We start from the raw sequence: 138,327 nt of genomic DNA, 5'->3' as shown, positions 1-138,327 counted from the left end.
ATTTTTATTGGATATTAATAATTAATAAATCTTGTAAAATCAATTATAAATTCAATTCTAAAATTAATTATGATTTTTATTTATTTTAATATAAATGTCTTTTTTTATGGCAATTTGGATTTGTCTTTGGATGCAAGTAGATGTGTTTTCTAGTGCATTGGTCCTAAAAATATGCTACATTATTTATGATTCCCGATGCCTTGCAATAATTTTTCGTATGTTGATATGTTATTTTTCTTCTTACTTTTCACCAGTTATAAATTAAACACATTTACTGTGTATTTTTAGTGTATTTTATATTGATAGTTTAGAATGTTAATTTGTTTTGAGTTATTGGAAATTGAGTACAGCATTGACGTGTGAGTGTACGGAATGTTAAAACATTTCCTTGTTCAGCGGTTCGTTACTCATGTTAGCAAGAAAAATTTATGCCACATAGGTTTTTTTCTTTTCTTTTCTTTTCTTTTTTTTTTTTGGCCAAGCCTTGTAGTTTCTTTGACCTAGTCTTTTCTCTCTCTACGGTTTTTTGTTTTATTCAGCCTGTCAAACATAATAACTTAGGCTAATTTAGACTACAGTCGTTAAAGTCGTCAACAGTGGTTAAATCATGTGTTTTCTTGTCTGATTCTTACTTGTCGAGTTGGATTGAGATTTTTATTTTATTTTATTAATTTATTAATATGACTTGTCTAACTCCAATAATAAGTAGACTAGCTTGTGTAAGCTCATGCACCTAGCATGTTAAGAGTTGGTTTATGAGTGGTGCAATTATATGTTAAGGTAAATGATAATTGAGGAGCTTCTAAAAATATCATAATAAAATGATCAAGATGTTTAGCTAGAATTTTTTTCTCCTGATTTGATTTTGAGTGCCCAACTTTCATTTTTTATTATTCATTTTTAATATTTTAAGTATATTTTTTATTATCCTCACATTAAAATTAATTCTACTCAAAACATTATTGGGTATTAAATGTTATCACTTTTCTTAACAAAAATTTGAATCTTGATTTAATATATTGTAAAGGATGAATCCATTTTGCTATATCCAAGTTTCGTGGGTTAAGTATACATTTTTTTAGCGTTGAAGATATTTACCATGGGTGTTGAAAAGATTAAAATTGAATATCAACAACCCTGTAAACATAAGTATTGAAAAATAAAGTTGATTATACAGGAAACTTTTGAAGACAAGTAATAAAAAACAACTTTGAAAATAATTTCGTTTCATCCAGGAATCCAAGTCGAAGATTGAAATTTCCAAATCTGCGTTTTTAATTGTAAGTTTGTAACTGACGATTACAAAACATCTTCGGACGTCATTTTGTTTATATGTTTAAGGATGTGGCGTCATGTGTGGGTATGCCTTAGCGGTCAGTTGGAACTTGTTTTTTGCAGGGAAAAAAAAATCATTTGACTGAAAGATGTATGAGGATGAAGTCTCAACAAATGACTTAAGTGTAAAGCTCGAAAAATAATCAAAGTATGCTGCTAAACATTCGGGTGGACAAAAAAATGAAGCAACTGCCAAAGCTCATTCTCGAATGGGTTCAAACTAGTCGTCCACAAAATAAAACGCACATTAATAAGAAAAATAATAATATTCATAACAACGATGGAGGGACTTTAAGTTTAAGGTCTCTAGCAAATCCTAGATCCAATTCCCCCCCAAAATTATTTGGAATGTCTCAATCATGTTTATGGGTTCCCTGACTAAAAAAAAAAAATTATGGAGGATGAAGAGAAATGCATAAAAGACCTGAATGACCTAAGTGAAGTTATATTTCAAGGTACGCAGAAAATGTACTTGATTTTTATGGATATCATTTTGAACGTTAAAAGCCTCTCATAATAATAACTGGAATTTGGGCTATGAAAAGAAGAACATTATTAATAGGGACTTCCGACATTCAAAAGGACACTTGCTGCAAACAAGGGGAATTTTTATTGTTTCCCTGAGAACATAATTTCAATTGGGGTCTAGTGAATTTGCAGAAAAAAATTTAGATTTTATTGAGCTTTCTCCGCAATTTTCTTTCTTGGGAGAACCTTAAATATGCAATTCTCCCTCGTCTTTGTGGGAAACATCTGGCAACCATGGCGGTCATGCCTATCACGTTTTTTATCCTGTGATTAGGTATCCAAGTGACTTGTATTCATGTGAAGCTTGGATTGATATCAATTCTCGCTGACTTGATGGTATTGAATAACGAATACATAAAATGTTGGGAGCAGCTCACACGTTGCTCTCCGTCTTTCGTTCAGTGTTGCCCCCTGGTGTGTACAACCAATTACACGGCGATAAAAAAACTTCACCAGCCTGGTTCGCCCGTAACAATTAGGTTTGGCCATGGCTGTTTGGCAGTTGTGAGAATTATTATTTGCACCAGTGCTGCACAAATGATAGACTAGATAGGACACAACTTCTATCTAACTCAAAGCTTGATATCTTTTATAAAAAAGATTGAATTAGACGACTCCTAATTTAATATGATTCATGCTTAATTCAAAGTTGAATAAGATCAGGTTTGATATATAGAAATATAGAACAAGAAAACTAATCTCAGCAATTCAGCAACTTACTTTGTTTTTTCTTTTTTTTCTATGAATGATAACAATTCATTTCAATATAATAAATTTAATTAAGATAAAAATTATTTATAATTATATAAAATTTATCACAAGACATTAAAAGCTAATCACGATTAAATCAAAAAGGAAAAAATTGATTTTGGTCAATGTTCGAAGTTTGTTTGATATTTATAACTTCACAAAAATAAAACACAGAAAATTTTCCACCAGGTTGAGAGTAAACTAATACAATAGAAATATAAAAATAATTAAATCATGAAAATTATAGCCATAATTAAATATATAAAAAATTCCAATAAAATCCAGTGTAACAAATCACGAAACTTTAGTATAAAAATTAACTATACCCAATCAAACTTAACAGTAGCCCCCTAAACATGTTCATAAAGACACGGAAATGGGGGAAAAAATCTTAATAACAGGACAAAATTTAAAAACAGCGTCGAAGGAAAAAAGTCAAGGAAATAGTACAAGGCCATTTCACAACAAGCAATTATATTAAAAATAGTTATAATTATATTAAAGTAATTTTATAAAACCAAATCAAATCAAGTGATCTAAAAGCTTAATTTTCTAACTAATCCATCTTAAAATAGAAGTTTAATCTCATTAATTTTTTGAATCCTAATCTTAATTCACACCATTGGACCCAGTGGCGAACCTAAGTATAATTGAGAGTGGGCAAGTGCCTGCAATCAGCTTGAAAAAATTAACAAGAGGTGAAAATTTTAAAAATTTGTCCCCATTATTTTAATAGTTTTGAACCCACTAAACTCAAACTAAAGTATATTTGAGTTTAAAAAAAATTTAAATTTTTTATATTTCACTCAAGTTCAAAATGTTTTAAATTTTAGTACATTATATTTAAATTTAGATTATTTTTATAAAAATATTATTTTAATTTTTCCTTTCCTAATGTTATTTTACAAAACTAAATATTTATTTTATAAATACTAAATTATTTTTTTTATTTTTAAGTTTTATTTAATTATGTCCCTGTTAACTCAAGATCCTGTGTCTACCACTGGTTGGACCAGGATGTAGAGGATAGGAGGACCTTTGTACCAACCCCAATTCACACTGCGTTACTCCCACTGTGTTGTTTGGCATGCTTGGCTTTTTGAGCTGAATCTTGAAAATACCTAGGGTCATTTAAATGCTGAAAAAAATTAAAATTAAATGGATTAAATAAATAAAAAATATTATGATGATGTATAATCATGTTCATAAAAGAAAATAATAATTTAATTTATAAAGTTGATGATCATGTGACATTGGACTTCATCACGATTATCATGAGAGGATGAAAATTTAATTATTTTCCTCATCCATTTTACTTTTCATCATTCCCAGCAACTAAAATAAACGATTCCTTGATTTAGGATGCAACTGCTATATTCTCCAAGGGAGCATGCATGATTCCCTCACTTTAAGAGTGTATTTGGTTGGAAGAGATGGGAGGGGCTTCCCGATTTGGTTAGGAGGAGGGGAGGGAAAATTTTTAAAATTTTCCCTCCCCTGCCCTCCCCTCCAATTTGGGGAGGAGCTCCCCTCCTCTCCCTTTCCTTTAAACTAAACATACCTTAATTGAGTTTTCCATACACAGATGAAAGCAAGCCTTTCAAGGTGCTAATGTATCACAATTATGCCAAGTAACCAAGCAATGAGCATAAAGAGCAACGATAACGTGTAGTGGGTGAAATACTGAAATCAATTGTGACCAACATTTGACAGCAAAGGGAGGACTATCATGAGGCAGAGCTTGTTCCCATGATTTTTTTGACCCTGAAGACGTTGTTTCCTTGTTAGAAGTTGAGACCTGATTCCCTATTTAGTACGTTGGAAATAACTTTAACAAGATTGAAAATGGACAAACAGATGGATATAGAAGTAAAGATGAATATAGAATTTAAAAATATGTTTAATATAGTCATAGAATTAAGGTGTTATTTTTGTGAGAAAACATAATCATTGATTTTTACAGTTTTATCAAATTTTACTTTTAATCTCTACAGTATTTTTTAGTGTTTTCAGTCTTTGTAAGGACTAAACACACTAAAACTATAGGGATATGAGTAACAAACATCACCTGATCGTGTTGAAACTGTGAGAACTAAAAATACTAAAAAACTACAGGCTAAAAGCAAAATCTGATGAAACTCTAGAGATCGATGATTATTTTTTTTTATTTAATATTAGTATTTATAATATAGGAAAACTAATATGCCCTTGTCCCAACAAAAATTGCTCTAACCCAAATATTAAAATCACCATGAACCACTGTTGCTTGAACTTGCGGCAACTATGTAAAAGCACAAAAACCATTAACTACTACCGTTGAAGCTTGCAATGATTATAAAGCATTGTAAAGGGGAAAAACAATAAATTTTTTTATAGTTTAAAAAGGAATCACACAATGAGTTTAAGGTGACCTCAATCCTGAAGCTGCCAATTGAAAATGTGGATGCTTTTGGGAGAGCAACAATGGAGAAGCATCTTCTATGATTACTCTATGTTTTTACCTTTTTTTTTTAACCAATTTGGTGTTTTTAGCCCTCATTTTCTAAAGGAAGGCAAAGCAAACCCATTGTCACTCACTCTTCTTTCTCCTTTCCTACTTTTCTGTCTTACTTTCTTCCTTGGTATTGGCTTTTTCATTGAATCACCTCCATTGTTGAACTTAGATGCAATGGTTCCAAAAGGAAGAACTTGAAAAGAATCTTGCCTCCACAAAGAATCCACAGCCCTTTCACAATTTATCTACAAATTGTGCTCATCATCATTGGCTTAGTAGTTGCAGTTGCAGTTGTCATTGTTGGGTTGATGCTCACTGTTAGGTGAGCTAGTGCTTGTTAGTTAATGCTCGCTAGAGCAAAGGGCCAGGTGGAGGAAGTAGCATAATGGAGAGTATGAGGTGAAAAGGCAAGTGAAATTACAAAATTGAACTTTTGTCATGGGAATCAATTCCATCATTTTTGATGGAATTGAAATTGAAAAATTTTTAAATTCTATCATACCAAACAAATATTTTTTTAATTTAATTTTTATATCCATATCTACCCTTTTTATTTTCACCATACCAAATGAACCTTGAGTGGTTTTCACAAAATCAAACACGCACGACATGATGCAATAATGGGATGATAGATGATCACGATAACAATGTTTTTTCTTTTGGATTTAAATTTTTCAAACTTGAGATTGATAAATTTATATGATTTTTTAAAATATTTTTTGCTCACTTTATTATATTTATAAAATCTTATATCTCATTTTTTAAATAGAAAACTTAACATAAATTTATCAATTTGAATTTCAAATAATTTAAATTATTTTTCTTTTTTTACTTGAGTGAGTTCACCTCTGGATGCAACATTTCTTCTCTCAGCTACTCAAGGCTACTGAATTTTTTTCCGCCAAGAAGATGTTTTTTTTTTCTAGAAAAAAGATGTTTTTCTTATATTATAATGCTATGAATTTAGATGTGCTTGTTCTGGTTCTGCATCTAGGCCCTTGCTTTTTTGTTGGCCAGCAATTTAGACATTGTTATTATTGGGACAGGGCTATTTTTCTATTTTGATATCTTCACATTTCCGTTTATTTTTGCTTTCTCACTCTTTTTCTTTTTGTAAAAAAAAAAAAAAAGGAAGAAGAAAATACTGATCAAACGGTGGCGTTGTCTTACCAAATCTAAAACCCTAATCGTCCATTCCCATCTCTCCTGTCCCTTCGTCACTTCCAGGCGCCACTTCGACTCTGCCCTGCCGTTGCGGTCTCCTTCACGTCTGCTCTCGCGTGCGTTCGCCTCTCCTGTCCTCACTTTCCGTTCTACAGTTGCATCGAGCGCTCGGCTGATTTCCAGCCTTCAACTGTCCTCTCTGTTTCGGCATCTTACGCGTTGACGGTGAGCATTCTCCATCTTTCTTTTAAACTACAGTTCCCAATCGATAGTAATGAATCTCGAAGCTATATTGAAACACGAGTAATGCTTTAGAGAAATGTTATCTGCATGAAAACATGGTCCATTGAAATTCGGAGCGGGTTTTTCTGCCCTAGTGGTTTGCCTTCCGTTGGGTAAGAAAAGTTCATGGGGTTAACGGAGGCTGATTAGGGTTTTGCGCAGAGTTGTGAAAAGGGAAGCCATGAGCAGGAGCCTGGGAATACCAGTGAAGCTACTTCACGAGGCTTCCGGTCATGTGGTCACCGTTGAGCTGAAGAGTGGAGAACTCTACAGAGGAAGTATGATCGAGTGTGAAGACAACTGGAATTGTCAACTTGAGAACATTACCTACACTGCCAAGGTACTTTTTATTTGCATTAATTCCACTTCTGTAAAAGTCACCCATGTACGTTTGATGGGAGGCTAAAAATTCATGAATGTTTAGTTCTTGTATTTTCTTGAAAAATTGAGGGCTTGGGTTTTTGATCAGCTGATTTTGATTTAAGTTGTAAAATTCATTTAAAGTTTCCTGAACACTACGGGGTGCCATCTATTAAGAAAATGCGAAGCAGAGACATGCACACTACCTTAGAAAGAGTGTTGTTTAGGGTAGGAGGTGATTGAAAGATCATAAGCTGTTTTCACTTTCCTACTCAAGACTCTTATCTCTCACTACGCTGTTTAGCAAAGCTCACTCAATCACCACGCAAGCTGCTGCCTGACGAAGCTCTTTAGTTTCCCTTAATTCCTTGCTAAGCCAAGGTCCTAGGTCTCCTGACCGGCCTGTGCTATTTCTACGAATTCTACGCCTGTGTATCAGGCCTGACAGGCCTTTTCTTTCAGCTTTCTCCTCAGTAGTTGCCATTAATTGTGGCAGTCCGCCAGTCCCTTATGCTTACTCTATTCTATAAATCCAATCCATCCGGCTATAGCCCTCCTGTTATGAGTTTCATATCAGCAATATAATTGGTTTCCTTCTTGAGGCTTGTGAGCAATCTCCGCTTGTGTCTGCAAGCATGAAAACTTGATTGATACATTATGGACGAGAGATATTCTCTGTACTAAATAATTCAAATTATATGTTTTGATCCTGGCCGTTACTGATTTTATATCAGACTGAGTTAATGCTATCATTTTACTGGCTCTAACTGGTCAAGTTTACATCATATCAATCACGCTTAAAAGATAAAACTGGAAAGAAATAGTGAGGGACTTAAACTGTTAAAAGGTTGATCATGAACATGGTCACTGGAATAGTTTGGACTACCTCGGGATTGGCTAGATGTAAGTGCAAATGTTGGGCTTCTCTACTTTTGATATGTGAGGACACATCTGGTAGAAGTAAGTCCTATCTCCACGGTCTCCTCAGGTTGTACGCTTTTATGAGTAGCTGTAAAGTTTCCTGGCAAGTTATCAGTTTTCATGTTAGACATTCTGGATTTGTGTAATAGAAAGTTTGGCTGTGGGTATCATCATTTCAATTTGCATCGAGTTAAGTTAAATGTGAGCATGTACAGAATTGTGAAAGCAAGCAGAACATGTTAGTTTCACTTATTCAGGTTCAAGTGGAAGGGAATGGAGCCAACGAATCAAACAAATATACTATCTCAAATTTTGTCTCTGATAAATTCTTTATACTTCCAAAATGTTGTGAATTGAACAATTAAACTTTATTGTTTGAGCTTCAGCATTACTGAATGACCAAGCATTCACTTAATCTGTTTTTGGTATATAACTGTTGTTTTTTGTTTGAACTTGTTGAAGTTGTTTAATAGTTATAGTCCCTATTTACCATCAAGGAAGTACTCGTGCCAGAAATAGGAGTGGCCTAGGAAAGTGAAATTATTCAATCATTCAATTTTGAAAGTTGTAGAAGTGTTTCCTGTCTCCAATATCAACTTTTAAGTATATTCATCAATATTAATTGTAAATTTGTTAATATGCTTGTACACTGAACTTTATATTATTTGCTGATAATGGTCATGTATTCCTCAGGATGGCAAAACATCCCAACTTGAACATGTATTTATCCGAGGCAGCAAAGTCAGGTATGGACTATACCTTATGGGCATTAGGATTGAATAAAATTTGTATGTCCAAAGATTATAGAATTTCTATATGGTAATTGTAAGGGCTCTGAGATTTCGTAACTAAATGATTTTAACAGGTTTATGGTCATACCAGACATGTTGAAGAATGCACCCATGTTTAAGCGTTTGGATGCTAGAATCAAGGTACCTTCATATCTATTATTGATCGAGGACTCCTATTCTGTACACATGTTCTTAGTGTAACTTTTTCTTCTTGAATACCATAAAGGGCAAGGGTGCCTCACTTGGAGTTGGCAGGGGCAGAGCAGTTGCAATGCGAGCAAAGGTTCTTACACACTTTTCCTTAATTATATACGCAAAAGCTTTCAATCTGGTCATATACACAAGATTTGTGTTTTAACTCTAAACTAGGCATATTTTATCGTATATTTGCACGAAGTCTGAGAAATTGTGAAGTTTGCAGTTTTTGATATATTTTATATTGATTTGCTTGTGCAGGCTCAAGCTGCCGGCCGAGGAGCAGCACCTGGTAGGGGTGTTGTCCCACCTGTGAGGAGGTGATTAGTCTGCATATAATCTCCTTTTCCCATCCTCTGCACGCTGAACATGATATCTATTTGTGGGTATGAGAAACAGAAACAAATAGGAATTGCTTATCTAGACGTAATTGATTTCTCACTTGTGGATATATTAATCCTACTACTCCTCCGCTCTTTTTGGTCTTGTATTATGTACTTGGCATCTCATTTCGATAATGGTTCTGTAGAAATGACTTTGTTTGACTGTCCCGCTCAAGTGTACCCGCTGAAGTGCTGTCTGAAAGTACAATCCTAATGGGGAAAAAATTAAATGTCATACTTGATGCAAATTTGGCCGTGAAATCAAGTAATCACCTCTTAAAAAATAAGTTGAAGTTTTCAAGTTACTTGTTATGATATCTTATTTTAACTCGTGAACATATTTACAAGTATCATATTGTTTGTTCCAATTAAAAATATTTTCAATTGATATTAAAAGTTAAAATTTGGGGGGGGGGGGTTTGTCCTTTGTATCAGTTTTAAACGAGTCACTTCACAATGTTATGATATGAACATTGATTAACTTGATTTTTATTGGTTGATTGATTGTATTTAAATTTCGTTCAAAGTTGGTGAGTTGCAGTACGACGTCGACATCTAACGAGAGAGAATAGGGATCTTGTTGCTATTGCAGGGCTGCGTCGAAGCTCGTCTGCGTCAAATTGCTAAATATTTTATAAAAAAAATATAACTTTTAGTTTTTGAATTTTATTCATGTTTTGTTATATTTTTTTTTTGATATTTTGGTTTTTTATATTTTTATTTTTTTGTGTTATAAGTTCGTAAATGAATTAAGTATAAGAACTTTAAATAAATATAAAATTAAAAAATAAAAATGTAGATATTTAAAATGTTAAAAATATGTAAAAATTTATAATAAAATATGAGTAAAGTATTAAAATTAAAAGGTAAATTTTTTTCATATTTTATATATTAAAAAATGTTAATGAAGTAAACGAAATATAGCACCTCACCCAATCACCGCCCCTTCACTCCGCCATCCGGGAAGTTTTATCATAGCCTTTTAGTTGGTGTTGGGTATCAAGTTGTCTTGTCATGATTATATTGTATTCTTTTTGCCTTGTGCGATCTTGTCCAGTTGTCCCCAATTTAGGCTTCAGGGACGTGCAAGGTCTGGTTTGACTCGAATTAAATTTGGCTTTGACTGACAAATGATTGGACGAATATTGGATCTGACCCGACTTGGCCTGCAAGATAATGCCAGATTTTTTTTTTTTTTCCTTTTTGAATGTAACTTCTCCTTTCTTTCTTCAAATGTAACTTCCTCTTATTCATGGATTAAGCCGGGTCACATTAATGACAAGATTCTCCCAACAAGTATTTACTATAACTACATAACCAAGATTCCAACTTAAGGCTACTTATTAAGTTAGTACACTCATTTACTCTTTTCAAACCACAATATAAATCATAATTAATTAATTTTATAATTTATAAATAATGTTAATTTAACCTTAAACTTTTAAAAATATTCACATATTTTTATTTAGATATTTATCAAATATCCTACACAATAGCCTTGATGATAATATTTAAAATTTTAATGTATAATTTTTTTAAAAAAATAATAAATAAAATAGGAGTATAATTGAAAAAATATTTATGAAAATTATACAATGTTTTATATTTTAGATCATATAGAGTTTTTAAAAGATATTTTATATTGTAATTTGGTGAGAGTATTAGTTTTGGTTAGATACTTCTAATTTTATTAATGATATTTTTTTTATGTAGTTATCATTTTTTGATCAATAGTTTCTAGGCGCTGCACGTAACTGAAGACTGGAAGATGTACTCGCCTTCTCCATGAACGTTGATTTCTGTTTCTGCCCGGTCATGGACAGCTGCATGATAATGAATACTATTCATTTTGAATGTTGTCAGAGCCAAATAGACCAAATAGAATGGATTATCTTTAGCAGCTAAATTAATCTCCTTAGTATATCAGCCACCGATATTCTTCTGGGCCAATCACGGTATTCAAGACCTTTGACGACGTGGCATGTTAGGAGTGGCCCATGTCACGCCTTATCAACAAGTGGTTGTGAGGGAGTCATCAGAAAACCCCAAAACGGGATAGGGATCCATAAATTCATGACGTCTTCAAATATTTTAACAATTTTCCTCTACTTAATCCACCTTTTTTCTATGCCATACAAAATTTAAATGCTAAACATGCCAAATATTTAAATTTCCTTCAAAAATATCGGCGATAACTTCAACAGACGATCATTCAGTTTGTTTTTTTCAATATATCTTCGTTTGAAAACAAGTGCTTTTCTAAAACAGTTAATTAATTTTTTTTTCTAAACCACATACCATACTAAAAATACTGGGTGCTCTTTGAGTATATTTTATTTATTAAAGTTGAACATCTAAATCTGTATTGTTTTGTTAAAAACTTGCTCATAACAGTATAAATAAATCCACTAAATAATGATAAACACATAAATATCACATAATTGCTCAAACGGTATTGCATTTTTCTCATGAAATATCTTAAAAAATAATTAGTATAACAAAGATGCAGAATAATTTAAAAAGAGTTAATGATTAAAGTCAGAACATATTCACATTTTAAAACATGAAATGATGATGCCTTCCCACACCTCTAAATTATAAACTAATACTTTTTCTCTGTTTTTATTGTAAATTGTAATTGTAATATATTATAATACAATGTTAAAAAAAGGCTGTACAATAATATATTCGGGTCTCGAAAAATATATATTTTTTACAATCAAGAAAAGTTTTGATGAAAAAGTTTAACAGCTCAGGCCAAAAACAATTTAACAGCAAAATATAAATATAAGTAATTATTTTTAAGTCGAATTATAATATCGGATTTTAACGCGGCATTTCGTTGATGGTTCCCAAACGAGATATTGTCTTTTTTTTTTCCCCCCCTTTTCCTTTTCCTTTTTGGTGAACCCAAACGAGATGACGTTAATTTGTAACTCGAGTCGCAGCGGGAGCGCCACGTTAAATTCCATAATAATTATAATTAGAAATAAGTTTTTTTCTTTGCCGTATATATGTCATAAAGAAGTTTATAAATCGGTAGATGAGGCGTGAAGTCCTGTGATCTCCGCACGAAGGAGAAAGCTCTTCCCTCTCGTTCGATTAGCTGCTGTAACCCTATTCATGGATCCGTACAAGGTACTGGAATTTCGACATCAATTCTTCCGATTTTATTCCTCAACTGTAAACTCTTTCATGCTATTTTTTCAGTTTATTCCTCCTCCTGTTAGAGGTGAGATTGAAATCTTTCTTTTCTTTTTATGGTTTAAGAAATCTTCAATCTCCTTCTTTGTTTTGATTTTCGTAATTCTTCCTGTATTGATTTTGTCTATTTGGAAATCAATTCAGAAATATCGTTTAAGCATTTTCCCCCCAATAAAAACGATACATCATGACTTATCTACTCATGTATATGAGTGGGTATTTTTGTTTCTAGGATTATGAATTTATGATTATAGGATGTCTGCTGACTAGTTTGCTGCTTTTGTTATGCAACGCAGTACCGTTCATCAAGCGCCTTCAATTCTCCATTCTGGACTACCAATTCTGGTGCTCCTGTGTGGAATAATAACTCATCTCTAACCGTCGGATCTAGAGGTATTGCTTACTTTTGCAATTTCCAGTCTTTGTGTACGTGAGACAATATTAATTAGGCCTGGGGACGTTATCCATAATTTTTGTGTAAACTATTGATGTCAAAAATGCTCATTTGAATGGTTATGGACTTCTTATTGGCGGAAGTTCTAAAATCCTCAGAAGGAACCTGATTGTTAAGATGATTTAATCTGAGTGCCATAACGGTCAATAGTCAAATTCAACAAGAAAGTTATTGTTGGTTGGGCACCAAGTTGTGAAATGATTTTAGTCTTATTGTTCTGAAATCAATGTTAAAAGTAGCTTATTGCCAGTGAGTACCAATAGCGTAGTTGAAAATAGCTGACTAGATTTTTATTATTAGCTGATAGCTTCAGTAATTACTCCTTTCAATTTTATTGTAACACATTTTTAACTGTTTCACACATCTTAAAGAAAAGTTTTTTTTTCCCCTGATGTCACAAAAAATTGAGATGTACTTCCTTTTTATCCTTGATTTTTAATAATAATACAATTATATTAAATACCTTTACGTTAATCAAGAAAGGATAAAATTAAAAAAAAGTAGTTTAAATTTTACAAACTGTCTTACATTCTGGACCAAAAATTATTTCTGGAAGGTGTCCTGCATATAGGACTGGGGGGAGTATGACTTATTAAGTATTCAGGCTTCATTATATTGATGTTTGTTAACCTTGTTTATTACATGCCAATATGTTTTCTCACAGTATTGGTTTGTTTATTTCTTTTATTCATGTTGATGAATGTTTTAAGTGTGAAGAAAAAGTAAAGTCTCAGGTTCTACTAAGCTATTGTAAGGGAAGGAATGCCTCAATGACTTGGTCAAAATAGGGAGGGTGTTGTTATTGATCAATTTGTTGTAAAGCTTAAGGAGTGAATTTGGTTGTATATCAGTAATTTTAAATTATTTATATCTATCCCATTTTGCAGGTCCAATTCTCCTGGAAGATTATCATCTGGTAGAGAAGCTTGCAAACTTTGATAGGGAACGCATTCCCGAACGTGTTGTCCATGCTAGGGGAGCCAGTGCAAAGGGTTTTTTTGAAGTCACGCATGACATTTCTCAACTGACATGTGCAGATTTCCTTCGAGCGCCTGGAGTTCAGACACCAGTCATTGTCCGCTTCTCTACTGTTATCCATGAGCGTGGTAGCCCTGAAACTCTGCGGGATCCTCGTGGCTTTGCTGTGAAGTTTTACACCAGGGAGGTAATGATTTGAGGGTACAGAATTAAAATTATCTTCTGATGGTACATATAGATAATTGTGTAAGTGCGAGCATTAGATCAACGTTTCTGTGTCTCACATATTTAAAGAAGTTCCTGTGTTAACTAAGAAAACAAGTTTAGTTGCTGGATGGTTGATATATATCTACAAAGCAGACAATGTAGTTATAGTTGTTTGCTTTATGGTGCTATGTGTAATTTTTATTCCTACCTGGTGGCAGGGTAACTTTGACCTTGTGGGAAACAACTTTCCTGTCTTCTTCATCCGTGATGGAATGAAGTTTCCAGATATGGTCCATTCCCTTAAACCCAATCCCAAGTCCCACATCCAGGAGAACTGGAGGATTCTTGACTTCTTCTCCCACCATCCAGAAAGCCTTCACATGTTCACCTTCTTATTTGATGATGTTGGTGTCCCACAAGATTATAGGCATATGGATGGTTCTGGTGTTAACACATATACCTTAATCAACAAGGCTGGGAAAGCACACTATGTGAAATTTCACTGGAAACCTACTTGTGGTGTTAAGTGTCTTTTGGAGGAAGAGGCCGTTAAAGTTGGAGGATCTAACCACAGTCATGCAACTCAAGACCTTTATGATTCAATTGCTGCGGGAAACTATCCTGAGTGGAAACTCTACATCCAGATAATAGATCCTGATCACGAAGACAGATTTGACTTTGATCCGCTTGATGTAACCAAGACTTGGCCTGAGGACATTTTACCCCTGCAGCCTGTTGGTCGCCTGGTCTTGAATAAAAACATTGATAACTTCTTTGCTGAGAATGAACAGCTTGCATTTTGTCCTGCCATTATAGTACCTGGAATATACTACTCAGATGATAAGTTACTCCAAACACGGATATTTTCCTATGCTGATACACAGAGACACAGACTTGGACCAAACTATTTGCAACTTCCTGCTAACGCTCCCAAATGTGCTCATCACAACAATCATTATGATGGCTTCATGAATTTTATGCATAGGGATGAAGAGGTAAATCATTTTTTCCTTTTTTACCCCTGTGCAAGGCTAATTATCATTTTTTAAGTTATCAACTACCTAATGCCATTCTATTATTCATTTATGTGCTCAAGGTTCCCTAATTCATGCTGTCATACTGCAGTTTATCTGCTATTATTTTATTTTCTTCTAACGACTGCACTGAATTGCTGCTGATTTATAGATCGATTACTTCCCTTCGAGGTATGATCCTGTTCGACATGCGGAAAGGCATCCCATGCCTCCTCCTATTCTTACTGGAAAGCGTGAAAAGGTTAATTCTCAGTTCTCCTGAATTGCATTATATAAAATGTTGAACATCCTTGGGTAAATTAAACCACTGGCCATAGGTTTCAATTTAGTATATATTTAGTTAATTTTGGGCATTGTTTTGTGCAAGAAACTGCACAATTTGGCAAACTCTAATCATATTTCAGAAAACTTCATTCAGAAGCATCATTAGAAACACATTCTGACAATTTTTGTTCTTCTAATTTATGAAGTCAAACAAAGATGCATAGCAGAGTCAATATGAAATTTGGTCAAGCCCTACATAGGAAAGTGAATGGTGTTAGTAGAAAAAGTGGGCCTCGATTAATTGAATGGTGCTTATTCCTAGTATTATTAGTTATGGATGGGTCGAAGGAAGAAACTGGTAATAAATGTTTTGAAAAACAAGTGATTAAGTTCTGAAGACAAACAGTCGAAGGACTAGAATGTGGGAATGACTCAAATTGCTTAATCTACAGTGCATAATTGAGAAGGAGAACAACTTCAAGCAACCTGGAGAGAGATACCGATCCTGGGCACCTGACAGGTGGCTGTTACAGCTTTCAGTGTAAAATGAATAAAATATTGTTCATATCTAACACAAATATTGCATTCTCCCCGGTGTTTTCCCTACAGGCAAGATAGATTTGTCCGTCGATGGGTTGAGGCTTTGTCTGACCCACGTGTCACACATGAGATCCGCAGCATCTGGATATCATACTGGTCCCAGGTGAGAGTCGCATTTACATGAGTGTAATTTATCAATAAGAAATGAATTTACACAGCGCTTGTGCGTGCTCACGTTACTTTCTTTGAATATGCACCCAGGCCGATCGTTCTCTTGGACAAAAGATAGCTTCTCATCTGAATTTGAGGCCAAGCATCTAAGGCTGGGAGAGTTGGTGGTGAACGAAGACGGTATCAAACATGTGGCGTATGCGGGTTTGGGAGAGTTCGGGTCATTGCAGTCTAATGTCATATACCAACTAGGACTTACTCCCTGCATTAATGCCAGGGGATATGATATCATATGCATTGTATAATAGTAACATTTGTTTAAAAATTAGACGTGTCTCTCATATATTTTGATTGCCATATGCTTAACTGTTTGGACGGTCTCTATTTAATAAATTGGCCTCGTAATTTGTGTTATTCTATAACATTCATTTGTGCTACTTCTTTATTTCGCCTTTTAGATTATTTTATCCTTTTTAGTTGCATATCGATGATCATTTTATGATTGGAAATAACTGAAGTTTGTGCTGTTTGTGATAAAAGGTAAAATGCCACGGGGCATAATTTATCTTAATTTTGTCATTCGAAACTGAATCCTCGCAATTCCAACTGTTTGAAAGTATCAAGACATTTAAAAATTTTAATTCTTAGATCTTGATTGTTTAAATAAAACAATTTATTATAAGGATTTTTGTATATATAGTTTATTTTATAAAATCAAACCTAATGAATAGCTTAATATTTATTATATTTTGTATTATGATATTTTAATATTTAGTTTGAGTTTTATATGACAAAACTATCATCTTTACAAATAATTTGACCTTCTTTCAAATAATTTTTTTTTTGCACAAAAACATTCTTTCAAATACTCAAAGATAGAAGAAATGATAAAATTAAATATTTCTGCATTTACAAAATTAAATGGTGTTATAATTTATTAGCAATATAAAATTGTATATCCAAAACATTAAAAAAATTATTTGTCCAAAACAAATCAAGCATGATCAATAAAAAATTCATGACATCTTAGCTTATCATAAAAAATTAAATATCTAAATAATAAACTTCATTTTCCATCTTAAAAAGTGACAAAATTAAATATCCCTATATCTACAAAATTAAATAATGTTGATAATATACTATCGACACAAAAAAAATATAATTATTTGCTCAAAACAAATCAAACATAAGCCATAAAAAATTATAAATATTTTAACTTATCACAAAGAATTAAATACTCATATGCAATGAAAGTTCTAAGCTTACATTCATATTTGCATAAAAAACCGTGGCAATGAGACTCGTTTGCAGAGACAAAAAATTAAATTATTTATGTTAGGGCATTTTTTACAGAAAAGTACACTTGTTAGAATAATAGAAAATACTCTATGAATATCACCTTAATTCCTCCACCTACCAAAAATAGAAAGGAATTATTGTGAAAGGACTTTCACGCTTATCAATAGGCACATTAATACATTATTCGCATCAAACATGTTTCTAAAGTAATGTTGTTGTCATCGGAGATATCGTGCATTCGCAAACACAAATGACTTAAAACGCATCTTCAGATACAAAGCACCAACATCCAAGTTAGGTAAATCCATCAAAATTAGATGCAACCTCTACTTTATCTACTCCTAGCTAATTAACAATATTAGTAAGTTATTTACTTGACACTATTCTACATGACAGGATTTAAGTTATACACTTGATATTGCGATTTGCTCTTTCTTTTTTTGTTAAAGAAATGCACGATACCAAGAACGATCGCATAACAAAAGCGTTTCAGGAACGATAGACAGCGATCCAGCCAGCCCGAGCCCAGAGGGGCAAAAATTAATCAACAAATTGGACCGGTTCAAACAAACATCAGTATAGAATAATCCTAGTTAAACATCAGCAAAAACAGAAACCGAATAGCAAAGGAATAAAAGCAAATCCAGCGAGAACATTCAGAGTAGCTCCTTCGGTTCAAAAAATAGAATTACTTGCACATCACAGTACAGCAAGAACTGACAGAGAATATGGAAATAATAATCATTCAGAAAAACCGAACACTCCAACTTGGGTTCCGGCAGCAACTATAACCGGAACTATAGAGTCAAGCTTGCCGATTCTTGGCACAGCGCATACACAATCATGCAACTAATCCCTTAGGCCTCTCGGATAGTTGGAAGCACAGTAGGATTGCAATATTCCAGTTTATTTAAATACGTAAGATTATAGCCCCGACAAAACATACTTGAGTTAAATGTGAAGCAAAATTTAGGTCAACGTATGAGAAACATCTCATGTGTAAAACATGATCCTTCAACCCAATCAGAAACGTACAAAAGACAGCGATCATAAAGACTAAAAGTTAACCCCTGGTGACAAATAACAATGACAAACACGCAGCATCATTCAACGGATTGCACCTTAATAACGCTCCTACAAAACCCATTGAGTTTAGACCAACAATAGCAAAAGTTAATCAGTCAACACTTGAAGAACCAAACCAATGTTTCAACAATGTCAAGGTCACCGGAATAGCTGAAACACATGTAGTTCATCTTTTTCCAAATCTTGACGTTCATAGGCATCAGAATTTGAAAATTGAGGGCAAGGCAAAGAAACAACTTCAGTATCAGACGATAAACATACTATATCAAAATGATAATCCTAGCATCTAACAATATAAATTACAAGTGTATGACCATAAGGAGCATATTACCAAACAGATTTGACATTTCAATCACTGAAGTACAAAAGCTGAAAAAAAAAAACAAAGAAATGCCACAACATCAAATGGGAACATCCTACTATGAGATATTATAAATGACAAGTCAGCCAGGATGTAAAATTAAAATCAAAATGCTTAGCCGATAAGAATCTTCAGATCTTATAATCTGGATCATGAAAACCACGATCACCATCCTCACAAAAGTAAACACAGAGCAAGCATATACACAGAACAAAGGATAGTTCTACTAAAACACCCTCAAGAGAAACATAACCACATAATTAAAATTCCACAACAGCACAAAACATCACCACCTGCAGATACCGGTTCCAGCAACAATAAGTTCTATTGACACCAACAATTTCCAATACATGATGGAATTTCTCATGAAGTCATCCAACTCAATAACAACGGAGAGAACAAAATTGAAACCTTGCAAACAAGCAAACATGAAGCATCAGCTACTGCATACACATAAAGCATGCATAACAAGGAAGAGCTTCTTGCATCAACCCACAAGATACAAACATCACAGAAAAACTGAGGCTACAACATGCAGCGAATGATAGGCCCAATTATATTGATACAAAGTAACCAGGTTCCAGCCAGATAAGCATATGATCAAACTAAAAGCTCTACAAGAGGCCATCGCCACTCAGCTAAAGACTAGAAAGTACAAATAGAGCTTAAATCCCTACTATACTATTAACTTCCAGAAGGGACAACACAAAACAATTAAGGGAGCAGCAATATTTTTTGGAAGCAGGAAATAGACTTAACATGAAAAGACAAGAGTGTTCAGAACAGCTATAGTCCATCTCTACTCGTCATCTTCCTCCTGCACACGAGAACATTAAAGCCAATGAGATATTAATTGTATGAGATTGACGGGCAGAGCCTCTAGAATACAATTAAAATTTAAGCAAACCTCATCACTGCCCTCTTCATCTCCTTCATCTTCATCATTCACCTCAGAAACTGACTTCTCAGATTCTTCTTCATCTGCAGCATTTGGACCTTCCGCCTAACAAGCCACGCAAGGAAAACACGATAAGTATAAGCTGGAAAAGTAAACCATGATACCAGTACAAAAATGTGTTTCGCAATGACGCACCTGTCTCTTGTTATAAGCTTTCATATTCTTCTCGTAATCAGCCTTTCGTTTCTCTGCTTTAGCAACATAGGGTGCCTTCTCCTAAAATCATTCAAGCTTGTTTTAAATTGAAGAACAAACCACAACACGCTCAAGAAAAAATAAGAAACAAAAAACAGAGAATACATACAGCATCAGACATGGACTTCCATTTCGCCCCAGCAGCTTTGCCAACCTGACGAATTAAACAATATAAGGTTTGACAGGCATATTAAAACAACGCAGATGAATGCTCAGCCACTAGATTAATTCTCTAAAAATCATAAACAGAGTTACAGGAACTTACAGCAGACACTGCTTTGTTGTCAGGATTTTCCTTGTTAAACTGCTTCCTAAACTCCTCCCTATAATAATAAAATTTAGAAAAATGAGGGAAAGAATGAACATCAGACAGGGGCAATAAGAAGTTCAGCGTCAATACGTCTCGTGGAGAAGCAATTGCTTCTAGCACACTTGATATGTAGATGCAATTTATCATTAAAGAGATTATAACAGTAAAAAACTCTACTGATACCTTTTGAAAGAGTAAAAGCTTTGACCGGAACTATATCCGGTGGAAACAGGACAGAGAGCACAAGGGAAATCAAACTGGAGGGATTAAAAAAAATAATTACATGAAAACAAAGAAGGCACTGGCCGGTCTCTTTGGTTTGTTAGGGTCTTTCGCAGCCTTCCCCTTACTTGATTTCCTGCCTGCCTTGGTGGCGGCGCCGCCCTTCTTATTCACAGCAAGTCTGCCATCACAAATAAAAGGAATAACAAAAAACGACAGAGCGACGTCTAAGCAGGTTGACCAGGGAGGATAAAATATTTCAGATCCCAGATCTGACGAGCCTGACTTTTTTCCTCCTTTTACCCTAGGGCTCGAACGAAAGCGCATCTATTAGGATTTAAATAACCAAAAAATTAAGGAAAAATGAAACTCACTTGGCATCAGCTTTCTTAGATTCAGCCTTCGATTTGCCACCTTTCATGTCGAAAACTGCAGCTAAATAGCCGAATCAGTTCTGCTTCGAAACTCGATCGGAAAATAAACGCAGAAAAAACAATACAGAAAACAAAAAGCGTCAAAAATGGCGAAAAAATTTGGGGAATTACGTACCAGGATGGTGAATTGGAGGCTAGGATTCCCGAAGGAGAGAGAAATGAGTTGGGGACAAGAGATGATGGGTGACTAGGGCTTGAAACGGCGAAAGACGGAGATATTAAGCCTCTGGAAGGAAATTGAAATTCAATTGCACGCGAAATGAAATCAACTAGGGGTTTAGGCGGGATTTTAACTCTGCAGCGTAAATTTTGAGAAAAATTTATGGACAGCATCTGCGATGAAAAAAATATTTATATCATATCAGATTTTTTCTCCTTTTTTTTGGCCTTCAAAAAAATTAACAGAGAATTTAATTTAATTGAGTCATTAATATTTATTAATATTTTCATTATCAGATTAATCAAATTAGCATTTTTGATGAAAAATGTTTTCATTTTCTATAGTTATATTTAGAAAATTTTTGTATAATTTAGCCTAATTTGTTAAGGCACTCCAGATTAATATAAACTTAAATAATATAAAACCACGCAAGTAAAAAATAAAATCATTCAATGTTTAATAATCAGTTTAATTTAATGTTTAATGTTTTACATCTGATATTGATTGTATTACCTTGATTATTTTAATTTATTGTGGATCATAAGATACATTGTATTGACAACATTAAATTTAGTGATCGAGTCTGTCCTATTTTGATTAACACAATTTCATTTCAATTATAATGGAATGAGTTTATTTTCATTTTAAAAGAGAAAGACAGGTAAGAATATGTTTCGAATGGTACAAGATATTTTATTCTATCCCGACTTTATTATTATACTTGTTTCTTTTATTAATGTTTAATATTTTGTTTTTTTAATTAGAATAAAATATATATTTTTATTTATTTATTTTATATTCTTTTTACATAACCTTCTATTCATTTAAATTATGTAACTTAATAATTATGTTGTTATTATAATATCTGTAACCTGAAAATCATTCAAGGTTATTGTGCACTTGATTTCAAAGTATTATTGTTATGATTGTGTTTTTTATTTTAAAGTGTAGCTAGTGTAACTCAATGATTAAACTTATGAACTTATGTTGTTTTAATTTTCAGCTTAACAAGCCATAAAATTTAATAAATATAACTAATCAAATCTCTCTTTCATGATTTTTTTTTGTTTTATCATGAGAATCAGATTCCATTTAAAATGAGACAAGACGAACTACAGGATAAAAAACTAATCCCACTCATTTTTTGAGATGAAACAAAAGACAAGAGTATTTTGGTCTTGTCTTGTTCCATGAACACTTCTAAACTATACTTTATTTCCAATAAAATCTTCTGATACCCTTTTTATTGAATATATGCACACAATACTTATGCATGTACGTGTGTGTGTTATAATTAGTGGATAAAAATCAATGCCATTGCAATGTTTTCTTCTGAATAAAATTCATGTATAATCAGATGTAAGATTAGTTAAACTTTTTTAAAACAAATATGATAGTTTAATTCTTAATCAAATGTTTTGAAAATGAAAATCTTGTTAAATTATGCAATTGTTGGAGGCATCAGATAAATCTATATATGAAATATGGCCATTTAAAAAAAAAACTGCATATATTTTCTTGAAAGTTAATTTGAGTCCCATTTTTCTTCTGCCTTTCTGATGATATAATAATAATAATAATAATAATAATAATAATAATATGGATATATTGATTCGATTTACTTGGAGGGTTGCGATGCAGGGCAGCATGGAGCGTCACTATATGGTACGCTGTAGAAAAACCGGTCCGGCTCAAGAGTCCAAACAGGCAAACACAGACAATGACACGTCATCAATCCATGCGCTGTCTGTCTATTGGCTGCGTAAATGCGAAGCACTCCGAAAGCTCCTGTCACTGGTTTTCGTTGGCGTGTTTCTGGCCAAGTTTTTTTCTTCCCATTCTCGTGCCTTCCTCTTCTGTTGACGGAAAGGCGGAAAGCAGACTACCCTGCCCTAGAGCAGTGCGGATCGGGGAATACAAGACCCTGGTGGATAAATTATATAAATTTATTTTCCTAGCTATTTATTTACAAATCAAATCTAAAAAAAACTCTGAAATTATACTGTAAGATTGTGAAATTAACATGTAAAATCTCAAACATTACATGTTATTTCCCTTGTATTGTTCATTACGTCCATAACTTTATCTGTGCATTATTTAACTTGTGTTAAATCTATTTATTATAGCTTGTTAAATTAATAATTTTACTTATTAATTTTCTTGTATTGTTTGTTAAGTTCATAACATTGCCTATGCATTTATATCTAACCCACGTTAAATCTATCAATCAAGACTTATTAAATTTTTAACTTTACTTATAAATCCACTACTATTATTTGTTAAGTCCATAACCTTGTATGTTTTTAAATGTTAGGACAATTTAATTATTTTACACTAAACATTTATTTCAACTAAATTCTCCTTGCAATGAAATTTCAAATATTTTGGATGTGATTCGTAAATGCATAAATATTGTGGTTCTTAGATGAGATTCTCTCTTATTAAAATGAATTATTTTCTTTTATTATTTCCTTTTATTTTTAGAGACATCCAAAGTATTAATATTAATCAACGTGTTACGTGTGAGTATGTGAAAAGCATTAATTAAGGATGACTTTTACTAATTACTTTCCTGATATATAGTATTATATAATTTTAACGGATGGTGCGAAGAGGAGGAGCGCGTGGGGGCAGTATTGACTTTAAACAAGCAATAGGATGTGTCCAGATTTATTCCATCAACATCCGTGGAATAAAATTTGGCCGAAAGTTTTCTAGTGGAATGATGCAAAGGATGAGCTTCATGCAAGCTAAACACGGCTAATAGTAATATGATGTCCGTATGCTTTTTCTTTTCTAGTGTTTCCCATCTAACATGAAAAATTATGAATAATTATTTATAGATAAGTTCTATAAAATTTAAAAACTATAAACAAGTTTTTGAGGATCTGAGTATAATTTGAAATGAATGTGTAAAAATAATAATATTCTTATTAAAAATACATTATATCAATTAACTTATTTACAATACAATAACTTCATTAGCTTTTGAAGATGATGCAAAGGATGAGCTTCATGCAAGCTAAACACGGCTAATAGTAATATGATGTCCGTATGCTTTTTTCTTTTCTAGTGTTTCCCATCTAACATGAAAAATTATGAATAATTATTTATAGATAAGTTCTATAAAATTTAAAAACTATAAACAAGTTTTTGAGGATCTGAGTATAATTTGAAATGAATGTGTAAAAATAATAATATTCTTATTAAAAATACATTATATCAATTAACTTATTTACAATACAATAACTTCATTAGTTTGCAACTATCATTTCAATTTTTTTTTTACAAATATAACTTTATATATTCAATAGTTAAATTGATTGTGCATTAAACTTACAAATTTAATACTAACCATATATAGTTTATATTGCCAGTAATTTATAACTATTGCTTCAATATTTTATAATTATGTATTCATATATTTAATAGTTAAACTGATCATGAGTTACTAATAAAGTTTAACACTAATTGTTTACAGTTACCTCATTAGCAATTCACAAATGTTACATCAATATTTGACAATAGTGACTTTACATATCTAATAATTAAATCTCTCATGTGATACTAACAAAGTTATAATTGTTTACAACCAGTTCGTTAGTAATTTACAATTATCATTTTAACTTTTTACAACTATAACTTCACATATCAAATAATTAAACTAATCATGTATTACAAGTAATCATATTATTGTCTTTGTATTTTAATTTCAAATTATACTTAGGTTCCAAAAAATTTGGCTGTGGTTCATAAATTTGAAGGAACTTATTTTTGAATAAGTCTGTTCCACATAACCCATACGCAATTTTCCTTTCATCTTATAAGTGACATCCTTAAAATTCAACCTCTTATTGATCATACTAGTTAAGGATAACTAAGTAAGATTAGTGTGATGTGTGATCTAAGAGGACTACTAAGCATTTTTTGTTATGGTCTCATCCACAGATTTGGGTATAAAGAAACATTAGGGTCACTTGGGCATCAAAAAAGGGAAGAAAACCAAAAAGAATGTCTCGGTGCCACATGTCGCAGTAAGTGTGTTGCATGCCATGGCGCATTTGATTAGAAAACATGAAGGGACTTCTTAGCACCACATGCCAAAGTGTATATGATGTGTGCCACAATGCATGCCTTAGTTTTTGCATAAATAAGACATGAATCAAAGGGAAAGATCAGGAGAATTAAAAGGAGAAAATGAAGAACACTTGAAGAGCCCTGCTAGGGCTTCAATTTCAAGAGGTTTGGAGACATTTTGAAGTTATTAAACCCTAAAGGTAAGTCTCTTAATTTTTTATTCTTCCTTCCCAACCCATTCTCTTAAATTTTTTGTTAAGGTTTATTAAGGGGAGTTGATTTTTGGTTTATATAGGTTATAGGTCTAAGACCATTAACTCAAATGAAAATAATGAAAGTTATTTGAAATATTTAAAACTTAAAATTTATGAGTTTACACATTTTAGTTGTTGAAGAGGCCTTTATAACTGAATTTTCATTATAAATAAGGTGGTTGAAGAGGTTTGAATACCATTAATGATCAGCTAGGAGTTTAATGATGCTAGTTAGATTAGAGGGAAGTTAACAAACATAACGAATAAGTTTAAATGCTATAAATGAGCACCTTGGGATATTTCAAGTGTTGTAATAAAGAGAGTAAATTGCTTAAACTATGATAATGATGATTTTGGACATTATTAATTGTAGATTAATTGTTCGTGCATTAGTTTGAAATTAAGAGCAAGCTTTAGAAGTATTAACTTGAGGGGTAAATCTCTAACATCTCAAATGAGGTAACTGGGAAAAATCATTCATATAATTGTCTATTGACTGATTTATGTTTGTAAAAAATGTAATAATAGACTTTAAAGATAAGGTTTTATGAATCAACAAATGTGCAATATATGTGAAGTATTAATTTTCTCACTTTGGCAATATTTGCACAGTATTATTTGAAAACACACATCTCGTAATTATGTGTCAAGGCATGCTATTTGTCAAGTTGATAATATAGTATGGTTGTTTTATTAGCATATGATAATACATGTGTGATTAAATGAGAATTTAAATATGTTACAGAATTGATAATGGAAGTGCAGGATGTTTATGAAAATACCAGTAATGCTTACATGGGTAATGTATTTCGTAAATCCAATATGTTAATATTAAGCATGTGGAATGAGTAAGTATATTATTTAGCATGATCTGTATGGTAGGAGTTCACTTAGGGAGATGAGTGGATAAAATTTCACTTGGTAATGGCTAGCAATTATTGGAATTAAGGGATAAGCCTTGTCCTACTGTTTATTAAGGGATCATCCCATTATTTGTTAAAAGACTCGAACCTAACTAACTCCACTAGTTTGTTAAGGAGATTATCATAGGGTTTACGATACTTAAGAATAGGAAAAGTAGTGATTCAAGAGTGAGTATAGTGATATTTGACTAGATCACTCGTTATAATTGATGAGTTTGAATAGTCCATTCACATGAACAAAGCCCTAGTTGAGTAAATAGCCCACAATTTTAGTCAAAAGGTATAAGAAAAATATAAGAATGGCTAAATTATGCATTTTTATCCAATGTATCGCATGGTTGTTAAATTTATGGCAAGTTGAGATAATTGTTGATATCATTATCATTTGACTGCCATCATATGGCAACATATATTATAAGTGAAATGTGAATGAGATGATGTGACTATTCAAGTAGCATGGATATATGTGAATTTTATTACAAATACCAAATCCATGTTTATAAATGTTATACATATTTTACTATCAGTTAATAAACAATTGCATAGGATAGGCATAATTTAGTTATTAAGTGTTTGTATTCATCATTTTTTCTTAACATTTTATAGGCTTTAGCTTGAGGACAGATAGGAGAAAGGCTTTAAGGCCTTGGGAATTTTAAGTGTTCTTATTGTATAACCTCCTAAACTCACTTTATTTTGTGTAGTTGATAAGATATTGCTAATTAGGGAATGCATTTTTATTTATACTTACACTATAAGGATGTTTATGATTGATGATTGTATTTTGGGCGTTGAAATGTTGTAAGTAAATTTGATTATTGCTAATAGGGTCAAAATATTAGTGCAAGTATAAAAATATTAAAAAGTCTATAACTATGGAAATTATTTTATCAAAAGCAATGCTAAACCTCCTTTTATTTTTGATATTAAGGGGTTAAGGAGTGAAAATGGGATTGTGTTATTATTATGCGCATGTGGTGTGTTGCATAGGTAATCCTAAGTCTATTGTGTATAGTATAAGTGTTAATAATAGCTTTTAACACATATGCAGGGTTTTAGACACCCTCGTGTTGTGAAAGTATGAAAAGTTGAGAAAATGTGTTAAGATGTCTAACTTTCTTTTGTGAAATAATTTGAAAGCAAAACTAATGTCATTATAGATTATGAAAAGAACTTTATTTAGACACATAGATTACTTGATCGAATGTCGAATGGAGAAATAGGGTGCGTCAAAATTACCTTAAAATGCTGTCAAGTGACAACATGTCAAATTATACGCAACATATTGTGGAGTATGGCACTTATGCTGAGGCGCACAACATAGAGAAGACCAAGTTGCGGTGTATGTGCACATATTGCTACATGTCCCTTTACTTTTCACTCATTGATTTTTTTAACTAGCTTAAAGTCAATTTGACTCCCTAAATGGAATCTCATGCTTCCAAATGCAATTATACTTATTTTTTGACTTATTAAAATCACATTTGATTGGTTTTATAAAGATTAGACTTGAGATCCCAAATGTTGAAAGAAATGTTTTAAAATTTTTTGAAATACTTTTAAATGTTAATCATAATTGAGTAATCCTTTAGGGTTAATTATCATGATTACTAATGTTATATTTGTTTGAGTATTGGATTGCTAAGAGCGACCTTACATCATGCGACTTGTATTAAAAATTTACTTTAATTTTCATTTTTAACCTTATGTCCATGTCTAAGGGTATGTTTGGACATCATCCCAACCTAGGTTGAGATGGCTCAAACCTAGCTTGGAATGTTAAAAGGCTAAAAATTCTTGTTTGCATAAAAAAATTGCAACTAATATCAGGTTTGGGTGGGTGTTCTTCATAGAGCTAATTGCCCTAGCTTTTACAACACTACATTAAGTGAGTAGTGGATGTTAGGCTTCTCTTCTTCATTATCTTCACTATCTAATCCTCTTCTCGCTAAACAACCCTTCATTCTATCATCTTCACCTCTTTTTCCTTTACTCTGGCAAATTTGACTAGAGATTACTGTCATCGCCATCCAATCTTGTCCGCGTGTGTTGTGCACGTTGATTCTTGCTTGTCATCGTCCTTAATCCCTTCTTCTTGCATTGAGAGTGTCTTTGCTTCGGATATGTGGCCGCTATCTTCCATTCTTCTCCTATTGGATCTATACTTCCCTGCCTTGATGCGTTCTTGAACTCAAGGCCCCAACCTCAATATGTCTACCTTCAACAAAAAAGCAACATAGGCCATTGCAGAGTTACAAAGATCACCTGTGTTGGCTTGAGGCAACAAGAAAGGGAAGGGGAGAGAAAACAAACTGAGATAATAAGTCACGTGAAAACAAATAGAGATAATAAATTGCATGAAAACATATTGCATTTTCTACTTTCATTAGTAAATCTACTTGATATTCTAACTCTATTTGTTGCAATCATAAGACAAGTCAGGAAAATCTCTTCTCTTTTATGACATCTAACTCTACTGTCTATCCCACACACCATGCTGATAATTCTCAAATGCATGTTAGTCACATTAGTACTATCTCCTTGCCTTCCCTATCCATTCATGATACATATTTTGTTCCTACTATTAGCTTCAACCTTCTTTCTATTAGACAGCTTGTTGATATGGGTTATGACGTGTTATTTAATAAACATGGTTATGTTGTGATGAATTCTCAGACAGGATAAGTTGTTTGGATCAGGTGCAAAGTTGGTCGTATGTTCAAGCTTACCTCAATGCACTCACCTGAAATCGCTACTCCCAAATTGTGTGCTACCTCTACATCCTCTTTTCTTGATTCTTCTCTCAACTTATGGTATCGTCGTATTGCATGCTCACCATTCTTTAAGTAAATTGCATATTTTAATTTATAGTAGTCTTTTATGTCATGTTCATAATCAGTCTTTATAATGCATTTCTCGTCAAATTGCCAAACAAGCTACTTTGTCTTTTCATAAAAATGATTTTATTACTGCTTCTCTATTTGATTTATTTCATTATGAGATTTGGGCCCTGCACCTACTCCTTTTATAGGGTATCCTAATACTTTGTGATTTTTATTTATGACTTTTCCTATTTTATCTAGATTTATATGATGAAACATCGATTTGAATTATGTAACATCCTGAATTTTAATTCCCTGATTAATTAAACTTAATTAGGGTAATTAAGTAAATTGAAGTGGTGTGTGGCTAAAGAGGTCTAATAATCATGTTTGATGCTATTTCAACCCTAGTTGTGGGTTCGATATCTAGGCAGACTACTCGGGCATCGAAAGGAGAAGAAAAATAAGAGTTGAAGTTGTTGCGCCACATGCTGCAGTATGTAGATAGTCTACCACGACGCACAGCCATCTCTGAGTGAGGGAGGACCTCTCTGTGCCATGCGCCACGACGCATTATGCATTCATCGCGGCGTATGGCCATTTTCTGTACTTTATCAGACATGAAATGAGACAGAAAAAAAGAAGAGAAAAGAGAGAAAGAAGAGACACGTCACAGCTCTGCTATCATTTATTTGAGGATCACTTTGAGAGTATTTTAAAGGCTAAAAATACCCAAGGTAAGTATCATACTCATTAATCTCCTTTTTGCTTCCATATTTATGAGTTTATGGTTAGAGTTTGATAGTAGAAGTGAGATTTCAATCCATATAGGTTATAGGTCTAAATTTGTTGACTCAAATGGAGCTAATAGGGGTAGATTAGAGTATTTAAATCTAGGTATAATAAGTTTTGGTGTCTTGAGTTGTTGGACACATAAATGTCCAAAAATCTCATTTATTATTGGTGATTAGAAGTTTGTGATCCCATTAATAGAGATTTAATAGCTCATTTATGCTATTGGGGGCTAAAAGTAATTATTAAACCTAATGGTTAAACTCTACCTTTTGTAAAGTGAAGGTTGGGCAATTTAGAAATAGAGATTGAGAGTTCAAATGTTTAAGTTTGTTAGTGTTAATGGAATTCAACTTAGTTGATTATAGTTTTGGCTCTTGGTCACCCATTGGAGTAAAAATTCAAAATTAGAAGCTAATTGATGGAGGGGTAAACCTTTGAACTCTCAAGATTTGAGGTAACCGGGCAAAAAATTTACTTTGGGTAGTTATATGTTAATTGATTGTTAATTGATTGTGAATGTGAAATTGTAAATGCTTACATGCATGGGATTGATTGTTTAAGTAAGAACTATATATTAGCTTCTTTGAGTGCATGAAAAAGCTATTTTTGAGCTTGAAAATACAAGTGCAAAGTTAAGAGGATTGTATTATAAATATGCCTTTATTTTTTAGAAATGAATGTTATGATGTGTAGAAATAGTATTGTGTTAATAAGAAATGAATTTTGAGAAAAAGATGAGAATATACACTTAGGTAATGCAAGGTCGTAAGCCCAACATGATTATTGTAATAGTGAGTATATGAAAGTGAAAAGTGAGAACAAGTGAGTATGATTTATGGCATGATCAGTGGCAGGAGTTCGCCTAAGGATTTGGGAGTAGAGAAAATTTATATGGTAATTAAGCTGCCCTTTGGTGCACGGGGGCTATAGCCTTGTCCCACTATTTGTTAAAGGACTATCCCATATTTTATCGAGGGACTAGAACCTAGCTATCTCCACCAGTTCAATATGGAGAATAGCCTAGGGTATGAGACACCCTAAGGATTCAAGAATGGGGGGAGCCGTGGTCCGAGAGTGAGTCCTGCAATCTTTAGCTGGGTCATACCTCAAGATTGGTAAGTTTGGGTAGTCCAGTCACACAGACGGAGCCCTAATCAGTGGTATAACCCACGGTTTCAGTTTGAGAAAATAAGGAGAATATAAGGTTGGTTGACGCGTCACACATGCTAAGTGGTAGCAGGTTGCAAGAGCATGGGTCTTGTCTTATATATGAGAATATGGTGACAATGCACCTAGTTATGTAAGTAAAGAAGTTATAGAGTAATAATGATAAAATGTGATATATGGGGACATGTTTTTATAAATTTGATCTCCTTGTGCATGTATTTGTTTTATAATTGATATATAATTGCATAGGGTAGGTTTAATCTTGGTTATTGAGTAGCTAGACTTACCCCTCTTATTTAATACTTTTCAGGTTCTAACTTTAATGTTGAAAGGAAGAAAGACTACAGAGGTGGGGAATTAGCATATTCCTTCTGTATTCCTCTAGTTTAGCTCTAAAATGTGTAATAGTATTTGAATTGCCAATTCTATGATGCATATTACCTCACTTGTATTATTTTGGTTGTTAAAAATGTTAGGGCCCTTAACCTTTGTTTATGTTGTCATGTATATATTTATATGGTCAAAATACTAGTGTAATTATAGAAATGAAGTTTTGAACATGTTTTGAATGATTTGAGTTAAATGTAATGGCAAATTACCTCCCTCTTTGTTTTTAGTAAAATGGGGTTGAGAGGTAAATTTTTGTTATATTGATATTTTGGTGCTTGTGACATGTTGTACTAGTAGTCATAAGTTCATTGGACATTATCTAGATATTAGGAAAAGCTTTTAGCACTTGTTGAGGGTTTTGGACACCCATTTTGTGTAAAAGTGTTAAAAAGTGATTAAAACGTGTTTAGGTGTCCAACTTCCTAGTGTGACTTGTTTTGGAAGTAAAACCTATGCCATTAGTTAGTACAGAAAAAGAGCTTTTCATAGACACTTAGATCACGTTATTTGGACGTTGGATGGAGAATCGGGGTGAGTTGAAAGTTTCTCAATTCTGCTGTCATTTTGATACCAAAACCATTGAAAAATTCATGCAACACTCCATGGCACATGGCGCCTAAGCCGCGGCACGTGGCACAGAAAGCACTACGCCGCGGCGCAAAGTGCGTCCACCGTGGCTCATTGCTCTGTATTTCAATGCATAATTTGTTTTCAACCGTTTTCAACTCCTTTCACTCCTCTAAGGTATCCCATGCTTCCGAAACTTATTTTTACTCTAATATAAAAAATTTTGATTGATTTTAACTTGTTTCTATTTAAAAAACTTGGGATCCCTTACTTTTGAATTAAACCTTTGGTAATCACTTTTTGAAGCTAATCCCTCAATTTTAATGAGCTTTATTCATTAAATGTGTTTTGTGGAGTATGAGCATTACAAACTTGGTATTATAAGTTATATGAATTTTATATCAAATTTGCTACCATGATTCATATTCAGTTTTCTAAAGCCATAAAAAATTTTCATTGTGGTACTGCTTTGGAATATCATGACAATAGATTACTCAACTTTCTTGATTCTCAGAGTACTATTTCTCAATATTCTTATGCCCACACTTCTCAACAGAATGGTTATGCAGATCATAAACACCATCATTTCTTGATTTTATCATAGCATTGCTCATTTTCTCTTCTTATCTTGAACGATTTTAGGGTAAAGCAACCTTAACCTCTATCTTTTACATTAATTGACTCCTGTCTCTTATCAATTGTGACACTTTTCCTTTTGAGCATCTCCATAATTATCCTCTCGATTATAGTTTTTTGAAAGTCTTTAATTGTGCCTATTTTGTTCTTCTCCCATCTTATGAGACAAACAAGCTTTAAGCTAGTTCTTGTGTTTGTTATTTTCTTGGTTATGATTTTGAGCATAAGGGTTATCGTTGTTGGGATCCTTTCTCTCACTATTTTACATTTCTCAACATGTTTCCTTTTAGGAAAATATCAAGTTTTTGTCTCTAATCAATCTCTTATCATTCTTATCTTCCTCACCTCCTATTTTTATAGATATTTCAACTAATTTTTTTCTAATGACTCAGGTACAAACTTTTCTACTAAGTTTGTTTTAATGACCGACACCGTGCCTGCTCCAAATGTGCTTGCTGTCACATCTAGTGCTTCTTCAGCATAAGTCAAACCTACTAAGTCTATATCATCCACAAACTCCCAACCTATTCGTGAAAGAAATCCTCCCATTTACCTCAATGATTAGCATTACTTTTCCACCAATCTCTATTTTTAGGAACCTGAATCTTTTACAGAAGCCTCTCATGATCCCCTCTGGCAGAAAGCTATGGCTGAGGATTTATAGGCCCTAGAGAAAATGCATACTTGGAATCTTATTGATCTTCCTCCTTGTAAAACTTTTATTAGATACTGATGGATCTATAAGAATAAGACTCATTTTGATGGCTCTTTGAAGCAACATAAAGCCAACTTGGTGGCCTAAGGTTTTACTCAAGAATATTGTATCAATTATGAGGAGACTTTTACACATGTTGCTTGCATGACTTTTGTTCGCAGCTTTCTAGCCATTGTTGTTGTTAAGCAATAGACTTTTCATCAGATAGATGTTAAAAATGCCATTCTAAATGGCAATTTAAAGGAAGAGATGTAGATGAAACCTCCACTTAAGTATTAGCATAAAAAAAAAAGGTTTATCATCTTTATCAAGCTTTACATGGGCTCAAGCAAGCTCTTCATGCATGGTTTATTAAGTTTAATAATATTATGGCCATGTTTGCTTACTAAAATATAATGGAATGGAAAGGATTGAAAAAATAAAAGTAAAAATAAGATGATTGAAGGGGATAAGTGAGCACATTCATAAGAGAAAGTGGTGATTTAGTTCATGGAGTTGAGAATCATGATTCATAAAATTTTTGAGGGTGTAATGATTCTCACATTTGTAATATTTATTAATGAGTTTTATCATAGAGAAGGGTGATTTGGTTCATTTTTATATTGATTTTTTCAATCCAATCCATTCTAGTAAGCAAACATGGCCTAAGAGTCGACTAGGTTTCACATGTAATCCTCATGACTTGACTCTTTTTGTTCACTCTACTGCTTATGGTATTGTTTGTTGTTGTTTGTATATTGATGACATGATTATTATAACATTCAGGAAAATTTAACCTTGGTTTATTAACTTAATAAAGATAATTAGTGAGTTAATGAGGTGTGTGGCTGAAGAGGCTTAACTTGGCATAATTGTTGTGATTTTAGCCTTGAAAGTGAGTTCGGATTGCTAGAAGGCTATCTGGGCTAGGAAAGAGGAATAAAAAGAAAAGAATTATTTTTTGTGCCACACCCTGTGGCACGTGGTTGGTCCTCCGTGGCGAAGAGCAACGTGCACCGTGGCACACGGGCAAAATTTTTGATAAATTAGATCATGTCTATGCAAGAAAATAGAAGAGAGAAGAGGAAGAAAATAAAGAGCTCGACTTAGGCTCTGCTAGGGCACGGCATTGGCTTTCATTGTTGGCGTTTTGAAGCTCCCAAACACCTAAGGTAAGTTTACGGTGCCTTCTTCTTCCTTTCTCTCCCTTATTTTATGATTACTTATGGTAGGGTTTGACTTGGGAGATAGATTTTTAGTTCATAGGAGTATGGGTCTGATTTCATTAGTTAAAATAAGTATAATGAGAGTTGTTTAATGTATTAAAGCATCACATTGATAATTTTGGAAGTGGTTGGTCTATGAAAGCATTTATTATCCAAAAATTATCATAAATATGGTAGTTGGGAGAGGTTTATGTGCATTAATGAAATTTAATGAGCTCATTGGGTATGAATGGGTGGTTATTATGAGTTGATAAAAATAAAGTGTGTGGAGTTATATGTTGATAAAGCTTTAAGAGTTACACAATAATGAAATTCTTGTGTTATGGAGGAAAGAGGTTCACTTTGGCACCATTCAAGCTTGTTGAAGTTTTGGGAAGTTGGTATAATGAGGAGTAAACATTTGACCTCTCAAAGGTTTGAAGTAACCAGGAGAAACTTAATCTTTATAGTTGAATGTTAATTGTGTTTGTGAAATGTGAATTATGAGTTAAAGTAATTATGGACATTGACAAAGTGTTTGATTTGTGAAATGATTTTTGAAAAGAAAACCTTGATTTTGCCACCCTTGGTGTTTTATGAAATTGATTATGATTTATTATTATGGGTGGAGAATTATGATATATTATGCATTAAATTGTAGAGTATTAACTTATATGAATTCATGTATTATGAATTAATTGTTAAAATGCATATTATGTGAGAATGCATAATATGATCATTGGCAGGAGTTCACCTAGGAAGAGGAGTAGATTCATTGAAATTCATGTGGTATTGATAGTAACAATTAGAATTGGGAACTAGCCTTAGCACTAACTGTTGAAATCGAGAAGTAGCTCTTGTCTTATGGTTCATTCAAGACTATCTCACTTATTCTATAAGAGACTCGAATCTAACTAGTCTCCACCGGTTCATGAGGAGGCTAGATTAGGAGTACGACACCCCACGATTGTTAGTATTGGGGGAAACCGGATTACATAAGTGAGTGAGTTAACCCTGACCTATTAACTCTTCACAAGTAAAAGGTTAGGTTAGTTCGTGAAGGACGTAGCCAAGTGATAGCCACGAGTGAAAGTAACAGGAGGATATAAGGTTGGCATATGATCATGCATACAAGTCCAGCCACATAGTTGTTAGTTTTATGGTCCGGCATGTGATTAGGCCGCATGGTTGTTATTTTTGTAACCCTATGTTATGTTTTTACTAAATAACATGATAAAGTGTTTTGTGGCAAGTTGGTCACTTAGTTGTTAGTTTTGTGAATCATGGCTGAGTGTTATGTGTCATTTGTGCTTTATTTGCCTAATTGCATCTATTTATAATTGATATGAAACTGTATGGGTTAAGTGAAACTTAGTTACTGAGTGGTTATACTTACCTCTCAATTCTCAATATTTTTAAGACCTAGTTCATCGAATTTGAGTCAGAAAAAACATACAGAGGCTTAAGATTTATAGAGTAATCCTCTATATGCCTCTCTTTCGTTACTTTCATGTGTATTTATTAATGTAATTACCAACTAGGATTATTTAACATGATTTATGCACTACTTATATGATTTTGTGTATAACTAGTGTATTTCGTGCGCTGGGTTAGTAAGTTTTGGTTGTGAACCCGTCGATAGGGTCAAAATACTTGTGCAAGTAAAAACATATGTATTTTGGGAAACTTGGAATGAAATTATTGATTTTGTGCAACATTTCCTCCCCCTTTATGTTTTATGAAAATCGAGGTTGAGTAGTGATTTTATGAGATAAGCATTTTTTATTGTGTATGGTGCATTGCATGAGCCCGCAAGTGTTCATTAAGTGTGGTCGGATGGTTGGTGTAAGCTATTGGCACATGTGCTTGAGTTGGGACATCCCATTTGTGAGATTTTGTGAAAAAGTAGTTAAAATGAGTTTTGGTATCCAACTATTTATAGGAAATGAGTTTAACTGTGAAACTGGTGCCATTAGCTAGAGTTAGGAGAAAGCTCCATATAGATATCGAAACCACCTCAATCGAATGTCAAACAGAGATTTAGGATGCATTGGAAGTTCGCGCCCTGTGCCATCAAATGACAGCATTAATGTTGTCAAATTTCGTGTAATACACTATGGCACATGGCACAAAGAAGACACGCCACAGCGCACATGCCGTAAGCCGTGGCGCACATGATACTTTCTATACAAATTCTATTTTTGAGTTTTAAAACTTATTATTTTGGGTCCCAATCAATTTTCTAGCTTTCGCTTTACTTTCAAAACTTTGATTTGGACTTATTAAATCATGTTTGAGATTTAAAATGTTGAGATTAGGATTCCTTTAAAAGAATTTTGAGAAATTCCTTTTATAAAATTTTAATTTGATAATCTTTTGAGGATTAAGCCCTATATTGCCATGATTTGGAGTCAATTGCGGTTTAATCTCAGGAAGGTTACAATTATCGCAGGCAATAACGATACAGGAATCCAGGAGCTTAAGACATATTTGGGCTAGTAATTTGAAAAAAAGGATATTGGTAGACCAAACTATTTTCTTGGGCTTAAGGTCCACCATAGGAGAGATGGTATATCTCTTTCTCAGGTTAAGCATGCCATTGATTTGATATCCCAAGCTCAGCATTCTGACAAAAGGTTGAAAATACTCCTCTTGAGCCGAATGTTCATTATGCTTTCACTTATAGCACCTTATTAGATAATCCTACTTGTTACTGCTAGCTAGTTAGGAGCCTCATCTATCTTATTGTGACCTGTCCTAACATTGCTCATGTAGTCTATAGTGTCAGCCAATTTACGTCGGGACTTTGAACTACTCATTATGCAGCAATTCTTTGAATCATTCATTATATCAGAGGCACTTAATATAATGGGCTTCACTTCTTTGCTAGCTCCTCTTTTGCATTACAAACTAACTTTGATGCTGATTGGGGTAGTGTTCGTGATGATTCACAACCTACAACTCATTTTTGTATCTTTCTTGGCCATTCTCTTATCTCTTAGAAAAGTAAGAAGCAAACATTAACCTCCTACTCTAGTACTAAATCAAAATACCATGCACTAGTAGACACAATCGTTGAGGTACTTTAATTTCATTAGTTACTTGATGAACTAGAAGCATCTTAAAGCTTCTCCATAAACATATATTGTGATAGTCAAATTATGATCAAAATTGCTCACAATAATATGTTTCATGAGCAGACCAAATATATTGAAAATGTTTATCACTTTATTCAACATGTTTATAACACCATTTGACTTGTTCCAATTTGAATCAAGCATTAGCCAACAGATTTGTTTACGAAATCCTTTCATCCAAGCCGCTTTCATTTCTTAGTAAACAAACTCAAATTGCTCTCTCTTAAGCTATATCTTGAGTTTGAGAGAAATGCTATCTAAAATATTCTTCATATATATTCTATCATTATTATATATACATTTTAATCATGATTAAAAAAATATTATTTAATATTATTATATTATTATTATTATTCATTATTGTATTGTTTATTTTTAATGTAAATAACATACCCTTCACGTCAGCAATATGCACAACATTTTCCAATTCTTCTTCAGTTTTATTAGAGATTGAGCTGACGTGCTGCTAGAACCACACTTTAAAAGCGAAACGCTTGGAAGTTCATACGAAATTGATTAAAATGCTAGTGATGGACTAGACGACGTGCAAACTCTTGCGGAAGTTCCCCTGATTTGTCCATTCACGTATTTGATAGATATAGGAGGGCCCATCATCTTTGAACTTATAGTGAATCACGTATAGATTATAACTTTTGAAACGCGTCCTACTCCAGACTAAGATCAGCAAATCATCATGGACTGTACGCGTGATTCTAGTAACGAATAACAATGACAAATATGCGGCATCATTCAACGGATTGCACCATAATAATGCTCCAACACAGCCTATTAATACAGAAGTAAAAAGGTTCCAGAAAGATAAGCATCATCAAACTAAAAGCTCTACAAGAGGCCAGCGCCACTCAGTTAAAGACTAAAAAGTACTTATAGAAGTTGACTACCAACTATGCTATTGACCTTTGGAAGGGGCAACAATTAAGGGAGCGTGAATATTTTTTGAAAGTAGGAGATGGACTTGTCATCAAAAGGCCGGTGTTCAGATCAACTAAACAATGGCTATAGTCCATTTGCTACTCGTCATCTTCCTCCTGCACCCGAGAACATTAAAGCCAATGAGATATTGATTTTAAGAGTTTCATGGACACAGAACTAAACCAACAATATTTTAAATTTAAGCAAACCTCATCGCTGCCCTCCTCATCTCCTCCCTCCGCATCATTCACCTCAGACATTGACTTCTCAGATTCTTCTTCTTCTGCAGCATTTGGACCTTCCGCCTAACAAGCCACGCAAGGAAAACACGATAAGTACAAGCTGGAAAAGTAAACCATGATACTAGTACAAAAACACGTGTTTCGCAATGACGCACCTGTCGCTTGTTATAGGCTTTCATATTCTTCTCGTAATCAGCCTTTCGTTTCTCTGCTTTAGCAACATAGGGTGCCTTCTCCTAAAATCATCCAAGCTTGTTTTAAATTGAAGAACAAACCACAACACACTCAAGAAAAAATAACAAACAAAAAACAGAGAAAACATACAGCATCAGACATGGACTTCCATTTTGCCCCAGCAGCTTTGCCAACCTGACGAATTAAACAATATAAGGTTTGACAGGCATATCAGCACAACCAACAACAGCTCAATTATTAAATTAATGTCCGGTAAATCAAATGTATAGTAACAACTTACGGCAGACACTGCTTTGTTGTTAGGATTTTCCTTGTTAAACTGCTTCCTAAACTCCTCCCTGTAAGAATAAAATTTAGGAACATGAGGGGGTAAAAGAAGATTGGACTGAGGCAAAAGAAGTTTTAATGTGCCAACAGGCCTCGTGTAGAGGCAACTACTTCTAGCATCCTCCATATGCAGGTGCAATTTGTCATTAAAAAGATCCCAACATTCAAAAACTCTACTGATTCCTTGCCGAAATGGTAAAAGCTTTGACCAGAACTATATCCGGTGGAAACAGGAAAGAGCGCAAAGGAAAATCGAAATGGAAGGATGAAAAAGTAATTACATGAAAACGAAGAAGGCGCTGGCCGGTCTCTTTGGCTTGTTAGGGTCTTTCGCAGCCTTCCCCTTACTTGGTTTCCTGCCTGCCTTGGAGGCGGCGCCTTTCTTATTCACAGCAAGCCTGCCATGGCAAATAGAAGCAGTAACTACCAACTACGAAAGAGCGACATCTGAGCAAGTTGGCCAGAGATGATACAAAACTTCAGATCCCAGATCTTACAGGGCCTGATCATTTTCCTTCTCTTAACCGATCGCTCGAACTAAAGAGCGTCTGCTAGGATTTAAATAACAAAAAAATTTAGGAGAGAATGGTACTTACTTGGCATCAGCTTTCTTAGAATCCGCCTTCGATCTGTCGCCTTTCATGTCGAAAACTGCAGCGGAATAGCCGAATCAGTTTTGGTTCAAAACTCAATCAGAACATAAACGTAGAAATGACAAAAACAAAAGAAAAGGCGTCAAAGATGACGAAGAGATAAGGGAATTATGTACCAGGATAGTGAATCGGAGAGAAGGATTTCCACGAGAGAAACGAGTTGGGGACAAGAGAAGTTGGATGGCTAGGGCTTGAAACGGCGAAAGACGGAGATATTTTAAACCTCTTGGAGGAAATTGAAATTCAATCGCCCGCGAAATGAAATGAACCATGGATTAGGCGGGATTTTAATTCCGCAGCAAATTTTGAGAACAATATGAATATGGACAGAATTTGTGATGAAATATATTATTTAAATCTTAACAGATATTTTTCCATTCCTATTAAAAAATTTAGCAGATACTATAATCCAATTCATTCAAGGACTCTTATTATTTATAAGATAAAAAATTATCTCATTTTCTAGAGTCATGTTTTTATTATTTATCAATTCAATATAAAATTAAAGAACATACAACCACACAAGTATTATAGTGATACTTATTTAATATTTAATAATCAACCAATTTAGTTTTTAATATCTAATATTCTCAGATAAAATTTAAATGAATGATAAATATATTTTTCTCATCACAGATGTTAAGATTATTATTTTGAGTAAGTAGACAAATTATCCCTAAACTTTTAACCCAATAGCATCATAGATTCTAAATTTATTTATTATGTAAATATTTTTTTGATTTTAAAAATGATATAATTTGACTTTTGGTGTTAATAAAAGTTAAATTTGGTAGTTAGTTGACTAAAAAATGACATAAGTTCCTTAAAAATTACCAAAAAACTTACAATGAAGGGCCTAGAAGTCATAGATAAGGATCCAAAAATTACAAAAAGAACCAAGAATTGTTTGGTCCTTTCCCATAATTTTTAAGATTTTTTTAATATTTTTTAGTTAACTAACAATTAAAATTGGCTTTTGTTAACAGAAAAAATTATATTGTATCATTTTTAAAAGTTGATGGAATAATTTATACAATAAATAAGTTCAAGATCTATGATATTATGGTTTGAAAGTTCACAAGATAATTTCATCATTTTTCCTATTATCTTCATTTAATAAATTTATTTTATATTTATTATAAAGGGTTAATATTTAATTTTATCTCATATACTTTTTTTTTCAGGAGCATTAGGCATCATGTATTTTTAAATGAGGCAAATTTTCTCCTGAATTATTTTTTAAGGGAGCAAAAATTCCCTTTCATTGATTGACCATTTATTCTTTCGTTATACGGTGAGTTGTCATTGCATGAGACCCAAGAAAAGTTGATTTGGCATGGTCAAACCCCTTTTGACTGGATAGTTGGAATATTTTAAAAATAAAAAAAATGCTTTCTAGGCTGCTTCTTTGCCATGCTCTTCCCCTCCCCTCCTCCCAACCAAACATACCGTAAAGCAGTCCCCCTTCCCACTTCTTCATCCTCTTCGTCTTCTGCCTCCATTGCCCAAGAACTTATGACTTATTTCTTTTCCAAATTCATTGAATAGATCAAGCACTGTTGAACATATGTCGTCGTTCTTCACTGATTGTCGTTGCCATTGATGTATTGCTCAACATCAGTGATTCACATTCAACAGCAAGATCAACTTTGAGATTGCTGACAAGAACTGCTTCTTCGTCTGATATCTATATGTCGCTTCCTCATATCTCTATGGGTTTGCAAATTTATCTTATTTCATTGCATATCCATGGCTTCCTCAAAGCTTCGTTGAAGCTTCTTTCTTATTCTATAGCTTTCATCACTAATCTATGGCTTTTGGTTTATGATGTTCACCAAGTTTTCATGGTTTTGTGATAATGTTTTATATGTTTGCCAAAGTCCAGAGGCAAGCAAACATTATTTGGTTTTGTGTTTGCGAGATTATTCTTAGTTTTTCTTATCAGTAGCTATATTATTGATTTGTGAGATTTTTTCTTGGATTTTTGCTTGAAGTTTGGATCTTGAATTGGTGAAGGGATGGAGCTTGGAGTTTTTTTTTTTTTTTTTTGTGCAAGGAAGCTGCGTTGGAGTTTGGGTGGTGCCCATATCTTGCACATCATGGGAGAATAAACGGCCAGTCGATGGAAGAGGGTTTTTTGCTCCCTTAAAAAATAGGTCAAGGGAAAATTTGCCCTATTTAAGAATAGATGGTACCTAATACTCTTAAAAAAAAAATACAAGGACAAACTTGAACATTAACCCTGTTATAAATGTACTTATTATTTTTTTTTGTTTGCATTTTCAATCAAATTCTTTACACAATATTATACAAAAATAGTGTATGATTTTTGAATGTTGATATTTGAAAAATGTCTATTAATCTTAATATTGTTTTTAATGGTGTGTATTTTATATGAGATAAAATATACTTCTAGTGGGCCTTGTTTATTCTGTGCTCCCATGAATATCTGCTCCAAATGCTATCAGGATTTTTGTTTCAACGAACAAGAGGGTGCAGCAGGCCGCCATTCATCCATGCATGTGCGGACGGAGGATAGTTTCCTCCAGCTATTTTCTGACCTTGCGGAGATTATTTATGGTCTTCAAATTTGCTGGGACACACGGACCACGAATGTAGAGTGTGCAAGTTTTTATTGATTGTGCTTAAGCTGTCAATTTACTTACAAAATATCCGCACTCTTTTACAGACACATAGATGATGCCAAAATTATTTTGTATAGGAATGAAAATGCTTCTTCAAATCTCGTGTGTGAGGAAGCTGATCTGGCCACCCTTTTTTTTTCAGGTAAGTTTATAATTTTTTTATCAACTACCACTTACCGTGTATAAAGGAAGTGGATGATTATTTATATTTAATTTTAATTGATTGATACATATTTTATTTTTAAAAAGTCGAAATGGTCGTGTCTTGAGTGGTAGCAAAGAGAACGTGGTCCAAAGGCTTTTAATTCCATGATTGATAGCGAAGGTAAGGGGGCAATAGCATTCACAACGAGAATCAAGTCGTGTGGGAAGTGAGAATTGAACATTCTTGGTATACAATTATCACGCTCGATTTATCAACATGACTGTGAGACATGCATTATTTGAAGGGGACATTCTATCACTCTGGGAAAACTTCAATGGTGTATATTGTTGGCCTTTTTGAGTATGAATTGTCTAGTTATCGGGGGGGAGAAAGGAATTTGATATTGTGATGAAATAATTCATGTGGCTGGATTCAAAATACTAACAATGATAATAGTAATAGATCAGTGCTTGATCTCAGTTACACTTTTAGAAAGGTAAATAGGCGTGTAGATTTTAAACAGCTCAATGAATCTTGGACATGACAATTGAAACGTTGGTTCGTCTACTCTTTATCATCTCCCATCTCACCATGCAAGTGAGCGGAATATGGATGGAGTTAGATTAATTATTTGGCGATATACATTCAAAACTTCAAGTTATGTGAATGCTTCTAAAAACGAAGGAAACAAAAATCTGCCTCTCAAATCCCTCCTCATCGCTTTAACAAGGGTGGAAGTGGCGTTGGGTATGTTGATCTTGATTTTCATCTCTTGGGCTACTCATGTTTTTTTTAGAGGAGTGACTTCATTTTTCTTTCAACAAAATTTTAAAAGCATACTTGATTGTAACTTTCAACATTAATAATGGAGATCAAGATACTTAGATACCATTTGAGTATTGCACTTTCACATCCCAAAACCACTTTCTCACTTTTGGGATATAAAAAATTGTTTGGACATGGTTTAATAAAATTAAATATACTTTCTGAAAGTTTTTTTAGGATGAGCTAAATGTGCTTTCTTAAAAGCTCTATTTTGTTATTTTTGAAAAATAGATTTGAAAAGGAGGATCTTATTTGACCATACTATCTTAAATTTAATTTCTTATTCTTTTAAAAAAATAATTCATTAAAAATATAATTATCATTTAAATAGTAATAATTAGATATCAAGTTTTTAGTATTATATATTGAATAATTAATTATGTTAATTTTTAGCATTAATATATAATAAAAAATTATAAATCTTATCACATTTTTTAAAATTACAAATTAAAAAAAGTACAAATAATTATAGATTAAGTTTTTAGCATTATAGACTAAATTTTATATTATTTAAAATTTTTATCATATTTTTAAATATTTCAAATATATTACATTTGTGTAATAGAAGTTACAAACTATCATAAATCATGTCATTTTTTATAATTGTATATTCAAAAGTATATTTCACCATCATAATCTAAGCAACTTTCAGCATACTAAATTGACTGTTGAGAAAATATATCCAGATATAAATTACATTACATTAACTAACTTTTGTCAAATAACTATTATTAAATAAACTTTTAATAAATTAAAAAACCAAATACATAATGATGGCATAAAGAGTCAAAAAACGAGGGTCAATTGGTTAAGTGTTCCACACGATGGGGGGTTGAAGCCCAGTAGTTAAAGCAAGGACCAGGCACGTGAATGAAATTTTCCAAGGCATGTAAGCTCTCCACGAAGCTTGCCACTTATTATTGTGTTGATGAGCTTAGAGCCACCTGAAGGTCAGGAGCCATCTTGACATCATTGAGTCAAAGGTCATCGTCTAATTTCATTTTTATGTTTTTAAACAGTCTCTTGCTTTAGATAGCCAATGCAAAAAACCTTTATATAATTGGCACGTAGAAAAATATTATACGAGGATGAAAGATGAATGCGCCTGTCATTCTTTTTATACGTTTCATGTTTAATTCGCTATTAATAAAACACCTTTATAAGTATCAAACATGCAATTATTTCTTGATTTTCCCATGATCGTTTCCCCAAGTTAAAACTTGCCTTGTTTATGTGCTTGTCAGTTGAAAGCAAACTAATCTTGTTTAGTCCAGTCCATATATTTATCAGATAGGCATTTAAATAATTTTTTTTTCTCATCGACAAAAGGAATTTTATATCCTTCTCATTTGTGAGCATGTATTTTTTTGGGTTCATGTATAATTTAGACCTTAAACTATATGTTCATGAGCGATTTGAATCATGTATTGTGATTGATACATTTTGAATTCTGAACAATTAAAGTTGGTGTATCCTTACCTCTACTGTTAAAATCAACGACAATTACTTTTTAAACAACCCACAACGTTCTCTCCCTGTCTTGGCTCTCCCTTCCCTCTCCTCTCCACCTGCCATGTTGGAATTATGGTCAGACAAGTGAATAGCAGCATCCCGATCATGTTCAAGGAGATTTCTAATCTCATTTAGTACTTTGGTGTCCCAACTCATGGCTAACTCTAGTTCCTGTAAAGCTTCCACCACCTCCCAACAGTCACTCTCAATAATGATATTCCTCACACTTCGGCAGAAAATGCAAATGGCATCATCATCTTATACATGAACCCACGGATGAATTGCCCCTCATGATTTCGAGCTAGTCCCCCACAAGCACATGTACCAGTTCTTAGACAAAAGGACCCATCCATATTGAACTTCGTAGTTCCTCCCTCAGGAGGCAACCATCCTGGTCGCTGAGATTCACTGATGCTTGACTCAACCAGATTCGGTTTGCTCCAGCTAAGACAAGCCTGAGTACAAGCCACAATCTCATCACCCTTACATTGGCCACCCTTAAATATTTTGTCATTCCTAGTCAACCAAATGTTTCTACAGTGCATCGCGACAACTTTCTTAGAGTACCTTGTGTTCCACTCCAGCCAGGCCATAATGCTTCAGAGTTAAAGAACCTTCAATGTCGTTTAAATGGTAAAAGAGACATCCATATACGGGCTTGTGGGCAGTCATGTAATGCATGTACAGTTACGCCAAGCACTGCACCCCCCACATTCTCCAGACCCATGCATGCCGCATTGCATTCGAGCAGCATTAGTTATTAGTTGTTCATTAATGACAAAACTGTGATTCTGTGAGGACGTTCCATGTGCGACCAAAAAAAAAAAAAAGGACAATTTGTGGCAGTAGTTCACATGGCTCAAATGCCTCTGAAATCTTCGGGGGCAAAAAGCCTCTAAATTCTAAAATTTCAATTGACAGGAAGTAAATATTTATGGGAAAAAATTATCACAAGTATGCATTCACAAATAAAATAAATTTAATCTGATTATATATTTTTGGATATAATATTTCTTTTGGTGAGTATAAACTTTAATAGGTTATTTTTATATATAAATTCAATACTCTTGTTTGATTTATGGTTTATAAATATTTACACCCAATGCACACAATGATCATCTAATCACCCTTAACGCTGGCAGGTTTTTGGTGGTTTATTTGGTTGCATATAGAGGGATGTGGCAGTTGTAGCATTCTAGTGTTTTTATCTTGTAGCATTCTAGTGTTTTTATCCTGCATTTTCTTTGAAAGCATGTACCAAAATCACGCATTGCTAATAGCTTCGTCGAGCACATGAAGATGACATATTCTTTTGCCTTAGTCAGTCTCCTCAAAGCAAGAGAGGAGAGACAGATGGAGAGGGAGGGAGGAGAGAGAGCTAGAAACGCAGATACTACCATTAATTTCAAAGTAATGGTGGAGACAATAACATACAAACTTTAATCATTCAGGATTTAAAATGAATTAATTATGAGTATAAAAGTTAAATTACCTTTAAACTTATAATTTAAGATTTAAATTACATATTAACTTTTAAAAAAAACTTATTCACTTAACGTTATATATTTAAAATATTTGTTTTTAATCAAACCAAGACATATATTTATGGATCTTTTAACCATTATCCATTTGTTAAAATTTTTTACTATTAATATTATTAACATGTTGAAATTAATTTGTTTTGATTTGATTAAATAATAATACATTAAAATATATGACTCATTTGAGGGCCAATACTTCACTCCATCCCGTTTTCTTATCTTCAAAAATAAAATTGAAACCAAATGCTTAAGATAGTATTGGCTGAAGGGGAAGGGAGGGATTTTTTTTTTCTCCTTCTCTTCAAAACCTCCTTCTCAAGTTGGAGGATCCCTTAGGATGAAAAGTTTTTTAAAAAAATTTCTTTTCCTCCCCTCTAAATTTTCCCCCAAATTGAAGATATCCCTGTCCTTCCCTCCTCTTCAATTAAATAAAGCTTAAATTTTGCTATTTTCTTTTTCAGGCTTTCTCATGTTATGTATTTAAAAGCTTATTTGGTTCCATTCAATATATTTTTATTCGAATCAAATATATCATATAAAGACACGAATATATTAAACCTCACACAAACCTTCACGTCTCTTCGCTGGTGCATGTGTATATGTGTATATATATAGATAACGTAGGAGATTATCTTGATTGCCTGGCGTGCCGATATTTTTTTTTTTTGCATTACCCTTACTGTTTCCTGAACTGTGATTATTATTATTATTATTATTACATGAAAGAATTTATTGAATGAAAAGTTAAATTAATTTTTTTTGTTCTTTACCTTTTCTAGAGTATATCCTGGTCCCATAAATAAAGTTAACCTTACAACACGAATTAAGAGCACTTGAAAAGCTGACTTGAATGAAGAAAACGGTGTGATTTGCCAATAGTTGAATAAATTATAATTCCACCAAAAAAAGAATAAATTATAAGTTTGTAACAATTTTTTAAGATTATTAGTTTTAATTTAAAATGTATTATATTTAATTCAAATCCTTGAATCTATTTTTTGAATCCAGCAGGGAGATCAGAAATGGAAAATAGCATTGCATATCATTAGATAGATAATCGCATAAAATAACATGAAGCATTTGTTGTTAACGACTGCGTTAAATAATTGAGATAATTAGATGCCCGTTTAAGCGATTTGTTGCCGTCGTTCAAGAGACGAGACGACATCCCACATCTGAAGCAAAATCGCTGCAAAGTAAATGTGTGCGCTTTCTGTCTATGCTTGTTGCTTCTAATCTGCGAATTGGCACATAACAAAAACGACCCTCTGATTTTCTTTTTGGTCCTCCTCCTGCGGCTTCCGAATCCAACTATCCACTCATCAAAGCCATCATCTGGGGGACTGCGTTCTAGGATTCCTTATTTGTATCTCAAATCGGATCGACTTGATTCGTGTTTGTGTACCCTTGGTTCTCAGTTGGTCGGTGTCTGGTGCGATCTAATCTGTGGAGTTGGGGAGGGAACCCGCTGATAATAACATAGGATGGCAAGACCCAATTTGGATCAGTTCGAGGCATATTTTAGGAGAGCAGATTTAGATGGAGATGGCAGAATCAGTGGTGCTGAAGCTGTCTCTTTCTTTCAGGGATCCAACTTGCCCAAAGAAGTTCTTGCCCAGGTTAGGGATCCTTCTTGCCATGAACTTCCTTGATTAATTTGAGTCATTGGGCTTAAATTGTGGATTCTTTTTCGTTATATACCATGTTTCCTTTTTAAGGGCCGAATCTAGGTTTGCTCTGTATGACCAAATTGTGTGCATTGCAGTGTTAGAGCCGTGTATTGTCTTTAACAATGCTCTTAAACTAGCGTTTTCCTAAGGCAAAATTATATAAAGCAATTATTAAAATTTCAAAGTACTCCCTCCCATTTCTGATTTTTCCTGTTCCCCAAAAGTGGCAAATGAATTGGCGACTGGAAGAATTATCAAACTGTAAACTTAATTTAGGACAATGCTTCTCGGTGTGGTTGATTTGTAACCAAAATTTACTACATGGGCTACAGATATGGATGCATGCTGATCGGGCCAAAACTGGATTCCTTGGGCGCACAGAGTTTTATAATGCTCTAAAATTAGTTACAGTGGCACAGAGTGGGCGAAAGTTAACACCCGATATTGTTAACGCAGCATTATATGGTCCTGCTGCTGCTAAGATCCCTGCACCACAGATCAATCTTGCTGTTATTCCTCCACCACAACCAACTCCAGTGGCTGCTGCTACTGGACCACAGGCGGGTGCCAGCAGACCGACATCATCTCAGAGTTTTTCCTACACCGGACAAGGATTATCAGTTCCAATTGCGAGCCAGCTGTATACTCCTTCCCAACAAAATCAGACCATGAGACCACCTCAATCAATGCCTGCTAGTAGTTCTGCTCGTCCACAACAAGGTTTTGCAGGTCTAGATCCTTCTAGAGGGGTCATCATGGCGGGTCAAAATCTCTCAAATCCAAGCATGTTGAATGATTGGAATAGTGGAAGGCCTGGTACGATTACAATGAGGCCTGGGGGGTTAACTCCATCAATGCCCTTACCTGCAACAACATCCCAGGTTCCAGTTTCATCAATTCCCCAGACAACAAGTATTAACAATAATGCATTATCTGTATCTGGAAATGGCTTCTCGCCCAATCCAGCTTTTGGAAATGATTTATTCTCTGCTGCTACATCCATATCAAAACAAGAACCTACTCAGCAGAACTATTCTGCTAGCAATGTTCCTGCCTCATCAGCCATAGTTCCAGTTTCCAGTGGTGCCCCCCCTGCTAGTAAGCAGAATGCACTTGATTCACTGCAGATTATAAATGGTCAGTTTCAACGCGTGCAGCCATCATCAAATCCAAACCAGCAGATTTTGGAGGCAGCTTCTTCACTCACATCGTCTGGAACATCAGTTGGACCTGGAAATACTAGTTCTGACAATTCACACCTTTCTTGGCCGAAAATGAAACCTTCTGATGTACAGAAGTATACAAAGGTGTTTATGGAAGTAGACACTGATAGGGATGGAAAAATCACTGGGGAGCAGGCGCGCAGTCTATTTTTAAGTTGGAGATTACCAATAGGTAAACACTCTTTCTTCCTCATAGCCAGATGTTTGCTTATTCAGTTTAGTAAATTAGTACATTAATGAGTTGATTGACGCTTTACTGTAGCTAACAAGAAAACACTTGGCTGTAGATTTGTCTTCCAATTGATGGTGTTCATCAAAGTTTATGCCCAATATTAATTGGGTGGAATTTTAACGTTTCTAAAGAAGTTGCATTGACTGTCTACCAATGGAAATCAAAAGCTGCTTGAGCAACATGTTACACGTTTGAAATGGGGATTTTAGTTGACATGTTGTTTGTGACCGATTCTTGAGACTATCTGTTTCTTGTTTTTGTTCTGTCTGTTTATGTAATCTGGAACTTCTGTCGGACAGGTCTCTGGGATATCCTTTTTTATTTTTATTTTTTTAAATTCCTCTGACAAGTAATGCTTATTATACATTTGTGGCCATTCTGCAGATGTCTTAAAGAAGGTGTGGGACTTATCTGATCAGGATAATGATAGCATGCTTTCTTTGAGGGAGTTTTGCTATGCTCTCTATTTGATGGAGCGATATAGGGAAGGCTGCACTCTTCCACTTTCTCTTCCAAATAACGTATTATACGATGAGACACTGCTGTCTATGACGGGCCATCCAAAAGTTGCATATGGAAATGCAGCTTGGGGTGTTGGTCCAGGTATTTCTCAGAATAATTTACTTCATTTTTTTTTTTTTGCATTATCTCTATCTTATAGTCCATTTCTTGAATTTTTCTTTTGCTACTTATTTGTGACAAGGTTTTCAGCAACAACGAGGGATGCCAGGTGCCCGGCCAGTGGTACCATCAGCTGTTTCTAGATCACCAGGTCAGGGAACTCCTTCCAGAGTTGATGATGGCACAAAGCAACCCAATCAACAAAAGTCTGGTGCTCCTTTCTTGGAGGACTCCTTTTTGAACCAAAATGATAATGGCAAGCAGGATAAAGTAAACTCAACACCTAATGAGGCAACAGCTGGAGTGAAAAAGGTATTTCCTGTGCTTTCTGTTTTCCAATTTATGAATCAATTTAAAACAGCCACCATAACATTGTTAATGGAAAAAATGGAAGACAGACAAAAACGTTTTACTGAAGTTGAACATGTTTCTGTCACATGAATCCTACTGCTACCATATGTGCAAGCCATTTTTGGAGATGTTTTTTGCTTGTTCAATGTACAAGTGGCGTTTATTTTTGGGCATTTGCTAAGAGGTTTTAATATATGTATATTATAAATATTCATGTTTGTGTATATATGTACATGTGTGTGTATATGATCTTTGTTTTTGTAGGATGAAGTAACTGAGAACATGATCTTGGATTCTAAAGAGAAGATTGAGTTCTACCGGAACAAAATGCAGGAATTGGTTAGTAGTTTCTTTACATCCTTAACATTAGATCTGTTTTATGTGCTTTGGTTTTGCTGAATGAAGGGGCTGACTGGACCAAACTGGTGGTTTGCTTCAAATCAAACTTTCCTCTACACAACATTATAACTGCATGCCAGTTAGGATAGGCTAATAACAAGTTCCACAATGATCCCTCTGACCTCATGTCCTGTGGAAGAATTACTGCGTTGTAAAACTTGCAATTTTGCTTGGACAATTTCAACATGTTAAACCTTTGGTTTTTGGACCATATTAGAAGATGTTGGTACTGCTAAGCAAGTTGAATTGCATATTTTCTGACCTGTTTACTTGGTTATCAAACCTATTGTTAATTCAATATGTCTTGGCAAGCTGATAGTTTTAATACAGGGCGTATTTAACAATTCTGCCAAGTGCCTACAGTGGTATCATGATGGACTTTAGGTTCCAGTAAGGATTTTATGGTCTGTGATTGATTTGTGGTCAGGAAGACTGAATAACTGGTACGGAACAGCATCATTACTAAGGAAACTGAAGCTGAAAGCATTCAGGCGGAATAAAATTTGTGGCTTGTAGATGGCTGAACTTTAGGATTTTATGGGCATATGCTAGGATGAATTTATGGTTTTTATTGCAATGCAGTGAAACTGATGTGAAAACATAAAACATACGGTGGCATGGAGGAGCAAGAGGAGCCATTTTAACAAGGACTTGATTGCTAATTCTGAAAGAATTTGAACTCTAACTAAATTATGTTGCTTGAAACCAGATTCTTAAGGAGGAAATTGCTATCTTAATAAGGATGCCTAAACTTACAATGGCACACTAATTGCTTGTATGACCTTTATGAAATTTCTATTTCTCCCTGCATATAAAAAAGCTAAGGTTTCAAAATTCAAACCTTCTTGTTCTGTAGCAAACACACACTGTGTTGGTTTTTTATCAGAATTTTGCCGCATGGGTACTTTGTCTTTTGATGGCTCTATATTGGTTGTGGAGAACTTTTCACTTGTCAATCCAGAATAATTAGTTTGGGTGAAGGTGGTCTGGAAAAATGTAACTAATATGCCTTATTTAGGGGTCCATGGTGAAGATGGGGAATTCAAAAGAGTGTATTGAGGGGATTTTTTTTTAAATTTTTTTAGGATTTTTTTTAAATTTTTTTAAGATGTTCTTTGGATTTGAAACAGCTAATATTTCTTAAAAAGTTCTAGCTTACAAGCTTTAGCTATAGCTATTACTTGCTGGCAATTTTTTCATCAATATCTTTATCCCTTGTGTGCCCATGTCAGAAATCTGAGCTAGTTCATGAGAGGTGATCTTGCGTAGTTTGTACTTGTAATGGTGATTGGTGGCATTTTTTAACTGGTGCTATCATTTTTTGATCAATTTTGTTTTTGGGTACTTGAATATCAGGTTCTATATAAAAGCAGATGTGACAATAGACTAAACGAGATCACAGAAAGGGCATCTGCAGATAAGCGTGAGGTATTTTCATTTTCTTATAATTGTAATGTTTAAGATTTGGAAATAAGTAGGCTCTCATTCTGATCGTTTGATGTTATATTGCAGGCAGAATCACTGGCCAAGAAATATGAAGAGAGATACAAACAAGTAGCAGAAATAGCATCTAAACTGACTATTGAACAGGCTAAATTTCGTGATATACAGGTAAAAATGATATCAATATTTTTGTGATGACTGTTGCTGGATAGTTATTGATTGGTTTGGAAACAGTGTGCCCTAGATTTGGAATATTTGCTGCAAGAATAGGTGCTTCTATGCTTGTCATTTGGTTCATGAGCTTTTGGATCATTCCATGTGAAAACAATTCCCATTTTTGAAATTTTCTTCTTTTCTCAGAATAATTTAAAGCTATATGCCTGTGAGGCGAATACTGAATAACTTGAAATATTATTCTCATTTATTTTTAATGGGGTACCTTGAATTTAGTTGACTAGACCAAGTTAAGCATAAATTGACTGGGAAGAGGCAGGGTATAGTGACTTATCTGTTAGGATGATAAATTGTTTATTTCCACACATCAATTAAGAATTGTTTAGTACATCTTTAGGAAAGGAAGACAGAGTTGCACCAAGCAATTATCAAAATGGAACAAGGAGGCAGTTCAGATGGCATTCTTCAGGTGAAATTTTACCCTTTAAGTAAAGATGAAAGTCTATGGAAATTGTTGTTTTCTACTGATGTTAGCTACTTCTTTAGGTTCGAGCTGATCGTGTACGGTCAGATCTGGAGGAGTTGATGAGGGCTTTAGCTGAACGATGCAAGAAACATGGGATAGAAGTGAAGTCCATTGCAATGGTTGAACTTCCTTTTGGTAAATTTAATCTCTTGTATTATCTTTTTATCATGATTCTTTCCCGTCCCTCCATATTTACTTGATTTTGGTGAATGTCAAATAATCTCTTCTCACTTTTGTGGCCCGTTTTAATTCTCTTCTCTTGTCATGCATGCTTTTATTTTCTTTTTCTTTTTTTCATATGATTATTCTTAATCTTATCTTCAACTCATGTAAGTCTCTTTTCACCTTTTAACCTTCATTTGCTTAAGATTGTTTTGTAAATTCAAGGACTATATTGGCTGACAGCTAAACTATTTATGTTAATTTTTCTGATCTCTCCTCATTATCAATAGTTTTTCAGAGAATTCTCTTCACTCCCATTATGGCGATTTGGAATTATGAATACTTTATTGGTCATAGTTATTTGCGAATGAAAAAAATTGGATCCAAATAAAATGTTTCGCTATGTAGCTTCCATGTTTGATTGTGATGCAATACTGTATGTGCCTTCTCTTTAGTGGAATCGGGGAGAGTGTTGGTGGCTATTGTTATGGATGAGCATTTTTAGTGTAACAAATTGTCATAATCACCTTGTTTAACGATTCTAACTGACATTGTTGTCATGCATGGTTATAAACCTAATGAATCATAAGGTTGGCAACCTGGAATTCCAGAGGGAGCAGCTGAGTGGGATGAAGATTGGGATAAATTTGAAGATGAAGGTTTGCCTTATTTGTTCAAACTTTTCCAGTGACCCTTTTTTCTCATGAAGCAATTTTCTTTAGTAGTTACTTTTTCAACTTGTAGGATTTGCCAACGATCTCACTGTTGATGCCAATGGTGTTGCTTCAAAACCCAAACCTGCATTTGTTCAGGAAGAACAAGATTTCTACGATGATAATTCAGTTCAGGGTTCATCTGTGAATGTGAATGAAAATAAAGGAAAATCTACAATTAATGGCGATTATGCACTTGAGAGTGAATCTGCATATGTACACAGCGAAGATGACTTAGCGAGAAGCTCTCATGATAGTCCCACTGGAAGAACTATTAGTGGGAGCCCTACTCAAGAATTTTCAAATGCTTTTGGAAAAAGCTCTGAAGCAGACGCAGAGTCACACAGGTAAATTCTTTGTTCTTGTTTTCTCTGAAAGCCCCCCTCCTTTTGGGGAACTGGGGGGTGGTTGGCTGAGGACTTATTTCTTTTTCCATCCTTTTTGTGGTCGCTAGAGTTTTTGATGAATCGTCCTGGGGCGTTTTCGACAGTAACGATGATGTGGATTCAGTGTGGGGTTTCAATACAAAGGTAATCCCTGAAATACACTGTTTTTCTGTTTTTTTTTAATTTATATTATTACTATATTTTTTAGTAGTGTTGCTTTTTTCATAATTTAAATATGTTAGCCTGAGAGGCGAGGAGGAATCAATCTTGATAATAGATGTTGAAATTGAAGGAAAATCTTGTAAGTTTCCCTCTTAAAAGGTTTTGAGGATTACAAGCTTCCTGTAGTTTAGTGTTTGAATAATATATTGTTTGCCCCTTCATTCTTCTTAACTTTTGCTATCTCTATTTTGTCAACAGACAGTTCTTATTAAGAATGTTGCAAATATTTACTCCTTCCGTTAAAAAATATAAGACATTTTTAACCAAATCTCACCCCTCAATAAAGTAGTTACCTATTTTTAAACTAACCCTATCTTTTCATATTTATCCCTATTAAACACCCTATAATAAATATCAAGTCATTCATCAATAGGGGCACTTTTAGGAAGAAAAAAGAAGAAGCAGTAATTACATCTTGAAAGACTAAAAATATCTTACGTTTTTTAACATCTAATTCCTCAAAAAATGCTTTACATTTTTTAATGGAGGGAATATTTCACATGGACAAAAACCAGGATTTTTTAATGGTCCAAGTGTTTAGTTATTCACTTAACAAAATTCAGTGCATCTTAAAGTACGTCAAGCGGTAGTGTTCAGCAAATTCTCTATGCAATTGGCTTCTGAAGCTGATAAGCAGAAAGTTTTTCATTCGAGTATCAATGATCAAGTTGCTTTAAATTTTTGGAAACACGAATATCTCTACCACATCATTATCTTGGACACACCTAAGCGATGATAGATGTAAACCTAACAGAATTATTATGTTTGTTTTATTTTTTGCAGGACCCTGACTCGGAGAAGCAGAGGGATTTTTTTAAATCTGGTGAGTTTGGTATAAACCCAGTCAGGACAGGATCTACATATACTGATGGCCCATTTCAGACAAAGAGCCCATTTACTTTTGATGATTCTGTGCCAGCAACTCCACTTTCAAAATTTGGCAACTCTCCCAAGTTTGGCAACTCTCCAAGGTTCAGTGAGGCAGGAGATCACTTCTTTGACAACATGTCAAGGTTTGATTCCTTTAGCGTCCATGATGGCGGATATTCTCCACAACCTGAGGGGCTTACAAGATTTGATTCCATAAATAGCAGCCGAGACTTTGGCTACAATCAAGAAAAGTTCACAAGGTTTGATTCCGTGAACAGCAGCAGAGATTTTGGCTATAATTCTGAGAGGCTGACAAGGTTCGATTCCATCAATAGCAGCAGCAATGATTTCGGTTTTAGTCGTGACAGACATACCAGGTTTGACTCAATAAGTAGCACCAAGGACTTCGGTCAAGGTGCATTCTCTTTCGACGATTCTGATCCATTTGGCTCCTCTGGCCCATTCAAGGTTTCTTCAGACAGTCATTCGCCGAAGAAAGATTCTGATCGTTGGAGTGCATTCTAGTACGCGATTTAACTTGTGTTTCTCTGTTGTTTCTTTCTTTCTTTCTTTCTTAATGCCTTGGTTGTGCATGGTAGCCAATTTTTGTGTGTATAGCTATAAGTAAAGATGGACAGTTGTATCGTATGGCATGTATTATTTTAAAGACAAATTAATTTTCTAATTTTTCGGTTGATGCACGAGTGAATGAGGGATCCTGGGGAAAGACCGGAACATACGAAGTTAAAATATTGTTATTGGCTGTGTAATGCTAAGTTGAATGACAGGAGCTTGCAAAGCCTTTGTTACGACTTACGAGTAATTAATTCCTGTTCATTTGCACGTCTCTGGATCAAAAACAGAGTGGGTTGGTTCACTTGAAAACTTGCGCCCTTATCCAAGATAATGGAAGAAACTGTTTGGGTTTGTTCGTTCGCTCGAGTGTTATGATGGCCTGGTTCCCCAGGGGAAGCTTACTGGTCATGAAATACACTCCATTCTTTTTCTTTTTCAAATAGAGGAACTTTTCTGGCAAAAAAAGTAAAAAAATTAAAAATATAGAGGAACTTGAATTGCTATCCTGTTGGTTGCATTCTTAATAACAAGTAGTGTGTGTGTGTGTGTGTGTGTTTTTTTTTTTTTTTAATTTAAATGTGGTCTAACGTGTAAAATGAGAATCCCAGTCAGCTATCACATCGCTCCGTCATCAACTCAGCAAAGTTAATGGAGTCAATGCCACATGTTTAGTCCCTTCTACAAAATGTAGAACGTCGTCCCTTAACGGTTAAAACTTTAAACACTCGAGACTTGTTTTGAAAAGAAAACGGGAATCCTGGTCAGCTGTCACATGGCCATTAGAGTGTTTTCTGAAAGGAGGGAGGCGGGGAGGGGAGCTTAACTTGGGGACTGATTTAGTGATTTCAAAATTGGATAAAATTATAGAAATCAAAAGCTTTTTTTTTTCTTAAAATTCATTGCCCACGTATAAAAAAATTTAACAATTTAACTTTGATTTGAATAAATTTATTTAACAAAATTAATATGTAGTAGATAATCACTGCCAAACTTTGTACAACAAAATGAATAGAATTTGATATTATTAATTAATCAAGATATGAATAATTAAGTCTTTTTCACTTGATTCAATAAATATCAATAAATATACTATGATTGAATGGACATTTTATCAGTGAATATTTAATTCCGTTTCCTTTAGTTTTAAACGTGACATTCTCACATTGGCCAGAAAAACGGGAGAGCTTCTCACACAATTAACTTCAAATTATGTTTGTTTCCTGTACACGTACTATTCTATCATCAAATTTATGTTTATCTATGTAATGTATTATTTTATGATACAATAACAGGGATAAAAACATAAAAGTCGTAGACAAAATAATTTGAAAAAATATAACTTTTGATCCTATACTTTGCTTATGTTTTGTTATAGATTCTTATACTTTTTTTAGTGTTCTGGATCTCTACATTTTTATTTTTGAGTGTTTTAAATCCTTCTAAAATTCCTGCACTTTGTTCATTTAGAGATTTAAAACACTAAAAAATGAAAGTGTAGGAATTCAGAACATCAAAAAAAGTGTAGAGACTTATGTCAAAATATGAGTAAAGTGTAACGATTAAAAGTTATATTTTTTTAATATTATTTCATGTAATGCATTTATATTTTTTTTATTTACAATAGCTGTATTATCCTTTGATTTTCCTGGTCAAAGCCCTTTTTTTTTTAGCCAAAAGCCCAGACTACATTGGAAAATTAAACAATGACATATCCACACTGAATCCCTCAAAAATGGGAGTTGTATTATCTATTTGCTTGACATCAAGCCTGGGTCTCCTGACGGGCCCTCCCGGAGAGGTCTGGAGCCCAGATTGAGCCCACTTGAGAGTTGAGAGGGGCGAGACTAGTTTGCAGATCTTTTATAGTCCCAAAAGTAAACTAAAAAAAGCAAACGGGCAAACGATCAAGGAAGCGGCGACAGGAAGACGAAGAAGACGATGCGAGGGAGGATGTCAATATCCATGGTGTGTCTGTTCGCATTCTTCTTCTTGATAGGAGTCATGCCGTCAGCTAATAGCATCGAGGACAAATGTCTCGCCTGTAAAGCCGTGGCGGTAACTTGTTTGTTCTCAACTTTTAACTTTGTTTCCAGTTTCTTCGGATTCGAGGCTAGTAGTCTTCCCTCTCGCATTTCACGAGTCGTGTTTTATGAGTTGGATCTGATAGTTCCTTCCAATGGCTTGTACTTTGTAGGAGGAACTAGAGCGGGGACTTTCTAATGTAAGAACCATGATTCATAATTGTAAGGGTTGGGATGGTCGTTATTGATCCTCATATTGACATTGTAATCATTCCAGGAAAGGCCCCGGAATCATTTGGATATGAGGCACCGCTTAGATTCCACGGGCCAGCGTGTAGGAAAGGTAATTGATTACAGGTATGACTTGGTTTCAACATCTCCTTGTCTCAAATTTAATAGTGACAGGACAGTTTAAACTTGGCTTTTGTTGAATGTCCATGGAAAAAAGTTGATTACTGAAGTCTCCATGTCTTTTCATTTCAGAATTCAATTTGACATCTGAAACTATTGGTGATTTCTTCAAACTATTATAATTACATCTGCGTATGTTGATCACTCAAAGTGGAAAAAAATTATTTATTCTTGGTTTTGTTGGACTATTGTCAAAGTACTACATAACTGTGCAACTTTTTAATACGACAGAGTTAGTGAGCTTGGGTGGTTGAACTCCTCGATGAGCTTTGCGAAAAGATGCAAGAGTACACACTGAAGAAGGTAATTATGAGCACCAAGTCACAATCCAGTTTTCTTCTCAACCTTACAATGGCAAAACCTGTTCTATTTGATGTGTTTGATTTTACAATACTGTATAACTTGATTTATTTTGGTAGCTTTCCTCATTCCCATAACATGCAGAATTCTCTGATGCAAGTTGTAGTAGTGTCTAGTCACTGATCTGAAATACATGCGTAGCAGTAGCGGAATTGGCGATGCTGCATCTAAATGCTCGTGCTTTTCTTCTACTTGTTCTTTGTTCAATAGAAGTCTTATTTATTACTGATTTCTGAAGTGGTTATTATTGACGTTCCATTTCCATTTAATTTTGCAGATAAATTCAAATAAATATGAATGGTTCAAAGTGGATAGCTGGGATAACATAACAAGTATGCACTCAATCAATTATGTTTGATATATTGTAGTTGTTTCTTCTGTTCATATGATGAGAACTAGAGGTTGACGGATCTTCCATCACAAGATAGATAGATATAAGTTTTGATGGCAAGGATTGATTGTAATAGCTGAACATGAGCTCTTGCTATGTTTGTTATTAGTCCTTTTTGTTTGAGTGCTTGATGGCTTTGTAAATTGTAATGCTCAACAGCGACAATATGTTAACATATTATGAAAGATGGTTAGAGATATAGCTTTATTGTGCTTGTTGTATTTGAACGCAAATGGGTTGATGTTGCTTAAACAATTCTCTTATACAAAAGAGGAACATATGCTACAATAATCAATTGAGGAAGCACGATTGCCTTGTTGCTGAAAACTAGAAAAATAACCTTGATTCATGTAGTATTTGAGAACTAGGTTTTCTGAACCTTGTTCTGCGTCGTTTATACATTAATGCATCAACTGGAAATAATGTAGATGTCTAGTTTTGGACTTTAAAATTTCACCTTGCAATATGTATGCTTAAAACTAAAAGGGTGAAAAGTTTTAATTTCATATAGAGTAATGTTGACATTGCATAGACAAAACTCCAAATGTCTGCTTCTTGCACTGAACACTTTAATATTATTATTTTCCCTTTTTGCTTTACTTTTTTCCCTAAAGCTACAGCAATTAAATAATTTGGAGGTTTCATTGATTTTCATAGTTTTCTCAACAAATTTTCTGTTCATCTCTTGACAGATAAACAAGAAGCTCGGGCATATTCGAAAGATATATCTTCTTATTGTGGAAGGTGAGTCATAACTAGTTTGACATTTTAATTCGACTGGTTTTGATGATCAGGGATCCTTTTGTAGTTATGCTTTGCCTTTAGGCTCCAGCATATGCAGCGATTAATTTTTTTACACTGCCCTTGTGTACTATGACCAGATTACTGGAACAAACAGAAGATGAGGTAAATTTTCATATTAAGTCTCCACATGGATGTGATATAGTAGTGAGCTAATGATGATTTGTTTCCATTCACATTAAGTCTTGCAGTTGGCCAATTTGATAAAGGAAGGATCTGTTAAAGTGGGAGATGTGAACAAGGTTCTTTGTGAAGATCTGAGCAAGCACTGCATTCAGACAAGGTAACTTTATTGATGATAGAACTTCATTTTATCTAACTGAATCGCAGCATTGGTGAGGACGTTTTTTATATGCTTGATTGAAAATTGGTTTTCCAGTCAGGATGCACCTTGCTGTAAGCATTGCTGTGTGAGATCATCTTTCCTGTGCTGATTCAATTGATTGTAGGTGACTGACGCATAGAAGATTGCTTTATCCTTGCATGTTGAAACTGTTACTTGTGTTTAGATGGTTAATAACCATCTTTTTAGGATGAAATTTATATTTGTATTTAAAATAGTTAGGACTCTACTCTAAATGATCGGGTAAGCCATAATTGCGACTGAGGATTTGTTTCCCCTTGTAATGCAGCGCTTCGCATCCGGGAGAATTCGTTGATGGAGATGATGGAGAGCTCTAAAGCCCTGGATATTTGGGCTGCTGCAGATGTCTCCTGTTCTACAATTATATTTCGAAGATACAAACTTAAGTTGATGTTCTTTAAGTTAAAATTGGTTGACCACTTTGTCCACTTGTCATAATTAGTTCTCGTTTTCTAATTCACTCATCCAACTCTGACGTGGAATGCCCCATACTTAGATTTTTGAACATATTGTATCTTTGTTTTTTGGATCAACCGCAAACAATGCTCTAAAATCCTTGCCTTGACTCGTGAGTCGGATCTGTTGGCTTGAGTTTATGAATTACTAATTATTAAAATATTTTTCTTAATTTTCAAATATCACAAGGAGAGATTTGCTTTTTTTAACAAGGAGAGATTTTGAGTGTTCTCCTTGAATAATTTTTAGGGAGACGGTGAATTTTTAGTTGGCTAGTTCTGATACTGTTTAATCCATATCCGTGCTAAATTGTGAAGGGATAAAGGGGTCGCATTACGCTTGATTCATGTGGTAGCCTTTTTATTTCGTAGCAATATGTCCCGTGGGTTCCCATCCCGTTTTCTTCTCCTTTCAGCGGGAAGCGTTGCCCACATTGATTGATGTTGGAGTGAAAGATAACGCGGAAAAAGAAGATATCCAACATGTACAGGACTAGAAGGTTGGTTTTATAAAATATCAAATCAAAATAACATTCTGCTGAAATAGTAGCCCATCACAAGAGGCGCAGCAGCAGAGCAGTGATATGAATAAAATTAGAAGTGATCATGAAGTACAATCTAGTACACCCTTGAGTAAATTGAGCCCTTCCGCTGAAATACTCCTCCTAACTCGAGATGGAGGAGCCTCTATCCGAGGAGGAGGATCTGGGGAGAAACACACCACTATGACAGTTAAATTATCACAAGTGTCACGCTTAAGAGCCTCTCTCACAAGCTCTTTCGAACACCTTTCGGGATCATTATGCAACATCAACTCTCTCCTCGCCATGGTCACAGCACATTGATTGCTCATAACATCCCAGAGGCCGTCGCATCCCATAATCAAGAACTCATCGTCCTCAGTCAAGAGGATTTCCTGCAACTCTGGTTCGGCACTTAAAGGGCAAGCAGAACCCTTGGGACCTTTCATGTGCCAGTCTCCTAACGCACGCGCAACAGATAGCTGACCATTCAGGTATCCATCATATACCACTCCACCAAGTTTCTCAATCCTTATCCTTTCTGAGCTGCTATCTGGTTTGTGGTCTTTTGACATCTCTATTGCCCTCCCTCGCCTCCCCAGCACGGCTCGGCAATCCCCCGCATTCGCAACTATCAGGCTCCTGCCAAAAATCAAAGTTTCAATAATAATCCTAGGTTTCTTTCTCCACCCCAAATCACAGATACAACAATATTTATGTCCCAACACCCAGTATGCTATATAGCCAACCATATCTTGCCTAAATAAAGCTGATAGTGAATTGAGACTAAGATAACCGTTATTGAACCTCGCTTACCTTCCAAATACAATTGCAGTTAAAGCAGTGGTGCCAGAGGAGATATCAAGCGAACTAGCATCCGCAAATGCATAATCAGCTTTCAGAAAGGCGCTTTTAATTGCCTTCTCTAGGTAAGTTGGAAAATGAGGATCCTCAACTATAAATCTGAGGATGTTATTTCTTATATACGTAGCTGCATCAGTCCCACCATGACCATCAAACACCTAAACAAATGAATAGAAATTTATAAACTGTTCAAGTATACATTCAGAGTTAGAAAAGAAATAATAGACTCCTGTACACACACAGACACAAAAACATTTAAGCACGCACACGCTGTACAACCCTTTTGATCATCAACGGCAAGCGCATATGAAGTCAAGCAACGAAACACACTAACCCCATAGAAAGCCCCATGAGAAGGAATTTCTGAAACTGAATCTAGTTGCTCAATAAGATTATCAACACAGATGTGTTCATCTTCCATGCACTGTTTAGGACCAATTTCAGCGCAACTTCCTGACCGATATATGGGTTGAAACTCTGCCTTCTCGTCAGAAGATGATTTACTCCCAACAACCCCTGCATCAGAACTCTTAAAAAACAAAGAAAGAACATATAAATTAGATAACTTGTACTTGCCAAATTTCTATGACAAAGAATAGTTAAACACTAAAGATACGAACTTCAGTGAAAATCTTTGCCAGTGAGAAAAAGAAAGCGAAGATCAACAACAAGGGAGGACTGCAAAGCAAGAAAAGCATGAATCCAGAAAGAATGGAAATGGGAATCATGTATAGTAAATAAAGATGATGAACTTACCAAATCTGCAGCAGTTTGCAACCTGTTGGAGCTGATGCTATGTCTCAAGAGGGAGAGGTTCCGCGGGGGTTTACCAATTGTAGTTTGTTTCACTTTGTTCAAATCTCTTGATTTCTCTTCTTCCATGATGGATGCATTGTCTTTGTTGTAACTACCTTGAGTGCCTTCTATTATGGTAAACGGCGGAGAAAAATCCATTCCCGCAACCATAATCGCATTGAAATCATAAATTTTTTAATAACAACTCAAAGGAGTTGCATTCTTCCAAATCCCCCATATTGAACTTCACTATTAAAAAGTAACCCCTTTTTGCTTAATTGTACGATCACAGAGGAGGAGGTAGAAAAGTCTGGCTTCTTCCCCTTAAAGAAGGTCTAAGTTGTGGTGGCAAGTGTTCAAATCCGCGAAAGCAATCACTTGATTCAACGATTCCAAGATAAGTTGCAGAGCCTAGTATTGACTTGGGGATTAGAGATAAGCAGCAGAGGAGAAATCAAGAAATGGGCAGCGTAAAGCAAGCGTAAGAAACAGAAAGCCCGGGACGGAAATTCCAAGTTCGCGAAAAGCTAGATCGATCGTCACAAAATTCACATCGTATGAGGCGAGACGTAACCCGAGAATTGATTGAATAACAGGTAAAAACGAATAGTGTTATAATTTGCTAAAATTACAGAGAGTAGGAGGAGGGGAAGAGGAGGAGGAAGAAATTCTCACGGCATAGAGACGAAGAATACGACTGTCGTTATGCTTAGATTTCCTTATCGAATTATCAACGAAAACCTAGTGGGATGTTTGAAGACAGAGAGAGCCAAAAAGCCGCTGGGATGGGGAGATTGGACGACATATTAGAGGATGCGGTTGGCCAGCGGCGATTGACCTGTAACCTTTCGACACGTGGAGAATCATTATTGATGGATGGCGTTGCAGCTGCGTCCCACCCGTTGGATGGCCTCACATCTAAGTAAACGGCTGAAGTCGCTCCTGGTTGGGTTGGCGTTGAGGACAACGGCCTCGGATTCGGATTCGAAGATGGACAATGATTGAGTGCGTTCGTTCACACAGGTGAAGTCTTATTCTCTCTCCTGCAATAATTATAACTTACACATAAGCCCACATGCTAATCCTATCCACCCACTCTTTTCACGATTTGCATGATGCATCTTTCTGTTTTCCTTCCTTACGCTGTGAATATCATCTCGTTTTATTCTCTGGCGGCCCAAAAAAAACATCGTTTTATTTAGAAAAAAAAATTCTCCTAAAATATATGCAAATGATAATGATATCACACAAAGTATGATAATTTTTTAAATTTTTTGAGAATTTTTTGGGATTAATATCTTTTTATGAAATGACTATAATATCTTCATTTAAAATATAAAAGAAATACTAGTGATTAAAAAATTTGTAGAGTGGGGCTTGTTATTTGCTATCTCATTTTAGTCATTGTTAAAAAAATAATTATTATTTAAATTAAAGTAATCACTAATATTTATAATACTTAAATCTTAATACTTAAAAAATTTATAAAGAAAAAGTTGCAATTACTTATATTGTTTAAGTTATTATTAAAAAAAATAATCATTATTTAAATGAAAACATTCATTGATATTCACAATGCTTGACTTTGGTGAATAAAAAATTTATAGAACAAAACTTGTCTTATTATTCTATTTTAATCATTTTTTAAAGAAAAAAATTATTACTTAAATTAAACTAGTCAGTTATTGTAGTCATTTTACAAAATATATTAATGTAAAAAAGGTTCCGAGAGACTTATAAAATATTATCACACTTGGTGAAATTATGTTATCGTTTATATATTTCAGATAATTTTTTTGTCATTTTTCCTTTTATTTATCTTATTCTGTTGTAATTGTTGTTGTTGATCAATATCAATATATTTGATGAAATTTATAACAAATCGGCAGTTTGTTTTTAAAATTTTTTATAATATAAAAATGTATGATTATTGTTTTTTCAGTAATTATATATCGATTCTAGTTATTTTTTGCCCTTCAATTTTCCAGTTGGTGCAGTGCCCTTGGGATAAAGGTGTTCAAAACCAATCTAAGCTAATGACATCAAACTAAGTCAAAATAAACAAATTAAAATTGATTATAAATAAAGTTTGATTTGATTTTTATTTTAACAAAAGCAATTGGTTTGGTTCAAAGTTTTTGTTCTTTAAACTTGCATCAAAAAATGAAGTTTTATTATATTTATTTTATATATTTTTTTAAATTTATCTAAATTTTTTGTCTCTTTCTTAAATTTAGTTATCTATAAATTGATGGTCAAAAATGTGATACAATTGATTAAATATTATTCATAATTTTTATGATATTTGTCTAAAGACAATTGCTTATAACTAGTTAAATATTGTCTGCAAGAAAAAATGCTATTATATATATTTAATGATAAAAAGTTATTATTATTAGTATTTTTTTGCAAATTAAAGTAACTAACTTTGTTTTATATTTTTTTGCAAAAATTAATGCTCAAATGTTATCATAAATTCATAATAAATATATTTTGATCAAGTTCAAGTGAACTAAAATTATATAATTTGAAACATACTTGTAATTTCATTAGTTTTTAATAGTTAATGGTTTGAAGATGTATATGTGTGATCACTTTGTTATTAGTATTTTCGTGTTATTAAAAATATTTTGAGGAAAATAAAAAATCATATTAACTATTAAATGGCTATATAAACACACTTCACAAGAAAAAATGCACACTCATATTAAGTGTAAGTAATAAAAAAGAAAAAAAATCAAATAAATCTATTAAAGCTTGATTTAAACATTAACTATCCCAAACTAAATTAAAAACTAAACCAAACTGATTTATTAACTTTAAAAAGACTTTAAATATTAAAAAATAAAAATATATGAATCCATAAAAATAACAAAAAACACAGATACCTATTAAAATATGAATAAAATATAGGGGTATAAAGTTACGTTTTCTTTAGTTTTATACTAACTTTTTTGGGCCACGTGCGAACTTATTCAAAATATGTCATATTTATACATATTTATCAGAATAATATTATAACGCACCCTGGTGCTAATTAATAGGCCCTAATGCGATGCGAATGCCTGCTGCTTTTGTATTTCACCATTTACTCATTTTTACTTTTACTTTCCGTCTTATGGACTGTCGAGGCATTGGACGAAGGGAGAAGGAAGAAAAGAGGCCACCAGAAGAAAGATCATGGAAAAAGCATGCCCGAATTCCCTTTTCTCTTTTCTTTTTTCCTTCAGGTGGCCGCAACGTGAAACCCAGACGAATCTATTGTTTTTTTTTTTAAAAAAAAAAAACAACGACAACAACAAAAACAAGTCTTTCCTTCAGGCTTCCAAGTTCCACTCGTTGTATACTTTTAGCTTTTATTTTATTTTGTTTTTGAAAAAAGAGTCATGTCTACATTTTTATACTAAAAATATTTTTTTAATTTTATTTTTAAATTAATTTCAACATCTTTCACTAAAATTAAAAAATTTAAAAAACTCATTAACACTATTTAAAAATTTAATAAATTATCAGTTTTATCCCAATTAAATATACATATTTTAATAATATTTTTTCTAACATTTAATGGAGGTAAAAGAAAAAATTTATGATAAAAAATTATTAATATGACTTATAAATAAAGTTTAAAAAAATTATCTCTTTACTCAATAAATAGAATGAGAATAATTCATAACTGTATTTATTTTCAGTAAATTTGCATGCACATCATTTCCCTTTTCTTTTGTTAACATCGGAAACAATCGATTTCCCTTAGGTCCCATTTGCTTATTAAAAAGAAATGAGATAAAATGAATTAAAAAATAAAAATAAAAATAAAATTATTAAGGAGATAAGTAGGCATATTTGTAAGAAATGAGGTAATTTAATTCATGAATTTATGAATAATGGTTCATAATATTTTTTGAAGGATAATTATTCTTACATTTATAATATATATTAATAAATTTTATCATACTTATTATTGAAGGAATGTGTTTAGCTCATTTTTATTTTAATTTTTTTTAATTTATTTTATTTTTAGTAACCAAATCAGATCTTAACTTAATAACTGTGAGTAAAAATGATTAATTAAAAAATAGACATATCTTTTTTATATTTAAATAACTTAAAAATGATAATTTAATTATAATAAATATATGATTCTAAACATATTATAAATAATATTGAAATGAAAATAAAAAATAATTTTGTCCATTGCATACAAGAAACTTAGAACAGTTTCTACTTTAGCCAAAAAAGGGAGAAAATACAGAAGAAAAGTTCCCACTTGTAAAAATTCCTTTCTTCATCCCATCAATTTAACGAACTCCCTCCGCATCTAAATCAGCCTTTGAGAGCCAAACTAGAGCGCGTATGAAATGTTTATTCGCATCAAAGCAATAAATTAAAAGGGTATTTTTCTGCATAGAATTCAGCATTTTGAAAACGCTTTTTATTTATTTAACATTCTCAATTAATTAATGATTGGTGTGAAGAAAATTATCCTCTCGAATCAATGGCAGTTGTTGTGTACTCCTCCGATTAAAATATAAAAATATAAGTTAATTATATACAAAGCTTTCATTTCCGTCAAATTATACATTATTATTTTTAATTATAGTCTCAATTATTAATGCACGTGAAAGATAAAGTTACATAAAAATATAAGTTAATAAATATAAAAAATATTTTTTTAGATATAATAGATAATTTGTTTATATTTTGAACCTAAATAAAAAGAAATGTTTATATTTTGAAGATGATGAAATAGGTCCCTTGACGGAGTATTGCATAAACTCCTGCATCTGGGTTTTGTCACATTGCATTACCTTGTAAATAAATACTACACTGTATTTTTAACCTTTTATCCAGGGCAAAGCAAGGCAGGGCAAGAGAAATGGAGGAGATTAGGAGAATTTAGCTGAAGCTCCTTTTGTTTTGCGTCCTTCGATCCAACCCTTGTACGGTGAATATGTGTCACATGTTTCTTCCGCCTTTTGATTTTTGAAAGCTTCGTGAACTTTCGTTCTTTCTTCTATCAGAATCAGATGCTTCTACTTAATAATCATCTTCTCCTCAAGTCTTCGTTTCCTCCCTGTTTCTCTCACCAGCCATGAATTTGCTTTGGGCTGTTTCTTGGGTGCTTGTGCTTTTCACAGTACCTCCATGTGTGGTCAGTGCTAATTCATCAAGACCGGTTGTCGTGCATATTGGGGCTATCTTCAACTTTGATTCTACTATTGGGAGGGTAGCCAAAATCGCGTTGGAGGAAGCAGTGCAGGATATAAATGCTAATGCTAGCATACTCCGTGGAACTAAACTCGTCCTCACTGAGCAAAATTCCAATTGCAGTGGTTTCTTGGGCTTGGTTCAAGGTAACCTACTAATATTTTTCTTTGCGCTATTTCTTTTGTTGTTTCACATACTCCGTGTAAAATTTTTGTTCGAATTGCAGCTTTGCGGTTCATGGAGACTGATGTGGTGGCAATAATAGGCCCACAATCTTCCGTTGTTGCTCACATAATATCCCATGTGGCAAATGAGCTTCATGTCCCTCTCTTGTCATTTGCTGCAACGGACCCAACTCTATCCAACCTGCAGTTCCCATTTCTTGTGAGAACAACGATGAGTGATTTGTACCAAATGGCTGCAATTGCTGAAATTGTTGATTATTATGGTTGGAGGGAGGTCATTGCTATATTTATAGATGATGATTTTGGACGAAATGGCGTGTCAGCCTTAGATGGTCAACTCGCAGCTAGGCGCTGTAGAATCTCTTACAAGGCAGGAATTAAATCAGGACCTGGAGTTGGTCGGAGTGAAATCACGGATTTGCTGGTCAAGGTGGCTCTAATGCAATCTCGGGTCATTGTTCTCCATGTAAATCCTGATTCAGGATTTATGGTTTTCAATGTTGCCAAGTATCTTGGGATGACAGGGAATGGCTACGTCTGGATAGCCACAGACTGGCTCTCCTCTGTTCTGGATTCTGCTTCTCTCCCTTTAGACACAATGAATGTTCTTCAGGGCGTTCTTGTTTTACGCCAACATACTCCTGATTCAGATAGAAAAAAGGCATTTCTGGCTAGGTGGAACAAGTTAACTGGAGGCTCTATGGGTTTACATTCTTATGCCCTTCATGCGTATGATACTGTTTGGCTGCTTGCACATGCTATGGATGCATTCTTCAACCAGGGTGGGATTATATCATTTTCTAACGACTCCAGGATAGATGATGTTGACGTAGGTAATCTTAACCTTAAGGCAATGAGCGTTTTTGACAATGGAACGCTTCTGCTGAACAACATATTGCAGAGCAACTTTGTTGGTTTAACAGGTCCCGTAAAATTTGGGTCAGACAGATCTCTTGTTCGTCCTGCATATGATGTTATCAATGTGGTGGGAACTGGGATTCGTCAGGTTGGTTACTGGTCCAACTATTCTGGTCTGTCCATTGTACCTCCTGAGACATTGTATGCTAAGCCTCCTAATCGCTCAAGTGCAAACCAACAACTCCACTCCGTACTATGGCCTGGAGAAACACTATCAAAACCCCGTGGATGGGTTTTTCCAAATAATGGAAAACAACTGAGAATTGGCGTGCCAGTCCGATTCAGTTACCGTGAATTTGTATCACCCGTTCAAGGAACTGATATGTTTAAAGGTTTCTGCATTGATATATTCACAGCAGCTGCAGGCTTGTTACCGTATGCTGTTCCATATCGCTTTGTCCCATTTGGAGATGGCCATAAAAACCCAAACTACGATGAACTTGTTAGGTTGATCACCACAGGGGTAAGTTGATTTACTGCATCAAAACTTTGATTCCTTGTGCTAAATTTTTATGCGTATTTTATTCAACTGGTTAATTCTTTCATTTTCTTCGTACAGTACTTTGATGGTGCTGTTGGTGACATTGCCATTGTCACAAACCGGACAAAGGCTGTAGATTTTACACAGCCATATATTGAATCTGGACTTGTCGTGGTGGCACCTTTTAAGAAAACAAACTCTGGTGGATGGTCTTTTCTGCGGCCATTTACTCCTTTAATGTGGATTGTCACTGCTTCTTTCTTCTTTTTCATTGGGATAGTTGTATGGATTCTGGAGCATAGAATAAATGACGAGTTCAGGGGTCCACCTAGACAGCAAATTATCACAATTTTATGGTCAGTTCTTCATGATGTAATCTTACTTGTGTGTTTAGCTTGATGTAGCCATAAGTTTTTATATAAATACGCTGTGAATGAAGACTATAATAGGTATAGCTTCAGTCGGTTCATGTAAATCATACAGGCAGCACTTAAGGGATTGTCATGGCATTAAGCTTCTGAATAAAAATGCAAGGATGTAATATTCTTGTTGCCAGGCAATTGACGGTCAGAATTAACTGATGTGTCGTATGAGGGGATTGCAGAAATGATTGTTGATTCATCATCTTACAGGCTTGAACTGGTCAATCTAATTTGTTTTCTGATGCATCTGCAGGTTTAGCTTGTCAACTCTTTTCTTTGCCCACAGTAAGTGATGGTCTAGTTACTTTCTTTCATGGAAGGGCCTAGTGGATCAGTTTTTCTGAATTTTTCTCCATTTCTTCTGTAGGAGAGAATACTATGAGTACTCTTGGTCGCATGGTGGTAATCATCTGGCTGTTTGTGGTTTTGATAATCAATTCCAGCTACACAGCGAGTTTGACATCAATCCTCACAGTGCAGCAACTATCTTCTCATATCAACGGAATAGATAGCTTAAAAGCTGGTGATGAACCTATTGGGTATCAAGTGGGTTCATTCGCAGAACATTATTTGGCTGATGATATTGGAATATCCAAATCCAGGCTTGTTGCCCTTGGATCTCCTGAAGAATATGCCAAGGCTCTCCAACTTGGTCCTGACAAAGGAGGTGTTGCTGCTATTGTTGACGAACGACCCTATGTTGAAATTTTCTTATCAACCCAATGCAGCTTCAGGATAGTAGGTCAGGAGTTCACCAGAAGTGGCTGGGGATTTGTGAGTATCTACCTTTTTAGACAAAACATGTAAACCATATTCATGCTCCCTTGTTGTACTATCTTTGGATTTTCTATTTTTTTCATTAGTACATGGCAAGGTATGCATCTGACTAATAATCCAGAGCTATTAATGATTTCACTCACAAATCATCATGAAAATTACAATTTGTTACAGGCACCTGTACTTACACTCTATGATTTTCAAAGGTCTTTAATGACCGGGCTGATAGTAAACATGACATCATCAGCATTCTCAACTGACTCTATATATGTATATAGATATCTTCTATGTCGGGGTTTGTTTCATTTTAATGAATTTGATGTCTAATGTGGCGAAGCATCTAATGATTGGTGTTGTCTCGTGTTTGTAGGCATTCCCACGGGACTCCCCTCTGGCCGTTGACTTGTCAACTGCAATTCTACAACTTTCTGAAAATGGTGAACTGCAGCGGATTTATGATAAGTGGCTCGTAGGAAGAGGCTGCAGCGCAGAAGATACTGAAATTGATTCAGATCGGCTTCGGTTTAAAAGCTTCTGGGGTCTCTTTCTTATATGTGGGATTGCATGCGTTGTTGCTCTTTGTATCTATTTTTTGCAGATTATGCTTCAGTTACGCCATTCCACTCCTGCCCAACCGGCTGCTTCCAATGGAAGCTCAATTTCTGGACATCTGCGAAGATTTATTTCACTGATTGACGAGAAGGAAGAACGATCCAATAACAGCAGTGGAAAGAGGGGTGAAGCCCAAAGATCATCAGAAGAAGATGAACTAGGGAGGCAGCTCAAGAGGTTACAAACACACAGAAGTCAGACAACTGCTCAACTCAATATTTGACTATAAAACAAGCAGGTATAACCTGATTACATCAAATAGAACCTAGGCTCAATTCAATTTCAATCATTGACCTTGGCTATTTCCTTACAAATCCCACACTCAAGGCATTGCAAGTGTTTATATGTTTGAACAACTACTTACGCCTGTTTTGTTCAAGACAGCAGTACACGCCAGCTGAAACAAGAATTCCAAATATCTCCATTGCTGACTCTCTTTTTCTTATTCCTTGAGATGTTAATATATTCAATTTCAAAGGTTATATCATGTAATGTAATGATATGCTTAGATGTCAACCATCTGATCTGAATGGGTTTGATCATGAGGTCTAAGAAACGTTCTCTCTCTTCCCTTGTGTAGATGACAGTCTTACTTAAAGCATAAAGAAATTTGCTGTGTATTCTTTAATTTTGGGTGATGTTGATGATTGGTAACCAATGAAAAGGAAAGATCAATTTAGGATGCACTAAACTAACTTTTTAAAAAGAATATTAAAAAAATTACAGATTTTTATCTCGATTTCAATTTATAAACTCTAATTTGTAGAAATTTCAGTTTTTAAAAATCCCAACAATTTTTTTTTTGGTCTGAAACTCCAAACAATTGGTAACACTAACTTCGTAAAGTAAAATGATTGGACCGAAGGTCAAGAAATGTAACCTTGCTCTAACAAAATAAATAAATAAAACATCACTAGGCAACCTGTTGTTGGACGCGAGATTTGTCATTATGGACGGAACATTTGAGTAAATATGTTGTGTGAGCGTTAGCCATAAAACAAACTTTTTGGACAAAGGAAGCATGTGATTGTGGAAAGTGACTGGTGGTAGACAACCTTTATAAATATAAATTGATTGGACACAACTATCTCATTATTTCATCTATCCATAAAAGGGTTAAGTTCTTGACCGGAAGAAAAGAATGAAAATGAAAATGCAAAAAAGGGTTAAGTTTCATGTGATTCGTGATGCGAGCCAGTAATCCAGCCTTGATAATTCAAAGCTTATACAGAAATAGGTACAGGGCATGTAAAATTACAGTCTCAGACACGCACCGCAAAAACTAGATTACAAGTGTTGGGCTGCCGGCTGTTACTCCGTCACTGCCAATGGTACCTGCATCTTCATTTGCCTATCATTAAAATTTATAAATATCTATGAATTTATCAACAATATAAATTATAAAATATATTTATAAGTGAACAAGTGTAGCTTTTGTTCTTGCACAAATAAACATAAAAAAGGGTGTGAACTTTCTTCTCAAATTGGTGCAAATAAAGGTTAAAAAAACTTATCACGGGATTAGGTTCAATAATAATGGTGGGGTGAGATGGGGGGTGAGTTAAGGTCAAGAATCTAAATTTTGCTGACATAATAAAGCAAATTTAAAAAAAATTGGCAAAAAAGAATTTTTTTTTATTATATTAACCCCACATATGTATTTAGATTAGTGGATGACATTATCATAAAAGAAAAAAGTAAAATTCAATTTTTTTAAGAGAGTTGTGTGCCTGTTTTGATGATAAGAAAGAATTCATATACTTTTAATAAAATTCAAAGAAAAATTATCAATATCAATAATATAAAAAAATTTAGAACAATTAAATCAGAGAAGGATTAGAGTGAAGCTCATGGAGGATATAACTAAGATTGAAATCTCATATATAATTTATTGAGGCATGCTATTGGCCTATAGCCCATGAGCAGATATATATGATCCATTTTTTCATATTTCCTTACAGTCTAAGAAGGATGACACCCTCCAAGTGGAAGAGGGTTCAAGTAATGAGAGAAAGAGAGGGAGATCTCTAAACCTTTAAATAGCCAAGGCCCACACATCCGAACAATGAATTAAAATAATCGATAAGTTATGGGTCTCATAATTCAACCTGTTATAACGGCAGTTGAACCGATAATATAATAATTAAATAAAAAAATAATATATATATATATATATATATTAAAAAATGAGTCACCTTTAGATCATGGTTCGATCATCCGGGTCTTAAAACAGTGGGACTTGGAGGTGATCCTGTAAGCCGAAGACAGAGGGAGTTGGCTTCTCTCCTTTGAGAGAAGCCTCCTCTGCCTCTCCTTTGAGGTAAAGGAAAATCTGGACCGTTCAGATTTAGATTTAATTTTTTTATTTTTATTTTTTATTTATATTTTTAAATTAAAAATGTATAAAAATTTTAATAAATATATTTATTAATCTGACAGTTTAAATTTAATATAAATGATCTAAAATTAATCTTACAATTTTTTAATTAATTTACTGTTCTGTTCAGAATATATTTACACTGTCCAGAATATATCTGAAAAGTTAATTTAAATTTTTTATATTAAATTTAAAGCATCTATATTATATATTAAATATGAACTTTTCAGATTGATTAGTATATTTATTAATTTTTTTTTAAATTTTATACATTTTTTAATTTAAAAATATAAATAAAAAATAAAAATAAAAAATTAAACCTGTACGGTTTAAATTTTTCTCTGCCTCACAGGAGAGACAGAGGAGACTTCTCTCCTTTTAGGCAGAGGAGGCTTCTCTCAAAGGAGAGAAGCCGACTCCAAGACAGAGGGTGGGAAAATTTTTATATGGAGGGTAGAATCCTACATAATCAAATGGGAAGCGTAATTAATAATTAACAATGGTATCCCAAATGATGGACGACTGTTAGTGGAGTGGAGTGGGGGATGATTAATAAAAATAACGCATTGCATGGGGGAGATTAGTCATCGAAAGAAGGGGGTGAAATGGAAACAGGAGCGTCAGTTGTTCCTCGCCGTTCATTTTTGGGTTGAATGAATGTCGTTAGAATGGAAATGGGAAAAGGGAAAAGAAAAGGATTGATGTCGAAAGCTGTTCTTGACGTTCCCCAGAGTGTATGATGAAGGCAGCATCCTTAATGATTTCCTGAATCTCAACGAAACGTCTTGCAAGCATTCTAAATGTCAGGAGGCGAAGAAGGGGGTTCCGCGAGGCAGTTAGATCAGACGCCGACATGGGCTGTCTCTTTAGTCTGCGCAATTATCGTCCTCATTTCTATTATCCTGGAGAAAGTTATACATAAATTTGCTCACGTACGTGTTTCTTTTGTATCTCACGATCTTGTTTTGTACGTTTCATTCTTTCTCGCCTTCACGTTCCTCATTTATTTTCTTGTATTTCAGGTGCTTGAACATAAGAAAAAGGCAGGTTTGCTAGAAGCCTTAGAAAAAATCAAAGCTGGTATATTTGCCATTGAGAATATGAATTGCATGTTTTGTTATTTACTTTTTTTTTGTTCCTAAACTACCTTGTAATTCTATGTACGTACTTGATTGCAGAATTGATGGTTTTGGGATTTATTTCTTTACTGTTGACGTTTGGACAAAGCTACATTGCTAACATTTGTATTCCGACTAAGTATGGAAATACAATGCTGCCCTGTCGGATAAGGTCCACTGAAGCTGTGGGTGGTGAGGGCGGTCATGAAGAGGGTGGTCAAGAAGAGAGTGTTGAAGGTGGCGGTGAAGGTCATGGTGGTGGTGAAGATCATGGTGGTGGTGCGGCGGCTGTGGCGACAGCAGCGGCTGAGCATCATCGCAGGTTGTTATCCTATGAACGTAGGTTTCTATCCGGCGGTGACAGTGCAGCCTCCTGCAAACCGGTAATTAATAATCACATGATTTTTCTTGTCATTCTTTTGTCAACTCAATCAGGCTCAACCATTTGATGAATTTAACCTCTTGATTTTTAATTTGCATTCTAATAGGGGCACATCCCTCTCATATCCGTCAATGGCTTACATCAGCTACACATCTTCATCTTCTTCTTGGCTGTTTTCCATGTGTTTTATAGTGCAATAACCATGACCCTTGGAAGATTAAAGGTTTCTATGTTCTTCATCTCCTCTTAAACCAGCACTTTTTTCGTTAGTACTTGTATTGCAATCATGCCTTTATTTTGCTAGATTCGTGGTTGGAAGGAATGGGAACGAGACCATATGAGAGAACAAGAAGCCATGAATGGTACAAATCTTCACCTTCAAATATTACTTTTACAATCTCTACGCAAATAAACTAATTGGAATTGGGCGTTCAGATCCTAATAGATTCAGACTTACCCACGAGGTATCATTCGTCAGGGATCATAACAGCTTCTGGACTAAAACACCCATTTCCTTCTATTTTGTAAGCACCTATTTCCAATCAGACTTGTAAGATATAGATTGATCATCATTGTGGTACAACTGGAGATAATTCATCAATTTGTTGTATAGGTATGCTTCTTTCGACAATTTTTCAGATCTGTTCGAAAGGCTGATTACTTGACAATGCGACATGGATTTGTGACTGTTAGTGATTTTCAGTTTCACTCATTTCTCTTGCAGATATATATCAGTTTAATTATCACAATCATGTTGTCTTGTTTTATTTACAAATTCTGCATATTGATTCTTTTATAGGTGCATCTAACACCCGGAAGCAAGTTTGACTTTCAAAATTATATCAAGAGATCACTAGAGGACGACTTTAAAGTAGTCGTGGGAATCAGGCAATTTCTTGCCACATACACAAATTAACTCATCACTGTAATTGAAGTTTCTTCTAATCATTGCTTGTATTTTTTATTATGACAGTCCAATACTTTGGGCGTCCGTGGTGCTCTACTTGCTTGTGAATGTCCACGGTTTGTCCTTATTAACTTTATCTATATCAATGGGGTCTACATTACAAAGGCATTCAAATTTACCAGTGAGTACATGATTGCTATGGTAACAACTTTTCAGGGTGGCATGCTTCTTTCTGGGTGTCTTTTCTTCCACTAATAGTAAGTATGTTTGTTCAACACCCTATCTGCTGCATGATTTCACAGTAGAGCAGAGTGATTAATGACATAATTACTTGAAGGTGATTTTGACGGTTGGAACAAAGCTTCAAGCAATTATAACTCGAATGGCCCTTGACATACAAGAAAGACATGCTGTGGTTCAGGGGATGCCCTTAGTGCAAGTCTCTGACAAACATTTTTGGTTTGAATGGCCTCCATTAATTCTTTATCTCATCCATTATGTTCTCTTTCAGGTATTTATTACTTTCTTAGTAACTTGTGTGTTTTCTGATGACTGATATGCTAATGCATATATGCCATTTGGTTTTTTATCTCCAGAACGCGTTCGAGCTAACATATGTGCTTTGGATATGGGTAATCAACTTTTTCTCACTCTTGTCGTCTATTGCTCAAAGTTGTAGTCCCCCCAGTGTTAAATGTAGGAGTTAGATAACTAATTCAAATAGATTTAAAAAATTAGTTTAGTTAGTTATTTATAAGAAAACGAGATTTAATTTCTTTGAAATATCCCCGCTTTTGATCATTTATATTGGAAGTTATTGATTGCATACAATCAATAGAAGCAGTTTGGGAGAAAAATAATAAATATGAGAGAGAAAGGAGATTAAGGTCTTATATTTAGGATCAAACCAAACTACTCAACTGACTTTGACATTTAGGACCTGGGGAGTTCATACAACGTATAGTTGTATACATCAACGTCAGTGCCACTTTTATCAAGCGTCTACAAATTAAAAAGACACGAAATGAAAATAATCTGGATTTTTGTAAGCAATGAGGAGATGAAATGAAAAGGTGAAAAACACAAGAGAAGACCTCTCTACACTTCGGAGGCTCTCGAGAGAAATCTCTAGGGTCCACATGTTCTCTTTCTTTCTTTTCTTCACTTGGACCACTTAAAGAGAAACCTCTCTAGCAATATAAGCAATCTAGATTTTCTCAAGGTGTAGAAAAATCCAAGTGAAAAGAAAAGGAGAAAAAGGTTTTGGTGGTTTCTTTAAGATCTCTCTCTCTCTTCACTTGAACATCTGGTCATCTGGATCACCTGGAGAGAAACCTCCCATAATATCAGAAGCAAAATGAGGTGAGGTCAGATCTGCTCGTCAAATATATTACTATATGTGTGTATGTGGCCCATCCTCTCTCTCTCTCTCTCTCTCAAGCAGGAACAGGAGCAATCTAATGATCTAATCCCCCTATTAATAAAAGAGATGTGAGTTTGAATGAAAGTGTGCATGCATATAGAAGATTCCTTTTTCATCCCATCACTCATCTCCTCATTGTTATTTCATGGGTTAAGGTGCAAAAATATACCAAAATTTTTTTATCAGTAGTTTATGATATCTTTAAGTTAACAATGGTGAATGTGCACCCATTGAGGTTGACTTTCCCTAATTTATTAAAATAACCTGTTGTTGGCTTCTAAATTTTAAGGATACAACTTAATGGATTTGAAAAGATTAATCTCTTTTATAAAATTAATAGGCATCCATGCAAAATTATTGATTCAAAGATACGAGAAGCTTCTAAAGAGAAAGTTTTTGAATATTTTTGCACATTAACCCTTGTTTTATTTATCATTCTCATTTCAAAAATACTGTACAACGATCATATTCTAAAGGATCCAAATTTGGTAAGACATGTATGCTACGCTTAAAATAGAGTTTTGTTTGCGGTGCAGTATGAGTTTGGATTGAGTTCATGCTTTCATGAGGATATGCGCCTTCTTGTGGTCAGAATTGCGTTCGGGTAAGTGATATGGAAATCATTATAAACTCACATAAAAACGAATAAAAGAAAAGAAATTAATAATAATGAGAAACTCGGGCATGTAACAATATTTGTGTTGCAGAATAGCAGCTCAAGTTGTGTGCAGCTACGTGACACTGCCATTGTATGCACTAGTGACACAAATGGGATCCACAATGAAGAAATCAATATTTGATGAACAAACATCAAAGGCCATCAAGAAATGGCACCAAAATGCTCAGATGAAAAAGAAAAATTCCAAAGGCAGAACCGCGACTCAAACTTTGGGAGCTAGTCCTCCTCAAGGAGAGACGCCACTCATGCAAACCACAGATGAACAACAACAATTACATCAACAACAACAACAACATCGTCAAGATCAACAAGAATCTGCCACTATTGTTACCCCCGTGGATCTCTAATACCGTTGCTGACTCAGCTCTCCAAACAACTAAATTTTCTCTATTCATGTACTTCAAAAGAAAGTGACACGATAGAATATGGCAGCTTGCATATAGGTTTATAAACACATTATATATAATTACACTCATCAAATTTTTTTCCCCTGTTTCTCAATACATTTTTGACATTTATTTTTGTGAATATAGATAATTTGAAATGAATTTAACTTCATCTTCCCCATTGTCTTTGCTGGCTTTTCCCCGATTTCAAAACTTATTTTAATATTTAAATTTAAATTATGGTAAAATCATGCAAAAATATTGGAAATAAAAATTAATGTCTGCAAAATCTAATAAGAATGTGAGAGAAATTAAAAATTAAAAATATTGCACAGGTAATTTTCTTAAAAAAAGTGTACTCTATATCGATATAAATGGGCTTTCATAAAAAATAGAAATTCTTTTTTACTAAAAATCATTGTATTTCCCTGACGTTAAAGATTTCCAATATGGGATCTGATGTTGGTTTTCATGTGATTTCCCGTCCCCCACGACGTTCTATGCGATTAAAAAGGCTTGATTATTTCATTTTTTATGTTATGTATATGAAAACAACTCATGTAAATTAATGATTAATATTTAACTACCATTCTTGACCCAAAAAAAAAAAAAACAATGCAGTGCACAATTTATTAGGTTCTTTCAGATATTTTTATTAATTATTATTGAATTTAAAGATATCTTGGGTCATTTAATTTATGGTTATTATTTGTAGCTTTTCTAATGAACAATAACAAATTCTGTTCATCGATATTTTATTTTTGTCATTTAATCAATAATCTCAGGATGGTTAACACACACACACACACACACGTTTCTTTTTTATTAAAAAAAAAAAAAAGTCTGCTATTCCTGAATCCTGAGTTCTTGAGTGCCGAAGACCGGAGTGATAGGGCGTAATTTAATAGTAGGCATTGAGGCGATTTGAAGCACTGACAAAGTGAATGAGAGGGGAAGCAACAGATCAAGGCTATTGCGAAGACAATGACCAGATATACGAGGTTTGTTTTGTTTCTCCTTGCAGTGGCCGCTCTCTCCGTGCCCGTGCTTTCCGAGCTGATCCTCTCCAAAGTTGAGCGTCGCGTAAGTGATTCTCACTTGTCGATCATTTCGATCTCATTGCCTTTTTAGGGTTTATGGTTCTTATGTTGTTCAATTTTGTCCTCTTGCTTTCCTTGACCTAACTAGATTTCGATGTTGCATCCGCGAGTTGAATTCGCTATGAGCCACAACGCATGAGTATCAATATGAATGATTTTGTCTGTTGCTACTTCTTATATATTTTGTTCGATCCCGCTTGATTACACTTATAACATTGTTTATTTCTGCCTCTGTTCCATATCTTTGTGGATTAAGTAACGATAGGATGGAGTCTAAAACATAGGTATATGGTACACTTTTATATGAGCTATTTGATTCAGTGAGTCTTTTTCAATGCTTATCTCCTCTTAGAGTAGACATCCTTATGTAGTTGCATTTAAATTTCGTTTTCGAGATCATTTATGAATGATGCTGTCATCGAGATTCTTGATTTAAAAAAAAAAAATTACACGAAATGAGCTATATCCATTTGAATTGAAGGGGGTCTCTTTTAGATATTTTTTCCTTTCAGAATTAAATCTACGTCCTGGTAGAATTGCTGTGCAAGATGTCCATCCCTTCTTGCCTTTTAATCATTGGTTACCTTTTAGCATTTCTAAAGCTCATCATCATCGTTGATGACTGCCTCTGACTATTTTTCTCTTTGGTTACTTTGTAGATTGATTTGACCTCACAGATTGTGCGGATCACCACAACACTAAAGGTGCAGTAATAGCATTACATTTATTGTTTTTATGTGTGTAACTTCTGGAATTTTACTTAGATTTTCTGGAAACTGTTGATACCTATCCCCGAAAACATGGTCACTTACCTTTATTGTTGTTTCTCATAAAGTTTTCTGCAACTTAAGAATAAGCCACATAGGAATGTTAGCTAAGCTTATGGAAGAAGTTTAATGTAAGCTATAGACAGAAACTTGGACAAATAAACAAATTTGGTGTCTCGTCCTATATCCGTAAACATGGACTTCAATCAAAATTGAAGCTTGAAAGAAAAGCTGTTGTGAGAGCCATCACCTACCACATGTAATTGATTTTACATCGTGATGTGTAAATATTATAAATATAAAGAGTTAGTTATAAACAGGGGTATAGTCGTTAATTAGTTACTGTTACTGACTTACTGTCATTAGTACTTAAGAGTCAGTATATATATCCCCTATGTCCAATGATGTAGCGTGATGTTAGTTCCCTAACGATATGAGTATTGTTCAGTTTCTCTCATCTGCTTCTCTCCTTTTCTCTTCTACCTACCTCTCTTCTCTCTTCTCTATCCTCTACCATATCACATTGCCATCTGTTTTTCCTTTTTTTAAAATTTTATTTTTATTATATTTTACCTTATGTTTTTCTTTCATTTTTTTTTTTTTTTGCAGGCAGAGAATACAGGATCTGATCCTGTGTCTGAGGTTTTGTTGACCTTCCCTGATAGCCAGGCAAATCACTTGGCATACTTGACAGTGACAATTAATGGAGGGAAAGGGAAAGGGAAAGGGAAAGCATCTTCTGGGGCAAATTTACCTGTTGAAGTTGTCCATCCTGAAGGAATTCCTCCTTCCTTGACTGTTTATTCTGTATCGTTACCCAAGGGGCTTGGAAAAGGTGACAGTTTACTGTTGGAGGTGTTGGCTGTTTTTACCCACTCTTTGCTACCAGTTCCTGAGAAAATTACTCAGTCTGATATACAGCTTGTGCTTTTTCAAGAAAGCGCTCACTACCTTTCTCCATATGATGTCAAGGTCCAATCACTCAGTGTTAAATTGCCTGATGCAAGAATAGAATCTTATACGAAGCTAGAAAATACGAAAATGCATGGTTCTGAAATAAAATATGGACCTTATGAGGATCTCCCTTCATTCTCATACTTACCAATAGTCATACATTTTGAGAGTAATCCTTTTGCTGTTGCCAAAGAGTTAATCCGAGAAGTTGAGATTTCCCACTGGGGCAACGTACAGGTTACGGAGCATTATAGTCTTGTTCATGCTGGTGCTCAAAGCAAAGGAGAATTTTCCAGGTTAAATTGTTTCTTTGGTTTTGAATTGGCTGGTTGTTTTGTTACCTGAACATGTAATAATTAATCATTTCTGCTATAGGCTTGACTATCAAGCCCGGCCCTATGTGAGAGGTGCATCAGCGTTTAGGCGTCTCGTTGCGAGGTTGCCACCACGAGCTCATTCTGTGTACTACAGGGATGAAATTGGCAACATTTCAACTTCCAGTTTATGGGGTGACTCAAAAAAGGTGAATTTTCTAATTTAATGATTATGTTCTTTTTTGAAATGCCTGTGCTAACCTTTGCCCAAAAAAATAGATGGAACTTGAGATCGAACCTAGATATCCAATGTTTGGTGGCTGGAAGACTACTTTTACCATTGGATATGGCTTGCCACTTGAGGACTTCTTATTTGCAGTGGATGGGAAACATGTCCTTAATATCACTTTTGGTTCACCTATGAAAGAGGTGGTGATTGATAATCTCTTTGTGAAGGTAAATGAGATGATTTTATCTTGACAATGTATTTGTTTTAATGTTATATTTCATCTTTCGTGTTGAAAAGGGATCTTATAGTGAAGAGTACATTTCACTTGGACATTTTCTTGGCAAGAAGACAGTGCAGGGAGAAAATGATTTTTGTATATGAAATTTCAACTTGGTCTACTGATATGAATGTGAATCAAATCAATCAGCTGCATCTTTATTTATTCCATTTTCCTTTTTTTTCCCCTCTTCTTTTCCTACTGAGAAGTTTTTCTCTAAACTTTGTACTGTGTATTCAACAACAACAAAAACAACATAAGCCTTATTTCACTAAGTGGGGTCAGCTTTGTACTGTGTATACCTGGTACTTAATTTGGATTTTTATTTTGAAGTGACCTGGGATGACTTACTGCTTTTGGTTTGTTCCAGTGGCATGTAGTCTCGGAATTATTGATATATTGACCTCATGGATCATTATTATTGGTCTGAGTGGTGATTTTTAACTACAGGTTGTTTTGCCTGAGGGTTCCAGAGAATTTTCTGCATCTGTTCCTTTTCCCGTGAAACAATGGCTGGAGGTATTGTCGGAATGATATATGCTGCTGTGTCATCATTTACCCATTCTCGTGGTTTGGTTTTTAAGCTCCTTTATTTGATTACTTTCAGACAAAAATTTCCCACCTGGATCTTGTTGGTAGACCTGTTGTTGTGCTGGAGAAGAACAATGTTGTGCCTGAGCATAATGTTCATTTTCAGGTAATTGCCGATGCACCTTTTCCAGGTAGCTTAAAGTGATAGACTTGGTACACGCAAGCTGTCAAATACCCAGGATGCATATTTAATCAATATGCTACACCTGGGTCATTTTTGTCCTTAAGAAAGATGTTAGAACTTACCAGATTTTGAATGTCTTTTTTTTTTTTTTGGCCTGGTTCTGATTTTGGATGTCATGATAAAAAGTTTTGAATTCTGATCATTTTAGTTTCTTATATTTTAATTATTAGATGAAGATAAAAAGAACTAGTGTTAAATTAATTAAATGGACAGATGACGCAAAAGCCAAAGATAAATTTCTATTCTAAAAACTGGTCTGAAAACAGGGAGCCGGGGAATACATAGCCTTCTCTCTGTTGCGGATTGGTTACTCTGCAATACGCACATGGAAAATACACAACTGTACTACCCCAAAGCAATATAGGTGCTAATTACGTTTTGATCCTTAAACCACCCTAACACATTAACCCGACCAGCTTAGGCAATTAAATGAAGTCAAATATAATTAGAAAGAGACATAAAGGAGTAAAATATATACGTCATTTACCAACAGGCCACATTAAATCTGGGGCTGGTCGCAGATGGTTATTATGTGTTGGTTTTTTTTATCATTTAGCTTGATTGCTGCAAGTATACTTACAGTCTGAAAGCCAAAAAACAACGGTTAGGTTGCTAAATAAGTGTTACTTTGTGTTTAGTGTTTATGCATTATGATTAGATGTACAGACTCTGATGTTGATTACTACTTCAACTGGACTATGATTAGATGTTCATTAAATATTTGCAGGTCTATTACAAGTTCAACTGTCTTTCTATGCTTAGGGAGCCTCTGATGTTGATTACTGGAATTTTCTTTCTATTTGTTACTTGCATTATCTACATGCGTGTAGATTTTTCAATCTCCAAGTCATCTCCTGTTTATTTGGCAAAGCTCCAGTGGGAGGAGGTAATCAAATTACTAAATTGCAGTCCCATAGGGAATCTGGTTTTTAAAGCTAAGTATAGCGCTCATATTCTGGGCTTCTTGTTTTTCCATTCAGGTGCAAACAAATATTCAGCAGCTGTGTAATATCATTAACCGTTGCTTGACAACAAATGACAAGCTAGAAGCATCTCTACGAGATCTTTCTAGGACCGGAGACATTCAAGCTTGTAAAACAACTCGAAAATCAGTGGACAGCTTGCTGAAAGAGTTATATAAAGAGTTGAAGCCACTGTTGACATTTTTGCAATCTTCTCCACAAGCAGCTCATGTATTACCCAAGGTTTTGTTGGGAGTACTTTCTAATTTATAGATCCTTTCCCACTTGATTCATGGGTATCTTATTTATCGTCTTGCTTGCAGGTGGAGGAGCTAATTGCAAAAGAGAAGGAGTTGCAAGAGAAGCTAATGGCGAAACACTCTACTGTTGTAGACTGCTATGAGAAAAAATTAGGGGGGCGGGAAATTGAGAATCGGATTGCGCCACATCAGCAGAAAATTGCAGCTTTAAGGCAAGAGGTTGATGACCTTTTGGAGTTTATTGACGAGATTTGATTACGACTCCCCGATTTTGAAAAATGTTGTACTTGGCTTAGAATGTTATATTTAGCACATCATGTAACACAAGTTTGGACTTGATGTCAGTTCTGAAGGGCTTTGTTGGGGTTCCATTGATTCCCGCGTTGGGTGTTAAGAGATACTTGAATGGGCTAAAAGTTTTAGATATTCTACCTCTCTAATTGGCTAGGCGTCGTCCCTTGATGCCTGGGCCTGTGACGGTCGTATTATAGCTTTTAATTCAATAATAATATTGCGGGGCTCTATTTTATCAGTGGCATTTCCAAGAAAAACAAAAAGGCGGACCAGGAGGAAAGTAAGAGCATGCGTTACAATTAAAATATTAAATAAAACTATCACAAAAAATAAAGTGAAATTTTGTTGTTATTGTTATTATATATAAAAATCATATTAAAAGTTAAAATTTAAATTACTCATGGTTGGGAAATTTTGGGGTTTCTTTTTTTTTTTTTTTAATGTTTACGTGATTCTCATATCTAGCTGTGTGAGCATGTTACTCTTATTATGAAATAATAAAAATTATAAAAACGTTAAATCTAAACTATTCAAATCAATATATAACATAAAAGTGGAGGCTAATGTTTTTCACAAAGAAAGTGTAAAATCCAAATATAAGTAGTTAAGATTACCTAACTAATTATCCTTTGATTGATCATTTCAATTAATTTGGATATTGATATTGCCATTATGTTTGAAATAAAAAAAATAAACTAAAATGTCATATATTAATTAATATAAGTGTGAATTAATTATTTTTTGTTAATGTAAATTATGAAAGGTGAGTTAAAAAAATTTATAATAAATGCTTATTTCATAGGTAATTTTACTTACATAAAAAAAACAAGTAAAAAATTATAATTTTTTTATAAATAGAAACGGACGAAGTATAACGTTAAAGAAAAGCATTTTTTTTGTTCTTTTTTTCCCGTTCCTATTCGTTCTTTCCTGCGCAAAACGTGTAAATCTGGGAATTGAACCCGACGTGAATCGAACACGCAACCTTCTGATCTGGAGTCAGACGCGCTACCATTGCGCCACGGATCCACGGTGTTAAGGCGTGGAGTTATTTTATAAACTAATTTAAATAAGAGGTCCTCACCGAAAGTCGAGCTGGGAGAGCTGCTATTTGTATGATGCTCGGTTTACTAAAATTTCTCCACTTTTATCTCGTAATAACCCGATGTGGGACAGGAAACGGAAGTCCCTTCACCAGGATACCATTAAACAGCTACCGTAGGAGTACTAATGGATCAAGTTAATTAAATGCATTTGACATTGGTAGCTGGAAAAATATTTAAATAAATCAAGTGCACTATATCATTATCATTTATAGTTTATTCAATAAAAATATAATGTTAAATATAAATCAATTCTGATATTAATGATAATAAAGAGAAAAAATGTAATAAATTAAATGCATATTTTGTTACAAAAATAGAATCAATTAAAAATGTCACACAATATTTTATTTAAATTATTTAAAATATTTAAATTGGATAGACTACAAATGATTGTCAAAATCAGTGTGCTTATGTTTTTTTTTTTTTTGTAGTTTATACTTTCATATCTCATTTCTTAATCTAATTTGGTTTAAATTTTAGCATTGATGAGAGTGATATAAGATAATGTAGTTTTATCGTGGATTAAACATAATTGTTAGGTGGATAAAATTTTCATCACTGGTCAATAAGTTTTTTTTGGGGGGGGGGAAGAGAGATGTCAGATCCCTAATAGTCAAAAGAGAATTGCACACAAAAAGATTGAAATTCCAAACTATCAAAGGAAACTAAGCTCCGTAAACACATAGGAGCAATATCAAACAAAGCAGAACAAGATATTTTGCTTTCTATCCACACATTGTATCCTAACTTCCCAATTTCGCTACAGCATGTTCAGGATTTCAATAAAAACCATACTGCCCATACTAGTGTTGATACTCACTATCGATTTGATCAATTAGAGTCTTGCAATCTAACTCTAGCACAGCCTTTTTGAAAAAATCTCATACTAAATGCAGACTCTTTAATAATACACGTTGCCTCACTTCATGAGCACTACAACATCTCAAGTAATAACAAAAGCCTACTATTTAATGATCATTATGATCAATAATAGTTCAAGTTATTTGCATTTACAAAGCTTGAGATAAGAGTATAAGAAACGTATTGCTAGCTTTTACAAACTCAAAATAAAACATGTAACATCGCAGTCATAGAATTAAATAATAAAAGATTCTATCCCATGTTGAGACTACCTTCTACCAATGCAAAGCAACTTCCATGGCAATATCCTTTCCCATGGCTACGAAAGCAATGCAATCACATTCTCTTGATAGAATAATAGAATTAATGCTCTTGGATACTACTAGATGATGAATATCTTGCCACATGCTGTCAGCAGAATTTGTGGAATTAATGCTCTCGGTCATTGTCGAGAAAGCAAACCAAATCATGCTATTATATCACATTGTTGTCATATAAGGGCTTGATTGAACACTTGGCACTAAAGGCTCGACCATCAATCATAATTTGTTCCCTCACTTACCATGGTTTCAATGACTATTCACTATGGCTCTGACATCTCCTTCACTACTTCTCGACAAAAGATTTAAGAGTTACTGTATTGATAACGTAAGAGAGGCTTTATTAAGAAGGTGAATTTTGATAAAATTTTAATGCAGGATCTCATTAAAGAAGTTATTCAATCTCTCGCTTAAACAAGGACGAAACCTTATAACAAGCCATGAAATATTGATATTTCAAGTTATTTTACGTACTTCTTCCATACATATCTATAAAGTATTAGAATATAATTTTTTAAATAAAAAAATATTTTTAACTTCTGGTAGGTATCCAATACTTTTCAGAGTTGATGTTTTAAAACTTATACTTCAATGCATAATTTAAGATAATATTTTAAGAAAGTGAATTTTACTATCCTATTATTTTTTAAATATTTTTTCATAATCTTCTTTTTTTAAAAAAAGATTAAAATTCCTAAGAAAATAAATTTCTTATGTTTCTAGAAATAAATATTTTATTTATTTACTGTTAAATTTTACCATTTACTTTCAAGTATTTTCATTTTAGGTTATAAATTAGTTTGTATATTTTTATTTTATTTCAAAAATCTTCTATAATATGAAAAAAATAATATCCAAAACAAAATTATTAGATGTAATATATATATATATATATAGTTTGTTTCGTGAATTTTTTTATAAATATACACATACACATATCCTAAACATATCATATCCTGTACTTTTCAAAAATAAAAATAACCACATATTGAATCTATGCATTAATTAGTTCAAAGGGGTATTAGAGAAAAAAATAACACCAATGATCATTATCACTAATATCAACACATAAGATAAAATTGATAACAATTCATTTTGTTCATAAATCATGACTTACAAATACTGCAATTTATTCATTAAGTTTTGTGCATTATAAATATTAAAAAAAAAATCTTCCGAATGCGGAATCTCCGATCATTTGATTTCAATATAAGTTAAGAGTTCAAAATAATATCAAATAATATAAAATTTTTAATTTTGACAATTTTTTATCATCATTTCAGTTATTAACTTTTCAAATATTTAAACGACAATTTACGTATTTTAAAATATTTTCATGAACTCACCGATTGATTAAGTTGGAAGAACACAGCAAACTTGGTAAAAAGCAGCTTCGTGAAAACGGCTTCAGGAGAACCTGAACCCTCGTGGACCCAAGCTCCTGGAAATGGGATCAGCAACAATTTGGGGATTGAGGTTTGAATGGATTTCTGTCGAGGTAAGTAGTCTGGTCCAGTCGTTGATTTTTCAGACTTATACAGTACGTGTTTACCAGAGTTTGACATTTTTGTGTTATCATTCGCTTCAATTCAAACATAGGCTAAGAGCTACACTCACAACTTCGTCTTCAGCTCCTCATTCGGCCGTCGAATTCCCCAATTCCGTCGGAGAAATGGGACGTCCTTATTATGCGACACAAGCCGACGACACCTTTGGCTAAAACCTAAAGCCTTGGACGCAACGGCGATTTCCCGCACAGAGCCTAGGGAGCAGCATTATTATGTAACTGATTGTTGCTTTGCCAAAATTCATCATCTTGTTAGATCTCCCCCTCCCTTCCTGGTATGCTAATGCTACGCCTCGTGTTGATTAATTGTTGCTTGATATGGGGTAATACGCGCTTCTCAACCAAATTCCATTTTTGAACAGACGAATTCAACTCCAAGCAAGTTTTGGATTTTGTTATGTGTTGCCGTTGTTGTTCTGGTGACGGCCGTCCGAGCGTTTGTAGTGAGGAAATCAAGATACAAGCGCCCTGGTTCCGTTGCTGATCTCGTGAGACGTGGCCAACTTAGATACGATTCAAGAGGCATGTATGATTCTATCACCCTTTTACCTTTCTAACTTGTTAAAACATTCATTGTCCTTTATAATTCTATTGAATGGATGCTTCGAAAATCAAACTAATTCAGATCAAGGCCTCTCAAGTATGAAGACCCATTCAATAACCCCTTAGTAAAGGTTAGCAAAAGCAAGTCAACCGTGGAGATTTGTGGAAAGCTTTACCGCTTAGCCCCAGTGACTCTTACTGAAGAGCAACAAGCCATTCACCAGAGAAGGAGATCACGGGCCTACCGCTGGAAGCGACCTACTATGTTCCTTAAAGAAGGAGACTCGCTACCTCCCGATGCTGATCCTGATTCTATCAGGTGGATTCCCGCTAATCATCCTTTTGCAACTACTGCTGCTGATATCGATGAGAACTTGGCGCAAAACAACGTCTACCAGAAGCATGGAGTTCCTTTACGTATTAAAGCCGAGCACGAAGCCCTCCACAGAAAGCTTGAAGCCCTAGAAAATGTACGCGTTCACTAACTTATGAGTGTGTGACACAGTCTTGGGGAGCTAGATAGTTTTAAATATCTATGAAGTTGTGGGTTCTGAATATGCAGAGTAATCTGTGGATAGTTGTTTTCTGGGTTTAGATACCTGGCTACTAAGACTTGGTTTTCATTTTTCAACATCCAATGGCAATTCCACCAGTATTGAATGCTCGCTTTAGTTACCCCATGACTATAACTAGAGAACCAAGCAAAAGGTAGGTTCCCTGATTTTGGATTATCAATACTAGAGTATTTGAGTCTTTGCTGTGAGGTTGGCAAAAAGAAAATAGAGTCTTTGCTGTGAGAGTTTGTACGTGGGACTTTACTTCAAGATGCCTCCCAGTAAATACCAAGGTGATGGTTGGTGAATAGGAAACCTGTATGGACAATTCAGTGTTTGTGTTATATATATACATATATCTTAAACAATATTTCTCATGCTATAACTTTTTAAAAATAAGTTCTCAAGTGCTTGGAACTAAGAACTACTTGCGGCTGCAGTTCACTGAATCATAATCTTTAAATCAATTTGAATTATAAAGTCAGGGTGGTGGCTTCTGTTAGTCTGCCAAGAAGTTAGTCTGGGTTTCGTTCTCTCTCTTAACATTAATTTATTTGTATGGAGTTTTCTCTTGAATTTATTTTTAGACTAAGCATATCATATGTCTATACATGTCAGATCGATTTATATTTTGGTTGCGTGACAAACATACTTGATGCCTGCAGATTGGCAGGCTTTTTGTCTAAAATGTTTTAACTTTTCTTGTTTCTTGAAGTGCTTCTCTGCCACATTGTTGTATAACTGAAAAACTTTCCGCCCATTTTGCAGGAACAAACACTCAACAGATTGATGATAGATCCTGCCGATGGTCAAGATTTTGAGAGAACATTGAAGTCCCATGCGAAATCGAATGCCCAAGCAGAGAAGACCTCCATTAACAATCAGGTGAGTGACCCAGATAAAGTTGAGAGCTCATCAGCGTTTGAGGAAAAGCCGGGTCTTTAATTGCCTTACCGCTCATCTGCCAGAAACCTTTAATAGAAAGCTGCTTGGAGTGAAGTAGTGAATCTCCACTTAGCATATATGAATTTGAATTGGCTCCAAAATTTTGCGATGTTGTTCTGGTAGCCTTAGGAAATGCGAATTGTATAGGCGATAGCTGTAGATACTAAATGTAATTCCATGGATTTCATGTTGTCAAATCTTTTACTTTATGCGGATTGCAACTTATGTTACTTAAGAAACTGTATGGGCACTCGGCTTCCAACTTCTGCAACCATTGCATCCTCGCCACTGACATATTGGTTAATAAACCAACCATGGGCAGAGGTTTTGGAATATGCTTAGTTGCAAAGATGATGAAAGATTGATTTTGATTTTCGAATATGCTTTGATTTATTGCTTTCTGATGATTCTTTATGGCATTCTTTTTCGGTGGTCGGCAAGTTATGGGAACGAACATCTTTTTACGCTCCGACACTTGGAACAAGTCCTCAAACATGTTCATAAGGAAGAATATTCTTATCATTTCAGCTCGGCCTCACGGTGTCATAAATTATTCTTGATGTTATACTTGCTAAAATGATTTCAACTTCTATTTTGTGACAAGAAAGTTTCATTTTTACTCGTCGATATTAATTCCTTGGACTCTGCCACCATTACTGTTTGAAATTTTACAAAGTACGAAAAGGCTTTCGTGAGTGCAAGGAATAAGAGAGAACAAGCACGGGTAACTAAACTAGATCAATCAAAAAGGCTAAAAGTATTGATTTTGCAGGTTCATTTTCGTTTTGGATTTGCAAGTTTATTTTGATCTGATCAATGTGTACCTTTTGACCCATCGACTATGGCCGCTTCTTGTTTTTTAAAAAAATAAATAAATAAATTTCCGTCTCAAAATCTCAATGCTTACGTTGATATTTTTCGACCAATAATTTTAGTAAAGTTAGAATGGCGTATTAGTTATAATTTTTTTATTAGTGAATTCAACGCCATGATAGCGGGGAATTGCATTTCTGAGTTTCAAGTCTTTCGGCTATTAGGCCCAAAAAAGAAATGAATCTTTCGGATAAAGATGGCAGGACTTTTTTTCTTTTTAATCTCATGCAAAATCACATATGAAAGAATAATACATAAAAATTGTCTGACCTTGTCCATTAGATTTAGGGCGATGCTGCTGGCAAGCAAAAATATTATATGACGAAAGAGAGAAATTTTTAGCCTTAGCAACTAACATCAGAAAGTATATATAATACCTAGTGTTGTATCACTCGTTCTTGGAAGAAGCAGCTTGCCTCGCACCCACAGCAAAGAATTCAGTGATGACTTCAAGAGGCATTCCCTTGGTTTCTGGAACTTTCAAGAACACAAATACCCAGGAGATACAACACACAACAGCATAGGTTCCAAAAACACCAGCGAGTCCAATGGAACTGAGCATTACAGGCAGCGTGTAAGTGACAATGATGTCTCCAATCCAGAACACCAACGCACATATGGCAATACAGAGCCCACGGACCCGTGTAGGGAAAATCTCTGAGCAAAGTATGTTTGGAATTGGTCCATAGGCCATCACAAAGCAGCAGAAATATATTACAACGCATGCAGTTGATATTACTGCATGCACCACAGTGCCAAAGTCCACCATGTTTCCAATCACCAAAATAATGAGTGACACTATCAGCACAGGAATTGTACAGAGAAGTAACTGCCTGCATCAACCAAAGAGTCACTTATTCCCATCAAATCACAAATCAAGTATACAATAAACACGCAAGAAACTTTTTTTTTTTTTTTTTAATTTATCTATTTAGATTTTATCAAGTCCTTGGCGTGCATATGCGATGCCTAGATAGGTTTATAAGTTCAAAGATTCTAGCTTCCTCACAAGTTTGTCTTTTGGGAGAGAATCTTCTCTACCACCATAATGTCAGTTGTGAAAGGTAGGACTCCGATGGGATGCTTTCTATTGAGTACCATATTGAATGTTATGAAATGCCTAAGGGGGTTTATGTGTCTGCAGGCTCTCTCTTCCTAATAGGCTAATGCTAATCTGTTGGAAAAAGATTTCCTTCAGTCTTGTATCAATGGTCTCATTGCTCTTAGTTCTGTAAGAATTTGGTTGGGTTCTATCAGTAGCATTTCCAAGAAAAATAAGAAGGCAGATCAGAAGGGAAATAAGAGAATACCTTCTGCCTGTTATATCCACGAGCTTCATGGCTAAACCTATACAAGGAAGCATCAACAGGGTTGTGAATGCACTTATAAGAAATGATGCAGATTCCGAACCAATGCCTAAATTTTCGAGAAGAACTTCAACACCTGCCTCTTCAAGGATTTGGGGAGTGTAATATAGGACCCCATTGATTCCTGAAAACTGCATAATATATTTAGAACGTGATTTTAGTCAGTGATCGGATGGCCTAAACCTGTAGAAAAGATACTGTGTACTTAAAAAACAAAGGTTCATTTGGAGAAGAATATGATCATGCAAACCTGAACAGGCTTCCAAGTTCCAAATAACATGATTATGGAATATAACCACATATTTATTGAAACCACATATTACCTGCTGAAGCAGTTGAATTCCAATACCAACAAACAATGCATGCTTAACCCCTGGTTCAAGCAGAGCTTTCCATATTGGTCCCACTGAAGCAGTCTTAGATGGGTGAACCATAGCAGGCCCAACTGGTTGCTGATCAAGAAGTTCCCTGGAGTAAAGAGCAGGCTGACTTACCAAGGCAGCAGCCTGAACAAATTCACCTTCACCAAGAGCATCCCCACCAGGAACTGATGCAAGGGATCCCCGTTGAGATCCAGCAGCTCCCTCCTGGTGCAAATAAATCCTCTTAAATCCTCCTTGTTTTTTCCCATCTTCACCTTCTCTCTCAGACCATTTCCATGCGAGCTGCCAGCCACCACCAATGCCTGTGCTACCAACTGCTTCACTTGATCCTTGCATGAGACTACTGTGACGCCTCATGTTGCTCAGGATGCTGCCATGGGAAGGAGGAGGAGGCATCTCCTTTTCCATACTAGTTGTTTGACGTGAGATTAGAGGGCTATGCAAATTGTCGTCAGAATCCCCAGCAGCAGCATCTGAGGTGTAGTCTTCACCTTCTCTTTGTAGGCTCTCTTCATCCCATTGTTCATCTTTAATTTGAGGCCCAGCTGTGCTGAACATGCTTCCAAAATTTGGGAAAAGTGTGCTTCCTGTCTCAGGTAGCTTCTCATGCACACTGCCAAAAAGAGTCACTAGAGGGTCCATGAGAGGTATGCTTTGATTGACAAGGCTTCCCTGACGGGATGCTAATCCGAGAGAACTGTTTCCAATGACAGGTTTTGCAACCCATGAGAGGCCTGCTTCAGATCCATATAACCGGATTTTATCTTTCTCCATTGTTGGTTCCAGGCCATTAGCTACTTCATCAGCAGGACCAATAATATACTCTTCTATGCTTGTTTCACCTCCAACCCCAAGACCTTCCACCAGCAATGCCATCTCACCTGCCAATAATTATGATACGCAAGATCTGATAAATCCTTCTAAGAAACTATTATAATTAAAAAAGAAGTAAAGAGGATACATGAAAAAAGGAACTGGATAGGCAATCAAATCACAGAGGACTCCAGAAAATTAAGCATTTACAGCAGATAATATTCGATTTTACCAAAACTTACACGAAATTAGAAATAAAATTACATGCAGTCTTGCAGTTGTATTGATTACCTTACTCTACAGCAACTTTACCACATTCATCTACTTCATGTCTGAAATCTCGCACATATTAGAAGAGCCACTTTGTTGTGAATTTATAGATTCAGTAAAAGCAGAAATGCTGTCTTACTTCTTGGATTGCTTACATGTCAAAATGGGACAAAAGCCTTAAAATGGATCCCCATTTATTATTAACCCACAATTTCAGAAACAAAAAACAATAACTTCATAACAATCATAAGCAAGTAGCTAATATAAGAATTATGGCCTCAAAAGCGGAGCAAACATGACACAGGAAATAAAGTTGTGATTTAATTTGGCATCATCAAGTGAGAGGGGGGGGGAATATAAATTAAAAGAAACATATAAATTAAATCTTGAAGAAATTTAAACACCTCCTGACTAATGACTATCATCCAAAATGATTACTGAATGCCATAATAATGATTACAAGGTACAAGTTTACACTCTACGAAATGAAGTAAGCTTCTCCCAAAACTATACATAATCATCTACGGTCATATATACAGGTAAAAAAATACCTGAAACATCTTCCCTGCCCCGTAATCTTTGGAGAACTTTTTTGGCCTCAAGCATCTTTCCTTTACTCACTAGCCATCGAGGAGATTCAGGCAAGAAAAATACTGTTAATACAAAATAAATGAGGGAGGGAATAGAAAGAACCCCAAGCATCAATCTCCAGCTAGGAGAGGCTGTCAATGACATGCCAAAAACCATACAATATGAGAAAAACATGCCTCCTGAACCGCTGAACTGTGGAAGTGTATTTAAGGATCCCCTTATATCAGAAGGAGCAGTCTCAGATATGTAGACTGGCACAAGAGTGACAGCAAGACCAATCCCAAATCCGTCTAATAGCCTTGCTATGCATAATATATACACATTAGGAGACCATAACATCACCAAACCACTGAAAAAGTAAAATGTAGATGATATTATCAACATGGGACGCCGACCAAGCCAATCTGATATGGAACCCGAGCATGTTGTAATCAATGTTGCTCCAATGAGGGACATGGCCACCACAAGTCCTTCAACAGTTGATTGCAACTCAAGATCCTTCTTAATGTAAACAATGGCACCTGAAAGCAAAAAAAAAAAAAAAAAAAAACAGCGAATAGCTCATTAAAACATTGATCATTGAAACTGATAACTCTATTTAGAACCAGCCCACCCATCATTTGTTTGCAGTTATAGTGGTTTATGCTACTGGCCAAAAAAAAAAAAAAAAAACTGGCTAAATTACAGTTGTTTATACTGATGTTAAAGAACAACGCCTAATTACTTTAATACCGCACCACTTTTTGGCAGCAAAGCTCGATGCCTTGGCAGAAACTTGTTTTCCTAAACCAACAATATTCAGAACAGAGCTTATTTATTTATTTGATATACTCAAAAAAGGGAAGGTTGCCGTTCCGGTCATTTTAACACCACCAATTTTTTAACAGGAGAAAGCATTAATCTAGAACTTCGTCAGATGAATTTGCTGGAGGCTGCTAGCTCTCTAAAATGTGCGAAGTAATGTACTGACACTGTCCACTGTGAAGAATAAGTAATTAGTTTTAATTATGCCGGGATTGGTTTGATTTAGATTCATTTGGTTTATATATGAAAAGGGAGAGCTGGCAGTGTCATGGTATTAGGGAGGTATCAGACGCAGAACTGTAGCTTTTGAGAAATTTTTCTGCTGCAGCGCTGAAATATTAGGCTTTGCATTTATACTACTTTTTCGTAACAAGCGGGATCCCGGATTCGTCTTACACATGGCCGCTCCTTTGATTCTTAGGTAGCTTGTGTTAATAAAATTCTTGACTACATGTTAAGCTGCTTTTTCTTCATATTAGTATTAAAAGAAAATAATTCCAAGTGTTGCACCATGAAGGAAAAACTTGGATGAGGAAACGACGAAATTCGACAAAAGAAGATGTTGAAAGGAGGCGAAAAGGAATAAGTACCAGCAATAGTAGCATTATCCCATCCTTGCAATAGATTACCGATGGATGCCGCAATAGCCACTAGCACGGCTCCTTTCATTTTCAGTCCCGAATGAATTCAAGCCCGCAGCCGCCTGTAGAGTAACCTGCTAAGAAAAACGAAGAATCCGAATCAACAACATGCGTACTCCCACTCAACGCCAAAAGAGAACAGAAGTTAACCTCTCGAATTTCGACAAAGGTTACGCGGTGATGTGGTTAAGCTTGGAATATCATCAAATTTTCATAAGCCGAGACTGATGGCCATCGGCACAAGCATGAACTCTGTGCTCGTATTTACACAGCACAACTAACGAAAAGGAGCATACCTGAGAATACAGAGATCACTTACACAGCAAGCTCGTCTGAAAAGAGATGAAATCAAAAGAGATTGAATGTTTGGATTGAAAGATTGAACTATTAAATCTTCATAAGTAGAGTTGTTGCTTGAATATTAAACTAAATTTTACAGATTAAAAGAATGAAGTGAATGATGAAGGAGCATGAACAGGCTGGTGGCTCTGCTGCTGCTAAAGGGATGGAATCTGCGCATGCGGACAAAAAGAGCTCTAGATCAGGAACTGAAAGGAGCCTGACAGATCAAGAATTAAGCGAGTACATGGATCTCCCTCGACACGCTCGTTTATATAACCTCCCAAATGAGAATTGCAGTATTAATGCTCGATTACTATAAAGTGTGAGCCAAGGAAAGTGTGGATTCTGGAACCGTTTAAATAATTCATAATTTTTGGAATCGGATCCGTCGAATAATAATATTATTTTAAACAAATTATGCTCTCAACCACAAAAAAAAAAAATAAATTACAAATTTGTCCCTCAATTTTAAAAATATTTGCAAACTCAAACGGTTGAGATTTATTAATCATAGAAACTTGGATTTTTTTTTTTTTGCAAAAAAAGAGAGAGTCAATTTTATTAGTTACCAAAAAATAATTATACACATTAATGGCCGAAGCCAAAAAAAAATAAGTCAAACAAATCTAGATGCAACCTTACGCACAAAACTAACCCAAAAAAATAAAAACAAACAAACAAACAATATAAACTACCAGTCACAAAGTACATAAAGAATTATCCAATACTAGATTTAAAATCTCAAAATTAGCAGACTCAACATTCAAACAATCCATCATTTAGGTAGTGTTTTGATGGATAGATTTGAATTTAAAATATTTAAATCTTATATTTAATATGCTATTTGAAAATTTTAAATAAGTAAGGTTATTACTATTAGATAGTGTTTGGAGAGTTCATATAGAAGTTTAAAATAACACAATAAAGATTTAAAAATGAATTTCAAATTATGAATAAATTAGGATGAAATCCAAATTCAAAATTTTTAAATACCTAAATAAGGAATTTAATCTGAATTCAAATCCAAATCTATATACATTCAAACATAGCTTAAAGTTCATTGATACTTAAATATGTTTTTATTTTACTTGGTTAATTAAAAAAAAAACACTCTGTGTGTGTGTGCGTGCGTGCCCATGCGCGTGCGTGCGCGAGGAGAGAAAACATGCGCGAAGTATAGATGTAAAGTGGTTGAGTCTTGAAAGTTCGGTGAACACTTCTTGCAAGTTCAAGATAAAAGAGTGTATGAGAAATCAAAATCGATTTTTTTAATAAAACGAGTGATAGAAAGATGAGCTGAGGTGGAATAGAATTCATTTACGTGAATCTCATCTTTGTCTTTCTCAAGCATGTCTCTTGGAGTGATGAGAAAGAAGGTCTCATGTGCCAAAAAAATTATGAATTACAATTCAACTAAATAAATCCCAAAACAACTTGATTGTAATTAGAAACATGTTATTTCATTGTATAAAAAAAAAAAGAAACATATTATTTCATAGACAAGGCGTGTTTAACTAATTCTCACAAATAAAAAAAATATAAGATTACTTCCATTTGAACTTGTTAGATAGCTGCTAAAAAACGAGATAAACATAGCATGAATCCGTAAACAATGTGGGGACCAAACACGAGACAACGAAGAAACATTAAGAAGTGCCTCCAGGAACATGAACCGGGGGTGTGCCCTTGAGACTTAAGAGGCGGCTTCTCTTTACCATGGACATAATAATGTGAATATGAATCATTAAACAAATTGGATGACTTTTAAAAATATAAATTCATTTATATCTTAAAATTTGATTTAATTGATTCAGATTTATGGTGGAGGCATAAAAAAAAACTAAGTCTGTATTTTAAAATTTGAATTCATATTTCCTCACAAGACTTATGGCAAGGGAAGAGCCGTGCTTGCGATCAAGAATCATTGAAAAAAAAAGGAGAATATAAGATATTAATACTTTCTAAATGTAAAAGAAATTTTAAAAAGGAAAAATTATAGAAAAATAAGAGTGAGATTATAGTAAAATAAAATTAAAAGGGACAATACAAAAACAAGTTTAGTAAATCCAAAGGATGCAATAAAAGAAAAATCATTTTCAAAGAATAAATTAAGAAGTTATTTATTTCTAACAGCCCTTAATGCTAAATAAATACTCACAATTTTACTTGAATATATACAAAGTTTTAGTGTAAAAAATGATAAATATTATACGATTTGTAGATTTGAATTTATGCTATTTTAATGAATAATAATTACTTGTAGTTTGACTCTGTCCTATGACTAAGGGCGGAAATAGTTTAAGTCTCTATCAATGGCCTATACCCTCACCTACTTTAAACTCAACTTAACTTATTTATTAAATAGATTCGGGTCAGTTCAGGCCTTTAATTAGGCCTATTTAATTAAATAGGTCAGTTTAATTTTTTAAGGCCTCGCCTATGAGCTAATAGGTCGGCCTATTTACATAAATATATATATATATATATATATATAATATATCAAACATACATCAGTTTCACCATTTGGTTTTTAATCAATCTATTTTTTTAATTTTAGTTATGATTTTAATTAGATTGGACTTATATATTAATTTTAATGTTATTACTTTATTATTGTACTATAGTTGGTAAGTACTTTTAATTATTATATATTATAATTGATAAATCATGTTATATGTTTATACCTTTTAATTATTATATATTGTAATTGATAAATCATGTTATATGTTTATATTAATAGTTCTAAAGTATATTTAAAATATTTAAAAATAAAATGCAAGCTTATTTAAAAGGCTTACTTAAATAGGCTTTTAAGTAGATTTTCAGTCAAGCCAAACTTTAGATAGGCTCAGGCTTAAGCCAATAGGTTTCATGCTAGGCTCAAACCTCGAATCTATCACATCAGCTCAGGCTTATTTGACCAAAGCTTAACTCAATTTAGCCTATTTTCACCTCTAATTATGACCCGTCTGAATGGTAAATTTTAAATTGTAAATAAATATAAAATTTTTGCTTCAAATGAGGCAAATATAATCATCAATTTTTTTAAAAAAAATTGACAAGGTCAACTGGTCATCCTCAACCGTATGTGTTTATGTCTTTGGATATTAAGGTATCTTTGGCCAGCATGAATATTCTATATTTTAGCTATGACCATAAATTTTGAAAATACTAAAAAATGTGGGGATTTAGATTTTTTTTTTTTTAAGGGAAGTGGATGCAATTTCCACTGGTATTTTATTTCTCAGTCGCTTCCATGATTGGCATATCTGAATGGACTAATTTAACCTTCACTTTTTCAAAATTTTCAAAGCTAACAACTTGCGCCTGATGCTTGCCTGGCAGGTGTAGGTTATTAATTTGAGGAGGCCAAAATGGGGAATTTGGGCACCATACTTAAGTTGGGAAGCAGACAAGCTAACCAACGAGAGGGAGACAGTCCAGGCCTTGCGGGATGCATTTGCTCCTCCATGTACCACCTGGCACCGCCTCCTCTCAGTCCTTTCTTAACAATATTAATTTGTCAGTGCATACATGGTTGTTTATCACTGCATGGAGGGATCCGGATTCCAAATGTATCACAGTCGATAAATGACTAATGTAAAATTATAAAGTGTAGCGATTCGATTAAATGATTGCAGGAAATGTTATTCACAGTCGACAAATGTCTCGTGTAATATTATAAAGAGCATAAAAAGATGAAGATAGTGGGATTTACAAATTAAATTTAAGAAAATTAAAACAATTCCATAATCAATATGATAGAATAGAATTTTAGCATTTTTTATGGAATTAAGATTCTTAAAAATTATAACTCCTACATATCAATCATGTTTAAATTAAAATTTCATCTTTGATTTTCATTTTTACCTTACCAATTCAATAATACAAACATGATTTAAGATTTCTCTCACGGAGGATATTTTCAAATTGGTCAAGACATCTTAGGCCACTTGAATTGAAGTTGAAGAAGAATTTAAGCAATTAGGCATTACTTTAGAGTCAGCCCCGAAACAAATCTCATTAAGGTCGTTGTGAATAACATATATGGTTCAGAGACAAGTCTTGGGCTATAAATTCCGCCTCTAGATTAGAGGAAGCCTTACAAAATAGAAGAAGATCCATCTAGTAGTAGCTAGCCATCTCACAACAAACATGCAGCAGCTTCCATTTTATCCTTACAGATTCACAATCAGAGTTAATTTTCATAATGACCCACGGGGGCAACCCATTTTGGAAGGGGGAGCCCTATTTGACTGAAACTCCTATTCTCATCTTAAACCAATCATTAGCCGTTCAAATTTCATGAAGCTTCTAAAAAGCTCTTCTATCGACCAAAATAGGATTCACCATAATGTGATCATATAAATGAGAGCATCTACCCTTCCAAGGTTGTCACAGAGTACAAGCAACAAGCGCTTTATTCTAGTTGTCTGGCTTTCCTTCAACGACAGCATCTTTGTATGATGATATATTATGTTCACTAACACGCAAGGATAAAGAATTAGCAAACCGATTAGCCTTAGCCCAATCACATAGTAGAAATATATGCTCCAGAGATTCGGCATTTTTTATACAAATGATCATTATCATATAAATAAAAAGCTAAAATTCTGTCTTTACAGATATTATATAAAACTAATGACTACAGTTTATTCAATACTTGCATTGCCAGCGTTATTTAAAAAACTTGTAGACCCCATGAATAAAAAAAAATTTCAATTGAAAATAATCAATAGTAGTCGAGTCATCAAGCTGCTCGTTTTTCTTTCAAGTTTGATTGAGGGCCCAACTCTTGTTAATAAAATAAAACCACCGACAATTAATATTAATCAGATCTGTAATATAATAATATTGAATAAAGTATTTAAAAAAATTCACGTCTTACTAGGAAGCACAATGATAAATAGTTTATTTATTTTAAACTTTATAATCATATGTTACATGTGTGTTGGTGTGTGGGTGGAAGCTTGGATTATTATTTCTTATACAAAGAATAATTGTAAAAAATTATTTTATTTTTCTTCTTATCAATATATTTTTATCTGCAACTTAATTTTTAAAAAATAAATTTCAAAATTTAGTGACCAATTGAAAATAAATAAACTGTATGTAGAAGTATCGCTGACTAGATTCCTCAACCATATGCATGCTGTCAAAAGTCAAAACCTCAAATCTCGTAGACCTGAAAAAAATAATTTCCCAGCGCGAGATTTAATAACTACATGTTTTAGATTTGAACCTGTTTCGATTTTCGAGATGGAAATTTTGCCTGGCGTTTTCTTTCTTCCCTTTTTTTGAGGCAAGAATTTGACTGACTCCCGACTCCCGAGTTCCATGTGAAATTTTATATTATGCTTAGCCAAGGAGAAAAGTGTGGAAAGGAAACAGTGAGAGGAAAATTGTTTTTCTTTTTTTGCCTGAAAAAAAAAAGGGAAGAAAATGGCTTGTGAAACTCGTGCATCTCTGATCCTTCTCAACTTTTCTCTCAAAGATTGAGATTTTAGTGATAAATTAAATTTTACTTCCAAATTTATCCACGGACGCCTCTTGTTTCCGGCTCCTTGTCTCCGTATGTTTTTTTTTTTTTCATATTCAGTTATAGTTTAAAATTTTTATTATATATACGATAATTTTAGAAATAAAATTTAAAATTAGATAAACAATTTGTAATTATATTTTTATTCCAATAGTAATATATGATAAAAATTTAAAAAATGATGTAATAAAATATTATTTTTTATTATATATAAATATTTATTATAAATAAATAAATTCTTACTGTTCATATGAAATTAGAAAAAAAATTATCTTTTTTTTTCTCAGTCGAATATAATGAAAGAAAATCACATCACGCTCCTATAATTTTTTCACTATTTTTTTCCTTCTAATTTTCTCTGTTTTCTATTTTTTCTCATCAGACATTCACTGCATGAGAATAATTTTCACAGTTTTACTCGGCGTTTAAATCGCAAGAGTATGCTGATAGTGACGAGCATGATTGGTGTTTGAAAGAACAAGGAAAGCATCACATGGAGGTAACGTGTCTTCTGCAGTTTAGGTCTGGGTTAACACGCCCTTACCGAAATCCTAGACTTGTGGGGTCTTGAGTTCTTCAATTCGCACTTGTGACATCTATAAGTTATATAATTGGGAGAATGATAATTAAATTTTAAAATATTAAATTAATATTAATTAAGCTTTTAATAAATTTTTTAAAAAATAAATTAATATTGATTTAAATAAATAATTAAATATTAAATATAATCTTTAAATTATAATAAAAAAATTTTCTATAACAGTTTGAATTGATATTTATAATTTATTTTTTTAAAAGTTTTATAAAAAATCTAACTATTATTAATCCATTCTTTTAGGACCTAACTTTATTCTCCTTATATTATGGGCTCATTTATTTTAGATTATTTTATGAAAAATTATTTTTTTAAATCTATTTTGTTTGTTTTTATTTATACTTATTTAAACTTTTTAAAATAATAAAAATTAAAAAAATAAGATTACTAAGTAGCTTCTTAAAATAATCTAATGTAGTAGATAAGAGTGGATGTTTTAAAGAGGAAAATATGCAAATATATCATAAAATTTTAAAATTATAATAATAAATTATTTTTACAAAATAAAAATCAAGAAAGATATTATAAAATTTAAAAATAATTAATTAATAATCACCTTTTTTTAAATTGTAACCAAACATAAATGTAACATAATCTCCGCAAGTGGTTTTGCTTACAGTAAACCATGATTATTATTTTTTTATTCTATTCTCATATATTATTTGATTCCATCACATGATGTCCTAGAAAATAGATAATATTATCACATTCTTTTTAAACTAATTCGAACCTCTAATGTGTAGGATTGTTATTATCAACAACAACTTCATAAACATTTCAAAGATACGTGATTGTATATTTTATGATTTATGATGTTGAACTCATGAACTAAGCTAACCTTTATTTCTAGCAAAAAAGTTGATTTGACATTTTATTCTTTTGTAAAAAAATATAAAAAAATTAATCTTTTAATCCTTCAACTTTTAATTTACTTACTCCTTCTGATCCTATTTATAAGTCATTTCTACCAAACTCATCAATACCAATACAATAAAAGTACAAAGAATAAAAGTAATTAAAATTTCAAACATGCCTCTATATAATAAATCTAAAATGTAATGTCATGTTACCTTTTCTCTCGCATGAAAGATAATTTTAAAAATATTTTTTCAAATATTACCTAAAAAGATGCACCATGACTTATAATGGGACCAAATAAACCTTATAGAATGTGACTTATAAATGAGACCGGAGGGAATATAACTCAGTCTCTCAACTATAAATCGATGTAACTCAGTTCCTCAACTTTTAAATCACTTACAAATTAGTCACTAAACTTTTATTATTTTTTCATGTTAGCTTATATCTCACATCAATGAGTAAGAGGAGGGTATTTTAGAATAATATATGAATATTTTTTATCCCTCTTATTTGATAAGAAATTTTAAAAAAAATTAAAAAATAAGGACCGAATTATAGGTGAATCAAAAGTTAAGGAACTGAGTCGCAACGAGTCATGATTGAAATACTGAATTACAAGTGAGTTAAAAGTTGAAGGATTAAAAAATTAATTTTTTAAAAAAATATAGTTGATTTATTCTTTTTTAAACAATACGCAAGAAAGCTTAACTTAAAAAAAGAAGCTATATACTTACTCCATTTCAAAAATAATGTTATTTTGTAGTCGTACATATAAATTTAAAAATATAATAAATAGTTAGCTCTTGATAAAAAAGAAATGATTTTTTAAATATCCTTAATGATTACATTATCCTTAAAAAATTAAAGTAATAATTGTTGCACAACAAAGACAAAACCTTAAAAAAGTGACAATTATGTTAGAACCAACGGAGGATCCACTTAAGGGTTCTTGGCATGAAAGAAGGAAGGACGATTTTGAATAAGTTGAGTGGAAATAACTTTGTTTTGTCCAGGAGGAAATAACTCATATAAGTATTGCATAACATAATAATAATATTGTGGGATTAATTGTTATTGCTGGCTTCATTTCATTAATGTTACATCAAGAAATGAAGGGACTTTAATTGTCGCTTTCATTTCAGTAATCATGGGTGCAGATGAATCTTTGATAAAACCGAGACTTGGTACTAGTCCTGTTATTCTCCCAAGTCCCACCAACATGTCGGGATCACTCATTGCATCGTTATAAAGCATTATTGCGTTCCAATAATTGAATGCAACTTCAATAGTCCGCCATCACACCCTGGTCAACAGAGGCATCGTACTTGCGTGACAGATGCTTTGTATCGAGACTTGAGAGGATCCGCGATCCTTCCACAACCGAATCTCGTCCGACCCAGGGCTTTAAAAAACCAGGCAGCTTCATAAAAGCCAAAAATTCATTTTTCACATGAATCTTCAAAATAGTTATTCCATTGTCCAGGCATTCAATTTTGAACCAACTAAGACAGTGCACTTTTTCCCCGCCCAGATGGTAGGATCCAGATCAAAGGAAAATTACAATTCCCTGCTCGATTTGTTAGATACTACTCTTATTGTTTTATTTATAAGATAGAAAGAAGATTTTTTTTTTATTTTTATATATGAGTCATGCAATCCTTTTTTTTTTATTACAAGTTTTATCTTCTACATTCCATTGGATGTTAATTAGATAAAATTTTATTAAATTTTAAAAAGAGTTAATAAATTTTAAATATTTTCTTAATTCGAGTAAAACAAGTTAAAAGTAACTTACAAATGAAATCAAAAAGAGTCAAACACTCATGATGTGATTGTATAAAATTAAATATAAATTAGGAGTAAGCCAACTAAAATTGGCACAAGTGACATGATTTTTTGTGGTTTAAGTAAGTGCTTGAGAGTTTGGATACTAATCCTTGTGTATAACTTCTTTTGGTCTTGTTTATAAGATAAATAAAGAAGTTTTTTTGTCTTATTTATGAGTTATTTTATTAAATTTTCATTACAAATCTTCTCATTTTGCCCTTCATTGGAGGTTGAAGAGAGATAATATGTTATTAAAATATGTATATTTAACAAAGATAAAGTTGATAAATTATTAAATTTTTAAACTAGGTTAAGGAAATTTTAAGATTTTTCTTGATTTTGATAAAATATGTTAGAAGTAATTTATAAATAGAAATTAAAACAGTATCAATTTAATTGGGAGAAATCTACCGCTTGCTCTAAATACATAAGGGAAGATATTACCTGTTATTGTAAAGCCTACTCCTCACACTTAAAAAAAAAAAAAATTGAGGGCAAATTTAGACACTCAACTTTATATATTTAACACACCTTTGATCAAATAAATCAAAACAAGTTAATTATAAAATCATAATAATAAAAAAATAAAAATGTTAATAATATTAATAAAAAAATTATTATAGAATAAATAATATGCAAAAATTCACATGTTTTAATTTAATAAGAAAATAGTAGCTTAAATATATATAATGTGAAGTGTATATGTTTTTTTCCCCGATAAATTATACTTTCTATGGATTATGAGGAGTATAGTTTTCTATAATTTATATAGAAGCACTGAATCCGTGCTTAATTTAAATCAATTCTTCTTTAATAGTTAAATCACTAGAAAGAGAAACATCAAGAAAAAGGCCATAAAAGATTTATTCCAATCACATATTTTGTTGCTGTAATGCATGATTGTGTTTCGAGCAAAAAATAAATGCACGATTATCTTGTAGCTAAATTCAAACTCAACTATTCAAGCATCTATCAGCAGTGGCCATTCAACAAAACATCCCATTCACTTAACAAGCAGCCATGTAATTAATTATTATGTAAGGACGATAACAGGTCCTTCCATTCACTGGGCCATTTTTTATTGGGCCACAGAAACATTCCACTTGATAAAAACCAAATCCAAACATGACAGCGATCGTAATAACATAACAGACAAAAATTAACGCACCAACATAACAAGAAATTAAATTCAATCAAACTTAATTAAATTGCTCCGTTCAAAACTCACCAATTAATTGATGACGATACGGCACAGTCAATTTATGTCTACGTTAGACATTTAAATTGAACTAGACCAACCAATTAACATTTAGTCCCAAAAAAAAAAAATCACACCCACCCACAGACACTCATATTACGTAACACATGCCACGCAGTCACCTCCAAATTCAACGTAATATTAAATACATTTACGCACAGAATTATATACCATAGTTCGGCTATCTAACAACTCTCTAGTTGCACTGATACTCACACGAAAAAATAAAAAAGAAACAAAACAATGAAAAGAAAAGTGAGAGATGGAGGAATCTGAAAATTCGAGATACAGAGGAGGGTACAGTTCAAAAGAAAAGTGATTGGGTTATGTGGATCCCAAGTATGCTATTATATATATAGCATCGTATGCCTTTATTTCGTGGACAACAAAATGGAAGGAAAGAGAAGAGAATACTAGAAAAAGTGAAATACAAATATGAATAAAGCTGAGACTTGAGAGAAGTATTCGCAGGCCAAAATATACCAAACTTGCTGCTTGGTTCATTTTCTTGTCTGCTCTATCCATATATTTACGACGTTTCTATCATCTTTTCTCTTTTCCTCATTGTAAGCTTCCTTTTCTTTTTATTTATCTATAACTACGTATAGTTTGCCCCTCTATGCATGTGAAAACGACATGAATGACACAGTTCAGTGAGATTAGAATTGACGTGTAAAGAATGAGTACATGCCAGATACTCAAAAGAAGCATACATATTGTCCCTTGAATCCTTACTTGATTAATAAGTATTATCGACACAAAAGTAGGGTCCCAGCATCGTCCCAAAAGAAAGAAAAGCCAAGTTGGACCCGTCAAACCCAATCATTTCAAATTCTCCCAACTATAATTTCCTTGCCCTTTGTGCAGAGTTGGAGCCTCGGAGTGGGAGCTTCAAATAATCCTGAACTTGAACTCTTCTTTTCCCAGTAGTGTCGTTAATCATAGGCCTAGTTCCTTTGAAAAAAGCTCGAGGTTTTGTTTTGCTGTCCGTTCAACTACACTTCAATTCAAAACCCAAGACACACACCTACTTTATATCTGTTAGGTTTTTGGTTCTTGATTATTATATAATACATTGCCCGTCAGTTACCCTGTGTGTCTCATAACTCCGCATCATTGCTTCTTCTTCACTTTATAGCAGCTGCTCATCACTGTGATCTGTCTTTCTGAAGTTTCCATGGAGGTAAGTACATTATTTCGATCCAGTTAAGGTTGTCGAGTATGTCTTCACAGAATTCATCAAAAGGCGGCATCATCATGATATAATAATTTCTACTTGCAGAGCGTGGAGTTGAAGGTAGAGATGGTAGGGATCCACGAGAAAAGACTAAGGAAATGCCTATCAAAACTAAAAGGTTCAGCATCACTACTCTGCATAGTCTAACTTGTTTGATATATATAATGATAAAACCATAACACGCGAGTATTACTTTCCACAAATTTCATGCAAATTAAGTGTGAGCTTATAATCCAATCTACTTTTTGGGCCTCATCGGCCCTCCAAATTTTAAATTTTTAGTATTGTATAGATATTTTTATGGTATAGATGTTATTAGATATATGAATAGGGTTAAGATGGAATAATATTTGGAGGTGCAGGGATAGAGAAAGTGGAAGTGGACGGAAAGAGACAGAAGGTGGTGGTAACGGGATATGCACACAAGAACAAGATTCTGAAGGCAGTGAGGAGAGGAGGTCTCAAGGCTGATTTCTGGTCTCCTCAGAACGATCTTCTTGACGCTTATACTTGTGCCTCTTATGCTTCCTTCTCTTTCCACTCTTTCAACTTCTTCTAGTTCTTCTTCTCCTTTTTCCCCTTCTCTTTTCTTACCCCAAAATCCAATTTCATTTATTCTCTTCTATAGTTTAATTCCAGGATGGTCTATGTTGTTATTACTCCTTAGTTACAGTAATCACATATACTTTTTGTCAGCGAATTAATATAGTTTTAATTGTGAAGAATTACATCCAACGATCACTCAAAAAAATTATTTATAATAATGATTAATACAAAATGGATTGCTGTTAAAATAAAAACGTGACTTTTTTTTTTTGTTTGTAAATAATTTTTTTAAGTAATTCTTAAATATGATTCTCTCTTTTAATTATTCGCAGCCTTTACACTCGTTGTACTACTCCTCACAGAAGCTCCGACATAAAAGCAGTTCATTCCTTCTCTTTGACATTTCGGTCTTCTTTTTGTTTTGGGCCAACTCTTGGCTTTCACACACAAACACACATTAAGTAATTGTTATCAATCACTTAAGAAACCGTAATTCTAGGAACTGCTCACCCACCAATGCAGACTTCCCAATCATGATGATTTTCAGCCATGGGGTATGTGGAATATCACCAGCACAACTTCTTATATGGCTCAGAATGGCCATTTTCTTGACTATAACTATAAAAGCAAAAATTGGATCAAGCAAAATAAGTTAGTACCTCACAACATCGTGAATCGATATTTAAATCTTTATTAAAAGAGATATTGGCATTTAATGGTTAATAGTATTTTGAATATAATTATTTTCAATAAAAAAATACTTATAAATGATAAAAAGTAAAATGTTAGGCAACTGAATTCTCAAACCAATTGTTTAAGATGAACAGTAAAATTTTGTTAGGTGGGTGACCAAAAAAAAAAACCACTCATGGAATCCTCTATCTCCCGTGAAATCCCATGTCCATTTCAAGATTCATAATTTAAATGTTTTTCATTGGGGCAAAAAAAACCTCACTGTATCCCATTACGTCGGATCAGGTAGGTCCAAAAATTCATACAAGAGTACTGCGAGCCCAGTACAAAAGAAAAACCGTTTTCATCAATATTATATATATATATATATATATATGTATGTATGTATGTATGTATAAAGAGATGAGAGTTCCAGACTGCTCAGATCATATAATAGATAATAGCTTGTAAATATTCACAAGGTAATATATAATAGTTCAGCATGATACTACTGTGATTGACAAATTTTGGATTGAGATAGGAATATTGATGTAGTCCACTGTGCCCATGAAATAGATTGAGATAGGAATTAGGGACTTCCAAAATTTTTAGAATAAAATAGACGATTAATTATTATTTTTAATTTGTCCAACAGTTTTTTTTTTTGCCAACATTGTCTAACGAGTATTTAGAAGAACTAGTGATTATTAGATAAATTATCTGCGAAATATTATATACATGTCAAGGTAGGAGTGACAAACTGTTAATAATAACATCTATGAGTCTATGATAAATATCATGTACTATTTTGTCAAGACACCGGCGGAATTGGTTTTCCGAGTAACCAAACAGTTACGCCGTTGAAGGGCGGGTGGGCATTTTTTTTTTTTAAAGAAAAACACAATCATATATGTTTATAATTTTATTGAATTTTATTTTTAATCCTCATATTTTTTAATTAAGTTCTTAAATTTTAACAATCATATATAATTGGCCTCTATGAATTTATAGAAACAATAATACTCATAAAACTAATTGTGTATCGCCACGAAACTTTAAGAATATAATTAATAATTAATAATTAATAAATCTTAAAGATTGACATTAATAATTAAATTAGATTTAAGGGAGTAAAAGTTATATATATATATATTATATATATATAAAGAGAGAGAGAGATTTTATTATCCATGATTAATTCGGGGCGATACAATTCATTTCGACGAGCTGACGAGGCTGAGGCAGGTCCAAAGGCTATTCTGAATCTGAAGGAGGAAAAGAGAAGAGATCGGGAAGAGAGGATGCATTTAAGCGAGAATGAAGGCATAGAGGACAAGAAGTTCGTAGTTACCGGTGGACTCGGATTCATCGGCTCTGCTCTATGCTTAGAGCTTGTCCGAAGAGGTGCTCGCCAGGTCCAAGCCTTTGATCTCCGACAATCTTCTGCTTGGTCCAATCTTCTCGATCGTAAAGGAGTCATCTGCATTCAAGGTTCCTCTTCTTACTTTTCCTTTCCTCGATTCCATTCACATTCTTGTTCTTCTCTTAGGGTTTCGATTTCTCTTTTTAGTCTATTCCTATTTCATTCACGCTCACCTGAACTCGCTCATAAGTCATAATCATATCCCTATGTTTGCCATTTTTCTCTGTGTTTATGGCAATGTATCATTCACTTTCACTTGCGTCATTGTTTTGCCTGCTTATTGTTACGTCAACATCGTTGTTCTAAGCGGTCATGATAAGCCCTTTCCTTTATCCATTCACTTCTAGTAATTACATGTAAATATATATAATATATTTAATTATAATTATCAGGGGATGTCACCCGAAAAGAAGATGTTGAAAGTGCCCTGCGTGGGGCGGATTGTGTGTTCCACCTTGCCTCCTTTGGTATGTCAGGAAAAGAGATGCTCCAATTTGGTCGTGTTGATGATGTCAATATTAATGGGACTTGCCATGTTTTGGACGCTTGCCTTCTCCATGGCATCAAAAGGCTTGTCTATGTTAGCACATACAATGTTGTCTTTGGCGGTAAGGAGATTATCAACGGAAACGAGACTTTGCCATATTTCCCAATCGATGACCATGCTGATCCATATGGGCGCAGTAAATCAATTGCTGAACAGCTGGTTCTAAAGAACAATGGCCGCCCTTTTAAGTAAGTTTTCGCTCACCAGCTATCTCATTGTGTCTGCTGGCAGTTTCCTTGTGTTAGAAGGCAGCAGAATCTCTTGTACTTAAAAAATGGTTGAAAAAACTAGGTCATGAATTTTGATGCTGCTGTAGTCATACTTCTTTCTGGTATGAACAAATTGAATGATGATTTTGGCCATTGTTTTCAATTCCTTCCAACTAATGGTTACTGTATTATCGACTGAGTTGATAACTTTTAATCTTGTGAAGGAATGGTAATGGGAATTTTTACACTTGTGCCGTACGTCCAGCTGCTATTTATGGACCGGGCGAAGAAAGGCACCTTCCGAGGATCATAGCCATGTCAAAGTTGGGTCTGTTCTTGTTCAGAATTGGTGACCCTAGTGTTAAGTCAGACTGGGTTTATGTGGATAATCTTGTACTTGCTCTTATACTGGCAAGTATGGGACTTTTGGACGGTGATCCTAGGCAAGGAAAACACCCTATCGCTGCTGGCCAGGCATACTTTATATCTGATGGTAATATTTTCTTTATTTAATGTATCCATGACAGTATACCGGAACAACAGTTGACACTGCTTTGTACAGGTTCTCCGGTCAATAGCTTTGAATTCATCCAGCCTCTAGTTAGAAGTTTGGGTTATGAACTACCAAGGACTTCCTTAGCTGTCAATCATGCTCTTTTTCTTGCAAGGTTTTTTTGGGGAGTCTATACAATCTTATACCCATGGCTGAATCGGTGGTGGCTTCCTCAGCCATTTATACTTCCCTCTGAAGTACACAAGGTGGGTTTCTTCCATGGATAGCATTTCTCTTGAAATCGTTGTCACGAACTGTTGTCAATTGTAGATGAAGATGCGCAGAATAACTTATCATGATTTGCAGAGCATTCAAATTTTACATTATTTACTCTTTCGTGTTGTGCTCTGACAGGTGGGGGTTACCCATTATTTCTCTTACCTTAAAGCCAAGGAGGAAATTGGTTATGTTCCCATTGTGACTCCTCCAGAGGGGATGGCTTCAACCATATCTTACTGGCAAGAGAGGAAAAGGATATCTATGGATGGGCCTACAATCTACACATGGCTACTTGTTGTCACTGGAATGGTCTCACTATTTTGTGCTGTGTGCTTGCCTGACGTAGGATTTGTGCCACATCTCAGATCCCTCAGCGTTTTCATACTTCGGTCAATGTGGTGCGCGAAGCTGGTGTTTTATCTATCCGCATTTGCGCATGTTTTGGAGGCCTTGTATGCTTGGAACCTGGCCAAAAGGGTGGACCCCGCGAATGCAAATGGTTGGTTCTGGCAAACTTTCGCCCTTGGCTTCTTTTCGTTGCGTTTTCTGTTGAAGAGAGCAAGGAAATAAGCTTTGGATTCTACTTCTGTTCGTCGTGTTTTCTGTGGTAGAAAGCAAGGAAATGAGCTTGGGGGTCCTTTTTTTTTTTTTCCCGGGTGCCAGCTCTGGCACGTGTTTTGAAGTTTGAAACACAGCAGCAAACCACAGAAGGCACAAAGTAGCTTGGATATCCCTTCTATGCCCTCAATGATAAACTCTTGCTACTACAAGGGAATTTACTTGTTGATCTTTCTAGCGGGAGGCCATGCATGAACATAAAGGAAGGCTGAAAACAAGAGGAAAATTAATTATTTTGATTCAAAATAAGATGGATCTCGTCACGTCTAACTTTTATTCAGTTTTGTCAGGTGTACCTCACGCAAAAATTTTCGCTTAATTATATAACTTGTTTAAAATGATGCTGTAAATGCGTATGTTAAAAAATGTAATGAATTAAGAATTTAATATGTGAAGAATGAATTAATCAATATAATTTACTTTTATTTTATTTTTAAAATTTTTTATTTTAATATTTTTATAAAAACATTTATTTAAATATTAAGAATTTTGTATATAACTCATTATATGGGAGGGTAGACAATTAAATTATAAAGAGATTGATCATTTAAAAATTTTAAACATAATTTTAATAAAATCAAGTATTTTCATAATATCTAGTGAACATATCTTTGCAAGTGTTACAAATTCGTCTACACTGTAAACTTTTAAAACGGGCTACTGCCGATTTCATCTACATTAAGATATCGTCGGGTTGTTTGATCCAGCCTACGCGTTGCTGGTATTAGGTCAAGCAAATAAACTTTGTTTGGCCTATTGTTTCCAACCATGGTAACAAGATACAGTGAATGGGCAAGGCCACCACATGCAAACCTTCGGTTTCGTCCTTTTCTATGGCATGGACATTGAAAGAAAGAAATTGCTCGAACCACAAGCACCCTACATGGTATAAGCCCTTGTTTACCCAGAGAACTGATTTATAGCTTTTCTCAAACCTTGTTTTTGCCACCGCCTATCTCTACGTACGGCGCTTATTGTTTCCACGGAAGAAACTGTGTAGTCAATTTGCGCTTTGTGATACCATTTGTATAACCCTGCTTCGAGTCAATATGAAAACGTTTGTTGGTCACATTCTAATACTATCTATTGCCTCTTTGCAGCATGCGGAAAACAAAATCACCTCCTTTGCTCACTTCCTGATATCCTTTCTCAGAACAAAAGATGAATACCCTGGAAAAATCCCCTACAGGATATCCAAATTTTAGGTCAATGTTAGTGAGAGAGACGTCCCTGGACTACTCAAATCCATTTTGCCAGTCACATTTACATACTACAGGGGGAAGTCAGATGTGTGCAGCGCCTGAGCAAACTAAAAGTACAGGATAGTTGAGAAGAAACCTAAAATAGGTAAGAAACTAAGACTAGTCATCAACCTTAGTTAATATTATCCTCTTCCGTGTGCTCTCCAGTTTTTGGCTTCGACCGTCTATGAAATAGAAGTGTAAGCTTATCAACGTAAAGTATATTCTTCATTTGCTCCAACTGTTGGCCTTCTTTCTCCAACAGCAGGTCTAAATCTTCAAAACGAACAAGCTTGTCATGGATATTCTTCATCTGCAGAATATCCAATATTTAGTAGAGAATTCTAAATTTCCAAAAACCTTAATATCATATACCTGTCTGCACTTTGGCCAAATATATATATATATATATATATATCTGTCTGCACTAACTCAGACATGGATTAATAAAGTATCTAAGTGTAAACATCCATACGAACCTGAACATTTATAATCACAGAAATTGCTTTTTCCAAATCCGATTCCTCCTTCTCAAGCTGTGCATTTGCTTGCAACCGAGTCCATTCAAACGAATCAGACGCAGTGCCCCCATTAACTGCCTTATCAGTATCTGCACAAAAATAACCCACCATTTTCCTGAAAATTTAGTTTGCAGGACTACATTTCCCACTCTTGTGAGTGACGAGTGCAGCATAGAATGCTATCACATGATTTCAGTGCACCATGTAGAGGTTTGGAAAAGATCAGCTGAACAACACGTTATAGAAACAAGCCTCTTGTAAATTGAATGATCAAATTCCAGATAAACCTCATCAATACTGATGGCAGTACCATTATTTTCAAACCTCATAATCTTCAGCCTAGATATTTATCATTCTCACCTTGCAATAGCATATTCCTTGGAAATGACTGATATTTTATTCTAGCTGTTTTGTAAACCTCAGACAGAGTTCTCACTGCAGCTCGAGCAGCAGCCTGTGCAACCTCTGCCCCCACTAAAGCAGATAGGAAAGCAGCCTGCAAGAATTTTAAATGTACTACAGTTGTTGAAGATAAAGCAATTCTTTTTTATAATGATTTCCTTGATCATAAACAGAGGGAATTCAAATTTAGAGATCATTCTTCAAGATCATGAAAACTGTTAGATGCTAAACCATGACTCTCTCCAATTTCAGCACTCAGCACTAAAACTATGAGATTGATACTACTTCTATGATTCTATGAATTAGTATTTTGAGATTAGATCACAAGTCAAACCCTCACAAATAGAAATGAACGCAACAACAGGGGCATCAGCTGAACCACCAAGTAAGCACTCTTTCCTGGTGCATATTCCAATCTGCTCTATGTTATTCATAAATCATCAATGAAAACAAGTTTTAGGAGAAAAAATGATTTACAACCACATAAAGTTATTTAAAATGTCCAAGCCACAAAGAGACCCACCCCAAATCTCTTTGTAGGTACTGTATAGAACCAACCTTCTCCCTCTCTCTCCTAGCCATGGAACAAGATATTATTTTTAGCTACTCATATATTCAGATTTTGAGGATTTCAAAAGTACAGGCAAGCACTAGCAATTCTCAAAAGAAACCTTTCCTCCCAAATGAAGTATGAAACATAAAGGACAAATGTCCAACTCTTTTCTTAATTTGGCATTTTTTAAAAAGCACGCAGTACAAGCAAACTATAAGGTCCTATCTGAATCTCAATTTTCATTTTTTGTTACATAAACTCTGCAATTGCTTCTGAAATTTAACTTTGACCTGAACCATGAAAAGTACCTGTGCCATTATAGGGTTGCTTGTATCTGCAAGAGGTGTTAGACGCATTCTTTTACTTGGTTCTGCTGCACCAATACTTTCCAGTCCGCTGTCAGCATCTACAGGTCCCTTTAATTGATTACCTTTGTCATCACTAACACCAGAATATTGATTTAGAAATTCCTCCCCAAATGGAAGCTTGATAAAATGGGCAATGCAATCCTTCTCAGTCCGACCACCAACATGCTGAGCAACCCTCCTCCAGTCATCACCATAATGCATAATGGCCTCCAGAAGATGCAAAGTTTCCTTGTCTGTCCAATCTGTCTTGGTCTCTTCACTGATCTCTACTCGCCTGAAATCTGAAGAGCTCACACCAACTCGATAATTGCCACGGACATAACATCTTGCACAGAGAGTCAAGTCATACTGGGGAACAAAGAGAACATGAAAATTAATGGTTGCCCATTGCTAGAGACTAGATCATGAAGTATGAACCATTGAAGCATCAACATAAGAGTAATATTATGAAGTGAGATGGAATGATTTGGAAACTCACCCTAACCCAATCCACTCCACATACTTTTAATACATACGAACCATATATTGGTTCTTTCTCCACCCCAGTCCATCGACACAAGTCAATGACTATAAGTAAGAAGAGGAAGCCAACTGGGGGGCAAAAGTGACAAGGTATTTAACTCTTTGAGAAAAGACAGTACAAACAATAAATACTAGCAGAAAAGAAACAAAACGGATTATAAATGTCTAATGCAACTTTCTCACGTTATATGTCTAATGCAACAACAAAAAAATGCGTTATCTTATTAATCATGGACACATATGAACCATTCAACATTTAAGTCGATCTAGGGGCCTGTAAGAAAAAATGAAACCCGTGGAAAAATGGAGCAGAAGCTGAAATCAAACTCAAAGAAAATAGATAGCTAGGATCAGATTCAAAGATTGAATGGCTCATATCTGCCCATAACTAATAAAATGTTTTTTAGTTGCATTACATATGCACTGCAGAAACTGGCATTCAGAATCCGAGATAAAATCGAGAAATCTTGCAATAAGCATTGGAGTAGTAAGTAAAAATTCAAAATACGTTTCTGCGGGTTCAAAAAAAAAAATAAAATAAAATCGTCACCTTATCGCAAGCAAAGCAAGCAATGGTACAGACAGCTTTGCAACCACTGCAGACTCTCCTGGAAGTCTCTCGAATTGGAGTTGATGATTCGTTCGAATTAGACCCAGCTTCGGGCTTGGTCTCCTTGTCCTCCCACTTCAGGGGTTTTGTGACCGCCGAGGATGGCTGATAATTGATCAAGCCCCATGCCTCCAGGAAATCAAAGACTCTACGGATGGAACCAACATCCCCCACAAGAGTTTTCCTGACATCGGTGAAGGTAATCTTTCTAGTGGGATTATCCCTGAAATGCTTGACAATGGAATTCCTGTAGTACTTGTAAACCCTAGGATTCTTGGATGGCGAAGCAGAATCGAAGAACTCAGGGAGATGCCGAACTTCGCATTCATGTATGCCATTCCATGTAAACCAACCTGTGCAAAGGAAAATTACAACCCTATAAATAATCTCTTCACAGAATTCCCCCCCCTCAAAGATTTAGGATTTTCCCATATGATGTGAAAGAGGAGCTTAGCTGGAGTGGCTGGGCACATGGATTACGTTAACCTCGGGAGAGGCCGAAACCGACGCCGAGGCAGTGCGGCTACCGTCTCTGGAATCGGCGAATGAGGCCTCGGGCGGAACTTGTTTAGGCGGAGGCGTTTCAACACTATCAGCCGATAACTTGGCCGCCATGATACAGCGGCAACGAAAGGATCCCTCTCTCTATATTCTATAGCCATCCCTGAGTTCTTTTTTTATTTTTTATTTTTAAGTTATGCAAAATTCAAAAATGGCATTAAGACCCATAAATATTCTCCCTTCATATAGATTTTATACTGATGGTTTCTCTGATATTCTTTATGGCCATGACTATAATTTACTCTGATGGTTTCTAAATAGTGCATAAATTTTACATTTTATATCGACATTGCTTTATTATTATCAAATTATGTTAAACATGATAGAAAGGATGGAAAATAATTTTAGCATTGAGGTTTGATGTCTCGATGTGAATATGAAAATAATCTTGTTAAAAGAGACAACGCTCACTTTTACAATTTACACTTTGAAAAAGATTAATCTATAGTTTTTTCAAAGAAGACATCTTAATCGTTACTATGTACAAAAAAATGTGAGAAATATCATAAGAATATGAAATTTAAAATAACTACTATAACTCACAAATGGTATTTTGCAAGTCCTGCGTTTTATTTTGAGATAGAATTAGAATGCAAATCTATCCCTTACAATAAAAAAAATATTAATATGTAAAATCCTATGACACAATAATATAATCATAAAAATTTGGGAAAGTAGCATTAAAGGATCACTAGCAATATTAATTAATTTAAAAACTACACTACAGTCTCTCACTCTTTGCTTGATATTAATTTGTTATGTCAACAGATGAAATTGCCTCTAAAATAAAAAAAAAAATCCACTGTAGCCAGCAAGGGGCCACCAGAGTCCCTACCACCAATAAGGTCATTGGCAGCTGGCCATCGAAGGTTCGACACAGGCAACATTTTTTTTAAGGAATATTTGGTTTAGACAATCAAGAGAAAGTTTGATCCCAAAACCCTTAGCCACTTAAAAGGCAAGCTTTTTAATTATGTGTAGCAAAAAATATATATAAATAGTAAATCAAGCTTTTAACCAATCCATATTATAACATAATGGTGTGTTATTATTTCTGAACAGCATTTATCATTTTATTAATATTATTTATTAATTTGACATGAATAATTACAAATTGAGAGTTTTAAAATTTTATATATTTACTTATTAAAAGTCTGAATGTATTATTGTTAATTAAAAATAAGTTATTGTCAAAATTTGAACTGATATTTGTTGATGAAGGACTAACAGATATGATTAAACCTATCCTATTAGTTTTTTTCACTAGTTAAAACTCAAACAAATTATGGTTAATTTTTAATGAATTGTTGTGAAAACTTAAATGTATACTTATCGATAAAGAATCAACACTTATACAATTAAACCTGTATTAACCATTTTTCTAGCTTGCTAAAGCCGAATGGACTATTGTCGATATAGAATGAGTTGTTGGTAAAATTTAAATAGACTATTATTGATAAAAGACTAACACGTACAATTATATTCATTCTATATGTTTTTTTAGTTTGTTAAGCTTGAATGAACTGTTGTTAATTTATGATAAGTTATTGTTAAAACTAGAATAGATACTAGTGATGAAAATTAACACATACAATTATATTTATCCTATATGTTTTTTTAGCTTGTTAAAGCTTGAATAGACTGTTATTAATTTAGAATAAATTGTTGTTAAAATTCAAATGGATATTTGTCGATAGAAGATTGACATATACAATTATGATCAACAAGTATCTAATTGAGATTTTAACAATAACTCATTTTAAATTAAAAACAGTCCATTAAGGCTTTAAATAGGTAGAAAAACATATAAGATGGGCATACATAATAGTTTTTCATTAACAAGTCTCTATTATGGTTTCAACAACAACTTATTCTAAATAAATAACAATCCATTCAAATTTAACAAACCAGAAAAACATAAAAGGATGAGCATAATTATATGTATTAATCTTTTATCAATAAGTTTTTATTTTGTTTTAACAACAATTCATTTCAAATTAATAATAGTCATTCAAGTTTTAATGACTAGAAAAACATATAGGATGGACATACTTGTATGTGCTAGTCTATTGTCAACAAGTGTATATTCAAGTTTTAATAATAACTCATTCTACATTAACAACAGTTTATTTCGGTTTTAACAAGATAAAAAAATGACTAAGATGGACTTAATTGTATATATATCAGTCATTTATCAACAAGTATATATATTTAGGTCTTCATAATAATTTATTAGAAATTAACAATAATCTATTTGGGTTTTAACAATTTAAAAAAATTAATAAAATGTGCTTAATTATACGTGTTTGTTGTTCATTAACAAATATCCATTCGAGTCTCGACAACATCTATTTTTGATTAACAATACATTTGAATTTTTAACAAATAAAATACATAAAGTTTTAAAATTTTTAATTTGTAATTGTCCATATCAAATTTTTAAGTAACATTAGTAAAATAACAAAAACCATTTGAGAATGAATAATACACTATTATATATTATAACATGAAAGTGGTTAAAAATTTAGTTTATTGCTTATTTTTTTTTTGGCCATATGTAATTAAAAGGTCATGAAATTAATCCCTTTTTTGGCTACATAAACCAAATATTCTTTCAAAAAAACATTGCCTGCATTAGAGCTTCGAAGGCCAGCTGCTGGCAACCTCATCGACAATAGGAGTTCCAGCGACCACACTGTTGGCAGGGGGTCCGACGACTAGCGATAATGGGGATTGCTTTTCTTTAAAAAAAAAAAAAAAACTTCAAAGACAATTTTGCCTTTTGATATAATAAATTAACATTAGTTAATAACCAAAAAATTGTGCTGTAGTTTTTAAGTCAATTGGTCATCGACAGTGGTCTTTCAGTGCTGTTTTCCCTGGCCAGCAATATTATACTCATATTATCAACTTTATCCAAGTTAAATTTGACATTTTTATTGCTAGATTAAAATTTATCGTCAAATAATAAAACTCAAATCAAGCACTCAAATAAGTAAACATAAATATCAAAATCATGCAAGTAAAAAATAATTGAATACAATCCAATCAAGATTTGTGTAATTCTGCCATTACTTTATACTAATAGTTATAAAATTTTACAGTACTTCAGATTGAACATTGATGATTTGCTTAAATTATTCTAAGGTGTATAGAAAAGTATCAAAAAACTTGCACCCCATCAAACAAATTATGTGAAATATTATAAAATTATACAATGAGAAAAATTATGTATTTTTTTAAATACTATTATGACTTACAAATAATAAGTTTTTATAAGTCGTGCATTTTATACTGAATTAGAATTAGACGCAAACCTCTACACGCTGCACCAAATAACTCGTCATGTCCACGATACATTAATATGATTATAAAAATGTTTATTCGGCCAACAATAGTAAACTCATGCAATTGACTTTATTATCCAATTTAAACTTAAATTTTTTTGCCATAATTAATTAAAATTTAACTTAGTTCAAACAATACAAATTCAAATCAATCACTGAAATCTCAAATAATTATATACAAACAACAAAATCATGCGCGGAAAGAAAAAATGCATACAAACAATCAAGATTTGTGATTCTTTCTGTTATTTTACACAATCATTAGTATAAATTAATACAACTGTATTTTCAGATTTCATCAATATACCCCAAAAATAAAAAGGTCTAATTTAAAACTAGAGTTCTTTTAACGAAGAGCCCCCTTCCCATGACCATTTTTAACAAAACAAAATGCACATTCCAAATCAAATTTGCCTAAATCACGTTGAAAATGCAATTTATTATACCCGACTTCCTTTCCGGCACTTCTACTGTCTAAACCTAGCTCTGTAACTAGGCACCATACTATTACACCTGCATGAGAAACCAAATCAATCTTCTCTGTTGAAAATTCCCGATCATGCTACCCTAATTTTAAGACAGATTCTTACAAATCATAATTGGACCCCAAATTTCTGGCAGATATTCTAGCAACTACTATATACACAAAAATCGTATTCAGTGAAATTGACCATCCTTTATCACACAGTTAATAAACATTGACAACTATCTACAAACTCAACACAGGACAAGACTAAAAAAAAATCACATTTCTACATGGCCGCTGGAAACCCTTTCCAGCACCCATTGATCCAATACTACTGCCACTCTTCCTGAGCGCTTGTAGCATGGGGTATAATTGTATAAATACACTATATAAATGTCCAAATGGAAACGCAGCCAGCATCTTCCAGTTTCCTTCTGCGCCCGGAGAAACTCCGACCCAACTAGATGGTGAGCATGACTAAATATAACCTGCACATTAAGATTCAGTAAGAGCTAAGTCTTATAACAAATTTATATGACATATAATCCACTTTTGACAATCTTGAACCATACGCATCAAAACTCTGATGGGGAAAAAAAACTGTAAGCGTCAAACCTTCAATAGTTGGAATTCAGAAATAATGCAACTCCCCATCACCTAATTTATTATCCTTTTTGCTAAAAATAAATACCAATGCAGATAAGTTTGCCTTTAATTTGTAAAAGACAGGAAATAAGACAACTGTACCTCTAGAATGCAATATATATAACTTGCAAGGCTAGATTGGAAGCCCGCCACACACGTAGCAGATCCACTGCTCTTAGTCCTGCTGCAAACTAAGGATACCTATAACAAAGAACAATCCAAACATAAGCTCAACCCCAAAAGCGAAGACATCAACAAAGATGCAAGGTAAAGAACCCACCTTAATCGCCCCCTCACCCAGCTGCTTGGTCAGGACCAGTACCTTGCATAAACTGAGAAGGCGCAGGGACAATAAATTGTGGTTGTCCGGGAACTGGTGCAGCAATTCCTGGAAAAACCAATATGTATACCAATCACATTGATCTGCATAGCACTTAACTTGTTAACTGTTTCTCATCGATGATACAAAGATGCAGAAAGAGTATTTAGATGCCTATTTCTTGATAAGGTCATAACGATAACAAGTATCAGTCAATTTGCCACTACCATAAAAAACTCCTACATTTTGATTTTTGTCAGAAGACTACCATATCCTTGCTCTGACATGACCACCTGGGTCTGGTTACTAGCATTACCTACCTTTGCAATGCTTCAATTTGTTCACCCATCCATGGATGACGTAACAACAGCTAAGAAACCTAAATTCTTCACATATTATCACTAGTTTAAACATACTGTCGTCAGCTGAAGTGTTTCCCGCAGAGACTTAATTCTCAGATTCTCAGATCTAGGAGCTTGCATTTCTCATTAAAAAATCCACCAATTCAACAAGCATGCAAGAAATCAAAATAGCATGAATTAAAGAGAGCCATGTCAAAGTAACATCCAGGTTCAAATAGCAACAGAAACGGAGGACCTAATCCACGCAACAAGTCTTCAAGTCAGACTAGTATACCACTGGGATATGGTACTTGAATGGTAGGCATAGGTGAAGTAGTCAGGGCATTAACATTGGTTCCACCATAAGGCACAATGTGATGACCAGTTACAGCATAGCCCTGCATTCCTGCATAACCATGACTACTGGGAATAGCTTGACCTAACTGCCCATAAGGATAAATAGCATTATTCACTGCACCAGGCACTCCATATATCTGAACGTATTGCTGGCCCGTATATGGGTTGTACAAACCCTATCAGAAAAGATGCCAAAGGCAGGGAAGTCAGCAACATAAAAAAAACAATAAAAATCCTTCCTAAGGCTGATAAAACCAAAAAAATAAAAGAAAGACCTGTGGGTATACATATTCAGGTCCATATGTTGGATACCTGCAAAAATAAAAGAACCATAACATTGAAAAGATCACCTTTATAGCATGATCCTGGTGCAATGCATTCCGATGCAGATTGCAAATATAGGAGCAACCCACGCATTTGAAGAAAAGGTTAATAGACAATTGCTTTATTCAAGGCTGAGGTTTCGAGTGATACTAGACAACTTATTACCCAATCTCTCCAGATATTCCTCTCTATTATTACATTTCCTCTCTATCATTACCCTTTCTAGCTCAATAATAAAGTGCTGCAGTACATATGTCCTGCAACTATCACATTTACATTCCTGCAATTTCCAATCACGTCACATAACCATACTTTGACCAAGTCCACCAACTTCTAAAGGAATCACTAAATATTTATATTGCACAAAGACTGAAAGACCTTAATGATGCTACATGTTAGGATTGGTTTGTGAGATTTCCCCACAAGAGAAAAATGAGGGTGAACAAGTTTTTGCAGTGATATGTGATCAGTTAACCTTAGCGGAACCATCATATGGTAGCCAGCCTCGTGTCCAATCAGAGATAACAACAAAATATGAAGATCAAGGAATGGAGACACCAGACAGACAAGCAAAGACATATAAAATGTAAGAAAGGCAAGAAAACCAAGATCATTGAAAATAAAGGATGTGCTACTCACCCATAATGAGGATAAACCAATCCTTGTTGATAGTTGTAAGAAGGTGGCTGCTGATAGCCAAAACTTCCAACATACGGATTTCGGGCTGGTTGCAAATTTCCCATGTAAGCAGCAGCTGGCCTTATCCGTCCTATAGAAGACAGAAGAAGCACCAATGGCTAAAAGTAACTGATATAAAAGGTGTGGCCTAGACTACTTGCATAGTTAACAGACGCCATAAATTATGAAAGAGAACAATGCTTGTCTGGTTAGCGTAACTATTTAAGCATAACAGACAAAATTGCTAAAAACAGGGACAACACAAATAGAAAGTGCACAAAGCCATGTAAAAGTTGGATTTCAATACCCTCCAAAGTCCAAAATAACAATAAATTAATAAATTAACAATGACAGAAGTCCAGCCTACAAAAACCACCAATCATAAATACATGGGCAGCGGGTAATGCATTTGTGCATTTTGCATAGCAAACAGAATTGGAGAGTTCAAACTTTCATATTAATGGTAAGGTACAAATGCAATGAAATCTGCCTGATTTATGCCCATGGTGCGGTGCCAGAAGAACACTGCTCCTAAGAACATTAAATGACACGTAGAATCAATTCGTAGCATCATACTGAACAATTATAACATAAATGGAAGAAAATGAAGCAGAGGTATTTTAATTGGCAGTGGGAAGTATACCATATGGCACAGGAGGCCATGGTCGGCCAAGTGAAGCCAGGTTACAATTGGCCTTCCTTCCATCAATGATAGGAGTTGGATCAGCGCAGGCTCTTCTAGCAGCCTCAGGATCCCGGAAAGTCACCTATACCCTCCATGCAAGTCAGAATAGAAATCAAGTCATTCTAGAGTGAATTAGAAGATATTTTTGCGTGTTTCATTATTTGTAAGTGAGGTGACAAGCATTAATCACGACACGCTAACTTGATAAAGAAATGATTAAATGAAATAACACATGCAATGATGCAAATGATGACGAGCATTGAAAGCATCAGGAAAAATTGAGATCAAACATGGGATCGCCAAAATTTCATGCGTCTAGTAGATATATGTAAGCACTGGAAACGCAAGGAAAAACGAACGCTTAAACTGAAAATAAATGAAGTACTCACAAAACCATAGCCTTTGGATCGGCCTGTATTCCTATCAGTAATTACAACAGCTTCAAGAATGTCGCCAAACTGCTCAAAGTATCGGCGCATGGTTTCGCTCTGGGTCTCCCACGCCAATCCTCCAACAAATACTTTGGTATAAGTCGTATCACCAAAAGGGGAGCTTATTGGTTGAAATCCAGAACTTGAATTGGATCCAGGCGTGGGCGTGTGACCCTGGATCTGGTGGTATGCCATGTATGACACAAAGGAAAGCAGTAAATAGAGAAGCAGTATAGAGATTGCTAAGGATAGAGATTCCCTAAGCAGAAAGGTAAAGAAGGAGTGGCTGGACACGTAACCACATGCTAAAACAGAGAAAACGCGGAAGAAATGTGCTGGGGATCCAAGGGGTTTCAGAAAATCTGGAAGGTGGAAGAAAAAGAAGAGATCGAACAGAACTGTAGTGAAATGAACAGGCCAAGGGCATAAAATGAAGACTAAAAGGTAGATACTCGAGGGAAAGTTATCGGAGAAAGAATATAAAAAAAATTGAATACAGGAAAAATAAAAACAAAACCCTAAAATTGAGGATTTGATGAGGTGGGGATGAAGAAGAGGTAAAAGTGAGTAGGTGGTGGGAAAAGATGACACAGAGAGATGGGTTAGAGAGCTTGGAAAGATATGATCACTGGCTTGATAATGGTATAATAGAGATTACAGACAAGACAAGTACTGGAAAGAGAGGTTAAGGAAAAAAGAAAGAGGAGGACGAAGTTCTAGTTATTAGAAAGAGGACGAAGATTGCGAAGATGCCAGAGAGCAAGCGAGATGACGAGTACGGGGATCGCATGGATTTTGAAAGAGGCTCATTTTTATTTTGCAGACGATGAGCACGAAGAGCCCAGAGACGAAGATTGCAAAAGGGACACCGCATTTAGAAACCCTTCTCGCACAGTGTTACAAGTTTTTTGCCTCTTAATAAATATGTGTATAGTTCAATGACAAACATACACACTTGACTAAAATGCGCAACGTAGATGGCAGATTCTTACTCATGTTTGGTTCCCTACGTTATTTATGTCCTAGTCAGTCAAATTAAATAATCAATTAATTATTAATTAATTAATCCAATATATCTCCTACAGTAGTATTTCTCGTGCTATCTGAGCCATCCCCCCTCGGGGAGCCGAAAAATTGTCACTCTTTTCATGCTTGGTGCAATATGTTGTTTTATACGTTGCATTATCATCAACAAAATATGGTCAGATAAATTTATGTAGTATTTCATTCAGGTAACAGTATTGAAATAATAAAAATATTCTGATAAAAATAAGCAATAAATAGAAGGCCTAATTATATAGGTTGATCATGATATAATATTTATTACAATTTACAAGACTGTTAGAGTTTCACAAAAATGGTTGGCAGAACCGGGGGGGGGGGGGTGGGAGTTAGATTGAGATTGGATTACGGCAAAAGGACGTATATAACTTCTTCATCTGTACTTTTATAAGCTGTCCAAGTTCTCCGTAAATAAAACAAATGTGACTTTAATTACAAAAGATTGAAAAAAGACGATAGAGATTATTAAAATAGAAAAGTATTTGGCAATTTATTTTTATTAATTAGTTTAAAAGTAAAGTAAAACATGGGGGCGGGGGCTTGTTTAATGGAGGTTTGTAAAAACTAATAATTACAATGAGTTATATCATTTACAAGTATGGATAACATGAATATTTTAGTTTGCACTTGACGCAACAAAGATGTCTCATGGTAACTATAACATAAATATGTCAAACGTGTGAGTTATTATTTATCATATTTCACGAATTTATTAAAAAAATATAATATAATAAATAAATAATGAAAAAAGAAATTTATCGAAGAGAAGGAGACTACATTTTGACAAATGTATAGCAGGTTCCATATGATGTTGTACGTCAGAGTGTCGGGGTCGCCGTGTTCCGCATTAACATTGCGAGCAGCTGCCGCCATCCGATTTGTTTTCCCAAAAGTCACAAGTGTTTCGGACTCTGGGATTTTCTTCTCTGCCAGTTAGGGTTTTAACCCTAGAAAATTTCAGGTTTCAGGGATGAAGAAAGCTTTCGCAACATCATTTTTGTAATTTCTCGATTCCCTCCAAGAAAGCCATTCTTCAAGATCCCAAATAGTTGAAAGTCATCGACTATGGCTGAGCACCTGGCTTCAATCTTCGGCACTGAGAAGGACCGCGTCAACTGCCCCTTCTACTTCAAGATCGGCGCCTGTCGTCATGGCGATCGGTGTTCTCGACTCCACAATCGCCCGACCATCTCGCCAACCCTTCTTTTGTCGAACATGTACCAGCGCCCTGACATGATTACCCCCGGTGTCGATGCTCAAGGCCAACCTATCGATCCACGCAAGATCCAGGAACACTTCGAGGATTTCTACGAGGATATTTTCGAAGAACTCAGCAAATTTGGTGAGATCGAGAGTCTTAATGTTTGCGATAATCTTGCCGACCACATGATCGGCAACGTCTATGTCCAATTCAAGGAGGAGGACCAGGCGGCTGCAGCATTACAGGCTTTGCAAGGGCGCTTTTATTCCGGCCGACCCATCATTGCTGATTTCTCACCTGTGACTGATTTCCGGGAAGCCACTTGTCGACAGTTTGAGGAAAACAATTGCAATCGTGGTGGATATTGCAATTTCATGCATGTAAAATTGATTGGAAGGGAATTGAGGAGGAAGCTGTTCGGGAGATACCGGGGGTACCGAGGAAGTAGAAGCCGGAGCAGAAGTTCGAGCCCTCGTCATAGGCGGGACTATGATAGACGCGAAAGAAGTTCTCGTGACCGTGATTATCGTGGAAACGGGCGACGGAGCAAGGACCGGTCTGATAGGTACGACCATGACAGTGGTAGGCGAAGACATGGAAGCCCAAGGAAGAGTCGGAGCCCAGTGAGGGAAGGGAGTGAGGAACGCCGAGCCAGGATCGAACAATGGAATCGAGAACGAGAGGAGAAAAATTGATTTGCACATGCTTCATGACCTTCACAATATTTTAATTGGTCCTTCTGGTAATCATTCTAGGATTATGTCTCTTATGAGTATTTTGAACACATAATGGACAATTCCGAAGCTTGCATTATCATGGTTATGTTTCAGTGTCTGTTAAAGTAAACGTCTAGCTGTATTAAACTTCTAGTTAGTTTGATGGGGTGTATTGCATAGTTCTATGTCCTCGTGATGTTGTTCCCGGGCAATACCTTGATAGCTAGTTCTCTACAAGTTTCATTTGAGATTTATTGCATTTGAACTTATAAACATGCTAATGTGGGTATTGGAGGATTGATCACCCTGGTCTCTCATATGACCAACTATGTCAGTAAAACCTTCCACCGATTTCTTCAAACTAAGAGGACCATCATCACATGCAGAACTAATTTTCTAGCTTGAGATGCCTTTTGAGCTGACTAAACAGCAACCTCTAACAAGCATATCTCTGCTCCTTCAAAATGCAACCTCTAACAAACATATATAATTTAAAATTCTTTGAAAAGTCACTGGGGGCGTTGGCCATGGCCCCTACTTGTCCCCTTGTCTCTGCCACTGGCTGAATCTGAGCCGATTTTATGATGCCTTACCTACTTCCATGTGATGGTGAAATTTTTTTGCCTGGCAACTGGACTGGTAAGCATACACAGGCAAAGTGTGATTTTTGTGAATTAAAAATTTGAAATGCACCAAAAAGTAGGGTTATGTTCAGTACATTTTAGTCCTACTTTGTTTATTGTTGGATAGTTCCTTATCACTATTTTCTTTTGTGGTTACAAATTGGAATTCAGAAACAAACACATGTCTGATAGTGAGGAATACAGTTATGTTCCTTCTTAACACGATTCATTTGATACTTTTTTGAATAAGTTGTACAGATCATACATAATGTAATAGAGATTTTGTTGAACATGACAGTAGGAAACTGGAAATTGTATATAGCTTTTTATAAACTATTTGACAGCTTGGGCTAGACCTGGGTTTTGATTATGCTACTAGGGGCTTAAGAAGTTACACATCTCCGGTAATATGTGCCTAATGTTTTGCACTTTTGTCTTTGGATGGATTTCCATGGCCATTTACCTGTTAGGGGAAGAAACTCTGGTTGCATTTTGATGGAAACCTATTCATTTATGGGGAACCAACCGTTTGTGACATGTAAAGGATAAGAATCATGCCACCTAGGTGCCACAAGGATCACTTGTGACTGCCCAATGTGAAACTCATTTTATCAGAACTTCTTTTCATAAATTGGTCGATTTAGTCCTGATTGATATATTTATACTGATTTACGTTTTAACTGGATTCTGTCATTTAATTTCTAGTTTCCTAACTTTGACTAATGCATAACCAGCTAAGATGGAAGGGATTCTTATGTTTTGATGGTAAAGTAACCTCAGTGTCTCCTAGCCTTAGCGTGATTCCAATGTTTTTCTTGTTTCCACTTCTGGGCACAAGCAACTGAGTAAATAAGAATTGGAACGTCATTGGCCATTTATGCACCTGACTTTTAGCTTGCATCTGATTAACAGTTATGTTGTTCAATCATCTGGTAGTGTTCTAAATATTTATATTTACTCTAGGTTTGCTATGTCAATTAGCCCCAGAATCTAACTTTTTTTCCATCTTTTAGTAAAATCTATTGGCAGCTGTATTCTTATTGATTTTAGTTCCTCTCTTATGCTTTCTTCTCTGCCTCCTCTTGCTACTCTTCGTACTGCTATATGATATGGAGCTGTTACCTGCATGTCTTTTCCCACGCTGGTTTGGGACTAGGGGATAGGTTATGGTGGTGCAGCTGCTGCTCTTGGGATCTAGGAATTGTGGTTCAATGATTAACAAGGTTGGGACCTGGGGCTGAAGCACATGTTGAAACATTGCGAGGTTCTATAATTTTCAAAACATTTGGGCTTGGTTTGGATGAGAGGAAAAATTAGATGAAAATAGGGAGGAGAGAATACGTAGAGAAAACTTTCAAAAATAGTGATTTTTTTTTTTTAAACTATTTTGGGATTTGTTCCTTTTAGTATTCTTTCCTCTCTTTTTTTCTTTCCATCAAAACCAAGGGTTAATCTCTGCACTGGGGATCCTTAGCTTCACATCTTTATTCAGCCAGGATCGCCAGGTCCATCTGTTAGTTTATATAACATGCTTTCTTTGTTATTGCCTCAGCGCATATGAGCATATAAACTAATGCGAGGGTAATGTTTTCCTATGAGCTAATGCAGTACAAATTCCACACAGAAAAGGATGATAATTTCTGGTTTGTTGTCGTTATTTGATTTCTGTTACTTAGGTTATCGTGGTGCATGGACTCCCCAGATCTTAGGCGGGCAATATGGCTTCCTATAATTCTATGGCACTCTCAACTGTAGGTAATTTAGCCTGGCAGTGTTACGCTTTCTCAATTTGGTAATAGAGGACTATCAGTATTTGAGGCAGCAGTTTATAGGTATCTGAAACCTGAGCTTAGTCCGAAGTACATATGAGGAGCAGTCCTATGTTACTAGCCCTTGTTAGGCTACTTACTGTAACAGCTGAAGTTCTCTTATTTACGAGTTGCTCTTGGGTATGGTTGTCTGCGAAATGTAAAATCTTATCATACATAGACCATAGATGGACTTCTTGAGGTGTAAAGTATCGCCAAAATGGAAGCAGACTCGGCTTCCTGTTGCTTCTAGTTTCAATTCCGAAGGATTTATGGAAATAGCGATGCATGGATGTTTTGAGTGGGAAAATCTTGCGTTGGCATGCCGTTCATTAGCTCTTAGATCCATCCCTGGGAACTTGGGGAAGACCTTGAGCTTAAATTATGCGTTTCAAACCAAAAGGCAGGAAAAGTTCTCGTAGACTCGCACGACTGCAGACTGCATCATCAGTAACAAATTAGAAAAGCTTAGGCCTCCTTTTAAATTTCTATGGGGAGCGGTGGTACCTAGTAGTATTCCGCTGTTAAATAACTTGCGACTTATTTTATTGTTCGTACTGCTGTTTTATATTTAAAAAAAATGGTATTCAAGCATTGGGCAATGCACCTTATAAGTTTAATTTCATCTGGTTCATTGACAGTGAGTTGTATAATTTATTAACGGTGCCTTTTAATATATAAATTTCCGTAATTGATTTTGGTGAGTTTTAAATTTTGATACACTGATAGAGCATAATGACGTCTTGTAATTCATGTTGTCGATCTTACTTAGTGAGATAAAGGCTTGTTGTTGTTGTTGTTGTTGTTGTTGTTGTTTAAATTTCGATACACCTTGGTGATTCTTCTCGTGCATACTGCAAAAAGATAGTGAACGTCTAGTTGTGGCCATAATCATCTAAGACCCCTTTTTTCCCAATTAAACTTCAACAAAAATGGTCACACCCGCATAAACTTGGTAATTTGAGTTGATCTATCACTCGGTAAGCTCCAGGACCGGGCTTGAAGATGATAGAGGAGGTTTCGGCTATTTGGGTCACTCTGATTTGGCTTGCAGAAAAATGGGCTGCATGTTCAGTCCACGGGCTCATTATTTTGTGAAAAACAAAATCCTATTTAAATTGCAAATAACTATAGTTTGGTGGTCATTAAAAGGGGAAAAAAGAAAAAAACCTATAGTTTGGTGTGGTTGATGAATAGTTGCAGCAATATTCAAGCCATCGCGGCAACAACCCCAAAGTTAGTTGGGGAGACACACAACGTGGTCCTGCAATGCATTTCCATCCACAACGCGCAAGCATGTTTCACTATCATTTCTGCATATGAAGGCTTGCCTTGCCTGTCCTTTCACCACATCTGGAACCAAAACCCCATGCGTTCATTGATGGAGCTAACTTCGATGCCAGTAGATGTGGATTCATGTGTTTTTTTTTTTAATAGAAGGTGACAAAAAAAACTAGCATAGGAGAGTAACAAATTAGGCCATATCATAATATAAAAAGCTTCCGTTCCCAAGTGGTGGATCATAAAAATTTTAATATCTAAATTGATGTTGCAAGATTTGGTCAAAAAAAAAATTGATGTTGCAAGTTTGAAAGTTTGGTGCACCGGCAAATTAGTACTTCTTCTATTAAAAAATATAAAGTATTTTTTAAAGCGTTGAATGTTTAAAAATGTAAAGCATTTTTAATTTTTTAAAGTGCCTTTATTAATAATGAGTTTATATTTATTGTAGGATGTTAATAGGAATAAATATGAAAAGATAGAATTAGTTAAAAAATAAGTAAGTATTTTATTGAAGAGTAAAATTCGATTAAAGATATTTTATATTTTTAAACTAAAGGAGTACAACTTTTTTGTGCACGTGATCTAAAGTAAGTATCAAATTCCTGTGACAAGTTACTTGATTTTCTTTAAGATTTGGGCAAATGGAATATTGTTAGAAAACATATACAAAGTGAATGTGAAAGCTTTTGTTTCTTCTGGCAAATTTTTCATTTCAACATGTGTTGAGACCTTCAAGGATGCTCATGAATTATGCAGCAGTACTAAGATGATAATTAAGATATTTAGAGATACATTTTTATCCAATTGCCTTCAGTATCACGAAAAGGCCACAACATGCTATAACATTGTAGTTATTGGTTGAGTTGTTAGTATCAAGATCCGTGTTAATTTTTAACCATTCATGTATCCTACAACTTAAAACACACACTTGATTGCTTTTATATGTAGCTACTAGTTATTTAATTAAGCAATCAAATCATGAAATTTTTTTCATCCGAACTATAAAATGCTAGTAGATGTGGATTCATGTGTGTGTTTTTTTTTTTTTGATTTTATCAGAAGGCCATGAAAAAACTAGCATGGAAGAGTAGCAAATTAAGCGATATCGTGATATAAAAATTTTTCACACCCAAGTAATAGATCATAAAAAATTTTAATATCTAAATTTACGTTGCAAGCTTAAAAGTTTGGCGCACTAGCAAATCAACACAACTTTTTTGTGCACATGATATAAAATAAATATTCAATTCCCTGTAACAAGTTATTTGATTTTCTTTAAGATTTGGGCAAGTGGATGCTTGTTAGAAAACTTATATAAAGTGAGTATGAGAGCTTTTAGAGAGTCGGAGTAAATATTCACTTTAGCAAATTTATCGTTTTAGCATATGTTGAGACTTTCAAGTATACTCATGAATTGCAAAACAATATTAAGATGATAATTAAGATATTTGGAGAAACATTTTTATCCAATTACCTTTGGTATTCTAAGTGAAGCCACCAGGTGTTACAACATTGTAATTATTGCTTGAGTTGTCAATAGCAAGATCCATGTTCTTTTTTATTAACTTGTGCATCCTACAACTTGAAACACATACTTGATTGCTTTTATACACAGCTACTAGTTATTTAATTAACCAATCAAATCTTGAAAAATTTTTCATTCGAATTATAAATGACACTAAGGATGAACCCTTTAATACTACAAAAGTAAATATTTGCTCTCAAGCCTATGGAAATAATTTTGAATTACACAATTTGTGTGAACCTTATATTTAATTAAATTGTATGATTGTAATCCATGCTCTTAGTTCCCAAAATTAAAAAAAGGGGTTAAGGAGCTAACCCATTGGCCTGGTTTTTTAGGGCCAAATCAGTCTATATATTGAGACCATTCGCCCCATTTGAATTTTATCGAATAAGTTTAAATAAGTGCCACTCATCATTGAATTTGTTTGTTTCAAGTTAGTCTGTCCAAATTGACAATTTGTATACAAAAATGTATTATTTAAAACTCATATTGACATATATGATTATAAAATAAAATATATTATTGTAAAATTTTTGGTGATTTTTGTTTATACGTTAGGGTCCCTCCTTTTATTCTCTCAAAAGTTTAGTACACTTGGATTCAAAATCTAGTGTACTGCATACGAGAAAGTACATGTTTGAAGATTCTCTAGAGATGCTAGTGATATAGCAGATGTCCTTGTAAATAAGACCATATTATGCGCAGTTTGGTTTCATCTTTTTAGAATTTTTTCTTATGACTTAATTCAAATGATGTAGCAGGATACTTTTACTATTACATAGTTTATTCTTCTCTATTATAAAATAAAAAATCTAGTGTATTGCACATATAATGTGTCAATTTCAAACACATTTTCCTCCCTGTGAACCAATCTAGTATGGTATTATTAGGGTAAGAATTTTTTGGGGGAGGTTGGGGGAGCATAGAGTGGCAGAACTATAACTTTTAGCAAGAAGGGGCAGGATATTATCAAAATATTAATTAATTATTTTTTATCAAAATTAATTTTTAATTATATATAAATTACATATTTCATAACTAGAGCTTGAGAGTAATTTTTAAAATTTATTTTAATTCCACGTTATATAGATTTGATTATATTGTTTAAGCGGTGATCATTACTCTTTCAAACTCTAATAACAATTTCACCTTAATGTAAATCATATTTTAAAATGGATATATTTAATTAATTAAAATGTTAAAGAAACACAAATTTAAAATAGTATTTGAACAAAAATAATATTAAAATAAAATATTAAAAAAATTCTCTCCATCACTTTATTTGTCAAATATCCTCATCTTCTCAATGTGATGTCAATCACCCACGCCACTAACCCCACCCACTTTGAGGATGTGTTTGGTTGGAGGGAGGAGAGAGCCTCCCCTCCCCTCCTTTGGTTTGGTGGAGGGGAGGGGAAATTTTTACTCTCCTTCAAAACCTCCCCCTAAATTGGGGCGGAGCCTCCCTCCCCTCACCTCCCCTTTTCTTGAACTAAACAAACCTTGAGTTTCCTTTTCTCTCTCTCTCCTCTCTTTTCTCTCTCCTTTCAAACAAAGTTGAGAATAGATATTAACGAGCATGATCTAAAACTAATACATAAGCACTTTAATTTGCAAATTCTCAAGAGATGCGTCTGCCCACCCTAGGAGATACGTAGATCCACTAGTGGGAGCATATTATATGCACTGTACATTGGATTTTTTGGTGAGGTGGTATGTAATTTGAATTAGATATAGTAGTCTAAGCACTTTTGTACATAATTAATATACTAAGTTTTTGTTTGGTTATTAGAAAGAAATAAAAAATAAATTAAATCACCCTTTTTTTAATAAATATGATAACACTTATTAATATATATTATAAATATGAGAATCATCACACCTCTTAAAAAATCTCATGAATAATGGTTCTCAACTTATAAATTAAATTACTCCTCATCTTTATAAATATGTTCACATATCCTTTTTGTTCATCCCTTTTTAATTTTTACTTTTCAACCACAAACATTCTTTTAGTCCTTGTGGTTGATTGACACCTACAAATGTGTGAATTTGAGTTTTTTCTAATTTTGTGAGCTTAATTGAAAATATTAAAAAAAAAACTGTGAGGCTTATTCTAGAAATCTTTGAAATCTATCTCATTAAAACATTTCTATAGTAAAAATATATTTTTAGATTAGGCCGAATATTGCGCTTGTTAATATATTCAACCTTGCATGTATCGCCGAGGAGGTAGCTTCTCCCTTGCCTCCTACATCCGTCATTGCCTGCATCTTGCATGGTTTTTTCCCAACCTTTTATTGTTTGGAATCTTCAACTCCCCTTTTTTTCTGCTGCATCGAGAGGAATCTTCAGCTCTCTCTTCGTTCCACTAATGGTCCATTAATTAATTTATTTTGAAAATATTACAGAAGTTTTTGTAATAAATATTGTTGATTTTAGCGGAAGGGACCATGACCATTTAAATATGAGTGATTGAGTTTGAGTTTATTTGAATGCATAAAATATTTATAAAAAAATTAACTATAATAGGGCCCGACAATATTTTAAATCTAAACTAATCATATAGCCATTACCCACGAGAGAAAGAGAAAGAGAGAAAGAATGTTTAATGTTTTTAATAATTTAAAAAAGATAGTATTTATAAGTTTTTATTCTTTCTATTCATATAAGATATTTTTTAAAAATTTATTTTGTTTTTAAATATAAAAGATATCGTGATTTTTTAAATAATTAAACAATCTTATCTTTGTTTTGAAAAAAATGATGAGATAATAATTGTGTATACTTTATCCACCAATACCAAAATATTAACTGACGTTATTAGAAATAAAATTAAAAATTATTATAATTTAAAAGATTAATTAAATGACAAGTTTTTATTAATATATGTGATTTAATTAAAAACACGTTATGTATAAAAAATGAAAAAAATATGTTTCATCATTAAAAAAACGTTTCAAATTGTTCGTTACATCGTAGTTAAGTCACGGAAGGATGATACGTGTGTTCTCGTTGTGTATTCACGGTAAGGCCTAGAGCCGTCAACTACACTATTGTGGATTTGTGTTATATTCAAGAAAGGACTCATGATCTAATGGGAAACTGAGTTTAGATATGACTAATGTTGCGGATATTTCTATTACATTTTACTTGATTGTAGAGTAAAAAATAAGGATTAGATTTAAAGAATAAGGCTTCAAGATTTTGTTTAAATAAAAGTTTGTACTTTGAAAATTAATTTTCTAACGTGATTGGGCTTGAGGGCTTGACCCTGATAAGTCCCTTGAAAAAGGAGTCAAGTCAGGACGACCTTTTAAATCATGATAAGCCAGTTATCTTATATATATGTACATGTACATACATATATTTAACTGAAAATAATACAATTTGGTTAACTTTATTATAGATGATGATGAAGAAATTGTAAAAATAATTGACGTTAAATTTTTATCTCCATTTTCAATAAGTGGCATGCATATGAGGGATTTAATATTTTATTTTTAGATAATGATGATGAGGATTTAGATTTACATTGATAAAAATTTTAATTTTTATCTTAAATCTTTGTTAAATTTTATGTGAGAGTTTAATTTATTTTATGTTAAATTTTTAATTTTTTTAAATTAAAGTGCTGAATTTTTTTAAAAAAAGAGGATTTAAGGGCTTGACTCTAAGTTCTATAAATAATGGTTGGACTTCAAAATTATTTTACATTTTGGATAATTGAATTTTAGAACCTAAACCCTTAATGGTTAGGTCTGTCTTAATTCATTCCTACCTCTACTTGATTGTGTTCATGGTGAGGTTAACAAATGCACCAATTAATGTGTTAATCCGGATCATAGTCATGAAACCAAACACGTATTTAACAGTAAAAAGGCCGCCTTTTTTTTTTTTTTAAGCCAAAAGAGGATGTCATCAGCAGGAAACTCCTCAAGTTTGGTGGCACCTTTTACCTTCCAGATGATGCTCCGGTCTCGTTAATTAAAAATACAACTAAACATAATATGGAAAAGCACGTCCCTTCACCTTGTAAATATATTATATACATTCATTTCAATAAATGTGAAACGTCGCAAATAAATTTATCCTTCAAACTATTTCGTTATGTTTTTCAAGCCTCTCTCGTGTACTAAAAATGGAGGCAAAATTGTAGAGCTAGAAGATCGGGTTGTTTCTGCTTTCAATTTTTTTTTAAAAATAATTCCAGTAAATGTTTTTAAAATTATCCTATTTTTTATGTAAAAAAATGAAACATCTTATAACTGTTATTTTCAAGACATATTACATTTAACGAATATAAATTATATTTAAATTTCAGTTATGATTCATTATTATCATAAATTGTCACCATTAGCTAGTGACAACTATTACTATCAGCCTTCTTTTTAATTTTAAAATTATTTTTAACTTAATATAACCAAATAAATTTTTATTTTATATTATTTTTAAAAATATTTTTTAAAATTAGTTTACAAAATAATTTTTAAAAATAAAAAACAAGTCCTTAGTCAATGCTGTATT

At 34.1% G+C, this 138,327-nt stretch overlaps 17 protein-coding genes and 1 non-coding gene across 30 annotated transcripts; 11 read left to right on the top strand and 7 right to left on the bottom strand.

The window, feature by feature from the left end:
* Positions 1–6,258: 6,258 nt before the first annotated feature.
* LOC129317734 (small nuclear ribonucleoprotein SmD3b) lies at positions 6,259–9,371 on the top strand. Of its 2 annotated transcripts, none has more exons than XM_054962099.1 (6): positions 6,259–6,496; positions 6,704–6,893; positions 8,528–8,580; positions 8,700–8,766; positions 8,852–8,908; positions 9,082–9,371. In XM_054962099.1, exons 2-6 carry the CDS (start codon positions 6,735–6,737, stop codon positions 9,142–9,144), a joined length of 399 nt encoding a protein of 132 aa, XP_054818074.1. In that variant the 5' UTR covers positions 6,259–6,496; positions 6,704–6,734; the 3' UTR covers positions 9,145–9,371. The 2 variants fall into 2 exon arrangements, with proteins under 2 accessions (XP_054818074.1, XP_054818073.1); XM_054962098.1 differs by having other exon boundaries at positions 6,265–6,496; positions 6,716–6,893.
* A 2,813-nt stretch (positions 9,372–12,184) lies between these two features.
* Positions 12,185–16,477, top strand: LOC129318256 (catalase). The gene is made up of 8 exons (XM_054962953.1): positions 12,185–12,341; positions 12,704–12,800; positions 13,749–14,026; positions 14,265–15,041; positions 15,232–15,321; positions 15,797–15,864; positions 15,954–16,047; positions 16,146–16,477. Exons 1-8 carry the CDS (start codon positions 12,327–12,329, stop codon positions 16,203–16,205), a joined length of 1,479 nt encoding a protein of 492 aa, XP_054818928.1. The 5' UTR covers positions 12,185–12,326; the 3' UTR covers positions 16,206–16,477.
* A 2,857-nt stretch (positions 16,478–19,334) lies between these two features.
* On the bottom strand, positions 19,335–21,195 carry LOC129318524 (HMG1/2-like protein). 2 transcript variants are annotated; one of them, XM_054963346.1, is made up of 8 exons: positions 21,036–21,195; positions 20,861–20,915; positions 20,548–20,667; positions 20,220–20,277; positions 20,064–20,108; positions 19,895–19,975; positions 19,709–19,804; positions 19,335–19,618 (listed from the first exon to the last, which is right to left on the bottom strand). In XM_054963346.1, exons 2-8 carry the CDS (start codon positions 20,905–20,907, stop codon positions 19,601–19,603), a joined length of 465 nt encoding a protein of 154 aa, XP_054819321.1. In that variant the 5' UTR covers positions 20,908–20,915; positions 21,036–21,195; the 3' UTR covers positions 19,335–19,600. The 2 variants fall into 2 exon arrangements, with proteins under 2 accessions (XP_054819321.1, XP_054819322.1); XM_054963347.1 differs by having other exon boundaries at positions 20,861–20,921; positions 21,036–21,176.
* A 17,269-nt stretch (positions 21,196–38,464) lies between these two features.
* LOC129318891 (HMG1/2-like protein) lies at positions 38,465–40,318 on the bottom strand. The gene is made up of 8 exons (XM_054963886.1): positions 40,214–40,318; positions 40,041–40,095; positions 39,726–39,842; positions 39,398–39,455; positions 39,247–39,291; positions 39,078–39,158; positions 38,890–38,985; positions 38,465–38,796 (listed from the first exon to the last, which is right to left on the bottom strand). Exons 2-8 carry the CDS (start codon positions 40,085–40,087, stop codon positions 38,779–38,781), a joined length of 462 nt encoding a protein of 153 aa, XP_054819861.1. The 5' UTR covers positions 40,088–40,095; positions 40,214–40,318; the 3' UTR covers positions 38,465–38,778.
* Positions 40,319–47,879: 7,561 nt separating this feature from the next.
* LOC129318127 (uncharacterized) lies at positions 47,880–56,566 on the top strand. The gene is made up of 13 exons (XM_054962716.1): positions 47,880–48,384; positions 48,768–49,830; positions 50,275–50,493; positions 50,594–50,823; positions 51,127–51,201; positions 52,618–52,689; positions 52,774–52,872; positions 53,276–53,347; positions 53,425–53,539; positions 54,157–54,225; positions 54,311–54,626; positions 54,734–54,809; positions 55,671–56,566. The coding sequence occupies exons 1-13, from the start codon at positions 48,250–48,252 to the stop codon at positions 56,280–56,282; spliced, it is 3,153 nt and encodes a 1,050-aa protein (XP_054818691.1). The 5' UTR covers positions 47,880–48,249; the 3' UTR covers positions 56,283–56,566.
* Positions 56,567–58,207: 1,641 nt separating this feature from the next.
* Positions 58,208–61,246, top strand: LOC129318586 (uncharacterized). Its single transcript, XM_054963431.1, is given in 10 exon segments — positions 58,208–58,388; positions 58,528–58,554; positions 58,632–58,711; positions 58,997–59,007; positions 59,010–59,068; positions 59,403–59,457; positions 60,209–60,260; positions 60,398–60,422; positions 60,509–60,600; positions 60,950–61,246. Coding segments are annotated over 10 exon segments (567 nt in total). The 5' UTR covers positions 58,208–58,271; the 3' UTR covers positions 60,999–61,246.
* Positions 61,247–61,622: 376 nt separating this feature from the next.
* LOC129318033 (probable protein phosphatase 2C 27) lies at positions 61,623–64,274 on the bottom strand. Its single transcript, XM_054962535.1, has 4 exons — positions 63,278–64,274; positions 62,856–63,050; positions 62,474–62,679; positions 61,623–62,299 (listed from the first exon to the last, which is right to left on the bottom strand). The coding sequence occupies exons 1-4, from the start codon at positions 63,485–63,487 to the stop codon at positions 61,741–61,743; spliced, it is 1,170 nt and encodes a 389-aa protein (XP_054818510.1). The 5' UTR covers positions 63,488–64,274; the 3' UTR covers positions 61,623–61,740.
* A 3,859-nt stretch (positions 64,275–68,133) lies between these two features.
* Positions 68,134–72,547, top strand: LOC129318031 (glutamate receptor 3.3). Of its 2 annotated transcripts, XM_054962534.1 has the most exons (7): positions 68,134–68,670; positions 68,751–70,090; positions 70,187–70,464; positions 70,784–70,815; positions 70,898–71,304; positions 71,678–72,157; positions 72,304–72,547. In XM_054962534.1, the coding sequence occupies exons 1-6, from the start codon at positions 68,409–68,411 to the stop codon at positions 72,140–72,142; spliced, it is 2,784 nt and encodes a 927-aa protein (XP_054818509.1). In that variant the 5' UTR covers positions 68,134–68,408; the 3' UTR covers positions 72,143–72,157; positions 72,304–72,547. The 2 variants fall into 2 exon arrangements, with proteins under 2 accessions (XP_054818509.1, XP_054818508.1); XM_054962533.1 differs by having other exon boundaries at positions 68,135–68,670; positions 71,678–72,547.
* A 2,296-nt stretch (positions 72,548–74,843) lies between these two features.
* LOC129318986 (MLO-like protein 9) lies at positions 74,844–79,287 on the top strand. Its single transcript, XM_054964014.1, has 14 exons — positions 74,844–75,228; positions 75,319–75,376; positions 75,475–75,797; positions 75,903–76,019; positions 76,101–76,158; positions 76,232–76,320; positions 76,410–76,484; positions 76,596–76,684; positions 76,770–76,819; positions 76,920–76,960; positions 77,041–77,214; positions 77,300–77,335; positions 78,663–78,730; positions 78,834–79,287. Exons 1-14 carry the CDS (start codon positions 75,097–75,099, stop codon positions 79,150–79,152), a joined length of 1,629 nt encoding a protein of 542 aa, XP_054819989.1. The 5' UTR covers positions 74,844–75,096; the 3' UTR covers positions 79,153–79,287.
* Positions 79,288–80,033: 746 nt separating this feature from the next.
* On the top strand, positions 80,034–85,361 carry LOC129318151 (dolichyl-diphosphooligosaccharide--protein glycosyltransferase subunit 1A). 2 transcript variants are annotated; one of them, XM_054962760.1, is made up of 10 exons: positions 80,034–80,274; positions 80,951–80,995; positions 81,668–82,308; positions 82,388–82,535; positions 82,606–82,782; positions 83,283–83,351; positions 83,440–83,529; positions 84,335–84,493; positions 84,588–84,800; positions 84,893–85,361. In XM_054962760.1, exons 1-10 carry the CDS (start codon positions 80,176–80,178, stop codon positions 85,082–85,084), a joined length of 1,833 nt encoding a protein of 610 aa, XP_054818735.1. In that variant the 5' UTR covers positions 80,034–80,175; the 3' UTR covers positions 85,085–85,361. The 2 variants fall into 2 exon arrangements, with proteins under 2 accessions (XP_054818735.1, XP_054818734.1); XM_054962759.1 differs by having other exon boundaries at positions 80,035–80,274; positions 84,588–84,812.
* Positions 85,362–86,080: 719 nt separating this feature from the next.
* Positions 86,081–86,152, bottom strand: TRNAW-CCA (transfer RNA tryptophan (anticodon CCA)). Its single transcript has one exon. It is a non-coding gene; the product is annotated as a tRNA-Trp (tRNA).
* A 2,596-nt stretch (positions 86,153–88,748) lies between these two features.
* Positions 88,749–91,400, top strand: LOC129318152 (protein MULTIPLE CHLOROPLAST DIVISION SITE 1). Its single transcript, XM_054962761.1, has 5 exons — positions 88,749–88,908; positions 89,010–89,252; positions 89,340–89,503; positions 89,603–89,990; positions 90,843–91,400. Exons 1-5 carry the CDS (start codon positions 88,858–88,860, stop codon positions 91,017–91,019), a joined length of 1,023 nt encoding a protein of 340 aa, XP_054818736.1. The 5' UTR covers positions 88,749–88,857; the 3' UTR covers positions 91,020–91,400.
* A 676-nt stretch (positions 91,401–92,076) lies between these two features.
* On the bottom strand, positions 92,077–97,421 carry LOC129318471 (monosaccharide-sensing protein 2-like). 5 transcript variants are annotated; one of them, XM_054963260.1, is made up of 7 exons: positions 96,912–97,421; positions 96,711–96,835; positions 95,493–95,837; positions 95,277–95,378; positions 93,583–94,523; positions 93,203–93,390; positions 92,077–92,725 (listed from the first exon to the last, which is right to left on the bottom strand). In XM_054963260.1, the coding sequence occupies exons 2-7, from the start codon at positions 96,787–96,789 to the stop codon at positions 92,281–92,283; spliced, it is 2,100 nt and encodes a 699-aa protein (XP_054819235.1). In that variant the 5' UTR covers positions 96,790–96,835; positions 96,912–97,421; the 3' UTR covers positions 92,077–92,280. The 5 variants fall into 5 exon arrangements, with proteins under 5 accessions (XP_054819235.1, XP_054819231.1, XP_054819230.1 ...); XM_054963256.1 differs by having other exon boundaries at positions 95,277–95,837; positions 96,711–96,838; XM_054963255.1 differs by having other exon boundaries at positions 95,277–95,837.
* A 10,597-nt stretch (positions 97,422–108,018) lies between these two features.
* On the top strand, positions 108,019–109,145 carry LOC129317117 (heavy metal-associated isoprenylated plant protein 28-like). The gene is made up of 3 exons (XM_054961472.1): positions 108,019–108,366; positions 108,466–108,538; positions 108,783–109,145. Exons 1-3 carry the CDS (start codon positions 108,361–108,363, stop codon positions 108,977–108,979), a joined length of 276 nt encoding a protein of 91 aa, XP_054817447.1. The 5' UTR covers positions 108,019–108,360; the 3' UTR covers positions 108,980–109,145.
* Positions 109,146–110,822: 1,677 nt separating this feature from the next.
* Positions 110,823–113,456, top strand: LOC129318574 (uncharacterized). The gene is made up of 5 exons (XM_054963418.1): positions 110,823–111,129; positions 111,454–111,796; positions 112,042–112,310; positions 112,380–112,576; positions 112,725–113,456. The coding sequence occupies exons 1-5, from the start codon at positions 110,829–110,831 to the stop codon at positions 113,157–113,159; spliced, it is 1,545 nt and encodes a 514-aa protein (XP_054819393.1). The 5' UTR covers positions 110,823–110,828; the 3' UTR covers positions 113,160–113,456.
* Positions 113,457–114,309: 853 nt separating this feature from the next.
* LOC129317113 (SWI/SNF complex subunit SWI3B) lies at positions 114,310–118,057 on the bottom strand. The gene is made up of 6 exons (XM_054961469.1): positions 117,880–118,057; positions 117,365–117,777; positions 116,233–116,640; positions 115,330–115,465; positions 114,928–115,058; positions 114,310–114,761 (listed from the first exon to the last, which is right to left on the bottom strand). The coding sequence occupies exons 1-6, from the start codon at positions 118,037–118,039 to the stop codon at positions 114,582–114,584; spliced, it is 1,428 nt and encodes a 475-aa protein (XP_054817444.1). The 5' UTR covers positions 118,040–118,057; the 3' UTR covers positions 114,310–114,581.
* A 3,795-nt stretch (positions 118,058–121,852) lies between these two features.
* Positions 121,853–126,488, bottom strand: LOC129318420 (uncharacterized). 4 transcript variants are annotated; one of them, XM_054963169.1, is made up of 8 exons: positions 125,537–126,488; positions 125,106–125,229; positions 124,424–124,553; positions 123,736–123,772; positions 123,399–123,636; positions 122,724–122,866; positions 122,546–122,644; positions 121,853–122,286 (listed from the first exon to the last, which is right to left on the bottom strand). In XM_054963169.1, the coding sequence occupies exons 1-8, from the start codon at positions 125,771–125,773 to the stop codon at positions 122,077–122,079; spliced, it is 1,218 nt and encodes a 405-aa protein (XP_054819144.1). In that variant the 5' UTR covers positions 125,774–126,488; the 3' UTR covers positions 121,853–122,076. The 4 variants fall into 4 exon arrangements, with proteins under 4 accessions (XP_054819144.1, XP_054819147.1, XP_054819146.1 ...); XM_054963170.1 differs by having other exon boundaries at positions 122,245–122,286; positions 122,724–122,831; XM_054963172.1 differs by lacking the exon at positions 123,736–123,772 and having other exon boundaries at positions 125,106–125,236; positions 125,537–125,676.
* Positions 126,489–127,451: 963 nt separating this feature from the next.
* LOC129318521 (splicing factor U2af small subunit B) lies at positions 127,452–131,628 on the top strand. 2 transcript variants are annotated; one of them, XR_008595258.1, is made up of 3 exons: positions 127,452–128,583; positions 130,337–130,403; positions 130,857–131,628. XR_008595258.1 is itself a non-coding variant. In XM_054963343.1 (2 exons), exon 1 carries the CDS (start codon positions 127,706–127,708, stop codon positions 128,534–128,536), a length of 831 nt encoding a protein of 276 aa, XP_054819318.1. In that variant the 5' UTR covers positions 127,452–127,705; the 3' UTR covers positions 128,537–128,583; positions 130,857–131,628. The 2 variants fall into 2 exon arrangements, 1 of the variants encoding a protein (XP_054819318.1); XM_054963343.1 differs by lacking the exon at positions 130,337–130,403.
* The last annotated feature ends 6,699 nt before the right edge of the window (positions 131,629–138,327 follow it).

Source organism: Prosopis cineraria, unplaced genomic scaffold (assembly GCF_029017545.1).
Source record: "Prosopis cineraria cultivar Desert tree isolate PC_DT_omini unplaced genomic scaffold, ASM2901754v1 PC8, whole genome shotgun sequence".
Taxonomy (NCBI): Eukaryota; Viridiplantae; Streptophyta; class Magnoliopsida; order Fabales; family Fabaceae; genus Prosopis; species Prosopis cineraria.
Note: the sequence above shows the minus strand (reverse complement) of the source record. Positions and strands in the feature narration are given on the sequence as shown.

What these genes read in the sequence shown, in the direction of transcription:
- LOC129318574 (XM_054963418.1), top strand. Translation starts at nt 110,829, where the DNA reads ATGATTAATTCGGGGCGATACAATTCATTTCGACGAGCTGACGAGGCT. An exon ending in AGGAGTCATCTGCATTCAAG is followed by an intron (nt 111,130 to 111,453) that starts GTTCCTCTTCTT and finishes TATAATTATCAG; the next exon opens with GGGATGTCACCCGAAAAGAA. An exon ending in GGCATACTTTATATCTGATG is followed by an intron (nt 112,311 to 112,379) that starts GTAATATTTTCT and finishes TGCTTTGTACAG; the next exon opens with GTTCTCCGGTCAATAGCTTT.
- LOC129318986 (XM_054964014.1), top strand. Translation starts at nt 75,097, where the DNA reads ATGTCAGGAGGCGAAGAAGGGGGTTCCGCGAGGCAGTTAGATCAGACG. An exon ending in TGTCTTTTCTTCCACTAATA is followed by an intron (nt 76,961 to 77,040) that starts GTAAGTATGTTT and finishes AATTACTTGAAG; the next exon opens with GTGATTTTGACGGTTGGAAC. An exon ending in GTGGTCAGAATTGCGTTCGG is followed by an intron (nt 78,731 to 78,833) that starts GTAAGTGATATG and finishes TTTGTGTTGCAG; the next exon opens with AATAGCAGCTCAAGTTGTGT.
- LOC129318033 (XM_054962535.1), bottom strand. Translation starts at nt 63,487, where the DNA reads ATGGTTGCGGGAATGGATTTTTCTCCGCCGTTTACCATAATAGAAGGC. An exon ending in TGCAAACTGCTGCAGATTTG is followed by an intron (nt 63,051 to 63,277) that starts GTAAGTTCATCA and finishes TTGTTTTTTAAG; the next exon opens with AGTTCTGATGCAGGGGTTGT. An exon ending in CTCATGGGGCTTTCTATGGG is followed by an intron (nt 62,680 to 62,855) that starts GTTAGTGTGTTT and finishes TCATTTGTTTAG; the next exon opens with GTGTTTGATGGTCATGGTGG.
- LOC129318031 (XM_054962534.1), top strand. Translation starts at nt 68,409, where the DNA reads ATGAATTTGCTTTGGGCTGTTTCTTGGGTGCTTGTGCTTTTCACAGTA. An exon ending in TTTCTTGGGCTTGGTTCAAG is followed by an intron (nt 68,671 to 68,750) that starts GTAACCTACTAA and finishes TTCGAATTGCAG; the next exon opens with CTTTGCGGTTCATGGAGACT. An exon ending in AACTCTTTTCTTTGCCCACA is followed by an intron (nt 70,816 to 70,897) that starts GTAAGTGATGGT and finishes TTTCTTCTGTAG; the next exon opens with GAGAGAATACTATGAGTACT.
- LOC129318521 (XM_054963343.1), top strand. Translation starts at nt 127,706, where the DNA reads ATGGCTGAGCACCTGGCTTCAATCTTCGGCACTGAGAAGGACCGCGTC.
- LOC129318256 (XM_054962953.1), top strand. An exon ending in TGAAGTTTTACACCAGGGAG is followed by an intron (nt 14,027 to 14,264) that starts GTAATGATTTGA and finishes ACCTGGTGGCAG; the next exon opens with GGTAACTTTGACCTTGTGGG. An exon ending in GGATATCATACTGGTCCCAG is followed by an intron (nt 16,048 to 16,145) that starts GTGAGAGTCGCA and finishes ATATGCACCCAG; the next exon opens with GCCGATCGTTCTCTTGGACA.
- LOC129318524 (XM_054963346.1), bottom strand. Translation starts at nt 20,907, where the DNA reads ATGAAAGGTGGCAAATCGAAGGCTGAATCTAAGAAAGCTGATGCCAA. An exon ending in AGTGCCTTCTTTGTTTTCAT is followed by an intron (nt 20,278 to 20,547) that starts GTAATTATTTTT and finishes TTATTATTATAG; the next exon opens with GGAGGAGTTTAGGAAGCAGT. An exon ending in AAGCTTATAACAAGAGACAG is followed by an intron (nt 19,805 to 19,894) that starts GTGCGTCATTGC and finishes GTGGCTTGTTAG; the next exon opens with GCGGAAGGTCCAAATGCTGC.
- LOC129318152 (XM_054962761.1), top strand. Translation starts at nt 88,858, where the DNA reads ATGGGATCAGCAACAATTTGGGGATTGAGGTTTGAATGGATTTCTGTC. An exon ending in TTGAATGGATTTCTGTCGAG is followed by an intron (nt 88,909 to 89,009) that starts GTAAGTAGTCTG and finishes ATTCAAACATAG; the next exon opens with GCTAAGAGCTACACTCACAA. An exon ending in AGCTTGAAGCCCTAGAAAAT is followed by an intron (nt 89,991 to 90,842) that starts GTACGCGTTCAC and finishes CCCATTTTGCAG; the next exon opens with GAACAAACACTCAACAGATT.
- LOC129318127 (XM_054962716.1), top strand. Translation starts at nt 48,250, where the DNA reads ATGGCAAGACCCAATTTGGATCAGTTCGAGGCATATTTTAGGAGAGCA. An exon ending in CAACAGCTGGAGTGAAAAAG is followed by an intron (nt 50,824 to 51,126) that starts GTATTTCCTGTG and finishes TTGTTTTTGTAG; the next exon opens with GATGAAGTAACTGAGAACAT. An exon ending in CTAAATTTCGTGATATACAG is followed by an intron (nt 52,873 to 53,275) that starts GTAAAAATGATA and finishes GTACATCTTTAG; the next exon opens with GAAAGGAAGACAGAGTTGCA.
- LOC129318420 (XM_054963169.1), bottom strand. Translation starts at nt 125,773, where the DNA reads ATGGCATACCACCAGATCCAGGGTCACACGCCCACGCCTGGATCCAAT. An exon ending in TCAAGTACCATATCCCAGTG is followed by an intron (nt 122,867 to 123,398) that starts GTATACTAGTCT and finishes AGTGCTATGCAG; the next exon opens with ATCAATGTGATTGGTATACA. An exon ending in TGGGTGAGGGGGCGATTAAG is followed by an intron (nt 122,645 to 122,723) that starts GTGGGTTCTTTA and finishes TCTTTGTTATAG; the next exon opens with GTATCCTTAGTTTGCAGCAG.
- LOC129318151 (XM_054962759.1), top strand. Translation starts at nt 80,176, where the DNA reads ATGACCAGATATACGAGGTTTGTTTTGTTTCTCCTTGCAGTGGCCGCT. An exon ending in TTGATAATCTCTTTGTGAAG is followed by an intron (nt 82,783 to 83,282) that starts GTAAATGAGATG and finishes TTTTAACTACAG; the next exon opens with GTTGTTTTGCCTGAGGGTTC. An exon ending in AGCATAATGTTCATTTTCAG is followed by an intron (nt 83,530 to 84,334) that starts GTAATTGCCGAT and finishes AAATATTTGCAG; the next exon opens with GTCTATTACAAGTTCAACTG.
- LOC129317117 (XM_054961472.1), top strand. An exon ending in ATGCCTATCAAAACTAAAAG is followed by an intron (nt 108,539 to 108,782) that starts GTTCAGCATCAC and finishes TTGGAGGTGCAG; the next exon opens with GGATAGAGAAAGTGGAAGTG.
- LOC129317734 (XM_054962099.1), top strand. Translation starts at nt 6,735, where the DNA reads ATGAGCAGGAGCCTGGGAATACCAGTGAAGCTACTTCACGAGGCTTCC. An exon ending in ATCCGAGGCAGCAAAGTCAG is followed by an intron (nt 8,581 to 8,699) that starts GTATGGACTATA and finishes TGATTTTAACAG; the next exon opens with GTTTATGGTCATACCAGACA. An exon ending in GTTTGGATGCTAGAATCAAG is followed by an intron (nt 8,767 to 8,851) that starts GTACCTTCATAT and finishes AATACCATAAAG; the next exon opens with GGCAAGGGTGCCTCACTTGG.
- LOC129318471 (XM_054963256.1), bottom strand. Translation starts at nt 96,789, where the DNA reads ATGAAAGGAGCCGTGCTAGTGGCTATTGCGGCATCCATCGGTAATCTA. An exon ending in GGGCAGGGAAGATGTTTCAG is followed by an intron (nt 94,524 to 95,276) that starts GTATTTTTTTAC and finishes AATTATTGGCAG; the next exon opens with GTGAGATGGCATTGCTGGTG. An exon ending in GTGGATATAACAGGCAGAAG is followed by an intron (nt 92,726 to 93,202) that starts GTATTCTCTTAT and finishes TGGTTGATGCAG; the next exon opens with GCAGTTACTTCTCTGTACAA.
- LOC129317113 (XM_054961469.1), bottom strand. Translation starts at nt 118,039, where the DNA reads ATGGCGGCCAAGTTATCGGCTGATAGTGTTGAAACGCCTCCGCCTAAA. An exon ending in AAGGAATATGCTATTGCAAG is followed by an intron (nt 115,059 to 115,329) that starts GTGAGAATGATA and finishes ATTTTTGTGCAG; the next exon opens with ATACTGATAAGGCAGTTAAT. An exon ending in CTGTGATTATAAATGTTCAG is followed by an intron (nt 114,762 to 114,927) that starts GTTCGTATGGAT and finishes GATATTCTGCAG; the next exon opens with ATGAAGAATATCCATGACAA.
- LOC129318891 (XM_054963886.1), bottom strand. Translation starts at nt 40,087, where the DNA reads ATGAAAGGCGACAGATCGAAGGCGGATTCTAAGAAAGCTGATGCCAA. An exon ending in TCTAAGAAAGCTGATGCCAA is followed by an intron (nt 39,843 to 40,040) that starts GTAAGTACCATT and finishes TTGCCATGGCAG; the next exon opens with GCTTGCTGTGAATAAGAAAG. An exon ending in GGAAGTCCATGTCTGATGCT is followed by an intron (nt 39,159 to 39,246) that starts GTATGTTTTCTC and finishes GGATGATTTTAG; the next exon opens with GAGAAGGCACCCTATGTTGC.